Genomic DNA, 144179 nt, shown 5'->3' with positions numbered 1-144179 from the left:
ACATTTTCTCTTTACAAAAAACTCCTGTACAAAGTGAGTGCAAAGCACAAGGTGTAAGACAAACTACATGTGGTGGGCTACATCTTTAAATGAGGAGCACAGTAGGTCTACCTCCAATTATTCACTGTATGGTCGAATCAGGGGCTCAGAAAGAGCAATTTATTCCTGACTATTCACTTGAACAATTTGGAAGTTTACCAGTAAGAACAAAAAAAATCCCAGGAAAAGGGTGTAGGCAGCTTCACGTCTTTAAATGTCTCATTATTACAGTATTTTTTGAGGCCTAGTGTGAAGTTATATGGGTTGATGGAGCTGGAAGAAAAACAGTTGTTCAGTAATGTTGCCTCTTTCTCTTATTTCAATCTCATGTATAAAAGGAGTAAAACCTTTTAAAAAGAGAAATCAACAAAAAAGCCAAGAGAAAGCAGGCTAGGTCATTCTTTCATAGTCAGTAAGCACTTAAAAATGTGAAGTGGATTGCAATCAAACAGAATTGTGTAAGGAATAATACTGCTGAAGAAAAGATTCAATATCAAACAACTTCTCATTGAATGTTAATGTGGCCAGTGCCCTACTGGTTTGGGAACAAAGGAAAACAAATCAGAGCCCATTACAGGAGTGTAATTGGGGTGAATAGTTCGGTACATATTTAAAGGGCACTTGGAAGTTGGAACCAGTTATGTTTTGTATCACATTATTTTCCTCTAGGATCACACATCACTGCTGGCAGAAGGGAAGGTGGTGTGGCTTGATGTTTCGTGTCAAGTGCCAGGCTGACTCAAACCCTTGTGGGGCTGGACTCCCCAGGCTGAAAACTGGGAGCTCAGCCTTGCCTTCCAGAGAGATGCAGGGACTGAAGAACAGCCAAAGGTTAAGGCAGTGCAATTTCATGGCTAATTTTTGTTAGATGAAAGCCAGGTTTTGAACAATGAAAAAACATATCAGATTTTCACTGGGGTAAAATTGCTTCTTTTTTTTCTTGTACTTTTTTTTTTTTCACAGAAGAGGCAGAGAAAAGACAAGGAAGGAAGGAAGGAAGGTACAAAGGCAAAGGTTTGTTATGGCATGAATGAAATGGTTGAACTTCTATTTCAAATGGCAAAGCTATACCTTCATTTTTCAAACAAAAAAGGTTCTCCATGGAGTAACTTCAATAAAATGCCAGGTTATTTTAATGGAAACACTGTTTTTGGAAGCTGTGTTAATAGACTAGACTCAGTGTCACCGTGTCATCCCACTGCCCTTTCCTGCTGTTCCTGTTTAGTCCAGAGCTGCCTTCAGTGACACAGATGCCCACACTTGGTTATGTGTTGGTACCAAATCCTAATGCATGTCAGGAGAAGGGCTGGGATATGTCCATCTTGGATTTGTCTATCTTAAATCCACCTGATGTGCTCTGCTGGGGGATAATGCAGTGAGTAGCAAGTGTGGAAGGATTATGCAGCCAACCAAGCCTGAAGGACCAACCTGAGTGTGTAAATGGCTGAAACTCAAGTGACTTTGGTATTTTTCTCTGGACCAATTAGCTCTTAGGTCCTGCTGCTAAGCTGTGCTGGCTTTTGGGGCACTGGTGCAGCACTGTTATTTATTAAATACTGTTCTCCCCTGCCTCCACGATGTATGGTTTTTCCTTTTGCAACTCGGGAGTGGGAGTCCCTTCTTCCCTACTCCAAGACCCAGATCCTTGGAGATTTGCTTGGGCAGGCTTTCCCCACATCCACATAGGTTTAACACCCAGCAATGTACACCCCATGGAGTGGTGTCATCCAGGCCGTCAGTCGGGGCTTGTGGTGTTTCCCCAGACACCCAGGATGATCAGGGAAGGGCCCCCCTTCTCTCTTATGTGCCATGTTGAGGGAGCACTGTGGTGAGCCTGGAGGTTTTGGATGGGCTAATGTGGCTATTTCCAGACTGCAGCAATTTAACTTTGCATGACCGAGGCTTGCAAAGAAGCAGCAATTTATCAACCTATTTACTGAAGGCAGATGGGGAACTTTTCCCTTAAACTAGTACAAATTAAGAAAAAAACTGAGAAGGAAGGAGTGGGAGGAACTGAAATGGACGGGAAGCTTTTCTGGCCCAGTTCTGTTAAACCAGCATTTGAAAGTCCTCATGAGGAGTGCAATTTGCCTCAGTAAACTGCAGGTACCTCTGTGCTTGGTTTTCATTGCACTAGGTGTGCCTAGGGGTGTGCAGACACCCACCTCGAGGCTTCCCCGGGTGTCTGTACTGCTGGCCCGGGGACAAAGTCAAAGCCCGGACTGGGACTGGAAGGAGTCTTGAACCTCTCTACAAGAAAAGCACTTTAAACCTTCAGAAGCCCTCAGCCTGGAACAGTTCAAGGAATGTCTTCATTTGCACTGAACAGAAAAAGAAAAATGAGAGTATAAAAATACCGGTGTGTCTGGAACACAGCTTGGGGTTATGCTGGGGATAAGGACGGGGCATCCTTTCTCCGGCAGGTTGGCAAATAGGACCTGGTGCAAAATGTTTGTCAGGGATTAGATCTATCATCTCTGATGTAATGCATGTCTGTGTAAGGGAGACACTGTGCTATCACGCTGCTTTTTGTCATTATTTATGGTGCTGGAGGTGTATATCAAGCCAGGTCTCTGCAGTGGATTTACAGCAGGATGTCTGTTTTTGCATTATTCAGCCATAGATCAATGAACAAGGCTCTGCTCTGGCACCTCCCTGGCCACCATCATAAATCAGCAAAAGGTGTTGGACATTTTTATTTTGTTCTTGGCAAGACATAAACAAAAAAATACATGTGGATGTTAATACCCTCTGCTGTATTGAGGAAGACAGTGTGACCTTTTAAATAGGTCTGCTCTGGAGTGTTGCTTATAAAAAGTAACTCTGCTTCAACACACTCAGGCTTTTGCTTGCTTCTAGGTATTTTCCCTTTCCTCATTTCTAGAAGCTTGAGGCTTTCTAGAGAAGGTATGTTTCCAGCTGCTTTTCTGTTAGTAAAAAGCAAGACTGCCAGGATGAGGATGCCAGGGACACGGCAGGTATTTGGATGTCACACATGGATTTATCTCCTCTCTCAACTGTACTGTGAAATGAGCCTCCAGTCTCTACTAGTTTTCTAGGAGACCACACAGGGAATTTTCAGCATCTTTGAGGTGGCCCAGAGACCAGCCACCCTCCTGCCCCAGGGTGTGGGACTGACTGGAGGACAAAAAAGACATTTTAATATCTTGGCCTACAGCAAAGCCTGAATTCCTGCTCAGACCACCTGGAAATACTTATAAATCCTCCAGTTCCTGGGAGCATTGCAATAAAATTATCACTCTGCTATCCTGGGACAAATTGTTTCCACTTCTGATTATGCTCAGCTGCAATATTTTTGGGAAACAGGATATCAGGCAGCTTTGGTGCAGCACTAAATGTTTTTGAAAGCATGAATGCTGCAAATATATATTAAATATGCTCTACTAGGAGTGTAAAACAGGCTGTGCTGCTTGGGGTGCCGAGTGGCTTTTGTGCAGTCCCCCAGAAGAAGGAGGAACCTTTTAGCCTGCTCCTGGAGAGGAGGAGGAAGAGGAGGAGGGAGAGGAGGTGAAGGACTGGCTCATGCCCAAGGACATGAGGGTTTGGGCACGGCTGGAGCTGGGCTATGCTTCCTTTGGCTGCTGGTGCTTTTTGGTTTTCCCTCACAAGGAGGAGATGCCCTTTACATAGTATTTATTTAGGATTAACTTGTCTCCTGGTGGTAGATTGCCCTGTGAGCCCCTCTGTGTCAGGACTGTGCACTGCTGCAGGCAGCCTGTGCTACCGTCCTGTCGGGATGGAAATAATCCCCAGGAATGTTAAAGGGATTAACAGTCCTGGAAAGGGCATGTAACCTGAGGGATGCAGCTCTGCTTACTGCTGCCTACATGGCTACAGCTGTTCTTTACAAGGGGAAAAACTAAACAGGTGGGAAATGAAGTTAATCCATAGCTGTTGGGTTTAAAAAGCTGTAGAGTGGAAGTCTGGGGTCCTGCCCAGCACCTGTCAACTTGCACCTGCACAGGAGAATGGAGGGTGCAGCAGGACAGCAGCTGCTTTTTGCAGGTTTTATGTGAAATGCCCGACTTGTGTTTTGCCAAGGTCTCCTTGACATCCTGCCTGCTCTAACATCTCGTTTTAACCCTGCACGTCCCTCAGCCCTTTTCCATGCCACCTGCATCCTTAAACTGCAAAGCTGTCAATGCTGCCTTCTGCAGCACAGGTCAGTGCTCAACTTTAGCTGAAATCTAGAAAGCAAATGTAGTTCACAGTGCTTTATTTCTGCTGTCTGTGTCATTTGAGAACTGATTTTCTAACTAGAGCATCTCAGAAGAGTTTTGTCAATAGGGCCAGATGATGACCAAACTGCTTTTTAAAATAATATTGTATTGGCATCCATTTCTGGGCAGGTAACGGGCTTTTGTGAAATGCCACCCATGTAAAAACAGTCAGAAGGCATTATTTTGGGAATGGGATCTATACTCAGAGGACATTGCTGTCTGTAATCCTGTGAGACCCTGTTACTTGGTAGAAGGGGTAAGACTGGGCAAAAACCTCAGGATATCCAGGGTCAGAGGCCTGGATCTGCGTTTGTAAAACCACTGACCCAAAAGACCACTTCCTGAGCAGAAATGATCACTTAAAACTCTGGTTACAGGGAAGAACCTCTGGTTTTCTGGATGCCTGGGATTTATTCATGAATGCGTCTTTTTTAAAGAACCAGGAGATCAATGAAGGGCTGCTGACAGCAGCTGGTCATACACGTCCTGCAAGTCAGGCAGCTGCAAAACCAAAACAATAGTGTAGGCCAGCAGAGCTAGTTTAAAACTATTTATACAAATAAGCTCAGCCTGGGAGGCAATGCGAGTTTCTGACACTTTTAACTGCAATTATGGGGGGAAACCATCCCTCTTCTGGGCTACAGACCCCAATAACATCCGGTCCCTGGGGAGCCCTCCTTTCTTCAGGGTGAGAGGACTGTACCTCACACCCCTCTTGGGAAGGCTGAGAGGAGCAGGGCCTGTCCTCACTTCTTGAAAGAGTTTGCACATGCAGGTGGAGGTGTGTGGGCTCTTTAAACTGGCCTCTTACTTTTAAGCACTTGCATGCTTCTCCCTGTTAACCAGAAATTAATTTTTTTTTCATTTTAGAGCATGAACTCTTTGTCAATGCATTTCCAGTGTCTGAAGTGGAGCTGGCGTTTGGCTCTACAGCTTTTCTTGTGAGAGAGTAATGGCAGAAAAGGTCACGCTGTGTATTAAGTCCTACAAAGAATGAAGCTGGAAGTTTGTCTTTGGTTTTGGATTCTTCAATTGATGGCACTTGCCAATTTGCATGATTTTTCTAGTGTTAATTAACTGTATTTTAGAAATACAGAATAGCTGGGGTCGGCAAAATGGGAAAGAATTGCATATCAATCTCGGAAAGCCCCAAAGCTCTGTCTGATGACAGCAGCTTTCAGGTGTGCACCCGCACTGCAGAGGATCAGCTGCCAGGAGGACAAGAGGTTTGACCTCAAAGTCAGGCACTTGCTTTAGGAAGCCCCTTTCTGCACGGTTGGTGGGTTCAGGGCAGAGGGAGGCACCGAGGTGTCAACTTCAGTGAGTCAGATGTGGGTGCTGCTGGATGGGGAGGCTCGCAGTGCCTGGGTGCCCTTTGGTGGGCGAGTCCCCACAGCTAAGCCCACAAAATGTGCCTTATCACCCCAGAAATCCGTGTGTTGCTGTTACAACAACCTGGAACAAAATACCTATAATTCACATTAGCCTAATGACTGCTGTGGCTTACTGCCCTGGTGATGGATGATGATGATGTTAATAATGATAATGATAATAATAATAATAATAATAATAATAATGTGAGCCCAAAGATTGGCAGATGCTAAACATTACCCTCCCTGGGTGAGATGGCACCAGCTCCCATCCTCACTGTGATTTTCCTCTCCTCTGGTTCCAGCTGTGACAGCAGCTCGGGAGCACTTCATACCGATGGACCTGGCATGCTCCCCCATGCTTGTCACCAGGCGACCGTACCTCTGATAAATGATATGTGTGCTCTGGGAAGGAGTCAAAGAGCCTTTGTCTGCTTTTAATCTATAGTTTTAAATAATTAAGCAAGGCTAATTCTGGTATTTATAATGCAATAGGGTGAGTGTAACTTGATGTGGCTGCTGTGGAAAGCAGTTCCCGGCTATCAAGTGGCTGCCTCAGGGCAGCAGGCGCTCACACCCCAGGTCCCGTCCCCTTCACTCAGCCCTGACGGTCGGAAATAAACCGCACGGGGTCATAAGGTCAGAAAGGCAGAGAAAACCCTAATGGAAATGTAAAACCGGGCTGGGGGACGCATCCCTGCAGCTCCCAGCACTGCTGCCACGTGTCACCGCTGTTCCTACCTCTGTGTCCCTGCTGAGCACATGCTGGCGATGGGGCTGCTCACCTGTACAGCCAGTGCTCCCCTCCAGTACAGCCAGTGTTCTCTCACTAGTATAGCCAGTCTCCCTAGTTTGTCCAGTGTCTCCAGTCCTGCTTACCCTTCCTGAGTCCTGTGCCAGCACCGCAGCCCCCAGGGCTGGGTCCCCCATTTGCACCAGCACTGCACCCGCCTAAGGGAGCACAGAGCAGGTGCCGGACTCAGCCTGGGCTGCTCATGTGTCACCACCTGCCATCACCCCAAAGGTAAAGGACTCTGGATGTCACCATGGTCACCCGCTGAACTTTGCGTTCATGCACATGGATTTAGAAGAGAAAAATCCCACCAGGTTTGAGGCTTGCTGAGCTGTCTGGGATGTAGAAGTTACCAGTTGGAAATGCTTGTACCGTCAGGCAGCAGCAAGTGCCTCTCTGCTGGCAGGCAGGACTGGGTGTGCTGGTTAATCATTTCATTTAATTACCTTGGACTGTGATAAGCAAGGATAGCAAGGCTGGGATCTTAGTCTGTTAGCAATCACCAAGACATCCCATGCCTTTTACAAGCAGCATGTGGAGCACTGGTTTAGTTTTGTTAGACAGTGGCAGATGCCTAGCAGTCCTTCTTGACAGTCATAAACTTAGTTTTAATATCTCACCAAATATTTGCTCTGCGCATTTGCCTGCCAATGACAGAGATGCACATCAATCAGTAATGAATGCTTAATGTTAGTTCAAAGGTATTTTGCTAAATACAGAAAATATCCGCCCATGTTGATTTGTAGGGACTGCATTAGCCCCCTATCCAGCCCAGTGCCTCTCCAAGAAGAAGGTTTGAATTGCAGGATGGGTATTCTAAGGGAATTTCTTGTGGGATATGGAAAGGCAGAAGCAGAAGGGCAGCTTCTCAACCAGTTACTGAAGCATTAAAGTACCATGATATCTCAAAAAAATTAAAACCGGGTCCCAAGTCACCTGTATATGCAGTGCAGCGCAATGCCACGGGATCAGCAGCCCGTCCCCGCAGAAGGGAGCACCAGAGAAGCGCGGATCCCCCGGGGCAGTCTGGGGGCCCTGGGCTTACCTGATTTCCGCAGCGAGGCCCTGGGAAGCCCGGGGGGCAGGTGCTGCCCTGTGCCCCACGACATGGGGCTCTGGGGGCTGCGGCTGCCGCTGCTGCCTGGCTGCACTCGCGCGGAGGTGACTTTTGGCCGGTCCCCCGGAGCTCCTGCCAGGTCGGTGCAGTGGCAGCAGGGACGGGAGGTCACGTGGAGGTGGCTGCTGCACCGGGGCTCCCTCCTTGCTGCTCCTGCCACCCCACAAGGACCTCACTGAGGGCTGGAGCTCAGCTGGCAGCAGCCGGTGGCCTTGCTCGCTCTTCAGTGCTGGTCCCAAACGTCCTTCTGCTGCACCGAAAACTTCCCTTTGCTCTCTCTTGCCAGATGATGTTTTCCCAGGATAGATGAACAAGCTAATCGCTTTTTCTCCCCAGAGCAAACAGCTCTGTGCATGCCCAGGCACCCGAGCTGCCTGCTCGACGCAGCCACTGCTGCTGGTGGAGAGGTTGTGTCCCTGCTCCACGGAGGACGATTTCTCCTCAACGTGCCTTAACCACGCTCCTGGAGAAATCAGATCGCCCCAGAGGAAGCCGCACGCCCACTCTCTTTAGCAACCACTGCAACAGCCAAGCCGGCACCAGGGCAACCGCTCGAGCTATCGTGATTATTCCCTGGCATGTTGCAACACCCTGTCATCCACCAACTGCTGCACGGCCCAGGGGGAGCAGCTGCTGCACCCCAGGGGTAAGGGCTGCGAGAGGGAGAAGCAGCCCCTACACGGGGCCGTGGGTGTCCTGGTGGCATCAGAGCTTGTGTGATGCCACAGCATCGTTGCCCCAGGTCTTCTACTGCTGAGCTGCAGCCCCTGCCTGTGCTGGGCTTCTTGTCCCCATCATCACTCTGGCTGGAAGGTACCATGTTGGCTGTCCCTGAATTGTCACAGCCTGGGAAACCAAAGGCTGCAAAGGTGGGGGAGAAGAAGGGGTTAAACCACTCCAGCAACTCCTTTAGGCTCTTCAGTGGGTTCTATGGTCCAGTTCTGCCCAGGTTGCCCAGTACCAGCCTGCAGATGCTCAGTGTCCCAGTCCCAGGAGGGTCAGGGATGAAGCAAAACCCCAGAGGATGGGGCTAGGGAAAACTGGGGGGCACCACTGGTGTGCCCAGTGACCATCACACTCTGCGGCACCCAAGGGTGCACGGTCCAGACCATGTCCTGGCCTTACCCTCCTGGCCCTGTGAAGGACTGTAGAAAGAAGCCAGGTTCTCATGGGCACAGGGGCACTCTTTCACTTATTTTCACCTTTCCACAGTTTGCACCTCTCTACGTCCCAAGATTTTCCCCCATCCCAGCCATGTTTCCCAGCCAAGGGCTCAGCAGCACCAGGTGTGAGAAGCCCCAGTCCCTCCCAGTTCGCCTCCAAACCTCTTTGAGGGTCAGCATGGGCTGCTGGCACTCACCTGAACTGCCACTCCCTGGCTTCTTGCTTCTACTCAGACCCTTGGACTGAAGGGAATATTCTTTCTGGAAGAAAAGAGAAGAGACAAATGGGAAAAGACTGTACAGGTATTGCTCTATTACAGGAGTTGAAACACAGGAGAAGTTGCTGGTCCTTTGCTACAAGAAACTAAAAAAAAATATTATTATTTTTAACCTCCTCACCAGGAGCTGTTCAGTTTAATTGACATGGGGCCTCAGATGGAGGAGAGGAGAGGAGAGGAGAGGAGAGGAGAGGAGAGGAGAAGAGAAGAGAAGAGAAGAGAAGAGAAGAGAAGAGAAGAGAAGAGAGGCAGCCTGGTTCTCATTCCAATGTGTGTGGTGTGTATCCGTGTACTTGCGAGCGTGGTCAGCCCAACCTGTCCAGCCATGGATTACTCACAGGCAGGGTTCGGAAGACCCCACACAGCTTTTGCACCTAAACCAAGGCTGTGGCAAAGGAGAGGCCTTCAAGTAGGGAGGTTGTGCAGTTTTTCTGCTAAAGCTGTGACCTCACAGCCCATGCGTGCCCCACAGGCTTTTTGTGGCCCAGCAGACTCCCCTCACATCATGCATTGTCCCATGGCCTGGCTGCTCACTGCACACTCCAAAAATACCATTTGGCTCACTTTGATTGGAAAAGGAAATGGATGCACATCTGTGCTACTCCTCTTGGGTCATCTTTGAACAAGTTTCAGGTCTGTGAGTTCACTGGAGAAGTGTCAAAGGGGGAAAAGAGCATCGATCTAAACCTGTTTTGAGCTCCCAGGTAAGTGTGGTTATGGCTGATGGATGTGGGAACAGAAAAGGGCTGTGATCCATCAACACCTGCTTTTGACTGAGTAAAACAAATCAGAAAAAGGCCAGCTAAATTTTCTGGATATATTTCTGATGCACCCTGGTGCTTGACAAGCTGCACATCTGGGCTGCTCTCCTGCAGAGAGAAGGATGAAGTGGGTTTGTGGGGTGCTATCCTGAACCAAGAGACTTTTCACAGCAAAGCTCTTTTTCTGGGAGCTCCTTGCAGAACAGTTCTCTTTGATATCTAAATTAGTAAGCAATCTACCCCCCGTGCTCCTGTGTCTTTGAGATTAACAAAAAGCCTTTGTTTTGCCCCTGTAGTTCCCCGAAGGTTACTTTGTGAGGGTGGTTGATTGCTGGTTGAGGTTTATTTGGAGTGGCTCCTGCAGACAAGGAGTTGCGTCATTCACCAGCTGCCCCCCTGTGTCTTCGGAAGTGGCTTCATGTCCTAGGAGAAGGTGACATGGGGAGCTCATTCCAGCATCACCCATTGCATCTCATGTACGTGGTATGGCCCCGTGTTGCTGTGAATGCTGCAGGAGTTTGCAGGAGGGGTCTTCTTTGGGGGTATCACCCCAGAGGAGCGAGCCCAGGCTGTCCCTGAGTCAGGAGCTGGCAGAAGACCCAGGCAGTTCTGTCATGGCTCTGGGATAGCTCTGGAACAGCTCTGGTACTTGAGGGCTCATCCCTTGGGACTTGGGCTCTGCTGTGATGGGGGAATGACATGGTTTTCTCATTCAATGTGCACATAAAGAGAAAATAATGCTGCACTGAATGTGCACCTGGAGTGTCACTTATGGGTGGCTGTATGGTTATTAATGAGTACTAGGAACAGGAAAGTTGTTCTGGAGAAGCCCACAGCTGGGTTCTTGTTACCAGGGCTGTTCAATTAAATGGACTTTTACCTGCTGAGTTACTGTGCTAGCCATGTTGGCTGCTGGCTGTCATCTCTGTGCTGTGGCACCAGGAGCTTTCTTGTGTCAGCATGTCTCCTGTGTATTAAAAAGCCGCAGACGTGTCAAGTGAGTTCCCAACACCAAAACTGGCTCTCCCTGGATGTGCAATGCCACCCACCGATGCGAATGCAGTGACAATGGGATAACGCTGTCTGCCCACCGAGGAGCCCGGGTACAGCTGTGAGTGACGGAGCAGACAGCTCTGCCTGGTCTGCCTTCCTGGATCTTTATTAATCTCCACTCTCAGCACGGGGCTGGGACTGCAGCATCACTGCCAGTCATGTCTGGCTCCTAGTCCACAGGCAAAACTTTGCTCTGATGAAGTCACCTGGGGCTGGACTTGAAGGCAGACGGCATTTCACCTCCTGCTGCAAGGAGGTCCTGGAGGCTGGTTAAACATTTGCTCTGCTGGGTTAATGCTTGATGTGGGCTGAGGTGGTGCTTGTGGTGGTAGGGACTGGCTGTGCAGCACAGCCTTCCCTCTCACCCCGCGGCACTAGCTCCCAGCACAAACTCCATGCAATCCCAGTACAGCCTCAGAAGTCATGCTGGTTGCACTGTGGTGGTGACCTTGGCAGTGGCAAAGCCAAAGGCAGGGGATGTGTAGGCTGGTCAGACCATGCTGGGTCCCTGGTACCATGTCACCTCTTGGTGCAGGTTGGTAACACAATCCTGCTAATCTCCACTTGAGCCATTAGTGTATTTGCAGAGCAGGACGGCTTCTCCTCGCACCTCCCTGGCTCACAGGGGCAGTTAATGATTGCCCAGGTGATGGAGACTTTCGCTTGCTCCCTATGGGACAAAGCAGGTTATAACACTCTGTCACCAGCCAGATGGGCAGGGGGCAGGAACTATAGGAGTCAGAGGGCTTAATTTGTCACAGTGAGGGCTTGGATGGGGAGTTTGTGTTGCAGTAAATGGGCAGCAAATGCCTATTTCCCAAAACCTTCTATTTCCATGTGAAAATCACTTCTGTGTGCAGTGTGACTGCATCTTGCCAGGAGTTAGAAGAGAAGTAGTAATAAAATCTAGTATCAGATAGTAACACTGTGCCCCTCTGCAGCTGAGCAGAAACAGTCCTGGAGACATTGCTGATGGGAGCAGGTGCCACTTCCAACCTGCGGGCAAGCTCCTCTTGCCTGGGATCCCCATCCTGCTTTGACCATGTCAGTGAGGACACCCACTGCTTCAGCTGGAATTAGCCTGGTGATTAAGTGGGTTAAATCCCACAAAACAACACAAAGTGTAAACAGTAAGTAGTTCCATGCCTTGTGTGTACTATTCTGTGTTACTCCCAAAGATCCTGGGCATCACTATGTGCCTGTAGGACTGTGCCTGGCCTTGACACGGATGCACAGCAAAGAGCTTCTGCAGGAAATGTCTGGAGGCAGTATCACAGGCATGGGCTGCCTTGAACCGCCAGCTCTAACCACTATCCTTGTCCCTGGCTCCCCACTGGGGAGTGCAATGCTCCTGCTTAAAGCTTAAAGCCAGCCACTTTGTATAAACCATTAATCGGTGTTATTTGTCCCACGTGTGGGTGCTGTAATGTTTACTTGTAGCACAACTGACAGTAATTTTGGACTATGTTTGTGCTCTGATGAAAGCAGGAAAAAGAGCCATCAGCATGGTTGGAGTTCGAGCCATGGGAAGGGTGATGAGAATGGCTTCAGGCAGGTTCAGGCACCAATACAGGTGCCATTAAGGTGCAGCATCAGAGCATCTGTGTTGCACTGTAGCCAAAGTCTGAGCTAATGAATTAGGTAAGAAATTGCTGCAATCAGGGTGATAAAGAGGTATAATAGTGGGCAAAATGCCACTCAGGCTTATGTAACTCTCCCACAGATCTGGTTTGGGAGGGAGACACCATTAGCAAGGGTAGAAGTTGCTCAACCCATTTAGAAGTAGGTGGACTCAGAGAAAGGTACTTTGTCCCTAAGGTGCTGTAGCAGCTGCTGACATCGGTGTTCAATGAATGAACACATCCGTTAATTAAAATAGTCTTAGTGCTGAACCCAGAGGCTCCGAAAGGAATTCTCATGACCTGGAACAAGGGTCACTGATGGCTGACAGATTGAAGCCAGCATTTGGTTCATTGATGGCTGGCAGATTGAAGCCAGCATTTCTGCGTGTGATGAAGGCACAAAACACGTGATTTAGAGGTTAGCGAAACTGTATTCTACCATTACTTTTGATTAGCCCCAAATACCTTTTGCTTTTCTCAGTGCTCTGTATGAAAACCTCTCTTTATGCCCCTGGATGCAGAGATACCATCTGAGCTGTTGCCCAAATCTCCTGTGTTATTGCTGAATTTTGGTCTATCTGTGCTCATTTGCAGCAGCTGGGACCGATCCAGAGACATCAATGAAATCATCCACTGGAAGGAACTTTGGAGGATTAGTAAGACTTTTTCCCATCTGTGATGTCAATGCTCAAAAATCTGTCAGCTCGATTGTTTTGCTGCAAAGTCCTGCCATGTGAGGTGTTGAGGCTTATTTGATTCAGCAAGCTGGGGCACATGTTTGCTGGAATGACACCGTGTTCTTGGTAACAAGAAACACAGAGAAAACCAGCACAACCCAATGTCTCATACTGCTGCTAATGCCCTGAAGGCATTGGCCAAAGGAAGTGCTGCAGTTTGGATGAATTTCCAAAATTTCTTGAGGGCTAGGAAAGGCAGTATAACACCCTGCTCCTTCCAGAGCTGGCAGACTGGGCTCTGCCTTCCTGGTGGTGGTGATGATGAAGCTACTCTCAGGATTGTTGCGAGAAACTTCATGTTCCTTTCTCTTGCAGAAGCAGAGCAATGCTGGGTTTGGGAGGGTTACTCCTCGATGGGGAGCTTGACTGTGCGCATTCCTGTGCTCCCAGCTCATTATGGGACACTGTTACATTGGCAGGTTTTGCAATCAGGACTGGCAGGCACCCAGGAGTCGGTGTCCAGGCACATCCCAGCATTCCTGGGCCAGCAGCAATGAAATCTGCTGCCACTGCACTGCCCTTGTCATGGGAAGGGGTCTCAGAACCACCACAGCATCCAGCGTATGCCTCAGCCCAGCCCCATTGCTCCCTGTCCTGTGCTCCGGCCGCTCGGACCACTGTGTCCAGCCCTGCATGCACACCTGCCTAGAGGGAGCTGTGTTTTCAAACGAAGCTGAGCTTGTATTACTCCTGGTCCCTGGCCACAACCATAGCTGATTTCACTATCATATTGCAAAGGACTCTAAGAAATATCAAGTTATTGGTGTAACATTTCATTACTGGTCTTTTGACCTCTACAAGTCTGCAGCCTTTCTTGGGTGGAAGTGAGCTGAGGGCAGATGCATGTGGTTACTCTCACAAGAGCAGCCAGCAGCCTCGAGGATTTTTTTGACCACAGGAATTTGTAAATGTAGGCTTACAGAAGGGGATCTGGCTCTTGGTCTGGCTGTAGGGTCAGGCTGACACTCCTCAGCTCCTGTGCCAGTCTCTGGGAGCACCAGCCAGGTGGCCACTTTGCTGCCTAGTCGAGTAGAAAATTGTAAATGCTTCAAATAGTGCTTGGTGTTATTTTATTCGTAAAGAAAACACAATTTGACACAGATGAGTGGTGTGCTGACCCCTGCCTGTCTTTATCAGCAATGCCATTCCCCCTCCCAAATCCCTGTGGCCCCAGAAGGCAAGCACAGCCCTCCTGTGGTGTGAAAGCTGGCAAATCAAGTCCCATTTCACTGACTGTCAAGAAAAAAAGGACAAAAACGCCAAAGCAGGGAGGCAGTGGCATGGGGATGGAAGCTTGCTGGAGCTGCCAGCCCTGGGGCCGGGAGCCCCGTGGAACTTCCCACCACGGCTGAGCAAACGCCGCTCCCTGGCTGCTCCCGGCACATGGCTGGGGAGGTGGAATGTGACGCACCAGACTTCAGCAGAAAATTTCCTGCAGATTAATGAGAACAATCAGTGTCAGGGCTCAGCTCCACGGCAGGCGGTGCACAAGGCTCATTTGTCAGCATTCAAGCTGACTGTGAAGCCCGACATCCTACTGAGAAGGGCATGAAGAGGCTCTTGGCACAAAGCAGGGCAGTGCACACACCGATGGACCTGCTGTTCCCCCTTGGTCCCTAAGGAAATCCTTGCTTACAGTTCAGTGCTTTTTAGTCTGGTCCCTTGCAAAGTGCAGAGCACACACCACCTCTGGATACCAGGGCAAAGTCAAATTGTAGCCCTGTTCACTGTTGGAAATACCTGTATCGCCCACCTCAGTGTTGTCAGCAGCAGTTAAATTGTTGCTATAATGGATAAACCATTTTTTACCTGTCTCAGGAGCTTATTCTTGCCCTGTACTGGAGGTACACTGCTGATATGAAAGACTACTCCACTATTTCTGGGGATGCTGCTGATTGCACAGGAGAAACATCAGTCACTGGCACAAAAAGGCTCCAACAGCTTTGGAGTGAATTGTTGTCATGCTGCAGAGAGACCATTAAGACGCTCTAAAGTGCCTTGAAGAATGTTGTTTTGCGAAAAGTGAGGCTTATGCCACACGATTAATATGGACAGTGTTTATTTCTGGCACAGTGTCATGCTGTTCTAGAGCTTCCAGGCTGCAGTGGCATCATCACTCCATTTCACAACTAGGGACCATATGTTAGGGGCCAACGATAGGGCTGCCATCAGAAATTTGATCTTATGACACTGCCTTGTTGGGCTCTTTACGTGCTCAGGGTCACTTGAATTGGTCCTTATCTTGGAAAAGGTGGAGTTTGTGAAAGGCAAGGGCAGAAATGCTCCATCAGCCCCAGACTGGTAGCAGACTGTCAAAGCAGAGCGGGGTGGTCTGATCCCCGCGGGCAGCGTGTGCCAGCTGGGTCCTGTGTGGAGGAGACACCAAAGGAAGGGGCCGAAAGGGAGGAGGTGTGGCTCTTATCTGGGATGAGATGTCACCTGCCAGGCTGCAAATACCACCGTGGGCTGCAAATGGATAAGGCAGCGAAGGAAGACGTGAAGGATGCCTGTTAATGCAGGGTACAGGAGGAGGCAGCAGATGCCACTTAAGCACCCCAAGGAGCAGAGTGAACCAGCGAAGCCTTTAATTACTTTAATCCATTTTTATTTCAGGACTGCTGAGCTATCCCAGAGCCAGCAGGTGCAGCATTTCCCATGTATTGTTGTTCTTGGTCTTCCCACAAGCACATCGTGCACCTCCCTTCAGTTTGAGCCCTCTCCGTGACTTCCTTGCAACCCCGGTGCTGCAGGCAGCATTGGTCAGTGCTGGATAACCTCTGCTCTGGAGGAGGGGCTGGCAGCACACTCCTCTGTGTCCTGCCCAGCACCCTCACCCATGGATCAAACCCTTGTACCACTTGTCATGCATGAAGGCAGAGTTTCAATCTGGGCTAGCTGTGTCCAAGTCAGTTCCCTGTTTCACTGAGCCCATTTGAGCTCTCTCAGGACCAAAATGTCAGCCTGTTTGGAGGCAGAGAGTGGGTTATGTTAGGTGTTGGAGCTGGTTTACTGGTGCTGTCTAGGTGCTTGGGATGGAGAAGTAAAAAAGAAAGCTGTGATCTCATTCTAGGGGCTAGAGCAGTCCCATTGTGCTGAGTTTGGCTTCTGAGGACTGGGATGCTACAGCATGTTATTCACTTTAAAAGCTACAAAAGCCCAGAGCAGTGTCTCTACTTAGAGTCTCCATGTGTCACCACCTGTGGGACTCTAAAGGGTTGAAGAAGAGGAGGGTAAGAGGCAGGATAAAGTCACCTTAGAGGGTTTCTGTGGAAGTTTTGGGACTAACTCTGGCCCAGCTCTCCTAGTCTGGGCTGTGCTATGTCAGACAGATGAGAGGACTTAGAAATGCTTGCTGTCTTGTGATGCAGAGCTGTTATTTTCTGGGTGTGTGTTATTTTTTCCCAGAAATGGGCTTTTTATCACTAATGTCTCCACTCTTGAGGCACTTTGGGACTTTACTGGTGTGCCTCTGTGGCTCTCATCCCTGCCTCTCCAAGCAAGGCTTGTTGCAGGCAGCACATGCAAACCCTTCTCCCCAAGAAGCACAGTGCTCAAGGACACTGAAACATTGTGGTTGCTGGTTGCCCTGTGGTTTTTGGATTTGCTCCCGGGGCCAGTGCCACCAAACAGCTGTTGGCATTCTGTGAGTGTCAGTGGGACTTGTTCTGCTCAGGGGCCTTGGCACCTGCAGCCCCTCTTGCTGAGAGTGGAGCAGCCCTGGAGCCTTGGCTGATGAGGGGGGGACAGGTGGGGCTGCAGTGTCAGAGCAGGCAGGGTTCCTCAGAGGGCTCTTGTGCTGCCCAGGCACAGGGATGCTTTCAATGAGCTGGCAGGGACACTGGCTACCAGCTTTCTGAAATACTTGTCAGAGAGAGCCAGGAAAATCCCACTGTGCCTGCTGCTCTGTGGAGCATGATGGAGCAGAGGTGTCCCAGATCACCGCCTTGGAGTAATATTTCCTCCCACATGAGAGGGGCTGCTGGACCATGGATCTTCTTTGGGATGTCACAAGGGGCTGGTTATTTCAGACCTCTTTGTCTTTCTGTGGCACAGGCTAAAACACTTCTGTGGCTGGACTGTGGGGATCCCTCACTAGTGGGGCAAGTTGTGCTTGTGAGGAAATCCCACCAGCAGCTCCCAGAAATGCTTGTCCCCTCCCGCTCAGATGGAGGGGTTTTAAAGGATGTTCTCAAAGCCCTGTTTTCAGCATGGGAAGCCAGGTACTGTGGTTTGCCTGAACAAGCAGAGCCTCTCTCCCTGGCACTGGCGTGCTGCCTCTTGTTGTTCTAAACCAGCCACAGAGCAAAGCTCCCCGCTCAGCAGCAAGGCTAATCCAGGCTCATCTGACATTAGTGTAAACCGACACTCTTGGGAATTTGGGAACAGAGAACTTTCCCTAGGGAAACAGCTACCATGCAAACTCTGCCTTGGAAAACATGGAGAAAAGAAGTGGAGAGGTGCAGGTTCCTGGGAACAACCTCTTCCACTGCCAGAGGGTCTGGAGCATCTGCCCTGGCATCCTGGGGATCTGTTGCTGGTGAGGCTGTGCTTGCAGATTATTTGAAGGGTGTTTGCTGAGGTTAGAGGGATGCCAGCCATACCAGTGGGGCTGAAGCCCTGCAGAGCAGAAGAATCAGCAGGGAATCATCACCAGCTCATCAGAGAATCAGCACCAACTCTGCAGCACCCATGAACCAGCCTGTGGCAAAGTCCTTGCCTTCCCTTCAAGAGAAGGGTACCCCAGCAAGGGTCTGTATCTTGCTGGAGCCCTGCTGTTGGCTTGGGCCCACAGAACACTGGTGATACAAGAGCAGGTTTTTTGGGACGAGATGCAGCCTTTTAAAGTAAAAATGTCCTTGGAGCCACGCTGGCAGCCTTTCCGGTCCCTTTTGTTGTGGAGCTGGGGATTGCCTTGCACTCCACAGTCCACTACTGTAATCCCCTTGGAGTGCTGTTCTGGACTAAGCTTAAAAGAGGTGCAGCTGAGACTGCTAATGCAGGCAGTGCTGGCGAGTGGTGCTGAGCCCTGCTCTGTGCTCCCTGTGGGTGCTCTCTGGGCTTTTGCTGATAGATGGGTTCAGGACTGGCAGGTCCCTGTGCCCTGAGCTGTGCTGGTTCTGCAAGGGCTGGGGGAAGGGGAGCTTTCCTGCCTGTCACCTGGACTCATCCTGCTCTTCAGGAGAGCAGGATCCTGCTGTTCATGCCCCCCCTGGAAACGCAGCAGAAAGAGCTGTCTTGTTTTCATCTCCCATCAGCATCAGCCTAAGGGTAAAGCACTGACCCAGGAGCTGCCAGTCAGACATCCCTGCTTGGTGCCAGCTGGGCAGTGGCACAGGCTTTTGTCAACCCAGGCAACATTTGGGAGGCTGAAATGGCAGTGACATCTCTGACCTTTTGGTACCCATGAAAGTAAAACCATCTCAGCTTTTAGGAGCAGCCAGGAAGCTGGATAGCCTGAACTCCCGGCAGGATTTCAAAGCCAGGCCATTCAGTGCTGGGCTGTGGTGGGATCGTGGTGTTTCAGAGAGAGGGAACAGTGGGGAAAGCTGTCCAAAAGCAGTCTGGTCTGGTGGTCAGGAGGCTGGCATGGGCTGCTTTGTATGCAGCAGGGCTTAACTGGGTGGCACTGAGCCAAGCCTGACCTAACCAGCTTATTTCCCTGCTTCCAGTAATGCCTCTACAAATGCGCCGGGGCCTGAAGGTCACGGCCACGTGAGCAGGGGCCTGGGGATTAGCTGTGGGCAGAGCATGGCTCCTCCTGGGTGTGTTGTAGCCCTGAGCCACAGGAACAACTGCAGCTCCCGTGTGTGCTGGAGCCAGCGTGGCACTGGTACCTGGGATGGGTGTTGGAGCAGCACCGGGCTGGCTGGGAGCAGTACCTCCTGTAGCTGGCACTTGTGAGAAGTCCAGAAAAATAGATAAATGTTTACTAATCCCACTTCAACTCTGATTTTCCTTCTGGGTGTTGGTCACACTGGCCAGTGGGTTGCTTTTTCACATGTTTGCCCTGCAAGATTGTCTAGCTCTGGTTTTGGAAGAAAGTCCAGGAGGTTTGCAAAATTCTGAAAGGCACTTGGTTTGGAGGTGCCCATACATCTGAAGGCCTCAGTCATGCTCAGCTGAGCATGAAGGGTCCCTGGTGGGGCAAAGGGTCACTGCTGTCCCCATTCCAGTAGAAGTTACTGGCCTAGTGTGGTGCACAAGTGTGTTTCTCGTAGAGCCGGGAGATGAGCTGTGGAAGCCTAATTCTAGATCAGGGCATCGCAACTGAGCAGTGATGATGCATCTCTAGGCACTGATGTAATCAGCCATGGAAGCAAAATGACATGCAACAACATCCTCAGCACAACGATCTCTAGCCACCCTTGCAGGGCACTGACTCCACAAAACTGTTTCCATTTGGAGCTGTTTGACCGCTCTCCCCAGGGGATTTGGAGGAGATACATGTTGGTGCTGTGGGACCTGGCCCAGCTCCTCCCTGTCCTGGGAGGGAGCTGGCACCAATTCTCAGGCCAAGAAATACTCAGGGCTTGCTCTGCACTGCATCTGCAGGAGACATCCCGGAGGCTGCCGGATGCATTCAGAACAAACCTGACATTTCTCCCCAGAAAGCCAAACTTTGTCCTAATGCAATGCTTGCAATGCTCTGTTCCCCTCCTTGCTGTCCTGAAAGCCCCGGCAGGCCCCGATGCTGAGCCCATTAGATGGAATTACTTAATCCGGCCCTGATGAGTGGCACCCACTCCCAGGAGCAGCGGGTCCCTTCCCTCTAATCCCTCGCTGCCATCAGCCGCCGTAGCACGCGCGGGGCGAGACGAGCACCACGTGAGCAGATGGAGCCCTCTCCATCACATCCCGCCACCACAGCCCTGAGGAAAACCGCCCCGGTACCTTTTTCCCGTGAGACGCCCCCATGGTCGGATGTGTTGGCTGTGCTCCACTCTCCGGGCTGCGGGACCGGCCGGCTCTCTGCGGTCACGGCCCCGTTACTCCAGGGGGGACAGGCGGCCGTGCTGCTCCCAGCCCCTCGGCGGCTGCTGTGGGGAGACGTGCGTGAAATCCAGCCCGTCTGTGGCGGGGTCGGGTGGGAAAGCTTGCTTTTCCTCCCTTCTTCCAGCACGTGGAGAACTCATTTTCTTCATGCACCTAACGGCTGGCTCGCACCCAGGCTCTGCCCGGGCACAAAGGCAGCTTTCATGCTGTGGATGCCCGGTTTCTAAGCCGGGATCCGTATTTTGAGAGGCTGTGGAAGATTACAGTAATTGCACTTGACAGGGCAAGATGTCACAGGATGCGGATTCGCCCAGCTGTGGCCCGGCACCCGCAGGTCCTTGCCTGTGGCATCTTTCCTAGATACTCCTTTGGTGCTTTGCCCAAACGAACCCCCCAAAATAAAGGAGGATTATCCCTCTGCTGCCCATCTGCATCCTGGCTCTTGGCTCCTGTTACAGCACTAGATTTTGCAAACTTTGCTTCTGCATACACCCCAGGCTGCCCATTTGCTGCTGCAGCGTTGTTGCCTACTGCGACCCCAGGTGAGCCCCGGTTACCTGAAGCTGCTTCCTGGGAGTCTGGGCAGGTCAGGCTTGCGTTTGGTGAAGACTCTGGGGATGCGGCACAGTGCAAACCAGCCAGGTAGGTGCCTGTCCCTGCAGTAGTACAGCTTTCAAAATGCCAAGGCACTGCAAAACCTCATTTGGAGATTGCTGTCTCTGCACCCACTGTCCTTTTCAGCTACTTTTAAAGAAATGAGCAAGTTCAATTTGACTCATTAATCCATATTTATTCCCTGCCTCTCAGTGTCTGGATATTTTAAAAACTCTGATTTATTTATCAGGACACATTGACTTTGGCAGGAATGGCTCTTCAAAACACTGGTTGCTACTGAAGGTCCCTGCAAAGGAATTGCACTTTTAAGCTCTCCCTATTTCTTGAAAATAGTGATGTACCTTAGTAATTGCTCTGTGATGGACTCAGAGCTAGTTTTAACTGCCTGTAGCATGCTGAAACGTAAATTTCCTTTACTTTGGCTTGAAACCAGATTTCTAATGTGCATTGCGAAGGGGTAGGAAGGGTTTCCTGCGCCTGAATGGGGCTGGTTGTTTTTGGGGCTGTAGTTGATGCTGTGCTCTGGTTTACCCTGTGGAGCCACCTTTACAGCTCTTGGGCTGTTTTCAGTTTGGTTTATGAGTGAATCTAGATCCTTTGAGGGGCTTAAAATAGTTGGCATATTTATGCTGGCAGCTCGGCGGGGCTGTTGTGTCTGCTCATTGTGTTATTTCTTGCTGCTGCCATGGGTAGGGATGATTCAGCGCTTGGGATTAACCACTGTTGTTGCAGCAGATTTAGGGATCGATTTATGGCCAAGGTGCCGTCAGGTGTGTGCTAAGAGCATGGGAGGATAAGCTGGGATAAAATACTACACCTCTTTGGGGATTCCTCTGTGATGGCTGTTTTGGGGTATTATTTCAGTTCTGCCTTTGGAAGTTCTTACAGGTGTTACATGGTTTATGTGGGGATTTTTCCTTGTTTAGGGAAAGCCAATTGATTGGTAGTGTTGAGTTTTGGACCCAGGGTTTCATCCTTCAGGTGGCCAGCACAGAATAGGCTGTGTCCTTTCTTGGCCTTATCCTGACTATGCTCCTCACTTTTGCTCCCCTGGGGTGACCTGAGGGCTTGGATAACCCTGTGAACTGCCTGTTAGGAGCTATGCAGGGGCTGTTGGAAGCAGAGAAGGCTGTGCAGGACAGTCTCCATGCAGCTCCAAATGCTCCAGGAGAAACACTTCATCTTCATGTTCTGCAAAACTGCTGGTCTGCTTCAGAGAATGGGGAAAAACCAGATACAATCATCAGAAATTAAAGTCTGTACATGATGCAAATTCATCCCTGTCTCTGATGGCAGATAAGCCTGGCCGTCACCCGTGCAACTCATCTGATCCCAGTAGTGCTGGGGCGCAGGGAGGGCTGGGAACAGACGGTGCTTGGCTGATGCATCTGGACAGGAGCAGGGGGCAGATGCTCCCCAGGACCTGCTCGGTGTTGGGCAGCAGCGTAGGGACTGCTCTAGGAGGACTGTGGGGCTTTCCTGCCCTGCCTTTGGGCAGGGATCTTTCCTCTCCCAGTGGTGTCAGCTGGCCCCAGGTTGGGGTGCAGCTCCCAGTGTGTGGCTGACCCCAGTGGTGCCAGCCCGGGTGCGTTGTATCGCTCCAGAGTGATGCTGGCTCTGGCTCTGCTGGTAAAAGGCTCCCACCTGTTGGTTGTGCTGCACAACTTCAGCTGCCCAAGGATCCTGCCTATCCATCCATCCATCCATCCATCCATCCATCCGTCCGTCCGTCCATCCATCCATCCATCCATCCATCCATCCATCCATCCCCCTCTGAGGGCAAAGCAAGGCTGGCACATCCCTGGCATTAACCTGACCCTTGATGGGAATGTGTCACAGAGGATTTAGCTTGGATAATGATACTTTGGTCTGCAGATATTAACCTACATTGCTGCGTGATATCCCTGTGGACTTCTGGCCTTATTGTGGCTGTAGGAGCCCGTGGGACATTGGCAAGAGCTCCAGGGGGAAACCACCAAAGTCTGAGCATCCCCAGGGATGGCTTTACCCTGTGCCATGTGGGGAGGAGAAACACTTGTGTGCAGGGCTGTGGGATGGGTGATGGTGATGCTCGACTGGTGGCAGAGGACCTGGCATGCTGTGCCTGTGGGGGAAAGTGTGGATTATGCTTGAAAATGGAAGTGAGAAGGTAGTGTTTTATAACTAGAAATCACAGCTAAGAAATTTACAAAACTTTTACAAAGTTTTTAGTTTAAAGGCAGAAAAATAAAATACCCCAAATTGTCCCATAGATGAGGATGGCTTGGTTGCAACCTGGCCATGTGTTTGCTCAGGCTCTGCAGGCACTTGTACAGCTCTTCTCCAAGCCCTGCACAGTTCCTGCTGTGGAACAGCCTGTTCCCATGAGCAGGCAGCAGCTGCTGGACTCTGTGACCTGGCAGTGGAGAGCCCATGATGGGGCTGGTGTCCCTGTGTGACTGGTGACGCTGCCCTCCATGGCAGGCTGGAGCTTGATGCTAGTCCATCTTCCTGGGGGCACAGCCCTCCATCTCTAACAGCTCAGGCCAGCCGTCGTACTTATTTGTCTCTTTATCATTTTTAATGTGCTGCAGGAAAAAAGAGAGAGAGAGAGAATGAGTGAGGAGGTTGGAATGGCGCAAGTTTGCAATGTGGCAAAAGTTGCAGCTCGGTTTGACGAGGGGGATAATGTCACTGGTCCTTGTCTTCTGCAGAGAGGTAGGCGAGATGGAGCTCAGGAGGTGCCGTGAAGAGGATGGAGCCTGCAGAGCTCGTGGCAGGGGAGGGCCATGTACCTTTTCAAAGGGGCTCTTATTCATCAGCCCTTTTGCTCCCAGGAAGACCCAGTTGTCCCGGAAGCCCAGCTTGCCCACGTGGCTGCTGCCCAGCTCCGTGAAATATGCCTGTACTTTGTCATTCATCCTGAAAGAGGGTAAGAAGGTGTCAATGTGATGCCAGGTGGGTATCCCCTCTTTTACCCTCTCTGTTGGTGGCAGCAGCATGTCCAGCAGCATGTCCAGCTCCCCCAGTGTATTTTTGGGGAGCCTAGTGTTGCTTCCGTGGGCAAACTCACTTTGTGGCAGCATCATCGTAGCTTGCTGTCAGCACAAGGGTGCCACGCTTGATCCCCTGGAGGAAGGTTTGCAGCTTGGTAATGTCTGGGAGACAAGAGCATTAGGGAGAGAAAAAGGGATTTAGCAGGTACTTCTGCATGGTAGCTGGGGGAGCCTCCTCTGGGTTGGTGGGAAATAACCTGACTGTGCTGGTGCTAGCCAGGATTTGGGGCCATGGGTTTGGGGAAGGGTGGGCTCCCAAATGATGCATTCCCCATCCCATGTTCCCGCCTGGGCTCTCCTGCAGTGCCCAGGACTGATGTCCTTCTTTTGGTGTGACTGCAGGGGGGGAATTCTTCCTAAACTTTGCTTGCTAACTCTGAAATCTAGTTGTGTGAATTTACTTCCCAACACAAGAAATGCTCGGCCGCAGAGCTGCCTTCCCTGCCGGCATGCCTCTGGCTATATTGGGGAATTATTCCTCATCCCGCATCTGTGGGATGCCTGAATCCAAGGCCCCATCTAGTGGCTCATGAGCTGACTGCTGCCTTCTTCCCAGCACCTCTCCCACTGAGCATCTTGCTCGCGAACTTGGCTGGAAATCTCATTATATTGGTGATTCTCCTTAAAACTCCAGAGTTACCAAAATTAGCTTGCAAACACAAGCAGTATAAAGGGTGATTGAGGGGGCCACGTGTCCCTGAGCTCCTTCGTTTATCCTGCTGCAAAAGGTGCAGGGAAAAAGCTGCTGCTCAACCACCACCAGCATTCAAAAACTGAGTTACAGGTTGCAAAGTATCCGGATTAGTGTAACTACCTGATCTTAGAAAGTAACTTTCTCAAGTCTCAAGTGCCTTGGTTTATTCAGGTTAGTGAAATCATGTTTTCCAGGCTATTACATGCATGTAAAAGGAGAGAGAAGCCAGTCTTGGATGTGGAAGCATTCGGAGAACTCCAGGCTTGATGGTCTCAGGAAAAGCTGGGCTTTTACCACCCAGGCTGGCAAGTCTGGTCAAAGTCCACTTGACTTTATCATTAAATACATGACAGAGAAGCAACGGAAGTAGCCAGCAGCCAGCAGTGCTGGTGTGAGCCCTGGCTGGGAACCGCCAAGGAGCAGAATGACTGTGCTTACCTCCGGAGTACATGTCGAATGAGTCAGTTTTCAGGAGCTGCCCAGTTGTTCCTGAAAAATTAAAATTGAGAACAGAGCACAGTGAGTTTGCACTGGGGTGGCTCTAGGCTTTGCCTGGCCATGAGCCTGGGGTTTCTTGCAAAATGCTTTGCCCTTCCCTCAGTGTGTTGTATCTGCTGCAATGGTGACTGTGTTGCTTGGAGGAGTTTGTGGAGCTGGTTGTGCATGACCCAGGTGGGTTTCTTCCCTTCTCACTGGCAATGCTTGCAACCATAATTGTGGCTGTGCTCCCCATGAAGCACCAGATGGATGTGCTTTTGGCTCAGCCACAGTGCCTGGGAGGGGGTCTCCAGTGGCTCATGCTCTCCTGGGGATGGAGGGAGAGTCCCTGGCTGTGGGGAGAAGGGGATCAGTGCCTGCCCAACTCACCATTCACCAGTGCAATGTTCAGGCCTCTGCCAATGTTGTTTTTCACGCTGCTCATGAGGCTGAAAAGGAAAGCAGAGATCACCAGTGAGTGCAGGGATGCCCCGGAGGTGCTGATGCCAGTGAAACTGTGGTGGGGTGAAGTGGCTGCAGATGGCAAAATACCCAGAGGTGGTAGCAAAGAAATCTATTTAAAATTTTTTTTAACCACAAATACAGTGTGATGGCCATTGATGTGTTTGGCACAGGCCAAACTTGCCTTCTTGAAGGCCAGGCCTTCAAGCTCAGCCACGGCTGCCTTGTCCCTGCCATGTGCTGCTTACACCAAGTCTTCAAAGCAGATCGAGGGTCCCACCACATTTGCAGCACCACTGATGATCTTGAAGGCAAAATAGTTCTGGGGGCAGCTCTTCTGGTTCCCACACTTGTGCCGGGGCAGCTTCTCACCTGTGAGGGAGGAGTGGAGCTGAAAGTCATGGCTTTGGCCCCACGGGGAGACACTGGCCATGTCCCTGAGCGGCGCTGGCACTAGGATACAGTGGCCCACTAAGGGGGCAACACCTGGACCAACTTCTTGCATGAAGGAGGCTTGTCCTGGGGCTGGGACCAGTTGCTTATTTGAGGTTCATGGTGCCAAGGCCAGGTGCTGCTCCAGGTATGACACATGGGTGTGTGCCAGGAGCATTCAGAGCTGGTGTCCAAGGCAAGCCCCTTGGGGCTTTTCTGTCCAGAGTTTCCCCATTCTTGGCCAAGACAGGGACCCACCAAAGACCCCGTTGCTGTGTGCAGTAGCAAAATCCCCCACATTTGGGAGAGTGGGATTTTTGCCTCAGGGAAGGGGCTCTTGAAGGCAGCTCTCACTCTTCCACCATCCCCCTGAACCCTGGAGTGGAGCTGTGTGATGGAGATGAAGTCGAGAGCAATACTCACTGCTGGGCTTGTTTGTGGCACCTGTGGGTAGCAAGCAGAAGGATTAGACACCCTGGGGAGCTGCTGGCTCTTTCCCAAGCCAGAAGCAGCTGTTCAGGCACTAACTCTCCAAAACTGCTTCCCATGGTTGCAGGCATCCCTGGATCCACCCACCCCAGAGCAGCTTCCCACCATGTTGTCCCCTCCCTGCCCTAGTGGTCAGAACTGGTGGCTAAAGCCTCAGCCAGAGAATGCAAACACGAGTGGTCAGGGCAGTAATATCCAGCCCTGGGGGCTGGCTCGCAATGGAAACCCTCGCACCCTCCCTCTGCATCCCTCTGGAGCCCGCTGGTGCCTCACCGAGCCAGCTCCGCAGGCTGATGGCTCTCCAGCTGCGGTGGAAGTACGTCTGCATGATGAGCCACGTGCCCAGCAGGGTGATGAGCAGCGCCACGTACCGGATCACAGCTGCCAGGTGTGGGAGAGGAGCGGGCTGAGAGCAGCAGCCGCAGCCCGGGGCAGGCACTGGAGCATCCCTCTGGTTTCTTGGGTTTTGATCCGTGTGTCCCAAGGTTACCAGGCACAGGGTGACAGCCAGTGCTTCATGGTGTGGGAAGGCAGCTAACAATCCCTCACCCTCCAAATGGATTCTGATCTCATAATTGCCATCTCTAGAGTATGTGGTGATTCTCAGGCATTACTGCTCTACTGGGAGGCACTATTCATATTTCTTTCTATGTTAAAGTAAATCTGATAATTACTCAGAAAGCTATGTAAATCCAAATATTTCTTATGTTCCCAGTGTTGGGAAGGCTGCTATCCCCCAATTAGTCACTTGCTACAGCTGAGCAGCTGCTGATCCAACTGTGATTGGCATTTGGCTTTAAAGCAGCGCTCATCAGAGCAAAACGTTCCAGTCCTGCATGGAAAGAGAGTAGAAAAATGTACTTTTATTGCAGCTGAATGGCTCTTATGGAGCCAGGAATGTCTCAATAGCCATCTCTTCGTAGTCACAGAAGGTTTCACTGGGAAAAATACAACAGGCTGAAATCTACACAAATCTTGTAAAAACCTGATGCTTATACAAAGGCCCTTTCCCATGTCCCTGGCAGGGGAAGGGCAGGGTTGCTGGGCTTGGAAGGCATCGTGTAAATGAGAATGAGGCATAAAGAACCGTAGAAAAACAGACAGAGAAAAGTAAATATGTGTCCTTCCTTACCTGTTACCCGCATGGTGGTGGGCAGAGAGAGCACAGCTGGGAGAGGCTGACGGTCACAGGTCAGCCTGAGGAAAGAAGGCAATACCTTAAAGAGTGCCTGTAACCCACCAAAGCCAGGCAGATTCTAGATTAGAAGGTAATTGCTATGTTTAGTCATATTTGCAATAGCAAGGACGTCATCAAAGATGTACAAATACTTATCATGCACATGTGCTTGGTCCCACCCTGATTAAGTCCTGAAGCAGGCTGCACTGACCGAGCTCGCTTCCTCCTGGAGCCTCAGAACCCTTCCCTGTGTCTGCTGCCCCATGTGCTCCTGGTTCATTCCCTGTTCTTGGTAATGGGCCAGGCTTTTCTGTTCTGCTGATAGCAATGAGGTGGACACTTTCAATCACAGCTTTGCTGCATTTCCTTCTGGGATGATGCAAAGTAGATTTCAAATATTAGGGACTGCAAAATGCAGTCTGAGGACAAGCTGTGATCTGGCCTTGCCCAGTCAGGGGAATCTCTGGGAACAAGCTTGTCTTCCTTAAAATCCAAAGGAGAAGGGAAGAAGGGTAGCACCATTGTGCTGAGGAGAGCAGCCAGCTTTGTGGACACCTGACTTAAACCCAGAAATATTTCCACTTGTCCAAATGCTGGAGCGTCTTCACGCCGTGGACAGGGTGTGGTTATAATTTGGAGCATGAACTATTTTCTGCCTGGGAGAGTCCATCTGCCTCCCTCTGTCCTGCTGCCACCCTGACCGATGGGACAGGCACTGCCACCCCACACACTGGGCTCCCCCAGGGGCTGGGACCACTCCTACCTTTGAAATTCGAGGCTGCAGTCTGTTGAACCTCTGTTCTGGAAACCACACTGGAGTCCTACGGTGAATTGTCACTTGTGAGATGGGTGCTCAGAGTTAACGAGCCTAATGTTAACTAAAGCAGCCCTTTAGTAATGTTTGACAGAAAACTGGTAAAAGAGCTGTGCTGAGAGTCGCTTTTCCTGTTTGAAGGGTAAATAAGGAGCAATGGGCTGTAGCAGGGCTGGGCTGAATGTTACTTTCAGGCTGCTGCGTCATGAGGAAGGAGAGAAGAGCTTTTCCTCCTGCCCAGCCCCGCTCCAGGTCCCCTCCCAGGGCTTGCTGTTATTGACCGTGGCTGTGGAGCAGCCTTGGACCCTGGGCTGGATGGACCTGCATTCCCCCTCAGTGCCCTGAGGAGATGCTCCCCGTGGCTTTCCCTGCACCCAGGGGTGGGTTGCAGCATCACTGTCTGGGGTTTTTAGGCAGCCCTGCAGTGACGTTTCAGCTGATGTTTCTGGAGCCTGGCAGTTCTCCCCATGAGACCCCTCTGCCGTGCCCACACCTGCTGTGACACTGTGGCAAGGACGGTCTGCCAAAGCTGCTCCAGCATGGAGCTACCAGCTTCCTGTGGGACACTGGCCCATCTGCATTTTAGAGGAAGCCTTGGGAGGTATTTGTGTCCCCCCGTGTACCGCGACAATGTGTTTTTGATAGTGTATCAGCTGAGCACACTGGCTCCCCAGAAGCATCTCCCTTCTCTCTGCAGCTATTCCTCTCAGGGGAAGGCTGGCCGTGAGCAGGAATCTGTCCCTGTGGGAGGTGGCAGGGGGGTCCGTGATGCCTGAAGCCCTTCCCGACACCCCAGCCCTCAGCACAGTTACTCTGAAATGGATTTTAAAGCTTGTGTCAGAGCTGGCATGAGCACACCCATTTCACTGGGCTGTTAAAAGAGACACAGACCTGAAAAAGGAAAGCTTAAAGGTTTTGGAGGACAAACGTTGCCTGTGGCTGTGGAGGGGTAGCACCAGGCTCTTCTCTTTTGCTCCTTTCAGCATGAAGTTTATAAACACAGGGACCCTCTTCACATTTCTGTCTCCCCATCATAGGGCCTGATCGATGGTGGGGACAGAAAATGGGGCCAGTTCTCACAATCGTCAAAGATGATTTGCGAAGACATCAAAACTGGTATTGGTTTGGGAGCTTGTTGTCTTCCCCACAAGTGCCATGAGCAGAGCCTGGATCTGGTGAGGATTCAGACCTGGGCTGTGATTTGAGCACAGCGAGTGGGGCAAAACTTCCACTGGGTTTGCAAAACCTTCCCTGTTTGGTCCCCAGTGCTACAGTGAACATTGGCCTCACTGGGGCCCATTGCACAGTCCTCCCCTTCACCAAAGTTGTGTTTTTTCTTTGCACATATTGATTTCATTGCAGAGGAAGAGAAATGGAAAAATAAACCAATAAATGCCAGTGCTTTAGGGAGGTCATATATTTATTTGGGCTATTTATCTTCACCTTAATCCCAGATAAAATTTATTGGGTGAAGTCCCTGGGTGGTGAAATTCCTGGAACCTGATTGCATTACAAGAGGGTAGCCCTGTCCTGGGATTTCTATTATATTATTTTTTAATTGTTTGCATTGATAATTTTTTCTTTTCTTCCTGGGGTTGTGCCAGAATAAAAGGTACCTGTGCTCTGGCATCTGCCAGAGAGCTGCTGGCAGGAGAGTGAGAAAAAAAGGAATTGTGGTAGGTGTTAAACAGAGTTATTTGTCTAATAAGCCTGAAACTTGCTTGCTTAAAAAAACATTCCAGGAACAAGAAAGTTCTTGGACAAATATTGCTAAACAGGCTCCTGGTGTTGTAAAGCAAAAGCTCCACCCAAGCCTGCTCTGGCCTGAAGTGCCGCTTGGCGGAGCTGAGTTACTGCTGCTGGGAGGAACAGCCAGATCCCTGCCCTCCCAGAGAGGTTTTCCAGGATGCACCAGGTGAATGTTCCAGTTCTCCCTCAGTAGTGCAGGAAAACTTCTCTTCTCCACAAACTTCTGCCTTTTTTTCCTTTTTTTTTTCCTTTTTTCCTGCTTTTGAGCTCCACATGTCCCTCTCTCTCCCAACAGGTCCCTGACTGTGAACAAAATCATTTTGGTGCAGAGTGGGGATATGACTCTATAGAGGGTGACTGCCAGCTGCCCACAGCCACCAAGTCACCTGTCCAAAAGCCAGGATTTTCCTGCACAGCTGAATGCAGAGGTGCAGAGGAGGGACTGGCGGGGTGGGTGCACACAAACTCTGTGTTCAGGGTTTATCACCACAGGAGAATGGAGGATGCTACTGTGCCATATTCATTCTCAAAAGGAATCAGTCTGACTGAGCTTTGCTGAGTTGCTCAATAGGATGGTGCTGTTTGCCAGAGGGCTTATAAATTTCTTTGCTTATAAAAATGTTTCACCAGTTGCTGCATCCACCAAATGGCTGGAGAGGGCATCTTATAGCAAAACTGGCCCCGGCACAAGCCCACAGTTATCCAGGGTGTTGACCAGTGTTGGCTGCTTTCTACCACAAAGCACTTGGTACCTTGTGTCCTCCTACACTTCCATCTAGTCTGGTTTCTCAAAAATCCAGATGATGCCATCAGTTTTTTAAAGGAAGTAATTCTGTCCCTGCTGGCACTGTGTGGGCAGCCAGACCTGGTCCCTTACACCATCTCTTTCAGCAGTGCAAGAGAAAACAGATTATATCCTCAGCAGCAGCTTCACCTTGGACGAGCCCCACATTTTGCACGGTGAACACCGTGCAAATTCATCCATAGCCGTGATGACCTGGCCCCTACATCACAGAGCTGATTCCAGCACATCGCAGCTCCCCGTTGACACAGGGAGTTCATTAGTTCTGACCGTGACACCAGCACAGCTGCACCCCACGGAAAGGATGCCAGCACATGGGGCTTCTCCTTAACCTCCAGCCTACGAAAAGGAAGAACAACTAAAACCTTCCCCATGCAACCCCCTAACCTGCCAGTAAGTCAAAAGAAAAGTGCTGCAGGAACACATTATTGCTCTAAAAGACGCATTTCCCCGGTCGGGGATGGGACAAGCCCACGTACCGCTCAGTGTCCCGGCCGTGCCGTCCCTCTGCGCGGGCTGTGCGGGCGCTGGCGCATCCCGGGAAGCGGGGGCTCCATGTGCTGGGCAGCGTGGCGGGGCAGCCGCCCAGCCCTCTGTGACTCACGGCACCTCCCCGAGCCTTATCTCCCTGCCTGGTGTGCGGCTGGGCACAGCCCACGGCGCACAGGGGCCGCCGCGGTTGGGAGCACCTCTCCCGCGGGAGGGAGAAAACACTCTTTGCTGCGGCCACGAGCTCATGCGTTTGTTTCCTTCGGAGATTTTCTTCACTTTGGACCTTGCCTTTTTGGCACGTCAGAAGAGGAAAACCTCTCCCAGGGTGGGCACCAGCCTTTCTGCTCTTTCACCAAACCAGCACATTGGGCTGACAGGGGGTGCTGCAATGGGAACAGGCGGGCGTGAAGCCAAGAGTGGTGTTCCCCAAACTGGGGTAAAACCAGAATAACCTGATCTGTCAGGATTTCCCCCCAGCTGTGCTGTATGTGTGTGGGCTGGCCCTGAGTCCTGCTTCTCTGGCTCTCATTTACAGGAGGCTGGAGGTTCCTTTTCCAAATAAGCATTTATTTATCCAGCAACAGTCCTGAACTCTAAAGGACTCCTGAGTTAACTAGAGATATAGATTTAGGCCGTTTTCTTTTTGATCATTTATTGTTGTTATTATTATGGTTCTGAATGAAGAAATCACTCCTGAAGTTAGCACTAGGGGCTCTCTATTTTTTCCAACGTTGAACCTTGTTTATGTGGCAGCCAAGAACAAAAGTGATCCCATTCCTTCTTTCCTTTTTCTTTTCCATTTTTATCACTTAGAAGAACCAAACGGTTTCTCTTGGAGCTTTTAAAGCAATTTCCATCTAAGAACCAGTGGAGGAGATGTGGGGCTGGCAGCAACAGTGCTGCCTCTGTGACTGCAGCTTGCACAAGGCTGGAGCAGAGCCCCTGCGGGACCAATGCTGCTTCCTGATAATTAGTTTAATACCTGAGGGTGATCTCTGTATAAAGCTGTGCACTGAGCTTTTCTTTGCTTTCCCCCAGCTCTGGTCCTCAGTGCTGGGCAAGAGGTGCAGGGGGTGCTGAACACCAGGGTAAATCACAGACTCCAAACCAAACCCTTCCACACAGGGAGAGCAGAAAAGCAAACACATGCCTGGGCTCTGCATTGGGATAATTATTGCTCTTGCAAGGAAATTTTAGCTGTGGTGAGAGTCTGAGCTTAAACAGCACAGTCTAAATCAAAAACCTTCTCCCTCTCCGGGGAAATATCCCTCCTATTAGTTTGTTTAGCTTCTGGCAATAACTGGCTCAGCTCAATAACAAAGCGCCCCAAGCCCTGGTGTGCCACAGTTCTCGTCCCTGCTGTGTCCCCCTGCTTCCTGCCCCTGCAGGAGCAGGCCCACGGCATGAGGATTGTAACACCCTGGGGGAGGCCTGTTCCATGACAAGTTTTGCCTTCTGCTTCAAGGGACCTGAGGCCAAGTCCTCTATGGAAATGGAGGCATTTCTGCTGCTTGCAGAGGAAATGAACAAAACCCCTCAGCAAGGCCAGGAGCCTCCAACAACGAAATCTCGTGAGAAATGCTTCTGCTCTCTGGAACTAAACATTTCATCCAAGATGTCTCCCTGAAACCATGGGAAAAGATGGAGAACTGTGGGCTTTCCTTGTGGCACACACTGGTGTGGAGAGTCCTCATATCCCATCTCTGCATCCTGTGGTAGCCCAGGTTTTGCCCATCCACTGTGGCACACAGCAGAAACGGGCTTTTAAATCCCACCTAACATTAGGGAATGTGTCAAGTGCTGGGAATGGGGCATCAGCTTAGTCTTGACTCAGCAAATAATTAACTGGTGCAGTGCAATGAAATTGCATCAAGTCTCGTTCGCAGGCTCCCCCAGGGGGTTCCGCGTGACATAGAAAAAGAAGAATTAAGAAAAAAATAATAGATGTGGCATCAAAAAAGCTGCCAGACCGGGGAATGAATAATCAGTGGTGCAAACTCACTGCACTGTGATCAGCACTGGGGTAGGATCAGCAGGAGCAAGCTGGCAAGTGAGGAGCTGCTCTCCTCCTCCTCCTCCCGCCATGTGTCAGCACCGGGTGTGTTGACCCCCAGCGAGTGGTGGGGAGCATTGGTACGCTGGTGCCAAGAAAGTGGATGCAGGAGTGTCCCTCCCAGGATATGAAAGTTCAGCACTGGGAGAAGGTTTCCCCAAAAGATCCCTCGTCGGGCTCTGCAGTGCCCAGGACATGCTGCTTTTCAGGAGTGTTCTCACGGGGATAAATTCATGACAAACTCTCTTAGGAAGGGTTTGGCCACTTGATAAGCACAGTGGGTGTACGGTTTCAGATTGCTCCTGCCGAAGTACTGCAGATGTTAAGTGTAGCACATCTGAAAGAAAACGATCTGCAGCTTCTGTGTTTGTCTTGGGTTAAACACCACCTGCACTTCCCGCATGCCACATGCGAGGGGTGAACAAGGGCGAGGGCTGTCCCTGCAGCCCACACCTCCCAACTGAGCTGCTGTGGGGGATAATTCACCCTCCACTAAACCATCCTGCTCCTGTACTCACCTCTCCTCTCCCACTTTTGCAGAGGTCAGTAATCAGCACCGTTCCATTGGCCAAAGAGTGAATCATGCCAGCAAACTGATGACACATCCCGAAGGTTTCAAGGGTGACTGAGCATCCGGGTGAGACGCCGGCACTGTTTGCTTGTGCCGGATGGGAAGAATTGCGTGAGGAAAAAGTTTATAGAAGGGATAATATAACAATATCGGACAGAAACGTGAGGAAGCAGTTCCGCGAGAGGACGCAGGTGCTGTTTGGCCGGGGGGGAGTCGGATCGCGGCGGGTCCCCCGGCAGCTCTGTGTGCCGGCTATTGGGAGTGCTGTTGTGTAGCGCATCCTGCGCCCGCCGAGCCCCGCGCACCGCCCACCGCCGGCTCTGCTGCTGCGAGAGAAAAACAAACAAGGGAAATCATAGCCGCTTTTACTATTAAACGAGAAATTAGCTCGTGCGGTGCTAAGCCCCTGGTCTGTGGGCCCAGCACAGCCAATCTGCTTTTATTGTTTTGCAGGACTGCTCTGCAACCGAACGATGACAAATACCAGGAATTAGCGCAGTGTAATTACTCCGTATTAGCTGAATTCACAGTATAGACACAGATCATAAACAGCCATTGATTATTCCTAATTTCACATTTTTACCATTCTGAATTGTAGCAATTATGCCTGTCCGAGGGAATTAGCTTCTCTTTCAACCCTGCAGGTTCACAGTCACTGCCCTTCCTTTCAGAGACTTTTTTACTGCTGAAAAAAAGGCCATTCAACACAAATCCCTCCCTACTTCTACAATAAAATCCCCTCCCCTTCCCCCCTCTCCTCAGTCCCTAAATCCCTCTGACTTTGCAGCCCAAAGGTTGCTCCTTTTGCTGCCAACTGCCTCAAGATGCAGGTGGGTGCTTGGTGTGTTCAGTAGCAGCAGGGCCACAGCTCATTTCACCCTGGGTTGTTGCAGAGGCATCAGCAGCCCCGGCTCTTGGTGCAGGTGTTGCAAAGATGCCTGTGGGAAGGGGTCTGGGCAGCAACAAGGTTCCACATCCATCTCCTGTTGCCGGTTGGTCCATGCAAGCAGTGCTCCTGTTTAAGCAAAGATGCTTAAGGATCATCTCTTTTTTTCAATAGGCCAGGACACAATTTCCAAAAGCTAATTCGCACCTCCGGTGCAATTGTGTTGGGAGCCTCTGTCTCCAGGGTAATGCCTGCACCCTTCCCAGACAAGATCTGTGAGAGAGGCTAGTAGACCTCAGCACTTCCTTGCTACAGACTGCAAGGGTATTAAAAAAAATGAATGTAGATATAAATTATTAATATTTGCATGGGAAATTTCTAACCCTATTAGTATCATATCATTAAATTTGTTTCTTGCGCACAGGCAGTGATTTCATTACAAGGGGTAGCAGAGCGTAATGCCAGCTCTGCTGTGCTGGTTTTGTCAATTAATGATGAGAGGGAAAGAATCTGTTGTTTATCAATGGCAAGGCCTTTGGGGCTTTTCCTTTTGCTTTGCCCCTAGTATATACTGAGGGGTGGTGGGTGACTGCCACCGGGCACATGCTGCACTCACAGATGTGCTGGGGTGTTACGCTGGAACTGGGGGGCTTAGCCCAGAGGAAAGGAGGCTCAGGGAGATCCTTACTGCTCTCTACAACTCCCTGAAAGGAGGTTGTAGCCAGGTGGAGGTTGGTCTCTTCTCCCAAGTAACAAGTGACAGGACAAGAGGAAGTGAACTCAAACTCCGCCAGGGGAGTTCTAGATTGGATATTAGGAACAATTTCTTCACCAAAAGGGTTGTCAAGCATTGGAACAGGGTGCCCAGGGAGGTGGATGAGTCACCATCCGTGGAGGGATTTAAAAGACGTGTAGATGTGGCTCTTGGGTCATGGCTTAGTGGTGAACTGGGCAGTACTGGAGGAACAGTTGGACTCGATGATCTTAGAGGTTTTTTCCAACCTTAACAACCCTATGATTATAAAGCTCTATAAAGGGATGAGGGTTGAAAAGCCTCTGGTCCAAAGCACTTTCCACCGCTGGCATCGGACAGGGAGTTATTTATTCCAGGCAGTGGCTGTGGCCATCAAGCAGCAGCAGCAGCAGTTTTTTATTGCATCCATTCTAGGACACTGAAGAAAGATTATGCATGCTTGCACCATGCCAGATTTTTATTAGATTGCAGGCAGGGGTTAAACTGATCCTTGTCAGCACAAATATAATGCCCAGGGTGATGGGAGCAGCATAAATTGAGGACAAGAGGTGGCCGCTTTTACCGCTGCTCTCAAGAATGCTCTGCTGTTTTACTGCATCGTTTGCTCTTTAATTGGGACATTTCCCTCTGGCCAGGGGATGTCTTTCCTTTTTTGCCAATGAGGTGCAATAAATAAATGGGCTGAGGCACAGACTCTGAGGGGAGGTGAAGTACAGAGGGCAGATGAGTGACTGTACCAGAGCCCTTTGAATGTCCCCAGTTTGCCACAGTGGCTATTCTGGTACATCTTTCCCAAGCTGGGGACTCGGGCAGAGGCTGTCTTGTGGTGGCAGGGGGTCTGCAGTGGTGCAAATCATACAGGTGCTTAATCTATTCATCACCTCCACTTTTTTCAGAGTACACGTCATGAGGTGATGGACCTTAGGGCTGGGTCAGTGGGGTGTTTGTTTGTGGCCAGTTCTGGTATGTCTGTGTCATTGTAAAGCAAATACTTGAAGGAGCATGCAACAGTCCTGCACACAGGGCTGGCCAGACCTGTTGATTGGTTACAGCAGAGCAGGATATGGGGGTCTGGCACATGGCCACCCCAGCTTGGGGCTGCAGGGCACCTGGGGGGTCAATAAGATCCTCATTCAGCTGTCCTGTTATTATTTACCTGCAGTAGTAGATTAATTAGATATCTTCCACCCCCACTCCCCTCCCTCCCTGTGCTGGCAGGAGAGGAAATCCTGCTTTTGTGCTGCTAATGGATCTCACAGATCTAGTAAAACATTACAGTGCAGACAAAATGTCTCTTTAAAAGTGCAATAGAAATTCAAACTCTCCACTGAGAACAAAGCCAGTGGGGCTTTTTGCATCTCCTGTTTTTATTATATTCTGTAACGTTTGTAAAGTAGATCACTTTTATCGAGGGAGTCTATCTCCTCTCCCAAGCTGTAATTCCTAGACCTCTTAAAGAAGATTTCTGCTCACAAAGGAAATAAAAGATAGAAATATGATGCTCTCTGACATTTGAACACACTACTGAGAATCTGAATTAAAAGGAACAAACTCAGAAAGTATCATTTATACAGCAATCAACTTTAAAAAGTCACCATCTGCTAAGAGTTACCACCTGGTGTAGCTGTGTCTTTATTGCCAGACAGAGAATAGGAAATAACTCAGGGAACTCTCCTGCACCTGCTGGGTTTTTCCTGGCGCCGTGCACACTCCGAGCTGTGGTGGCTGGGGAGCCGCAGGGTGCCTCTTGCAACTCTCCTTCTACTCCAGCTCACTACAGAATATAAATCTGAATACAGGTGCCATTAGCACGGATGATTTGGGGTTGTCCAAGTTATAGCTTAGTATCAGCTTTTCAAAAAGTCTAAAGGGCAAAAGAAATGACCACAGCTGGAACAGGGACATGGATGGGATTTATATTTAGAAATCTGATCTTCTTCCTTGCTTGCTGTCCCCCACCCCAATGACATTTCCTGGTTTCTCATAGCCCTTTCTAGTTTTGTCTCCTTATTTCATCATAATTGATGGTAACATTACCAAATTCTTTGCCCTGTGCAACCAGTCTAGTGCTCGCCTTGCAGTATTTTGCCTCATTTTGGTCTTCCACTGCTCATCAGCTCCCAGAAAGGTTGGGAACTTATTGATATAAAAATTTCCCATCAAATTTTATGTCTTCCACAAAGACCACTCTGTGTTCAGGTGATTCTTAGCACAGTTTAATCCTCTGTGCTGCCACTGCTCAGTGTAACTCACTCTGTCTTGGTAATTGTGATGGTTTCCCTCCGACCTCTCCATGCACAAGACTCAATTATGGCAACACAATTGCATGCACAACTTCAAGTCTTCAGGTTTTTTTGGGAGGAACTGGGAACTGAGCTACATTCATGAGGTGTATCAGCTGAAAAGTGTGGAGAGACTTGTACAAGTTATTTATGCATTGTCTGCCTTGAGTTTTATACAACAGCACTAAGTGCTGGGAAGCTGCAATGGCTTTCCCCCACCATGTTTCCCATCACTGCACAACATTTATCACAGACTGCTTGGTTCAGATGCAAGGAAACAAGGCACAACAAATGAATTAAGAAAAAAAAGTGTCCTTGCAAGTTTCCCTTGTGTCTGTGCTGTCACTGAACCCCATCACTGCCAGGGCTGCTGAGGAGCATCATCATTATTTAAGCTGATGCAACAACACCTATCATGGCAGGCAGTTGGATTCCTCTCCCCTTTTAGGAATTTTAAGCCTCTTACCCCATTCCCTCAGGAGGCCGCTGCGTCCTGTCTCCTTTCCAAGGTCTTGTCCTGTTGCAGAGGCAGAGTAAGGGATTATAGAAAGTCGTGTTACTTTGTGCCTGGTGGGGAAAAATGCTTTTGTCCTCACCCTCAGTTATCCATCCCTGTGTGTATTTGCAGATTTGTGCTGGCTTTGGGAATGAGAGTGCCCACAGTCCTTGTTGACTTGCTTTAAGGGTTTTAATTGCATTTAATCACGAAGGTCTAATTAAAGTTTGAAGGCTTTATTTGAGGGCAGTTAATAGATAAATTAGTTAAATTAATTGTGGCTTGTTGTATACAGAGATACCCTTGGTTTGGCAGAAGGGCAGCCAACACATGCTCTGATGACAAATATTTCCAGCCTGGCCTGTGGGTCTGGAGTACCCAAGCCCCTGGGGCTTGATGGTTCATTTTACAGGGTGTGGGGCTGTGAGTGTCTTCTGCTGGCTTTCTATCATCATCTTCATCATCACTCATACAACCTCATTTATTGCAAAATGAAATAACTCTTTAAAAGCTGGATAGGAATCTGCTGTGAAGCATGTAAACAACCTGCACAGGGGCAATTGCCAAGTGCCAAAATGGTCTGTTCAAGGTTAAGTTTTACATTTTAAGCTTCTTTTAGGTGGAGGATAAACCTCAGAAAGATTCAGAAAGCAGAGTGACACTGCCTTGAAGGACACTAAATAACATCTCTATTTTTCCCTATAAATCAGCTGCCTTGGGAGCCCACACTACCACTTCATTGGTGACCTGCTTTGGATTTATCACCAGGAAAAATCAACATGCGCTGAATTGTCTATAATCCTTCCTCAGATGGAGGGGGTTGAATGAGCTGGGATTTTGTTGCTTTGTTGAGATGAAATGTAATTACCTTATGGGCTTTGCATGGTGTGTTAAATTCTGCCAGTATTAAAGCGTGGTACAAGCTATAGAACTGTGCCAGTTGCTGAAGATTTATGGAGTAAAAGGTATAATTTCACACTTCACTGCATTTTATTTTGAAGTTGGATGTTGACGTGCTTTTCAGTTGTTTAGATATGTTTATTTAGCCCTTACTCTTGGTTGAGACAAGTAGGCTGAGGGATTTGATGTGTGAGGGGCTGGAGTTGCCTTCCTCACTTTACAAAGGAGACACCTGAGAGAACATGAACTCCATGCTGGAGTCCTGACCCAGCATCCCTTATGGTGACAATGCACCAACAACTCAAGCATTATGGTTTTAGAGGGTGAAAAGTCTTTTTTCTGTCTGCTGTATTTCAATAGTTTATGTTTTCCTTTGCTGTTCTCAAGAGCCATGATGCAGTTCACAGCCAGTTTGGCCCCAGAGCCAGTGGCTGATGCTACCAAAGGAAATGATAAAATTTGCAAAAGTACAAATTCCTCCAGAGATTTTCAAGCCAGACTGGCCAAATATGAGGGGCATTTGTGTAACACATCACAGAGATTCCCTCATGACTGAGGCAGTGCATGATGCTGTTCTCACATCAATAAATGGCACCTCAAGAGCATTCAAAAACTCACCACTGGTGAGAGTCCTTATAGCTGGACTCCTGTGTTTGACTCAAGAGAACTGAAAAAAGAACTAATGACTCTTTTTAATGAACACACACACACACTGCCCCCCATGTATAGCTGAGCCAAGCTGGGTGAAAACTCCTTGCACTTCAGTCTGTACTTCCTTGAAAACTGCGTGGCTTTAACATCCATCAACTTCTACGTAGGGCAGCACAGCGACCAGTTCATTTTTAGTAATGACAGCACGTGCCATCTGGTACCAGTGGTTAATTGCTTGAAAAATTCTATAAAGAAATTTTTTCATGTAGCTTCATAAGAAGAATCCATCTATTTTTTTTCCCCTTTTGTTCCGACCTCCAACAGTCACTGAGGGTCCATCCAGGAGCTGCATGGAGGAGTGGTGCAGTTCCTGAGGTAAAGAGTCAGGGTGAAGGCAAGAGTCAAGGCCTTTGGGCTGCCAGGGGTCCCTTGCCACAGCTCTGCCATCCTTGGAAGGGGAAAGTGTTAGTCCAGACTAAAGACACTCATATTTCTCCAGTCAGTGAAACCCAAACCCCTCACGCTGCTGACACTGCGGTGAGCTGCTGTTCTGAATACCTCAGCAATTCCTTCCCAAATAACCTAATTTTGAAGACTGGTGTCCGATAGCTGCTGCCCTGGCACACTAGTGATGTGTGCTGGGGAGAGGTGCTGTTGGCCCCGATGCTGCTGGACACACAACATGTGGAGCATCGGCTTCAGACCAAACCCGGGGCTCTTCAGCACCTTTGTCCTTCAAGTGACTCTCCCAGATCCTGTGCTAAGCCACTCACCCAGGAGGAGCACCTATTTCAAGAAAGACTTTCCTTTTGAACAGGATTGACTAAAAATAGCCCAGATCCAAGCAGCTGTTGGTGAGCTTCCAGCGTGCCTCAGCTGTAAAGCTCCAACATGAGGGAACCGTTCCTGGAAGAGCCATCTTGTAATGCGGCACTGGAGGAGAGTTACTGGAAAGGGCCACCCTGTTCCTGGCTCTGTGTCCACAGCAGGTTTAGGTGACAGTAAGCAGCTCCCTGGCCCTGCAAAAGCCTTTGCAGGGCATTTGGGGCTTTCTGCTGCCATCAGCCAGCTGCCACCCAGCCACCGACACCTCTCTGGTGCTGTACATACGGCCAAGCCCCACAGGGCTCTCCCACCTGCACCCACACACCCCCAGCTTGGAGATGCACATCTAGAGAGACTTCCTTCTGGTAGTAACTGCTGGATCTGCTTCAGAAGGGAAGTCCCTGTGTAAATCCAGCGCTGAGTTAACTGAATTGCAGCTGCTTTAGAGTCAGGGGAAGGGCTTCTGTGGAACAGGCACTGCAGCTATGGTGATGCCTATGCCTCTGTACTCCCTCATTAGGTGTTTTCTGTCTCGTTACAGGTAAAAAATGACTATTATTAATATAATTTTAATTTTTTCCCTAATAATTTCCTGAACTCATCAGCCTTTTCTGGTAATGAAACATCTCCCTTGTGCCCTGTTTCACCTGCTTTAGTATTACTTCATGGGAGTTGTTATCTCCTAGAAAACATTGCAGTGCACTGGAAAACTGTGGGATAGAGCTCTGTGGGGTATGTACAACACACAGCCCCCTCCCAGCCAACCCATGCACAATGGGCTGATGCTGTGCTCACAGCAGCATCCTGAGTTTAACTGTTTAATAAAGGCTCACGACTGTTTTCTAAGAGAGCCTACATCTATAATTATTTTCTTCATGAAGTAATTTTGGTTTCACAGGTAAACACCAATCTCAGCAATTTCCACTTCTAATACACAATCTGATTTAGGACTAAACATCCTCTGCCTGCTAAATAGGTATTTATTACAAACAAGCTGGCCTGACACCCTTCCTCACCACCCAGGTTTCTCCCCACCCCCCATACAATAATTATGGTTCTGGGGGGGAAAAATATGTTACAACACATGCCTGAGGGGGGCCTGAGCAGTTTAACAATGTTTAATTACAACATTAGCAGTGTGGGTGAGGCATACAAGTAAACAAGTCATAAATCAGCTCATAAAAGGAGCAAAATAACCCCCTTCCACCCACACTGACTGCAGATGGCACTGAACAAATGGTGTCCTGGGATGCACAGGAGGTTTGCAGATCTGCATGCCATCGAGCTGGTTACAGCCACAAATGTCCCCAAGAGCTGGGTGTCACCTCCTGTCCCCCCAGGACTGACCCTTGAGGGGATGGGGTGCTCCCACTCCCTCATCCCACACAAGATTGGAGCTTTTCCCATGAGCTTTTTCCGCCAGGATCAAGGCCCTCCTGTCTGCTTGGCCATGGGCTATTCCACTCATCAACCCACTGCAAATGGTGTCATCTCTCCAGATTGGTTTCCCTATGGAAGCAGTGATGCAACACCTGGACTGGTTTTTCAAGAGAAAATTTGGGAATTTCCATGGGATGTGGTAGCTGGTGTCACCCTGCCCACATGAGGGGATTGGCATCAGATGCTTATCCAGAACCACTGTGGTCAGTAAACCGTGAGTTAAGAAGGATTTACATGACAGTGTGAGAGAGCTGTTAAGAGCTGTTAGAGTGTGCTCAGTGATCCAGCTACAAAAATGTGCCAATGTGCTTGATAAAAGACTTTAACTGCTTTAAAATATAGTTACGGGCTATTGCATAAAGGAGAAACAGTATCTTAACTATTCACAGGCATTGAATGTGCTTTGCTTTATCATGTGTTACAGTGATTTATGCAAGATATAAAAAACAATTGTCAAAAATGTGGAAGAAAAATTCAAAGCGAAAAGCACAGCCATTTGTTCTGATAACATCTGGTAACGTGTTAATGCAGGGGAAGAGAAACATCAGTGCTGCAAATGGAAAGGGACCATTCAGCAAACTAAACTCTTCATTGGGAAAAAATGTTCCACAGAATAATAATTATCCATTAGCTTTAAAATAACCTACAAGTTAACAGCTGTTTTCGTAGCATATCACACGTTTTTCCAGGGAAAACAAATCTATCAATAAGTGAATTTGTATTTCTTATGCTCTTTGTTTTCATGATTGGGTGAAAACAAAACCTTGTTGAAGACAGAATAAAAGATGCCTTAGGAGAATAAAGGGTTATAATTCAGTCAAGGTTTCATAATTGCACTGCATACCCACTGCAGTGGAAAGAGAGCCTTGAGCCTGAAGATTTTGTACAAAATCCTTCATTGTTACAGGGCCTTGCCAGTTCATATTTATGTGGTTTATGAGGTGTCACGTAGTTGTACATTTTAATCTCCTGGCACCGAGTTTATTGCTGAGAGGACTGCAGAGCTGGAGGTGTCAGAGGACCAGCAAGGGGAAGCAAATTTGTGAATTAGCACCCTTATCCTTATTTCACTGGGTTCTTTATGCAGGACCCTACAAATATCTGTTGCCAAGATTTTCTCAGCTCTGGGGCGCACATGGATGGGGTCTGAGCCAGCAGAGCCCAAGGAGGAGAAAAGCATGTCCCAGGGAGTAGGGTGGGGTGCAGCAGCTCCCCTGGGCCACCAGCCACACCAGGGCTGGGGGCAGTTCCCTGCCACAAGCAATGGCAGTAGCGCTGTGGTTCAGCATCAGGACTCTGCCTGGCACTCAGTGCTACAACTCCAGCTGTAAATTTGACTACAAACATCTCATTCCCATTTAAACAATGCATCATTAACCTGTAACAGTGGCAAAGTGTTCCCACGATTACCTTCAATGTGATGAGTGCACAAAGTGATATCAAGCCCCCTGTTTCACTTGGAGGAAGGTATAAATACCTTAAATACCTTCTGTCTGTGTGTGTGTAGCTCTCAGGTGGCTCTGGAGGGGAAGTGGCAGCAGGAGATGGGATGATGGATCCATGCGAGCTGACATGCTTCTCTCGCGTGTCTCAGCACCTGCCGTGTGTTGGTTTGCCCGTGAGCTGGAAGTTAACAGGAGATATCAGCAAAAGATGACTCCTTGGAGCACCTTATGGACTGATCAGACACTTCCTTCTATTGGCACATGAGGATTTATAGATCATATTAAATGAGTTGTAATGCACAGCAAGTGATCAGGGCACTGTAATGTATCAATGGCACGATGAGCTGCCAGGCCCTCACCACTCCCAGCCCTGCTGCCATGGCAGACACCCAAGGGCAGGATGAAGCTGTTTCAGACAGAAATGGAGGATTCTCCATGCTTTGCACTGGGCTGAGTGTAGAGTCCCAGTCTGGCTCTAAGTGTGCACAAGGGAAGGGTCCCTTGCTTGTATGAAACACGTCCCTCATAATAACATCTGTCACTGCTGCTCAGGACATGATACCCTGGGCTTGCATCTGGGGGTCTCACAGCAAGGCCAGTGTTTAGCTCTGGCCCCTTTGTTATCACCCCAGAGAAGGCAGCATTGGGACTGGGCACCCTGGGACCCTTGATGCACTGGGTGAACTGTGTGGCACTGCAGAGGAGCAACAGTTCATTGAGTATGGCAGGAGCCCTTCACGGGTGTCCAGAGTGTCCCACATGGCCCCTGTCCATCCCTGTTTTCCTCTGCTCAGTCCCAGCAGTATGATGGGCAGCCCCAAGCAAGGATGTGCCTGCACGCGGTTGGAATGACTTGATTTTACCCTACTAACATTTCAGAGCATGACACGATGGTATTCCTCCTCAGAGGCCCCTCTCAAGCCCCAGTGAGAAAACAACGGCCTAATGTACAGGAATATCTTGCATGGGATGTTTCCTGAGCTTTATGTATTCATTAGAAAATTACCCAGTGCCATAATAAATGCATCCAGAGCTTTGATATTTTGCACATCAGGTGGTAAAACAGTAGCTGTGAATAGATTGCCTGGATGAAGGTTTCTGCCTTGAGTGCTGCAGCAGCAGATGGTCTAATAAATATGCAGTGCTCTAAAACGACGTCAGTAATTTCAGTGACCTCAGGTTCTTTGGTCTCCCACGCAGATAAAATGCACAATCATCCAATAATAAACTTTTTCATCAAAAACCCCCCTAAGCAGTGTAATGTAAACATCTTTTGAAGTACACTAGCACTTTGTACTGCCGGAGCCTAGCCAGGTTTCTTTATGAAAAGTATTTTACTGTGGCTCTATGGGTCAGTGCAGAGGACCCACTATTGGCATAGCCTGAACCTCTTCTCTGGCAGTGGCCAGTCAAGGATACCTGTGAGGATTGGGATGGGAACACAGTGTCAGTCCCCAGGAGCACTCAAGCCACAATGCAAAAGTAAAATTCCTTTTTATTTAATGGCTCTTGATAGTATTTTTCTTCTGCTGTTTTGTAACCTGTTTCTGTAATCTTTCAAACCTGTCTGTTCTTCAAAACTCCTGGTGAAAAAACATGATAACAAATTAAAATGTGGCTGAAGATGCCACATCTGCAGGGATGGATCACCAAATGCTCTGGCTTTAGCAGAATGTTCTGCTCCCCTGCAGTCCATGCTGGACCATTGTGCCTGATGGCCAGGAGCCAATAGCAGCTGTTCAGGTGTTGTCATCTCCTTCCCCTTCCAGTGCTGAGGGGATTTCTGTGCAGAGATCTTGAAGGACGCCAGTGCAGGGGCTGTGTAATCAGAGGGACCTATGTGGGCCACATTTTGACAGAACTAGAAAAACAACCTTTATTACAAGCATAATTCTGGTGCCCTTAGAACAAAAAAAAGGTGAAACTGCTGCAGAGCTGTGCTCAGCTGGGACACCTGGTGTTTGCACTGGCCTTGTACTCACCTCCAAAAACGTCTCCCAGCACCTCGGCATCCCCAGCCCAAGTCCGCTCTCATCTGCCATGCAGACTGGATGGCACATACCTGCAAAGGGATTAAAAGCATCACAAGACTGTTGATTCACCACTGATTTACCACAGGAACCTTCATAATCATTCTTACCATGTAGTTTAATGCTCACAGATTATTTGTCTGCTTGAAAACTGTCAAACTTGGAAACAGAACTGCTTTTAGAGTGGTGTGATAAGAGCAAAATCCTGCTCAGGTCTTTGCATCCTGGGCTGCTGCATGTGAGCCCTTGGGAGCTCATGGCTGTTCCTGGGTTTCATCCAGGACTTCTGCATTTGTGCTGGTGACAACGCCTGCAGCAGGATCCCCAAACATCACAGTCAGAAATGCCTGTACAGCTGCTAATGAGCAAGTTAAACACCAAATAAGAAGAAATGACAAATATTGTTGTTACATATTCCCATGGGTATTGTGAAGCCAAGCTTTCAGTTTATCAGGGAACTCAATTTAAATAGACTTTTTCAAGGTCCTGAAAAAAGCGGCAGATAAGGATGCCAAGTTTCTATAGTAACCATGAGAAAAGCAGTGATTATCAGCAATACCACATAGGAAAGACAGACTGGATTGTTTTTTTCATTTTACATGTAGCCCATTGCTTAAAAAAATTAAGCCGTGTTTTGAAAAAAAGAAATACTGTGGAAAAATAAATTGAATATGAAATGCATTATGCAAAATTATTTTCAAGGATTTTCCAGCCAGTGTATCCTTGCTACTTGAGTCAGTGTTTAGAGGATGTGCCTCTGAACAGAATGCTTTATGGCTGAAGACTATGTGAATAATAAAGCATGACTTTTCATATTTTCTTACCTAGTAACCCAGGCAGCAGAGGAGAAAAATCAATATTGATTTCTTACTGTAAGCTCCTTAGGACAGAGTGTGTTCTTGTTTGGCATAATGAGGCTCAGAGGTACAGACAACACTTGGGTGCAGCACTGCAAGATTATGAAGTCCTAGAGAGGCTTGGAGGAGCCCACGTGGGTGCACAAGGTACCAGGCTGTCAGTGACCTGCACCTCAGGGCTGCTGCTCTCCACAGACACCTGAAGGCTGAAACCTGGTAGTTTGGCTGGACTTTGGAGAAAACCCTGGTAGATGGACCTAAGAAAAAAGAATGAGAAATGAGGAGAATCATTCCAGCAACATAGAAACACACTGCTCTGGGCTATGTTTCAAAGCAATAAAATGTGTTTTAAAGATTTCTTCTTCCTTCTGAACTATCTGAAAGCTGGTTGTGTTTTTTAGCAAGCAGAAACAAAGCAGAGATATCAGTCACATCTCACATGTGTAAGGAACATAGAAAGGCCTGAGAGACCAATTGATTGACTTGTGATCTGCTGACTCCAGCAGCTCTACCAAGCTAACTTCAATTCCTATATTTTTAATGCAGATCCAAGGAACATTAATGAAGCCTTACTAAAATTTACTGCATTTCAATATTTCTGTTCCCAAAAATCATAACTGATGCTGGGTTTGTAGAAATAAATCCCTGCAGTTTCATTAACATGAAACTTTATGCCCAGACACAGGTATTTTTTTTTACCTGTTGGAAAGCATGCTCTAGTGAGAACTGTGTGATTCTCATGGGCTCAAACATTGCACATGACTGCTAAGAGCAAATCTCTGTGTTCCTCATCACTTGCCATAACTGCTGGCTTTGACAAATTGGCTCAACAAAGCACCTGCTGTGTGTCAGCAGTGCTTTAGTTTGAGGTTCACAGGATGATGATTAAGAAAAACATTGTGAGCAAAACTCAGAGCCCTTGTGAGCCTCCCGTGCTGCTCAAGCCAGAGGTGTTGTTTACAGCATCAGGGCAATCAATCCCCACAGATACTGAAGACATAAAGCTGCTAACTAGAACACAAAGGGCAAGGATCCCAAACTGCTGATTTTGAAAAGCAGGTTACAACTGCTTACCTATAAAATACTGCTGAATCTGAAAACAGATTCTATTTGTACTTGACTATGAACTGGGATCAATAGACTCACCCTGAACCTACTGTTGCTACTCACCTGACTCCTTATCTCATTAAAGGTGGGGATAAGAGCGTGGAGTCTCCAAGGACTCCCTTTTGCCCAAGCTTTGCATGCCTACTGGTGCACTTCTGTATGTGACAGGTTAGTGACTGCCTGCTGTGAAGCCAGGACAAACACAACCACCCAGACAGGTGCTGGCAGACAATCCCTCTGACACTAGTATGCAGCCAGTATTTAGTTGGGTTCTTTTTCCCAAGAGAGTGGCTATCTCAGAAGCATCAGGGACCCAGTCTGGACTCACAGTGGTGCCCTGCAACACCCAACCTCTCCTGTGAGACATGTGGCTATGAAAGAAAGTTAATAACATGTTTTAAATACCCTTGCCACAGACAGAGGGAGTGTGGTCCTGATCACTAAATGATGCCAAAATGCCTAGATATGCACAGGCATGTACAAGCCAGCATCTGATTTTTGAAAGTCAAAATTATGATTTCATTGAACTTTAAAACTGATGATGGTGTTAGCAAGAACAGGTACAAATCTTTCTGGCTAAGGTGGGGTAAGTAAATTATCTCAGTGCAGTATCTGTCTTCCTGTGGATTTCAGTGCTACTCTTCCTCCAATCAATTTGTGATGATATGTTTGTACCTGCCACAGAGCCAAATACACAATTTGATCTTATGCCAAGCCACTATTAACAACTGCATTTTCAATTGATTCTAGGATATTCATTAACTGGGATCCACAATTACATATAATTTACAGGCATATAATTTTAAATCACTTGCAGTGAGCTTACTAAGCTCGCTTTATGACATTCAAATACATTATTCTTAAAAATTCACTGAGTAGTCAGCTTGAAAATAATTACAGTGGGTAGCACTGGGTATAATCAAGTAGAAACTTAGAACAAGAATCACCAGAAATGCCTATAGATCACTTTTGCCACGTGGCTTTCACATTCCCTTCTGCTGTCTCCAGGAAAGTGTTATGCACTGAACTGGTGGACTCCAAAGCTCTTCCACTGACTCACCTCCATTACAGCAAAACTCCTTGGACTTCTTGTGTCATGGACAACTCCTAAGCAACACCTTTTCTCCTATACCCAGCACCTGATGTTTTAATGATTTATTTACCCTTTAGGCAAGTGTCCTGTTGGTTGGGGGATGCTCTTAGCAAGCAGCACTGCACTTGCTCTGGGGCTGGGAATGTCAGGCGCAGCTCGGAGCCAAGTAGCAGCCAGAAACTTCAGGGTCAGGTTAACTGGATTTTAGAGCAAAGTACAGTACACAGTATCCATGCACAGTAATAAATCCATGAATAAATAAAACAAATAAAATACATACACAGTATTTGACTAATTTTATATAATGATTTCATTTCCAAATGCTACATATGGTCTGTTTTTTATCTGTATTCCTTCTCTGTGGTCAGTAGAGGTATTTTACATACCATAAAAGCAAAATATACACTGATGCAGGCAATTTAAAACTCCAAGTTGGAACTTTAGGACCCTCACTGAAAACTGCACTGAACCCCAATACAGACGTGTTAAATGAATTGCATTATTTTATTGCAAGGTGTAATGGAGAAACTCACACAAACATGTTCGACCTGCCCTTCGAGCACAGCCTGCCACATAGATCACATACAGACCTCCTTGCCTTACCTGAAACAAGGCTCCAGTTTCTGAGTGTTGGACCAATCCCTCCCTGCTCTTCAGCCCTGTGTTGTTACAGCTGTAAAGCCGACGGTAGCTGATGCCGTCAGCATCTCACCCCAATTAAAAATACACAGTAAGCAAGTAATGTTTTGTTTTTTTGAGTAAAACCATAATTTACACATAAATACCACCAACCTTCTTGATTCAGTTTCATTTGTTTTCATATGGAAGCTGTGAATATTGGAAATAAATTAGACTAACAAATAACTGTCTTAGACACAAGCAACTTTTATGCTATGTGATTTTCCACTGCATTACAATTTAATACAAAGCTATAAAAATAAGACACTGTTTGACAAATATATTAATTTGGTTGCAAAACTATTGTTTAATTTAAGTTTTAAGTTATATAATAAATTATATGGCTCAGTCAGATTTTGCAAGAAGTTAGAAGATAACTATGAATACAAAATATCCTCTGGTATTCTGACTATGCCAATTTGTAGTATTTCCCAGAATTCGGGTCGAAGTAACAGTTCAGACATGGATCATACAAAAGAGTCAAAGCTTCCTCATCTTCTTCAACATTGAGGTGATTTTCACCTGTGTGAAGCGGAAAAAGTAAGAATAAATCACTCTTATTCCCTCAAACAATAACATGGAAATATCTTTCTGTCAGATGTGAGATTTTTTCTTTCAAATGTATAATCTTCTGACTTCTGAATTGTTGCCTTCAAAGTAACAGCAATTCACATTTTTATTATATTTCTGAAGACATGTACTTAACTGAGGTGAAAAGAGGTCAGCTGGAGTTTGCTTAACAACTGGAATTTTCAAAGTTCAATGGAGCAGTTCACCAAAAGTACCTTTACTAATAGTGGATCGAAGTATTCTTAACTGGTATTTTCCTCACTAACCTCAATAATTTTTTAGCTTGAACAAAGACTTAGGGCCTGTAAGACTGAAAGAATTTGGATGACTGGTATCCACTATGTCACCTAAATATCCAGGATAGGTGAATCTGTACAAAAGATCTTTTAGTATCAGAGTGGAAAACAAGATTCTTCCAGACAATAAAAATTTTAAATCGAGCATATCTAAAATTATATAAACACAAGAAAGTTTTCAGGTAACAGAAATTAACCTTTAGTCTAAAATACACTGATAAAGCCCTACTGGCTTTTCTTACAGATACTTTATATATTGTAGCTTCTCTTCTGAACCTGTCTTTCATATAAGCTAAATCTAAGTCATATGATCTACAGCTTTTTGATAGGAGATAATTCACAGTTGAATGCAATCTGTATCTTGAATTTCATCATAAATGTTCATCCCACACTTAGCCTGCTAATACCGAGTGCTTTGTATGCCCTAACACCTCATGATAAATAATGGCCTGTTATGCAAATGGCAATGATTTCAAACATTCAGAGTCTATTTACAGCCAGGATCACACAGCCATATATAGGTTACATTATCTGGAGACCAGAAAGTAGGTTGGTGCATTTGATGCATACAGAAGTGTGCACTTTATCCTTTTAGAAGAGATTTCATTTTTGTAGCATGTAACAAATACCATCAGAAAGAAACTGTCTTTCACTGTAACCAAAGACAAGAAGGTAAAGCCAAATTGTTTCCCTCCCTGCTGTGGGAGCTTCATCTGGCCTAGGAAGCTAAATGAGGTTAACTGGGATATTTTGTTTGGACAGCTCTTGGAAAAAGTTATGTAGTGCAGAAAGAAGGTAAAGAACTGAATGTCTTTTTCTCCATTTCAGATCACAGTACACAAGCAAACAGTGTTCATGCCTCACTCCCTCACACAGCCTTACAATTTCACCTGAAACCATGCTGTTATTTCCACTGCATTCTTCCTTTTATTATTTTGCTTTTCAGTGCCTATGCTTTGCTTCAAAATTATTCTCTTTTCTCCCCTGAGCTTAAATGTCCCTCCTGCTTTACCTTGGAACTGGCCACTCAATATACTCCCTGGTTTGAGTTAGGAATTCTTCAGACCCATCAGAGATATACCTCTTTCCCTGTGTGGCTTGAATTCCTACCAAATCAGAATTACATTGCATCCAGGACTAGCTGGATTTATACCTTTATATCAATAATTCCCTGCAGGTATTGTCATGTGACCAAAAGAAGAACTTAGTTTTCTAGACCTATCTTGTTTTTAAAGTCAGGCTTCTTTCTTTTAGCAGCTCACAAGACCCCCAAATGCATTATAAGGCATTTCTAGGTGTTGCAACAAATTTCCAATGGCAGCATGGAGTTCAGTTCTGAGCAGACATGTGAAAACCTCACTGCTGTTCTTCTTCCTAAATAGAAGTACTGCTTAAATTAAGTGATATTCTTCTAAAAGACTCCAATAGTACATAATGGTTGCGTTAGAAGGTGTCTTTCTTATTTCAAGTGGGCAACCTGACCATATGCAGGAAAGAAGTGCTTGTGGCCAAATTAACTGATAAACAGGTCACTTTCAAAGAAAATTTCCATAGCTGTTCATATTGCCACTGCCCACACTTTAGGGGTTGAAGCTGCTCAGAATTGCATGAAAAAACCTCTTGGCAGTTTAATTTGCATCTCAGGGTGAAAGCAAAACCAAAGCTTTTGTTCTTCAATCACTAAAAAATTAAATGGTATTTTAGGTGAGAAAATAACTTGATTTTAAGTGAAAACTGAGGTCTGTGATGTACATTACAGAGGGATGAGTATTTTTTTGTTGAGCTGAAAGAAGACTGAAAGTAGCTAGTGTCTGTAAATACCTGTTATGCTAAATGAAATGCTGTCCCACTGAAATCAGGGGAGCTATTGTTTCTCTGGAAAATGACTTGCTCAAGATGTCTAAATCCATATAACAAAGAACAGGGCAGGCATGTGGCAGCTTTTTCTGAGCTCGGAAATGAATGTACAAATAAATGTGTTGTTATTTGGATTATGTTAACAGTGTTTGCATAGTCACCACAGTCTGGAGAACTAAACTAAATCATTTCCCTTTTCCCAGAAATACATTTTTACCATATTCTAGGTTTTAATATTAGAAAACATCTTGTAGGAAATCTCACTTTAAGATGCATGGATCATATTCTGACCCTGGTGGAAGTCAAGTGCACTGCATCAGCTGTCAGCAGATGGTGTGCTGGAAAGAACACTGCTGATATTTTCTCCAAGATGATCCTTGAACACTGAACTACAATGCTCAAATCTATACTGTAATTATGTACTGCAGGATTACTATATGAATACTGTCAGCAGCTGTAGCCCAAAAAAGAAGACTGTGTGGGTCCTAGAGTTTTTATAACCTTATCCCTTGGTCTTAAGACCAAGATACCATAAAGTTCCAGAGAATCTATGGCTCTGTCACTGTCACTTACTGTGGAGACTTTCTTGTTATGTCAAGATAAATGAAACTGTCTATACCTCAGAAATATCAATGCCCAATAATGAAAAAATCTATGGAAATGTATCATATTTATGAGTCTAAATTTTCCTCATTTTATTGGGAAACCTGTTGAATAGAAGACTACTTCTCATTGCATCTCACCATTTAAATAATGGATGGTGCAAATATTGAGAAAGGAACTACAGAGTGAAATGTTTTCTTAGAAAGGAATCACCTTTTTCCCCAAAGTTAAGTCTCAACTTGAAGATTTTTTTAAAATATAAGAATTGACAAATCTTTTATTAATTTACTAATGCTATACTGTTTTTCTTTAAGGATACTTTTAGATAAAATTCCTATCTTGAATATATTATGACTCATTGCAGATTTTCAGAGCTTTTGTTATCCTGTGATACTTGGAACACTGGAAAACTGCGCAGACAGAGAAAATAATCTTGGGACACTTCCCAACATGAGAATGAAGTAATTTTCCAATGTGATACTAAAAAATCAAAAAAAGGTGAGGGTAAGCAGGGCAGCAGAATTTTCTGGAATGGATTTGAGCATTCAGTTTGTTGTTCAGATCTGGTATGTAATTGTCAGTAATGAACCAGCTCTTTTGCCGCACAAATAACTGACCTCAAGTGAAGTGATTAAGGAAAAAAAAGTTTTTCCCAAAGTCCTTGAGATATATCACAGGACACAATTTATTTAGCACCTCTTTCAAAAATGATACTCCAAACCATCTAGTTATCATCCATCAGGATTTCTTTTAAACCAAGGAAAATACCCAGATTCTAATGTTTGATGGGGATGATCTAATCTGGCAGGCCTTTATCACACAGCACTGCAGCTTCTCTGCTACTTTCATAGAGAGGAGTGTCCAGTAGTTCAGAAAAAATCCAAACTGTCCTGTTTGGGGAGGGAAGGTCATGAACTGGTTTTGTCGTTCTCTCTTGAAGAAATGATCACTTCAATACAGCACGTTTTTTTGTGTATCTGGAGATAGAAAAATTTCTGTATGAAGTTATCAAAATCACAAACATCCTACATATAAATGATGATATAAATTTGACTGAATGAAGGTACTAAAATAAAAAGCCAAAATAAAAAGCTATGGTATATAGGCAATTTCTGTTCTCCAAATGTGTAATCAAAGGCACATGATGTAAAATATTTCAGCTTAAAGGAAAATGAGTTTAGGAACAATACACAAAACCGTTTGGAAATTCTAGTGTGGATAACAGGAGAAATACAAATTCCCAAATATACTTCTTTTTAAAAGCTTTTTAAAGGTAATAATACAGTTTAAAAAATTTACAAAAATTATGGGTTTAATGCAACAAGCTTTGGATTTCATAATACTAATGAGAAAAGTTCTCTGGGACCTTTCATGAATTTTTGTCCAATGTACCTATAGCTCAAGGATGACTGTTCAATTCTGTTTGGCTTATTCAGGACCCTTAACACTACATATTACTTGATTCTTCAAAGCAAGGTCCCTTCCTGACAGAAAAATTGTATTTTGCTGTCACAAACAATTACAAATCTACGTCTATGAAAATGTTCCCATTTTGAGGGGCATAATTTATTTTAGACAGTAAATCACTGAGATGTCTGTACCCCTTGGACAGCCAAAATACAAGGGTCCGATTTATGAGAGCTCCCAATGAATTCCTGAGACCTGAAGAAAAATGTAAATGTCTACCCTGGAAGTGTCCAAGGCCAGGCTGGATGTGGCCTTGAGCAGCCCGGTTGAGGGGAAGGTGTCTCTTTCCATGGCAGGGGGGGGTTGGAACTGGACTCCAAGGTCCCTTTCAGCCCAAACCATTTTATGATACTCTATGATGATGATTCTACCCTGTTTCCTAAGATAACTGAAAAGAAAAAAGGGCATTTGAGGAAAACAAGGTATTTTCTTTATTGTGTCATTGACTTTCCAGTTTCAGTGAAGTTCTTTACCATCCTCTAAGCAAACACCATTAATAAGCAAAAACCTGTAACTCTGGTGACAATAGTCCTCAGGAAATCACACTAAGATTTCATTTAAAGCTAAATCTGCAATTTTTCTTCATAAGAGAAGTATCTCTTATGCAAGTATAATCGTGCCTCTGAATAAGGATGTTTAGTCTTTGTGTTCTTTCTTATGTAGGTTTGCCATCCCCATTAGCATAAATTCCTTATTTTTAACAAATAAGATGCATTTTTTATGAGTTAATCTGTATAGAGTCAGAACATCAGGAAAGAGCAACAGCATGTTATTCTTCTAGCAGAGGCAAATAATACTGCATGGAAGACTCTGCTACCTTGAGCTGAGATTAATGAACAAGGGAATTTGAAACCAAAAAGTAGTAAGATAGAAAACTATGAGAAGGCAGTACCAGCACTACAGAAAGAACTTTTAGAAATGTCTTTCTACTTAGGTTCTTTTCATTGTCTTCATAAATTCCTACCTTGAGTATTCTGTTTTGTTGAAGATTTAGTGTGCTCTTCTAGTTGTTGGCTTCCAGGAATGATGAGGGGACTGAACACATTTAACCAGTTCCTGTAAAATAAAAATCAGAATATCATTAATAAAAGCACAGTTTGTGTTGCTATTTTTTCTAATTATTTTGATTATTAAAAAAAAACCTAAAAACCAAAAAGAAATTGCAGGTTGTCAAGTGTTTTGAAACAAAATCAAGCTAGATTTCATTATTATAAAAATAGATTTTACAGTTAATACAATTATTAGACATTAAGGCTTTCTTACTTCCTTAGCCTTTTCACCTGTTCTGTTCACATTAAAATCTGTGGTTTAGGTCAGGTTTGCTTTTCAGATTTCAGCTGGTGTGGGTCTCTCAGCACAGGGTGTACAGGAGGTGTGATCCGTAACACAGAGTTATCCTTTGGAAGCCTACAGGACTGATCAGAGTCTTTTTCTGAGGAATAAAAGCTTGGAATGAGCAACCTGTGGGAGTCAATTTGATTAAAAATCCTTACCCTCTCTAAGGAAAGAGGCTCAAAGACAATCACAAGATGTGTTTGGTTTGGTTACCACTGACTTGGCAGCGCTTGGTGCCCTTGCAATAGGGTGACACAGAACGTGGTGTAACATTCCCTGTCTGGATGGGTGGTGAGTTAGAGCTGAACTTAAGACAGGAAATGGATGCCACTAAGTTTTCTGAAGAGGAAACACTGGATTGAGTCTGAATGTTGTCGTTGATATGGGGGAAAAAACATTCTTAGGCAAATACATTATAAATAATTCTTTATATCCATTTCCTATTGTTATAAAATGTTGTATGTAATAAATAAAAATTCATTACTGAACATAACATGATTCTACCCACTGGCAAGACAATATAGAGGACTCTTATCACAGGTGTCATGTATCTATTTCACTTCTGTAAAGAAAAAGATTTTGATGGGATCTTCATCAAGGAGAGAGTACTTTCTTGTCCTGTTCACGGACAAATTATGTCTCTCCTGGACACTAGTGTGATAACTTCTAAAAATTATTTTCATGCTATCATACATTCATGCAAAGTTCAATGTTCCTTTCACATATCCCACTTTATGAAACACTGTTTTTGATTGTTACATCTCAGAGAAAGGAAAACAGAACAGCTGTTTTTATTGTTATTGTTGTCATGGTTTTTTATTGTAAACTGCAGTGCAGTGACCAAGTCATTCAGATTATGCTATCAGTCAGAGAAAGATAGCCCTGGAAGGACACATCCAAGTCACAAAGACATTCTTTGTTCAGGTGGCCATGTTTTGTAATTTTTTCCACATCTGAAATTAATCCCCGCACACTGTGCATAGCTGCTGTTTCCTTACGTTCCCATCTCTCCTCTCCGGCAGTAAAGAGCTGTAACACATTAAAGCTTCCATATCATCATTAACTAGACTGAAAAACTGAAAGTCAGCACTTGAACACAGAATTTGAGGGACCTCAATGAACCACCTCATTTTGATAGAACCAGATTCATCGTTTTCGACCAACCTATTTCACTGCAAGGCAAGAGGTATGGAAGAGGATAAATTCCCATATGTTTGCTTCATGCTGATGGGAGCACTACAGCTCTAAAAAGTAAATTAAACTTGGTTTGGGATTGATTCAATTTATGTCTGGCTGTTCCAACAGCTGGCACAAAAGCATTATGCATGTGAACTTGTGCTACAGGCCAAGGAGATTAGCCAGAGCTGTAGAGGTAACTTCAACATCCATGGCTTTGTCTAAAAGGGATAACTTTTTCCAAAGCTTGGCAGATTTCTTTACATTCCAGACTGTAATTGTCTCAACTTGATTGTCCAACACCAAGGAAACAGGTAATACACTTCTATTTTCTGAAAGGCCTTCATGATCTCATGTACAAGTTGCTTCTGTCAGAGAAATCTGGCAAGGCTCAGTCATCTGGTACAATTGCTAAAATATGCCAGCTGCTTTTTTTTTCTGTTAGTTTTTCTGCTACTTCTGGACTTGTTATTGATTCTACATCATCTCCTGTTGGCCTGTGTGCATAATCTGGGTTGAATCTGGGGACAATCACCTATCTGTTTGCAGTCAAAATGGAAAAAACTAATTTTCTGCCTCAGGAAACAGAACTGTTGGTGTAGAAATCCAGCAAGCAGTATATCAGATTTAAAGGAAGAGATATTGGATTTTCCATCATGTCAAAATGCAAAAAAACATACTTTAAAATTTTCTTACACTGTCATATTATTTTCACATATATGGCCAACTTCACAGCCAATCCTTCTCTTCTGCTGTTAGCTAGGGCCAGTGGGAGCTGGTACCACCAATGTACACAGCCATATGCTTACCTAGACTTCTCATTATTAGCTGTCTGTCATTGCTCACCATGTCTGCATTCCCTGAATGCAGCCAAAGGCTCTTTGTTTACACCAAAGCTTCAGAAGTTTTTAGGAATAACAGTTAAATGCAGGCTGATACCTAGTAGCATGGTAGAATATATTTTCTATTCCTGTCCCTTGCATGTGTGGTTTGATCTGCCTCAAAATCAGCCACATAAACACTAGAATCTGACCATCCTCACAGGATGTGGGCTGACAGCACAAAGCAGCAGCACAAACCTGATTCTTTACAATTGCACTGAAACACAAAGTCAGCAAAGGCAAAGGTGATCTCTCAGAGAAACGGCATCAATTTTAGGGAAGGTAAGGAACTACTGTGAGTGCCAATCTACACCTCTGCTTGCCACGCTACCTTCCTTCCACATTCACTACAGCTTTTGCAAAAGGCAGCCATGTTTGAGAACCTGAGAAGAACTAGAATATTTCTGCTGAACAACTGCGGGAGCAAAAGTGCAAGGAGAGAGAAAGACAGTGCTCACTTCTAAAGAGAGTTACCTTAGTCAGACCAACAAACACAGTTACAAAATATAAAAGCTTTAGAGTACATATACAGTTATACAGGTCTGGTACAAACCACAAGCATTTAAAGATTCCTGTTTTTCATTTAAAACATGTATCCGGGAATTCCTAAAGAAAGTAGTTGGTACCTGTAAAGCAGAAAGGATGTTAGCAAGAAGGAAAGAAAGATATTAAGGTAACTACCTCCAATGAAAAAGAAAGAGGCAATTCATTTAGAAAACAGTGAGGGAATGAAGTAATAGTATGTTGTTAAACCAGTACTTGTGCTATAGTAATAGTTCTTATTACTCAGGAAATTGGTGAATTTTAGTTTGAAGTCTCATATCTGGAAGATCTGCATGAAATATTTAGTCTGAGAAATCAGAGATGGGGTGCTTTTTGAGTATCTGGGTAATTTTATCTTTGATTTTGTCCTTCATTTATTGGAGTCAAATATTATTTAAAAGTGTTGTTCAGTTTCATATTCATATTTATTTTGATGTATCTGATTCAGTAGATGAATGATTACTTTTTTGAGGAGGTACAAGTGTAAGATCTAATGATTTGATGGTTCTAGAAGGAGGCAAAGAAGTTTTTATCAATGACAGAAGCAACAGAGATGTGTTGGAAAGTTTAATGTTTCCTATTAAGACAGTCTTGATTCAGCTCATGTTTTTTTCTCTCAGTGTCCAAGAAAAACAAATAGTTTTGCTATTCAACCACCTCCCACCAAGACAAGTAATCAAAAATTAACAGTATTAGGGATTAATTGTTGACTTAGTATTACTTTCAAGAACAAAACATTTTACCCAACATATATTAAAAACTGGTTTACTACTTCGGTAAGTTAGTTAGCAAAGTCTAAATTAGCCTCCTAAAATCTTGAAGAGAAATTTAAAAAAAATCTCATGCATTCTGAAATCTTCCTGGTCAAATTACAGTAGAGAGTAAGTGCTGGCAGCTGATGGATAAACTTCTGAGGAGTGGGTTTACAGCAGGAATTCTGACAGATGCTGCAGCTGAGCAGTCACAACAAACTTTCCACAGTAAAATCTGCTGTTGCTTTTAAGAAGCAACTAAAGCATGTTTGTATGTGTATGTGTGACAGAGGGTTTCAGTGAATTTTAAAAAAGCACCCTGAAAAATGTGTTAGACCTTAAAAGGTCAAGGACTAGCATGGAGGCAACTGGCAATATTCTGAGAAACACAGTGGCCTGTGTTCCTGTTTATTGTGGTTTTATTCTGAGTCAATAAAGAGTATATATTTTTTGAGAACTTATTAAAGAAGCTAGTTTATCTCATTAAAACAGAAAATTTAATCACACATTCTGACTAATTAAAAACGCTCTATTTATGCTATCAATGCCTCCAGCTGTAATCAATACAATCAATGTGCAATGAACTATCTAGAGCTTACTGATAACAGTGTGGAATGCCAAATACTGTCTTTTGACATTGTGAGCTGCTTTGTAGGAAAGCTCAGAACAGCTACCACACACACTCAACAGCATCATGTACCTTTAGTGCTTGCACTGAAATTCTTCCTTATTCTGAAAGCTATTCTCCATACCAAAATATAATGCAAACGTTATATAATCTTGTTACATTTTTCTTAAAAAATATTACTTAAAAATTCTTTGAAAATACTTTCAGATAATAGAGGTCATATAGTGAAATATCACATGGCAGCTGAACTGTGATGGAAAGCAAGAGAATCTTTTGACCTTATGAACATAATTTCAGTTTTATGACAATATCTTAAATTTTGCAGAAAAAAGGCCTCCATCAGCAAAGTCTGTTGAGAGAATTAGTGATGCTTTATTAAGTAGCTCTTATCAATGACAATGTCTTAAAATTATTACCATCAACAGAAATCCTTAGTATCAGAAGTTTTTCACTGAAATCTAAATGAACACCTTTGATTTTTTCACAGATACTTTTGCAGACTGGGAGACTGAGAAAATGTCAAATCGCTTAGTATAAAGATTTTTAATATTGCACTGACTTGAGATAGCATACTTTATTGCACTTCTTTTGGATCAAATTTAAGTTGTATTATTTAAATCAATGGGATCATTTCATCCACTTTATTAACAAAATTGAAATGCTTGAAAGTTTTAGTATGGTTTTGTCCAACAATCTATACCAAAATTAAAAGGAGTATTTGTTCAGCCTTGTAGTATACTGCAAAAGTGCAAGGCAATGGCTCCATTATATCAAATCAGGGAATGAAAAACCAGCATCAGTTTTGTATCATTACCAACACATCAGTTTGACAGTCTATTCAGCACCTGAAGGGTACAGTCACTAGAAACACAAAAGATCGTATTTAACTGCAACTACTTAGTGAATTTTTATGAACTTGAGAGGAGAATGGACTTGTGCCTGAGTGAAAGAAGAGGAGCACATTTGCTGAACTGTGTTTTTACACTGGATTATTTGACTAACTGTGGAGGGCCAGAAAATGTCAATGTGTGAATCAAGTGTAAAAATATTTTAACAAAAAAAGGACCAATTCCTGACATCTTGCTATCAACTTAAATCTCAGTGCATACTTCTGCTGTATTAGCAATATTTAATACCACATGGAGCAAATCCTGCTGTAAATGCTCAAAGTGCATAAGTGATATCATACCATGATGCACTGAATGCAGAGTGCCAGCTCACATCTAAAGTATGGTTCAGTTCTGCTAAGAGAGAGACTTATTTTCCTTCTTGTGCCCATTTGGACAAATTTGGAGGAAAATATCCTCTGATAGAAGGCAGGTTACAACCATCCCTCCCCCACCAGATTTGGGGAAAAAGAAATTTTCCTCGGAGGAAAGTGAAAGAGATAAAAACTATTTATTTAACAAACACACAGGAAAAGAATACTAATGCTCAATAATAAAACCTCTTGCTGTGGAGAGAAAACCTGGGAAAATTTCAGAGTCCTTCCATAGTCTCTCCCCCTCCTTGGAGCTGGGTTGTGGTGGGCCCCCCTCCAGGGCCTCGGTGGAGACCAGAAAAAGAAGAGAAAAAACCAAAGTCCCAGGAAAACAAAGTTCAACTCTCCATCTCCCTACAGATAAAAAGGAGCTGGAAAACCTGGCTGGAAAGCAAGCAGGGCACTTCCTCCCCTCTTGCTGCTGTTGGAAGCAGAGGAATCTGTGTATCTCTGTGTCCTTGAAACAACTGTTTGAAAAGTTTGCTCGGTTATTTTTCCCTCTCCCCCCTCTCAGGCTCAGTTTAAAGGCACAGAAAGGCACAAAGTTAATTTCTGGGCATAGAGCAGAGATAGGGGATGCACATCATAAAGTCACCCCAAGACACTTCTGTTTTTAGTTTTAATTATATCTACTTAAGAAAATTTAGTAGAGACTATTTCAATTCTTAGATAAATTAATAAAAAGTCACCTGGCTTTGTAAGACCCCTCATCTATTCCCTGATGCATCTCTTTTTGGACCATGCATTGCTGGTTAGGCTCCTCTAGATTAAAAGATGTGAATTTTCCATTATTTCCATATCTGGTCAGCTTCAGGCACGTGTAACTTCATTAACTTAGGCCAAATTACCTACACACACCTATTTTGTTTCTGCTTAGTCATATGTTAATCCTGTATTCATAATGGGAGGTCTGAGGTTTGGGTTTATTTTTTAATGGAAGTACCTCCATAGAAATAAACTCTTCAATAATAGCTTCAGTAGTGAAGCAAGGACTTTTGTAGGCTATTAATAAAGAGATTTGTTTGACATGTGCAAAACACAAACATTATTTGAAAATATGTTGAAGCTAATTTCAGGTACTGCCACCACATATGACTGTAATGATTATGAAATCATCTGAGCTTTATGTTGTCTATTATTGTATCTAAAATGCTTTGAACAATTCAAATTCTTGAACATTTGTAAGTTTTTACATAAAAATTCCATAAACTGAGACAAATTCAGTATTAATTTATACATCAATAACTGTTCACTGCTACTCAGTTCCAGGTGGGGAAACCAGCTTTTTTAAAATGAAAAACTGAGTGAGTTCACAGAAGCAGAAGATATACCACCAAAAGAATACAGAATATACTTATACATAAAAATCAAGGATTTTTGAATGCATATTTTAACAAAAATCTTGAAAAATAACATAAATATATATTTTCCTATGACTTTGCATGAATTGGAAGTTCTATTTTGAAAAGTATTTAAGGACAATCTGGCAATACATTGATGATTTAAAAAAAAGCAAGCCATGAGCTACATTGTGTTATTTTCCTGGAGTGCCACTGTAGTTTCAAGATATCATTAAATCAGCACAAACCAACACTTATCATTTCCTGCACATTTTTCACAGTGAGCTGCATTCTGACTATGAGTAATCTGTTAATCTGTTCTTTGCCTCACAATCCATCGAAGTGACAGATTCATTTCATCCCTAATACATAATATCTTCATTTACTGTATGCCTTACTGGAACTTCCTTTTTTTCCTAGCACTAAGATTGAGAAAATCACAAGCATATTTAGAAAATGCCTTTTCTCTTCCTCCAAACCACTTCAGCAAGTCCATTTTGCCAAACACTGCACTTCTAATGGAGGCAGGGACCTCCTTAAAACCTAAATAATTTAATTGTCCATGAGTTAGTAACATGAGATCATAAAAAGTACAAGTACAACTGTGCAGGGAACATTTGAATCTGCTCTTAAAGCCTTAAATCTCTAAATGAACTATCTTAGGCGTGCTAGATTGGATTAAAGGATAACAAAGGAGATGTGAATTCTACTTGCTAAACAAGATATTTAGATAATGCTTGGTGCTCCTATAGTTATGTACACTATAATCACGCAGACTGGTATTTGCTGAAAATCTGACCTGTCAATGCTTTCCAGTTTCTGTTTCATTATCAAAGTGGAAATGATAACTTTGTGCAGGTTATTAAAACCATACACAGTCATCTACATCTAAAAATATGAATGACCTGAATTTGGAGGTTTAACAACTTAGTAATTAAAATATTTTGCTATTTGGTCGACGTTTTGTAGCTAAATAAATGAAATTTCTATCATAGCTTTGTTAAATGGGAGGAACATTTAATTTTACTTGAAGACTGAACCTTTAGATCATCACCATGTTAGTTTGCTGTCTAGATTATAGTCTTGATATTCACTAGCAATATAAATGGCACTAGTAGAGAAAACCAGTTTTAACATCCGATATGAGTAAAGTACTAGCTCTTTCTTCCTTGCTAGTTGTGATTCATTTATCAGAAGATCAGCTGTATAAACTGGAAGTAATGAATTTGCAAAGGTGTGTCAAAATTCCTTTGTGTTAATCTAATCTAAGCAAGTAAATTCTAGTAAATACATTAGATATTCATTGATAAGCGAATCAAATGGATTTTCACATTTAGTGAAGTGTCTTTTAGGTAGGATGTACTTACTTTTTTACATTTTTTTAACAATTAAATAAAATAAAATAAAAAAATTCTATTTTACTGTTCTACCAGTTCAGGAAGCACCTGAATCTAGTGACTAAGAAGTCTTGCAATTAAAGTAATTCCTTTTTCCATAACTAGCCACCAACAGCATCTGACTGTTCTGTGCAGTTCCTAAGGCTCTCAGAGTTTTCAGAAGATGGACTAAGACTTTAGGTGCTGACTTGTGGCTGGACCAAAGCAACCCATCATCCATAAACACTGGAGATACCCTGGAAAAGGCCACACTGGCAAAGGGCCATAGCAACAGTTCAGCTGAGTATGGAAAGAGAGATTGCAACAGTCTGGAAACAGGGATCTCATTCTTTCAATCTGACATATCTGAGAGGTAAAGTCTTTTACTGCCTATTGTCCATCTTAACATATAAGCAAGGCCTTTGTTTGAATGGCCCAGGAATATCCATAAAAAGTGTGTGACTGACAATAAAATTATACTCAGTAAGTCCTGAAGCTAAAAAAAAAAAAAGAGAGAGAGATACAGAAAAAAGAGATAGACTACCTTACATTGACATGGATGTAACAGCATGTTGGAAAGTATTTGCCATGTTTTATATTTAAATCCTTAGTGCATATGTTGCCACATTTTTCCTTGTTCTTAGATTCCCATACAAGGGAAAGCCATTTTTGGATTATTTTAACAAGCTTTAACATGTTAGCCACTCGGTTCTCCATAACCTTTCTGCAGCTAGGCTTTTTACCATCATGATTAAAAAATGTAACCTGTTCAATTAGATGGTTCTTTTGCCATTTGCTTCTTTTGTCATGTTCTTTTTCATGCACATTATTGCCTGACAAATGCAGCAGAACTTCGCTAATTCAGATTAACGACTGGGAGATCTACTGCAAATTACTCTATTTTGTGGGTAAGTAACTGAACAAGTAAAATAAAAACCAAAGTACATTTTGTGATACATCGTTCTTGTTCAATTACTTTGACAACTGTTGTGTAATTTTATACTACTTCATAATGTAATATTGTCTGTTTTGCAGAAGTAATGGGATTGTATGACCTTGATCTTGTAATGAATCATAAGAATAAATATGCTTCTTTGTTTGAAAAACTCAGTCTTTAAATGTGCTTCTTAACTAAGTTATTCTGCTAGTCAAACCTTTGCATGGAAATACAAAGGTCTCTTGTGCCTGAATTTCACACTCTACATGAGGGAGAGGTTCTGCTGTAGTGCAAACATATGTCATAGCTACAATCCCTCATTTGCTGCACCATTTGTTTAATTTTACAGAATCTCTCAATGGTTTAATAACACATGCATCAGCTATTGCAATGTTTAGTTTTCATCTGGGATGGATGAGAGTAATTGAATGGTAGTCTCAAAGATACTTTTAATATTTGAAAGTTTACAGTTTACAGTAAAGTTTTATGCTGGAATCACTGATATTATGCAAATTATGCAAATTTCAGGTGCCATGATAATGGCAATATATATGGTAACAATAGGTTCTAAAAAAAGACTTCTCTAGAAGAAAATTTCAAAGAAAGAGAAAGAAATAATTTATTCCCTGAAACCAGCAGTGGTCAGAATGCACAGAAAGAGGTGTTCATTACATTTACATATAATTTATATTTATAACTAACATACCTAAATTTTACCAGTCATCAAGTTTGAATATAATTTAAAAATACTTTCAGTTAAAGGTACATGGTTATGCATTTCATGATTCATTACCTGAAGTACTGTGCATGCATGTCATTACAAAAATAAAAAAATCACATTGTTGGATAAAGTAGCAACTGAGGATTTGGGTTCTGGTTTTTTCCTTAAGGTAAAACCAACAACTTTATTTTGAAAAGTTATTGTCCTCCTCAGACACATCACTCTCCATATCAATGAAACATTATGTGGTGACAAATCTCAAATCTATAACATTTACCATAAAAGGGATGAAAATGTTACTTACTTTTCTTTGGGTCGACTGTGTTGTTCAGTTTTTTTGGGTTTTTTGTTGTAGAGGAAAGAATAATGATGACGTCCCAATCAGTCTCACATAAAAAATGTAGCTTACAATGACAAGCCAACCTGCTTTCGTCAGCTTGTAACAAGCCCACTTGAAGGGAGGTCAGTGGCTCTTAATCATTTGTCAGAGGCTGCGGGCCTTATCAGCTGATTTTAGATAAAAGAAACTGAAAAAGAAACATCTGGGTAAAACCTAATTGAAAATTTGGCCATGCACATCTGGCATGAAATTATTTAAATAAAATATTCTTCTTGTGAAAGGATACTCAATTAAATGTTGAAATATTTGTGCCGTACTTTAGTGCAGTTTCTGGGGAACAACTGTTTGAACAAGAGGAACGAATTTTATTTGGTATTTTGGGAAGAGCTGAGTAGGATGCCAAGACAGGATCTAGTGAGGCAATGTTTATAAAGACAGGGTTTTTCTAATAAATTGAAAACTTTCTCTAAGGTAGAAAAACCAGCTTTTATCAGAAATAAATTTTCTGGACAGCATCTGTTGAAGTTTATAAAAGTCTATTAATAAATTAGGTTCAAGTGATCTTTTACAGAGAGCAGCTCTGCATTTCACAATTCAGTATGGCTGAAATTGTAAAACACTTACTGTCTTCCAGGATTTCCTTTATTGAAACTTCCAAACCTTCTATGACACACAACTAGTTTGGATGACAAAATCTTATGAAGTAAATGCTGGTTACACAGAAAATTCTAGTCCTTGCACTGGAGGAAGCAACAATACAGATAGTTACAGCTCCCTATTTGGAGAGAAGAAAGCAATTCCCGAGTTCTGCCAGGACCACGCAGCACATCAGTCAGTGGGAATTGCATGGCCAGGGCCGAAACACTGCACACCACCTCGCTCTTCTGGCTGTGCAGCCTCTGCACTCAGTCGTCTCCTTTCATTAACTGGTTCTCTGCCTTGCAGAGCAGCATGAGGTGAGGTGATTTGTATGGCAGGAGCAATATTCTTGGCAGACTTATGACCTTTACCCAGTGGAACCAATGGACAATGAGTCGAGCTGAGTCTTTTTATTGACTGAATTTCCATTACCTTCACAGGCTTTCTTTCCTGGCTTGTCCTTTTATCTTATTATGGACAGAACCTACATTTACTGGACAATAGCTTCCACATTGGGCTCTTTTCATTTCCCAGAAAATATCACTACTACACTTTTTAAAATTACTCAAGACCCGTTCTTTACCCCTCTTTACAACAAACTATTTGTTCATTCAGTAAATGCACCATGTAACTGTCTTCCTACCATAGCATTTACACCCACACACCTAAAGGGGCTGTATCAATTTTTCAAATATTCTGTGTGTTCCCTACAAAGCTATAGCAGGCTTACAAAGCTTTAGACATTTTCTAGTTGCTTATACAGGATTTGTTAAAATTGCCTTTAAAAAAATTTAGGAACTAAGTTATAGAATTACCATTAACTTTATTTCCCTCTTATTTAGGTACACATCCTCTGCGAAAAACATTACAGAGTTTTCCATTATAAATGAAAGGTAACTATGTGAATAATGGTATTCAAGTCACATCATTTCCAGTTTTTATATCATGATGCAAACTGACCTCATAATTTTGTCATCTTCTGTATTTACAGCCCAATAACGCTTTTCTGGCAGTTCACAAGGGCTACTGAATTTACGAGGCACTTGCAAGTCAGGTATTTTATGAATACCACCTGCATTTCTCGAAAATGATTTCTAGGGAAATTTAAGTCTACTGTGTGTACTGGATTAAAATTGCATAAGAACTAAGTCATAAATTATACTCTTTTGTTTTAAATTTTATTATATGGAAATACAAGTTTTCATTTTGATCATATTAAGTTGATATGATGAAACATTTTATTTTTACAGATGATGGTGTTTATTTGTTTTTTCAGTATATAAAATGTACCAAGTACCAAATTGCTTTAGCACATGCATGAAAATAACTTAATAAAACCTGACTTAACCAACGTATGGGCAAAAAGAAGACAAACAACATAGCTTGCACTAAAATATAGGCAATTCTAATGTCATCAGAATTATAAAATCAATTTTGGAATAAAGAGTCCAAAGTTCTGTCTCAAGGTACCTCCCGTTGCACTCTGTGGACTATAGTCAATGATCTCTGTCCACTTCATCCATTCAACAACTCATAAGGAGATGGTTCCTTTGACAACCCAAGGCAGAGGGGTCTTCTAGACAAACATAGGTACTTTGACTTGCATGTGAAAGGGAACAGGAATCCAGGATTATTCTTTAACTCCAGTAATGTATCGGAAGTATATGGCTGCATGTTGCAATAACTGATGCATCTGGGTGAACTTGCACAGAAAGTTTCATATTGTTCAGTTCATAAAATCTAATCAAAAGATTTTGAATCCATAAAAATATGGATGGCGAGTGATTCAAGTGGCTGAAAACATCTCTGTGAGGAGAAACATCCTGCACAACTGACTGACAGTGAGCTCTCATAAAACATTTCAGACTTGGTAAAATATAAAGAAGTTGTATCTGAAATGTCCTCTCCTCCTACTCCTATCCCCCAAAACACATACCTCATCCAGTTAAAACTCAGACAAGCAAAATCCACATTAATGACACCAAGTGAAAGTGAAATAGGACTGCTTTTAAAAATTAGTACACCTCTTGTTCGGGCAGTTAAAAAATTGACAGTGATGTGAGGGTTTCACAGGTACAAAGGAGGTCTGAGACTGGACAATTAATCTTGATTGCCTCAATAGTCTCAATCTGATTAATTTTCCCTAGTCACCTTCTCCCCTTGTCATCTCACCTTACATTAAAGTCACAGGGATTTTGTTGCTGATTCCAAACAAAACAGATCAAGCTAAAAACCTGACAGACAAAATATGCTGTAGACAGGATCCCTTTGCTCTATCCCAGAGTGTTGTAACCCCCACTCCTAACTGGGCTATCTATTGAAAAAAAACCCTTTCATAATAAGTAACATTAAAATCTTTTGGAACAAATTGATTCCCTGACACCTACAGTCACATACAGAATTCTAGTTCTAAGCCTTCAAAGCAGAGAGGGAGAGAGGGAGAAAGAAATAGATGAGAGTGCATGTATGTGAGATGAGGACGATTTGCTGAATCACACATCAAAGCAGATGTAGGAGCAAGGCCTGTGTCAGATACTTTAAATACACAGTGGTACATCCAAAACATGCAGAATTCGGTTCTGTGTTCCCGGACAGCTCAGACATACTGTAGACAATGACTAAAATGAGCAATAAAGCCCTCTGAGAGGAGGTTGCAATTGAAAAGATATTGAAGATTAAATCAAAGAGTGTCACATTTAATATTCAGAACTGAATCCTTACTGCCTGGGCTATAAACGGAATCTTACCGTGGGCTGGAATGAGAAAGTGGGCTCATTTCTTTCTGATAGTGATGCTCCTGACTGACGGGCTATGGAAAACAAAAAATAATAGATTGTTTAGAAGTATGTCAGAGACCTGGTATGAGCATACACATTTGCAGCTGCCGATACTAGAATTTTACAGTCTTTTTTCTTATCTGTGAAATCAAAAATGGATATTCTGGTCCGAACTGTACAAAAGCACAACTTTAAGGATGATTTTTGTCTGGGTGGAAATACATATAAATTAAGGAGTCGATCACACAGTCATTTCTCTGCTGCCTGTGAGAGTGTTGGGACAGTCAGGAAACTTCAGATGGGGGGTGGTAAAGTCTTGTCTGACAAAAGAGTCTGGATTGAGCATGTGTAGGAAGCATGAGGAAGGAACTCTTAGTAGGATCTGTGCAGAACAAACCATTTTTAAGAGTAGAAAACACCAAGGGAGAGGTAAGAGAGCTGGTACACCAGGTTAGAAGCACCAATAGCAGTTATTTTAGCAGTCCCAAATGGAGATTACTGAAGCACATATGAATCTCCATGGCACTGCAGCTTTGAAGCCTGGATTAAGCTGTTCTGAACAGCTAACAGTGGACTGTATGAATATTCATACAAAATACAATAATTTTCCAGTCTTCAAATCTTACCTACCCATTGTAAGTACATGTCCCAAAAGTTTCAAACTACATTTGGTTTATGGCATTAAAAAGAGTTATTTGCAAGAAAGATCAATATCATAAACTGATGTAAAAATTCAAGAATTTCAAAATCCATAAATACATTTTCTCCCAGAATATATGTAGTTCTACCAGAAGAGACTTCCCCTGCCATTATCACACACCTCAAAAGCAATTCTAAACAAATCACTGGAGGAAATGCAAAGGAAGTGAAAATGTAAGCATACACTAACAATACTTACACAATTTAGTACACAAAATGCTAAAATAATAAAAAGTGTTATGAAAGGATTCTTTTTAAAAAAGATCAATATAAAAATGAGTATGTTCTCATGGTTTCAGAAAATGGAAAGGGATGTTGTAAAATACATGTTCAGGATGAATGACATCCTAATTACTACCAAATATGACTCACGGCCTGGTGGTGGATAGTACAATTCCCTGATGACAGCTAGTGGAAGATTGAGGACAAGACAGAGAGTGAATTAGTCAGTCTATGAACCAGAATATCTGTCTAAATAATTTTTGGTCTTATTTCATAGTAAAGAATACCCTGCCTCAGTTTTGTGATTTGACTTGATGTGAACAGATCCCTCCAGGGGTTGTCAAACTGAGCTCACAGTTGGCATAATTCTGGGTTTAAATAACATTCCTCTTGTCTGTAAGACTTCAGTTCTGCCAGACCATTTCCATGTTAAGTGACCTTCTTTTCTGAAAACTCACAAAGGAGGCCAGAAGACCTTCCACAAATTAGGTATGAACCTGGAAGTACTCTTTCAAATATTTTTCAGATCAAGACTTATGTGACTGAATTTATATTTAGGCAGTTGCTTGTGGAACAAGTAATCTTTCTTCTCTGTGAGTACTCCTTACCCGAAAGACATATCTTAGTGGTGGGCATAACTTGGATTCTGCTAATGCAACATTATACCACTATTATACCACTACAAGCTTCCAGGATATATCAGTGAGCAATTAGGAGAATCTTCCTTCTCCTTTGCATTTCTGACTGAGAAACAGGGACCATATGCAGTAAGAAATCTTGAATACTCTTGTAGACAATCTTTCTCCAGAATGTTTGTGTTGTATTTGAATTGATGTCTGAAGTGTGGAAACAACTATCCAAGAAGCTGAATGGGCCAATTCTCTGACAGGGCAAGGAAGTCTTACAGGATCTCTAGAATAAAGCAAGGCATTTAAGCAGAAATGTCTTGTAAGCTTTGCAAATTTTCTTGGATAATGTTTATATGTGTGGGTATAAACTTCACATTAAACTCTGCAATATATATAACTGTGTCTTTCATAGTGTTGCAAAGCTAGCATGGATTTTCATAGGTCTTAAGATTTAAGAGAACACTTAGGTAAGACACCGTCAAATAAAATATTTTAAAATATTTGGCTCTATATACACATAGTATTGAATTGAAACTGTGCCCCACACACATTTTACAAGGGCTTACAATCCTCCTTCAAAGTAAACCCATTTTAAAGTAGAAGTTTTTCATATTTATAACTGAAATTTATGCTGGGTAGTGTGTAATATTCAAAGTGATTTTATTCTTTTCTGGCTGTCATAGTTTACAGCAGCTGATAAACCACTTCCATTTCAACATTTTTTCCTGACAGCATATATCCAGTTCTTGGTAAACTATCATAGAATATAAAACCACAATTTTAGTATATCTGTTTTGTACATGTTTAAGAACATCTGTTCTAACTGCAGCTCAGTAATGTGATTGATCTATGTGCCTTTACATTCACAAGGGTTTCTCAGATTCATTTAAGTCAGTAACATGACACTCTTCAATGAGTCTGGAAATCAAGCCAAAAAGTTTAAGTGATGAAAAAATTAAACTCACTCAGAATGTGCTTTATATATAAAATAATGGTTGGATACATAAATTCATTATCTAACATGATTATACCCTGTCTTGCCTTGCAAAAAACAAAAAGCTGCCTTCTGGTGGTGCTGTTGCCATAGATTCCAACTAAAGGACACAAATGCATAAAATGAAGAAAAATTTGGAAGAAAATACTCCTTATTTATCTTTGAAAAACATAAGAGAAAGAAAGCAATTGATACTACTGATTTAAAGAATCTGAAAGATACAACCTGGAAACACATGTAAGCATGAAAGTTTAATCATGACAAGAATTTCAAGCTGTCCTTAATTTCTCAAATTCCAATATGAGGATTATTTCTATTTCTTTTCCATATACTGCAGTGCTAAAGTAATTTACCTATGCAACTGGAAGATGGCTACAGATCTCTCTCTCTCTCTCTCTCTAAACTTTTCTGCAGTTTGTACATCTGATTTTGGAAGGATTGAGCATTTGAAAATTCTCTTAACTCAAATGATGGTGGTACTAAAGATCAGGGACATAAAAACAAATCTGCTTTTATTCTACACATATATTTTTTACATAATAAAAATATATAAGGAATAAATACATGTATAAGAAACACTTCTTTATAAAAACTGGAAGCTGAAGAAATGATGAGTTTACTAGTATTGGGGGATGAAAGCATTGAGAGCAGCCCTGTGGAAAAGGACTTGGGAGTATTGCAGGATGAAGAACTAGACATGACCTGTCAGACCAGAGTACCAATTGTATCCTGGGCTGCATCCAAAGGAAGCATTGGCAGCAGGTTGAGGAGGAAGTTCTGCCCCTCTACTCTGCCCCTATGAGACCCCACCTGGGGTATTGTGTCCAGCTCTGGGGTCCTCAGCACAGGAAAGACATGGACCTGCTGGAGTGAGTCCAGAGTGGGGCTGCAAAAATTATCAGAGGACTGGAAGATCTCTCCTATGGCGACAGGCTGAGAGAGCTAGGGTTTTCAGCATGGAGAAGAGAAGGCTCTGGAAAGGTCCTACTGCAGCCATTCAGTACCTAAAGGAGGCTTTACAAGAAAAAGGGGGACAGAGTTTTAGCAGGGCTTGTTGTGGTAGGACAAAGGGCAACAGTTTTAAACTAAAAGAGGGTAGATTTAGACCAAATGTTAGGAAGAATTTTTTTACATTGTGGGTGGTGAGGCATTGGAACAGGTTGCCCAGAGAAACTGTGACTGCCCATCCCTACAAATGTTCAAGGCCAGATTGGATGGGGACCTCAGCAACTGGATCTAGTGGAAGGTGTCCTTGCCCAGTGCTAGGAGTGACGGATTAGATGACGTTTAAAGGTCCCTTCCAAACCAAACTATTCTATAATTCTATGATTTTAGGTCTTACAGAAAGAGAATGCCTGACTAAAGACTTTTTCATGTCAGCTAACCATTTAAATACTGGCACAGCATTGCTACTCTCACGTCTTCTGAAACGTTGTAAGCATATCAAAATACACTAACATTCACCATCAGCATACCAAAATTTCCCCAACTACTTTTTAAAAGCTTTTGTGTTGAAAGAATGTGGGGTGATTAAATAATCACCTCCATTAACAATTGTTGTTAACAGCCTTCTTAGATACCAAAGGTCTACAGAGTGAATTATCCCCCTCACATAGATACTCTGCATTTTTCCAAATGCTGGAACAGAATTACATCGAGCAGTGTTAAACACAGAAGTCCATACTCAAAAAACTTCTATCATATCTATGAATAGCTGGTGCTCTGGCTGATATCTCAGAAAGGAAAAAAATATGAAGTGAAACACCAGATGCTGGGGACTGACTGACACTGTTCAGAGTTCTCTCCATAAAGGCTGAGTAAATGGGTAGGGAAGACCTGGAAAGCTGAATGTCTTTGTTTTTGTGAGGAACTAAGTGGTTAGTCTTTATCTGAGAAAGATCAGGTTTCTTTCCTAAGTTATTTCTCCTTGAAAATGAGTTTCTTGTCATTTAATCTTAAAATAGTCTCAGTGTCCGCCTTGCAAAATGCAGTGGAGAAACCTGCTAAGGCTGAATGTGTAAGGTACAACAAACTCTTCAGTCAGCTGAATGAAACATGAAAAACTCTCTCAAAGACAAAATCTTGCCTTTTACACTTGAATTATGTAGAGAAAGATGAGCATAAAGGGCTGTTATGAAAAACTACAATTATATTAAATTGCAATTTATATTACTAACCTATTATGTCTAAACACTTTTTTTAGATTGAAGCTACAGAAGTTGATCAAGGCAGTAAGATCAAAGAATAGTCTTTGCAATCATATTGTGCTTCACTGAACACTGAAGGAGTACATTTTACTTTAAAAGTTCGTTATGTTTTAGTCATGCACTTTGTATTAACCAAACCTGATGTATCTAAATATTCTTATCAGTTTCCTTATAATTAAGCTACTAAAAAATTAATGAGACTGCTATTCTCTATATTTAATTGACTTCCATTTGCCTAGTCTTGCAGATTTGAACCATGTTTGAGCCTATTTAGTGAGCACAGAGAAAACACATTGGAAATATCATTAAATTAACAAAATGTGTAATGGAGATGTATACCAAATAGTTAATACCAACTAATGTTTTTCTGATGTCCTGTGAAATAGTACTCTGTAAATCAAGTTCTTATTTGTACAATTATCCACTTTCCAATACATTTCTTCTGTTTTGAAACCTTCATTTAACAGGGTACTCCAAAGTTCTGGCACTGTGTTGAAAATTCACTACAGAAAGTTGCTGCTACGGGCCTCTATTTGGACCCTGTAGAACCTTGAAGGTAATTTGCACCTAACACTTTAGAGCATTTACTCTGCAATAGTTAATATTGGGGCAACACAGCTGCGTTTACTCTTCTAATGATGGATCTGCCTCAGAGTTATGCTGTGTGCTTTACTTAAGCCACATTAATTGTTTATTATTGCTCCAACTGTAATAAAATAACAGCTATATTGCTGATGTATAAATAGAGTAGGAGGTTATCTAGTTTTACAGCAGCTCCTGCTAGTACCTTTATATAGTTCCTGAAATGTTATTCTGTGCTTTCATACATTCAATACTTTTTGGTGTACTGCAACAAATACTCAGCTTCTTATAGCAGTACTGTCACATAGGGCAGGTCTGCGTGATTCTGTACCACTTTGTACCAGGACAAGTAATGATCCAAGGTGTAAAATTCATAATGATCATATACCAAGTACACAGAACTACTGCAGCTTTTTGCTTTCTCCTGCTTCAGTTCTTTAAACATTTAGCTTTCCAGTAATGAGACTTTATCATTGTAAGAAGCAATTATTTTCCATTACTCACACTGTAATGCAGCTGCTGACTGGTGTATATGGGTTTCGTTCATTTTGGAACTATTTTTAAGTACTGTATCACACACCTGCAGGTTGTCAGCCACTATTGTGACAAACTGTACAGCCTACATGATTATTCAGGATTCTAGGAAGGAATGTATATAACAGATTTCTCTTTATCCATGATGGTACTAGAGAACCTGCTGGAAGCGCGTGTATCTTGGTTAAATATTTTACTTGATAAGTTCTAAGAGCCTTTGGTAATGATACCTTAAATTTCAACTCTACTCAAAGAAGATTTAGTATTCAAGACCCCTGAGAAAATACTGTGGGTTTAGACTTACTGGTGGGAAACAGGAGTTCCAGGTTGCTGTATCAACATCACTGCTTGTACTTACGTTGACATTGCAGATATCGATCTGTGACACGCTCAGCTCATGGGAGATCCCAGCATCCCATAATTCTTCATTTTGTTGTCTCTTCATGCTGGCCAGCATCTGTAGTTCAGATGAACTTAGTCTATTTGACTGGTACTTTTCCCTGTCATACTCCTGTGAAATAAAATTGAAAAGTCAACAATATAGGACAGGATCACCAAACAGAATAGATGACTCAAACCCAGAGAGACCTTGGAGAATCTCTCAGAGAATCTTCAAGAAGGTACAATACTGAAAGAGAAACAAAATGTTTACTAGAAAAAATAAGTTAACAGATTTCTGTTCAGCTATGAAGATCAAGCATATTTACACATAATTACAGGAAAGAAGAACACCACAAACACTGTAATGAATGGCAGTTTTTATCCAGGGTGTTTGATGAAGTTGCTGTTCCACTGCAATTAAAAACAGAAGATAAAAGCAGGCTTTAAGAAGTTCAAAAATCCTAGCTAATAAATGCAAACCTTGAATTAAACCCAATCCCACAGTTATCATGGTATCATCAACACCATCAACATACCATTTAGTTACTGGTTAAACAGAGTATAAAATTTCTCTGGAAAACCGTGTCAACACTAAATTTCAAAAGTTATTCTGGCAATTTGTTAGTGAATGAATTTTTAAGTAAATTTCAATGTCTTTTCACTTTTTTTCATATCCACTAGTTGAATTGTTAATATAACCCTAATTGTTATATCAAACTTGATCCACAAGTCAAAAGCTGCAAACACATACTAACCATTTTGCAGTTGGTACTTGAACCTCACTCAAAACCTTAAAATAAGATACTTTAAAGTCACCCAACCTGCTGGTGGCATCATCGTTGTTTAAAGAACTCCTTCTTTGAGAAAAGCTATCCCTTTTTAAAGGGTCCACATAGATTGCTCTTTCACAAAGGAACAAGTCTAATACTTGAGACATCTAGTTGTGATTCTAAATGGAAGTAGAAAACATTTCTGCTTGAAAAGTGAATCCAGGCAGTGAGCAGAACTTGAATGGATTTAGATGACTGGAATATTGGCCAGTGGGCTGTGAGACACTATACAACAATATCCCAAGGAGGGACAGTGCTTTGATTCTAGTGAAGAGAATGGAGCTTTTAGACCAGGAGTGTATCATATTCCTGGCAGAAGGGAGGATCTCTCAGTCTGTTTTGCTGTGAGATGGTACCAGGTACCAGAAGACCTCAAGAACACACACGTCAGCAGTACAAGTGATACGAACACTGACAGCTTTTCCTGCTATGAAATACAGTGTGTAATGTTTAAGTGTGTCTTCTAGGGGTACAAAAGTCACCTTACCACCAGAATTCATACTGAAATTATGATTACAACTCTTTGCTTTCTCTGTATATAACACACAAGGTACAAGAAGATGACAGAAGGTACAAAGCAGTTTGCACAGCTACCATTCCTTTTTTACCCCTGGCTTATGTGGTCCAAGCTTCATTTCTGAATATTGTGATTACTACTATCATTTTTAATCCTAAAATAATATGAGATGTTTTCTCTAGACCCTTTCTGAATGCCTGTTACTAGCTCAGTGACTATTAGTCATTTGTTCACCTCACCCAAAGCTTGCTTTGTTACACCTGGGGAGCCTGCTTTGCTCTGATGTATCAGTCTTCTACCAGATCTGCAGCTGCTGTAACTTTTATTGATCTTACTGAACATGCTGATTTCCTGTTAATTTTCCTATATATAAACCTTCTGCAGTTATTTGATTATTGTAAGAGAAGCTTTGGCTTATCTTTCTTCCCTCATATAATTGGTATGCAGTCATTAAACTGACTGAATGAACTGGTGCTCTGCAGAATAAAAGCACTAACTATTGAAAGAACTTTTTTTTCTCATTCTCTTTTTAATAAAAGCACAAAAATTGCCCAGACTTGCTTGTCTGTTCCTTTACATCTATGAAGAAAGATGCATAGATTTTTGGAATTATCACAGCATAATTCTAAACATCTGCTGTTCCCCCACCCCCTCCCCAGCTTATTTCAAATTGTCATTCTGTTTTCTTTTCCTGTAATGGTCTCCCTCTGAAAATACCATACTCAGGAAGGAGAAGAGATGCTATGACCATTTTCTGTGTTAAACATCCCCTACAATAAACTAATGAAGGAGAAATAGTTTGGACTATTCTTCAACTTCAGATGACTACTACCAAAAAGCCTCTTCACAAATTTCATGTTGTCTTTGTTGGTTTTCAAACAGAGAATTTGAAAACTGAATCTGAAATTAAGTTAACTTTGTAATTTAGGAGAATCTTTTGATGTAAGAAGTACTTTTGCAATACTCGTAAATTTGTCTAAAATTAATATTTCATTTAGTAATTAAAAGCTTATCTTGTCTATTTGCATATCCTTCCCTTACAACAAGGCATTTTTATTAAGCACTTAAAACTTTTGCTAGATTGATAAAACCTGTTGTTTAAAGGATTTTTTTCATATACAATGACATTTGCATTCTTCTAGGTTCAAATGATTTATTCAGAATTGTTTGAAAGTAGTTATACGTGTGGAAAACTTTAATTACCAGCTATCTACATGCCTGCAATATTACCCAGAGGGCTATACTTCTTTCTTAATTAAAAATATTTGAACTTAATAATAGAAAACTCTATTAAAACATGAATAAAACATTGCAAGAAACCAGGTCTTTAAAGCATATTAAGCAGCTGGCAAATCAGTTGCAGGAAGACTTGGTTAAGCATTTTTCCTTCTTCACTAGTCCTCTGTATGAGCATAAAAAGAAGTGTCAAAGAACTCCAAGGAAGGGCTTCTGTAAAATTTTAAGACTTGATTAAATCAAGTATAGGACCTAGATCTGCCAGATACTTTAATCTTATGTTTTGTAGCAGTAAAACAAATTCTGTAGCTAATGAGTTCCTATACATTAATAATAGGATTTTTTCTTGAACAAAAATAATTACAGGTAACAAGTCACATGTGCAATACATTTACAGCTACAAGTGCAGTATGGTAATAACCTTATTGTCTAAATTAGTAATCAACTATTGCAATTCACCTAGAGAGTCTACATTTAGCTGTGTTCTACAGGACAAAGTTGATGACTGCATTAAACACTGATAATATCTTTTAGGAAAGTAATAAATGTATAATTTCATTTATTATGGACAAATAGATTACAGTTATGATAAGTAATAAACATACTTGAATTTTAAGTGGAAAAATTTTCTAACACTTGAAAAGATCAGGAAACAAGGAATACATTTAATTGCAAAGATGTAAGTAGTTACTGGAAAACAGAAAAATTAAATTCCTAAAAACTATACTAGGAGGGAAAGGGAATTCAAAATACAAACAAATTTTACCATACACACTGCATATTACCATCTCAAAGAGAATCAGATTATCAGTATCAACTGGGGCTTTTCCTAAAACTGAAAATTACAGAAACATTATCTTCTTTCTCAACAGAAATGAACCCATGCATGGCTTTCTTCTACATTTTCTACACCACTAGTGGCAGTTCTAATGTCCTTTCCAGATCATAAATACATAGAACATATGCTGCTATTTGTAGGATTTTCTCTGCTTTTTTATTTTTTTTGCTTTTCATAGTCTTTAAAATTACCAGCCACTGATATTTCTCATTATCATGGAGTCTCAGCACTGTTTCTGATTTTCACTTGCGCTATTGTGTTTCATTCCCCTTGCTTCCCCCTAATCTACTTCCTTCCCAAAGGAAACCAGTCTCCACAACCTTCTTGGAAAAGGATGTTCTGTTTTTATCAGGAAAAGCACAGGGCCTCCACCAATCCAATAATCTACTTGCAGAATACAGGAAGAGATTTCCAGAATCCCTCTGAGAGACAACCTCACAGCATTGTGAGACACATAAACCCCAGCCCCTGCACCAGGACAAAAAGAGACTCATTTCACAAAAAAGCACTGAAGCATCAGTGGCATGGCAGAGCATTTCCCCATCAAGGACACAGAAAAGCTGAATATGTGCTTTCCTAGACTATTCTTTAATCTGCTGCCCAGTTTGGATTGCTCCTCCTAGCTCCATGCTTGGATTTCCATACCCACAGTTAACTGCAGGGCTGTCCATCAGCAGCCACAGCAGCTCCAGGTAGGCAGGTAGAACCTTTCAGTGGGATGGCCCTGCCCCAACAGCAGCAGCCATGTCCCATGGAAGTCATGGCTCCTGCTTTCCCTTTTACAGAGACTGTCAAATCAGGTAACTAAAATTAACTGTATCAACAGCTCACAGAAATGCTACAGACCAAGATTCCTACAGCAGAATGACAGCACACTCCCTTTCCTACAGCAGATGAGACAAACTGTAAGGACTCAAAATTATACATGTCCATTTCCTTCATGTAAATGAGGTACAGATCATATTCCAAGACATTAAATAGAATTTTTTTTTCGAACAATGCATAACTACTTCATAGAGCCCCCCAAAAAGAGAAGTGTCTATTCTTTTGGTCCCCAGAGGCGTGCAATACCTGGGGACAAAAGATATTACAAGAAATTCAAGATATATTCAAGATATTAGAAAACAAACTCCATGCTTACAATAATGATCATGCAGTAGCTCAACTCAACATCCCTGGGTAAAATTACACAAAAAAATTCACAAAACAGCAATCCTGGGACTAAATACCATAAAACTCTTTGACCTGGAAAAGAGACACCTGCAAGGGAATATGATACACAGCCATGAAGTAGGAAGTGGCACAGGTAAGAATATGAATTGAAAAAAAAAAGATTACTCATTGTTTTTTATAACGAACAAAAGAATAAGAAAGCACCAGGAAGGAGACAAAGCATTCAAAACAAGAAAAATGAAGATACATATTTTTTTCCCACAAATAGCAGTTAATGCTTGAAATTCACTAGGCAAAGGCCATATAAGTGCAAAAAGCAAACACAAATCTGTGGAAAAAAATTCCACCACCAGTTATTTACCATAGACACCACCTTTCCTGAAGAAATGGCTAAACTAAGGACCGCTGGAAGGAAGCCTGCAGGGCCATGCTGCTGAGGTACCCCCAGGTGCCTTCCTTGTCCTTGCCCGGTTATTCTCTGCAGCCATCTATGGCTGACTGCTGGACAGAAGCTGCCTCATTGCTGGCTCTCAATCACACAATTTATTATTGCTCAGGGCTCACACAGAGAGACCATGAAGTACCCAAATTAACACTCCTTCTGTGGTCATTTGTTAATACAGCAATTTAAAATCTGCCAATTTTCCTCTGTAACCTTTCAGACCCAAACTATTTTCTAACTCACATATTTCCAAAATGTGAGTAGCTCAATGACACATCTTTTTATCTACAAACCTTTGTGATTTCTCTTACATCTGGAGTATTATTTTGTGTGCCACAAACCCCTAAAAAATCAACTTTCAACAGACTTAGCACAGTAAATGCTGTTATGATGAAGCCAGAATATATCTGAATGAAAGAGGTACATTAATCACTTCATGCAAATGGGTATATCTAATACAGCTTCTCTATACAATCTAGCAATTTAATTTCAAAGAAAAAATCACTTACACAAGTCTGCCCTGTCAGACATGAATTTTCTTTTGAGACTTTCTTGAGAGATGTTTTACTGACAGATCTTTCTAATTGATCTGAAAGTCCTTCATATCTTTCAGTTTCTTCAGATACATTTCTAATTACTCTAAAGGATTTAGATTTACTTTGAATTGGAGAAAGAGAGAGGATAGGCTTTAAACTTCTCTGAAAGCTAATAGATTCTGTTTTTCTCACGGTGGAACTCTGTGGTTTTGATAAGATGGTCTCTTCGAAGTTATATTTGCTGTGTTCCTTATTCTTCGAGTATTCATTTCTCTGTGACATCTTATTTAATGGGATCTGTTTAAAAATTGCTGAATCAGATGTTCCTTTTCTACTGTGGCTGTCCTCAATGTCCTCAGTACCCTGGATGAGTTCACTGTTGTCATCCTAAATTTAGGAAACAAAGCAAGAGTGGTTGGTTCCTTCTCATCATCACACAATTCAGTTTTACATAACTGTAACACTTCAAAATCTCTCTTTAATCTCTGCTTCCTGTTTCCAAATTTACAAGGATTCTGAAAAACAGCTGCTTCTCCTGGCAAATACACTGACTATACCATAAACATATTCTTACATCTGAAGCTGATTACTCTTTTCAAAATGTCAGGCCAAATTTTGAACGCTGGTAACCTCCCAAACCTGTGTCTTACATGACAGTCATGATTTCAAGAGAATTTACTACAACTGAAAACCAAAACTAAGCAAAGAGTCCATCACAATGATGTCTTTCCATTGAATTATTAATATTCCATATTTTCACATTGCATCTTCAACTTAAATGTAGAAGAAATAACTCCTGCTGAGATAATTTTGCTCTGCCCTGGTAATCATATGGTACTGGGTATCATATTCATTACCATTTGAATGCAATTTAAGAATTTTAGAGGTTAGTTTATTAACCTTAAATGCATGCTTCTAACAATGTCTCTGCAAAATATCCCACGAATCAAGTGTATGATGTTCACTCATACCCCATCCCAACAGCAATCAGCAGGACTGAACAGAGGGAAAGAGAAATAATGGAAGTGTTTGCCTCAACGTTCTTATTCTCAAAAAAGAAAGGATGAGAGAGGCCTCATCTTCATCTGGTGATGCTGCTCCTCTGCCGTATGCTCCCACACAGGATGTAAGGCAGTATCACCTGCAGTGTGCCTCTCACAGCTGAGGTGCAATCCTGCTGCACATGAAAGTGAACCAAGACTGTTACTGACTTCAGTGAGTCCAAGATTACACAGCATGAAGTGCGCATTCAAAAAGATAATCCCTCAGTTTTATTAATGGTACACATTTTGGAAATTTATAGTTTCATTCCCTCAGTTATTTTGTAGAACAGTTAAATTCAGTCCTTCCTGCTATTATGCAACTCAGTTACATTTTATTTCTCTGCTGTGAGCCACAGATTTGAATGCTAAGAAACAAATTTTACAGTTAAAAGTGAAATATACTTGAATGTTCATAAAGGTAGGAACTTTAGCAGTTACTGTAATGACATAATGAAATTATTGCATGCATTGACAATCCAGCAAATTTCTATACAGTATCACATGATACTAGATAGAGATACTAAAAAATGTTTAGTATAAACTAAAAAATTTTCTTTCATTAATTTCATTGCTGGAAGATTTCCACATTGCTAAAGAATTAAAGTTGGTGATGCTCAGACAGGATATACAGCAGAAACACCAATAATCAAGTGACATTCAAAAGCTGGAATTTTATAACCCACTTTCAACAATGGCAATGAGCAAAACCAGTCTCCATTTACAGTTTTAAAAGGTACAATGAAGTCTTATTTACTGAATTCTTGAGCAACCACAAAGGACTTGGATCTCACTCAAATCTATGATGCAGGCTTTCCTACAATATTTTTTTGTAGCGATGATGCACAGATCTGGCATCTCTCTGTTAGCATAGGGCCTGACAAAGTTAGGTTTCTTTCATCAACTTGTTGCAAAAGACACCTGCATTGAGTCCTTTATCCAGTTAGACACAACAACCTGACAAAGACAGATATACCTGTTGGTATATGGGGAAAAGATGATTTATCCTCTCTGTCTGGCTTGAAGACAGAATCTCATCCGAGGAATTTTAGGGTGAAGACTGCTTTATCAAGAGTTACATCTACAAAGTGGCCTACCTCCTCACTGCTGTCAGTTCCTTCAAAGCTATCTTCAGTTTCAGTTTTCTCATCTTCTCCGTTACTGTCTGGCTCCAAATCCAAAGGGAAAACACAACTTTCTGGTGACATATTTGGAGACTTTCCGTGAGGAGGTGATCGAGGTTTTGATGAAAATGTGAAAACCTCTTTATTATTCCTGTGATGATCAGCTGTTTCCCTGTTGTGATGTTCAACAGAGGCATTCTGGGCTGAGGGTAAATTACAGCAAGCTGAACTTCCAGTAGCTCCGAAGTGCTCCTTCCCATCCAACTGAATACTCTCAGTGAAGCTCTCTGGAAACACCCATTTATCTGAAACATACAATTTTAATGGCAAATATGTAAATTGTGAGCTACTCTGATCATTCTCATTTTCTCAGAAAGTTGTAGAGCAAAGTAAATTTTTCTAATACAGAAATATTTTGCCTATCAAAGAAGATTAAGAGTGATGAGGATGCAGTGAAAAAGATCAGGTTGCTTTCAAAGTGCAGCAAGGTTAATCAAAACATTTCTAATCAGAGCTCAAAAAGCACACAGGCTTTGGTACATGACATGCAAGCCTGCCTGAAACTATTTAGCCGTCAAGATTTGAAACCTGCAACTGAATTTTATTCTTGGAAAACATAATTTTATTAAATATGGCCATTGATATTTTGCTATAGGCATTTTTTGTGTCTGACATTTAAAAAATAATCACACATTGGTGGAAAGTTCATAATATTACAATCTGCTCCTTCTTTATTGCTGGAATTCCACACTTTTACATTGAGAACTTATGGTTTAAATCTCAATTTAAAACTACTGTTCTGATAAAAAAGTGTGACATGAAAAATGTATAAAGATGTATAAAGATTCAGCGAGTTTCCCTGAATATAGCCACAACTAATCTGACAATTTAAAAACAAACAATAAACTACAGAAATGGATTTAAAGATGGAGTGCACCAGATACACACGAAAAGACCATTTTTATAGTCTTATTGTTAACTTATATTTTATTGTTTGGAATGTTGGTATAGAAAAAAAAGGCAATTTGATTGATTGCAACCAATCTCAAATAGCATCTAAGGAAAGGAGAATTGCTCAAGTATGCAATACTCCCTTATCTTCATTAAAGGTAGTGTGGTGTGGATTATTCACTAGATATTGAAACTTTCCAGCTCCATAAAACAAAGTTACCATCAACCATACTAAAAAAATTCAATAAAAAAATACTAAAAATGTAATAATGAAGTTGCATTGCAATAATAAAATGCTTGCCATCACAGAAGACAGTAAGTTCAGTGTGATATTTTGTGCTTTACTGTGATACTTTAGTTTTAGTTTTGTTAGAATTACCACTTCAGGCACATTCAGCAGCTTGGGTGGGTGGGAGGAAGTCTGAATCACAATAAATGAAGACAAAAGAAAGAAAAATCAGATGCCAGGAGAAACAGCTGTCTTCTTATTGGGTTGCTGTGATTTTTCCAGTTTATTGAAGACAGCTAGTAAAGCTACCAAACTCCAGTTAATATCCAGGAAACAGTGAAAAGTAGGGACTTGACTTGTATGATCATGGCTTGCATCTTCTTGTTCCAGAGAAGACCATTTTTCAATCTCTACATGAAGACCATCTTAAAAAGAACCCCCATGGCTTTCAGGTAAACTCTTGTTATATTAGAAAGTCATTCTGGTTTAAAACAATCTAGCAGATTGTTCTTTTAATTATTATAAGCCTTGAAAGCTGAACATGAAAGTGATTCTATTTATTTCATAAATATTTTGGACTAGTTTTTCCAAGAGCATCAAGAAATGAGTGAGACTTCAAAACTTCTAGTAAACAGCCTTCACTGAGTAAACCAAATGACTTTTAGCTCTGATCTATAATTACAGGTTCTTCAAAGGAGGATATTAGAGCAGAATTCTCCTATCTACTATCATTCAAGATTGTGTCACACTCCTCTGATAACATATTTTTCATAGGCAATGGAATTACATGTGAAGGGTGGTACACAAATAAAACAAAATCATAAGAGAAAACACAGTCATGAACATTTCACAGATTTTATACCTTCTCTATATTTTGCTATCTATAAAAGCTGCCTTTATTAAGCAATCATTTCTCCTATAAAAATGAAATGAGAAGAGGGATTTTCTCATGAACTTTTTAAGTGAAGCTGAACACAGTATTTGGATGTTCAAGAACAAAGACTCAGGAAATGTTTTTTCCCCAACTGATCCTGTGACCTAACATGATTTAAAAACTCTGTCACAGTAAATCAGTATTTTCAATTACTCTGTTATTTATCCAGTAGGAATCTCGCCCACCATGGCTGAGATTGTTTTGAAAGTCTTTGGCCCTGAAGATGCTGCCTTGTTCACAACTCCAGAAAGCACTATGCAGAAATGCCACAAAAATATTACTTATCCCCAAACTTCAACTGGAAAAGTCTTCTAGATGTAAAGAATCTTTTTCCCAGCTATTCCGGTTGCTAAGTCTAAAAGACTGTTTACCCTTTTTCCTAAGGCAATGATATTAAAATTTTTAAATTGCTGCATTTTCCAAAACAAACAAACAAATCTTCAAAAGTTAGCTAGCTAAGGAATTTCCTGTATTTTTTCTTATCTCAGCACTTTGCAGTCTTCTGACCAGTCTGGCACCCACCCTTCCAGTTTAATCTAGACACATTTTATTAGGTTTCCCTGGCAGTGTCTTGACTAACACCAAAATACATAACATACACTCCTCAATATTCAGAAGATCTTTTCCTCATCATAAAATTAGATTTGACACGTTTCATGCTGCCTTCATGGTTTACCAATATGCACTAATAGCTCAGACCACTGTAAAGAGCCCTCTGGGGTATGGTTATGCACTTAGTGCACAACTCACTTCAAGAGAATTCAGGAATTCTTATGCACAAAGGACTGGGAAGGAGTAGAGGGGAGTGGCTTAACCTTTTTGTCTCCTGACTTAGCAACAACCCACTTCCCACATTGCAGTCTCACCTGTTCTATTCTCATTCTAGAATAATGTCCAATGCAGTTGTTGCTGTTTAATTCATAGAGGGCATTACAGATAAAATTTTGTAATGAATTCTGAAGGAAACAACATGATGAATCACTTGCTTTTTTAAGATTTTAAGTCAATTTTGATAGAAGTATCAAAACTTATAAAAGAAGTCCTAGAGTAACAGTTTTTGTCAAGTGTTTAGAGAACATGAGGCAGTTAGAGCCTTGAACTCCTGACTTCTACTCCTGGCTCTGCCTCAGACATCCAAAATTTTCTTACATTTTAGTCACCATTGTAATGTCTTGCTCAGACCAAAAGGAGTTCAGAAATAAAAATAAGCACTTTAAAATAATTATATAATCTATATAACATTAGCCTGAATATCCTGCCTTTTTAGCCTAAGCCTCCCTGTAAGAGCTACATTCATTTCCAGAGTTGTTGAAGAAATATACTTGAGTTAGGAATAAGTCAAACCCAAACACTTATTTGCATAGCACAGTATTTATTCTTAATAAAATATGCATGGGGAAGACAGAAAAGTCTGTATGATTTGAAGATGACATTTTATGCTGGTTACAGAGTTCAGCAACTTCTGTAACCTGTAGTCAGTGTAGCACTTTTTAAATAGTCCAAAAGTGAAAGATGCAGGGAGTTTTGGACCAAACAAAATCCCATTATCTCTCCAACAGAAACTATACTAGAATTTCTTTTTAACTCATAATTTCCATGTCAATTGTAATGAATAATTTGGAATACATTCTTAGCAAAATATGCAAACTACTACGTAATCGCAACATTGCAGCAAACAACATAAATGCAAGAATGATCACCTTACCATCTAATTAGCTCTTCTACACAGTCAGACTTATGCTAAAGCTTCTAATCACAGCCTAACATTTTAATGAAGGTTTCAGCATTGAATAAATAAGATTGGCGCAAACAATGTTAACTCATTTTATTTCTTCTCTCAGGTCAAGTATATCCCACTTTGGAAGAAGTCCAGAACAAAGCCTAGAAGAGGACTTTCCTTGATAAAGAAGTTGCTCATAGGAAGTTCCTCAGAAAAAATAAATCCAGTATTAATGGAAAAAGAAATCATTAAGTCATCTACATACAATTAGATAACTTCATGTATTGAAAAGAAACTGAAATCTGCAGACTGAGCTAACAGTGACAAACAATGAAAATACAGGGAACAGTTTGTAGAATTGTACCATACAAACTCACATAATGCATTTATCTGCCTGTACACACAATTAAGATTATCAGGAAACAGTTTTCATTCCTGCAAACACAAACAGCAAAAGAGCAGAGTTTACACATAGCTTTCTTCCTCAGTTCTCTGCCTCTGAATTTATGAGAGGGCATTTAGACAGGCCAGTCTACTGCCCTAAGGCTGTCTTTTCATATCACTTAAAATTACATAAAATAACGTGTTGATTAATTTTTTTAAAATTCTGGCATTAGATAGAGGTCCTGGTGTTCTAGATGAAAAACAAGTTAAGACAGTGATTCCTGCCCCAGAGTTCTCAAAATTCAGGTAAATAGGAAGGAATTAAAATATTCTCCAGAAGAATTCTCTATTTGCCTAAATATCTTGCATCTCTTTCAGTCAAATTATAGAACCCATAATAGCAATTATGGATTACTGAAGCTGCCATACTATATAACCACTTCTAAATATCCCCAAAGAATACACACAATGGAAATCATTCACAATATGAAGGAAAACCTCATTGGTCAATTTTGAGCACATTTGAGTAGTCCAACTACTTTTCAAATTGCTGGCTATGCCTTCTAATAAAATGTAGCACTACTTTTTCATAGAGACGAAGGATACTTTGGCCACAATAATGCCCTTCCCAGACACATGAAAAGGAAGTTGATTGACACTGTATGACAAAAAAAAAATCCACACTTTTTGGTAGACAGGTGTGAAAGGGAAAAAACCCAAAACATAAGCTGAGGTGTCTTTCTGTGAATAAGAAAAGAAATAAATCACCACTGAACTTAATAAACAAAATAACCCTCTCCCCCCTGCACCACCCCCCCGATATTACATAGGTACTGTAGTTAACATTCTAAACTCTTATCTGGGAAAAGTAAAATTTCTTGTGCATTTCATATTTGGAGTCTTCAGTGTTAAATTTATTAGGGATTTAAAGAATAAATTATTTTTAGTTCTTTTCCTTTAATCATGAGAGCATGGAGTTTTTCTTTTTATATTCATTCGCTGCTCTGGTACTCTGCTTAATCCTGCAAATCTTTATCAGTGCTCAAAAGCAATTCTGTTGCAGGGTGCTTGATTTCCATAATCCCCCACAACACAGACATTTTTTTTTTATGTGGACTGCTTTTGGGTCCTTTGAAATTTACAGCAGATAGTCCCTCACACCACATAGAACTGAAATGTAAAATAACATGAAATGAGTACCATACCACTGGTTATCTCCCATGCGGGTTTGGCTGCATTTTTTAGAGATAATCTTCTATCACTGCTCTTGTCTGGTGATGGTACTTGTGGTGAGGTGAGCTGAAAATCTGCTTCTCCACTCACAGATGTTTTCTGAGTCTGAATTTCAGGGTCTGAAATGCAATGCAGAAATGAAATGCCTGTGAAGACTCATATTGAGCGCATGTGGGGCATTGTACTGGGATGCAAACATCTTCCAAACAGTGTGGGAATCTTGCAGGGCAGCAGGAGCATGTCAGCCAAAAGGAAGTAAAAATTTAACACTAGGCATGGAAGAAGGGCAAACCATAGTAATTATAAAAAACAGGCTTGCAAAAGTCTGCAAAACAATCAAGAACCACTGCAGCAGTTCAGTTATTTTCGCAGCATGAGGAAGGAGGAGCATGTGTATAAATTGTGGCTACTGCCAGCAGGTGCTGATCCCTGGCTCAATCACTCACAATACAAATAGCTGCAGAGAGAATGAGCATTTATTCACCCTCATACAGGAGAGTAAGTCATTATTTAATGAATATGTCTTCAGTAATTAATTAGGTAGATGAGGGATTAGAAAAACAAGAATGAAGCCTTAGGTTCAAAGGCACAATCATGCAAAAATTTTGGCAGTCTGAGAACTCTACATATTCTTTGCTTTATGCTCTTACCATTTTGATATACATTTGCAGTTGTTCGGAGAGTATTTCTTTTGTCTCCTTGATCTAAAGTATCATTGGATGGCCTGAATGATAGCTCCAATCTCTCAGTATCTAGTATGGATTCAGCTGGCATTCCTGAATTTTGAAGTTGGCATGATGTTTTGTTACCAAAGGTCTTTTTTACCTTGAAAGACATTATTTCTTGATGAAAGATAAAAATATAACAGCTTTCAAAATACTCAAAGATAAACACACATTTTGAATTACACGTCTTTTTCAAATACATATTTCCAAATCTTTTTTTAAACATTTTTTCAGGAAACTTCATGTTAGGCTCTATTCAGTGTGGTATCTCCAATCTTTACAGTCAAGTAGCAGGCAGAGGTTTTTTTTCACGGAGTGAATGGAACAATGCAAAGAAAAGGGAAAAAAATTAAAATCCACTATCAGAATAAAAAGACTAAAACTTGTAGTTATTCTAGACCTCAGGAGTATTTTCTTCCTTGGAGGAAGTAATATCACTTCGCATCTTGACTTTCAAGTGACTTCCTACACAAGAGTCTATTTCCTTTGGCTGGATCCCTTATTCTTGCTGTTAAAATGAGAACTGTAGTCCTGATCAGATTCCAAAAACCTGTATATTTGTTGCTGGCAGACTGGGACCAGGTGTTTTCCTTGGCATTGTAATTGACAGCATCACATGAGCTACTGTAAGGCTGACTATCAGAACATACTGAAATGTAATTTCTGCTCTGCATTATAGCTCTCATCATAAGGAAAAATATTTACACACACACACAGGAAATTTCAGCAGTCTAGAAAAAAATTTCAGAAAAATAAGGATGAGAAATCACAGAGTAATTTCGGTAGAAAGAGACATCTTTAGGTCTGATGCTGAAATTAGATCAGCCCGTTGCAGTCAAGTTTTGATGTCTTCAGAAGCTCTGAAATTCTCCAATCTCTTTATGACCCTGTTGCAGTACTGAACCTCTTCATTGATATATTTAGTCAGAGCCTCCCTGCAATTAGGGCCCACTGCCCCTGGCCTTTCAGGGCACCTCTTAGGAGAGGCCTGGCTTCTCTACAGCCCCGCATTCATTGAAAATAGCAACTAGATTCCCCCCATGCCTTCTCTCCTGTCGGCTCAACAAACCCATGCCCTGAGCTGGAGCCACCCATGCATTTTCCTTGCCCTCCTCTGGATGTTACAGGATCTCTGGCACTGGAGGTTCATGACCTACCACAGTTCTCTGGAGGCAGCCTCTGAAATAAACATTTAGTGTAACTCCTCTGCTTATCAATGTGTTCCTTTGCAAAAGTGCCAACAGTGGTGCTGGAATTTAGCCCTTCTTACCTTTCCAGATACCTTTGTATTGGGTCTTCTGTTTGAAGACGGAGGTGGTCCAAGGATCTCTGACCCAAATGCAATATGTGATACATCTTGAGTTTTACTGCTGAATATGTTGCCTTGGACTCTACTAACCAAGTTACCTAAGTTAAGAAAAAAAATAGTTTAAAAAAAAACTTACAGTACTTACAAGCAATAAAAAGTAATGTTTTTTAAAAATCAACTAAAAGAAGAGAATTATGAATACTAAACATATATAAAAATTATGGTCCTTTAAAGTGCAATCCCTAGAAATATAGGAATAACACATTTTATAAAAGTATGTCAACATATCAGCAAGAAACTTTTGGTCTATTATAGAGACATATTTCTAATCTTCTTGCTTTAAAGTTTTAAATAAAAGTGGGTTATTTATAAACAAAAAAAAATTGGTTTGCAGGATTTCTTTAGAACTTCAATGCAAACCCAACTTCTGACAGGAAGAAAAAAGAACTCTAATTAATAAATAACAGAATAAATAAATAATAACACAAAAAAACTGAGGCAAGACTGTCAAGATATTAGTCACAGCTCAGAGAACTATTTACATGTAGCTTGCTTTTTGAAATTACTGAATCTACTGTATTACCAGGGCTGAGCCCTAATATTGCAAACAAACTATTGCTGCTAAAATATTCTACCCTTTTCAGTATTTTTTTTTTTTTACTGCTTAAATTGGAGATTTATTTTTGTAAGTCTTTCAAAGCACAGAAGTTGCCAACAAGTCTTCAAGACAAACAAAAAGTAAACATGGAATGCAAGTGAATGTTCCCAAAAAAATTTAAAAAAGGACAGTAAAATGGTTACACATTAATTTTACTATCAGGGTTGCAGAGCTGCATGTACTATCTATTTTCCTCTTTTATAATTCTCCAAGATCGTCAGTGAATTCTCCTTTCCACAGCTGATAAAACTGGTATCTTGACATTAATTTATATTTAATATTTACATCGTCCAAAGATATTTTCTTGCTACAACTTCAGTGTTAAATTGCTATTTCACTTTAGAGATTTGACACCTTTATAAAGCAATAAAGTAGAAACAAAACATTTTGCCGATTCCCCTGAGCATTTTTCATAACCTTATTTCAAGATTAAGCTTTATTTACAGTGTCATCAAGGAAATGAAAAACAGTTCATGCATTAGCCACCAACATCATCATTTACTGTACTAATAAGCACAGAAGAAGCTACTTACTGCCATTACCTGCCTCCCTTTTTCCTGATGTGACATTTGGTTGCTGTTAACAGCTGCCATTTCACAAGATCAGATGACCTGTCTTGGTTTAACATCAATTTCTTTTTGCTGGCTACCTTGGGATGTTGTTAGCTCCAATTAGAAAAGCTGATTTGCATTAAAGTCTGTCTTAATGACCACATTAATTGACTGCAATTAATTACCTACCTCTACACGTAACAGTGTGTTGATGGCATAATGAAATAATACGCGTAATTAAAAGTTAATGATACTAAAAATAATTAGGGCTTTTAATTATCAAATAAACAAAAAGTTTAGTGTATTAAAAGAACATTTTCCAATTAAAATGTACCTAAACATACCAAAGATTCCAATTTCAAGTACGCCAACTTCTGAAATTTGAAAAACACGTCTGGAAGAACACATCCTATCTTCATAACGTGGGATTAAAAAAGAGATTAAACCTTAAACTGAAGACATTTCATCTTCATGTAGGTGCAGGATGTTATCATTAATTACCACATATTCCTAAGGGCTATGTATCTTTGTAGTCCAGATGGTAAAATCTGAGTCTTGTTTTAAATAAACATACACTTTTTCTGCTTAGATGCATCATTCACACTGTTGTACTTATTTAAATTTTACAGTCCCTCATATTTTGACAATCCAGCCAAGAAGCTTTTCTTTTGAACATAGTCACTAAGAAATTGGATTACAGAGTTTTCTCTGCTATTCCAAAGGCAAATTTATAATCCAACTTTACAACAGAACTCTGGCTTGACTACTTGTAGGGCAGTAATACTCTAAAAGTATGATTTTCCCTTTAATACTACAAAAATGGTACTTGCATGTAAAAAAAGGCTGAATGTAATTTAAATACATAAATATATGAAGGGTCTTACTCTAAGCAAAAATTCAAAACCCCTTCTATTCATTTCAGCTGCTGTAGGACAAAGATTGCCTTTGCTAATGAGGTATATTGAGAGAGAGCAAAAGCTAACAACTTGAAAAAGCACCAGCAGAGGCAGCTTAGTGCAGATGATGAAATCTTTATGAGTTGTTTTTTTCATATTCGGGTTAAAGCAGAAGAAAAGAAGTTTAAAAAGTAGTTTTTAAAATCTTTTGATATTATCAAAGTTGCTCTCAAAGTTTATTTTTCTTTAGAGCTTCATGAGATGGTACAGTCTTAAACTTAACCAATAGTTATCATTCTCTGTAACCTTATTGCTTTGGTCAATACTTTGCACATGTTTCTTCAGAGCATTTTAACAAAAATAGTGGAAATGATTATTCACTGAATTCAAATACTAAAGATGAGAATCCTCAAGGCTGAGAAAGTTCTAAACCCAGTGGAATAAAAATCTACCTTCCTTAACTACAGCACCACTTCTAAAACTGCCTGTACTGATGAAGATGTGTTCAAAATGAGTTCTTTATCTAATTTGCTTGCTCAGACTCACTTTGAAGCTACCTCAGTCCTACTTCCTTCTCAGAAGATGTTCTACCACCCTGTTGTAGTATGATCACATCACTAATAAAAGGGGTCACAGAGGAAGGGGAAAATGAAATACTTTAGGAAAACATTCCAACTATTATATGGGCTAAACCAAAGCTTTAGCTTTGTGTCTTGTTCAGAGGCCAATAATAACATAACAAAAGAGTAGAGGAAAGAGGATGCCTACAGAGAGATTTCACCTGTGCATTTTTCTAAGTTACAGCAATAAGAAGTTTATGTACTTCTCCAGATTAAGATGAAAGTAACAATCAAACCAACATTTTAAGAAGAGTGAAATTATCAGTTCTCCATGAAGGACATGAATCAGAGCACCTCATTTAAAATCCATTGTAACTATCATTTTTAAGAAGGGCTTGCACATATTCCAAGATATTTACTGTTGTAAATGGATCTACAGAAGAACTTTTTTAAAAAAAGAAAAGAGTAAAGATCAGTTATGTGTACATGCAACTGAATTTACAAACCCGACTGAATTTATGCCCAAATATCCTGGGCGTAAGGAAATTACGTTTTTGATATGTTTAGAATTCTAATCAATGAAATTTAGTGACATATTACTGAAAAATATCACCTTTTTTTCTACATTGATTTATTTCCTCATTGAAATTGTAGCTGATGTCTTCAAAACTCAAAAAAACTGATTAAAATCCCCCCTTACTTTCTTCAAATACAAAGAAACTTGTCAATAGCTGAAAATTTTATTTCATTCTTTACATAGTTCTGTGAAGACCAGTACTGCTTATGAATAATTTTACAACTCCAGATTTCTAATAATGAACATAAATAATCTATGTTTCTCTCCACTGCTGTTCTTTAATGGTGATCTATCTTTTTGCAAATTTGTTTTAAAGAGATAATCAGTATTTTGAATCAAGACAATAAGGGCTTTAAATTTATTTGCCATAGTGAAATTCTGCTGTTGACTTCACTGCGGGTAGGAAGCAATACACAATTTTAAAGCAAAATAGCAGCTTTAGTAAAAAGCTCTCAATTGTCTGACCCAAGTCTATTTAAGCAATTTCACATCTTGGCATTCGTATCTACAATTCAGTTTCTACTGATTCTTGGCTTACAGATCTTATTCGAACAGACATGCCAACTTAAACATAAAAACACAGGAAATGCTAGTCTAGAACAGGCCAATAATCTCTCTAACGTTCAGTTTCAAAGGCCAAACCCAGTGCTTCAGAAATAGCACAAGATAATTCAGTATGGATTTTTGAAATCATTTGCCTTCAACACAATTCTTAGAGAAATGTTGGAAAAACTTGGAAGTACAAAATTGAATTTTCTCTTCACATTTTTACTGCTGCTAAATACAACATTACTGTTACCCATATAAATTGGCAACTGATTTTGGAATCATACCAATTTCTTTACCAGCTTCTTTTAGCAGTAGATTCCATATTTTAATAATATTCTGTGTAACACAGCATTTTCTTTTATGAGTTTTTAATGTTCAACTGCATCATCACATCAAGTGATGTCTTGTTTTTGTGCCATGAGATAAAAAAAGTAGCTTTTATTGAACTTCCTTTGTATCACTGGTTACTTTATAAATGCCCTTATGTAAATTTTTAATGTTTTCAACATATCGTATGTGAGAGTTTTTCACTCATACTGCTTCTCCCTGAATCAATTCTTGGTCTGTAAGGTATTTTCTGAGATGGCTTAACTGATAATGTATGAAGTATTTCAGATAATAATGCGAAAATGATTTAAAGGTTTGATACCCTTTTCATTTCCTATGAATTTGAATTTCCTGCTACTTAGTTTTTTTAAAACATTAACTGAAAATTCTACTGAGCTATATCTATGGTGATGATAACCTTCCTGCCTTCCATTTAATTTTGATCCTTTAAAGCTTAACTGTAGTTATCATTCCTCCCCTATGCACAATCCTTTGCACTTAGCAAAGCTAGATTTTACATGATGTTCCACATTTACCCCATACAATGGTCCCTAGAGCATAATTCTTCAACACAGTGGCCAAAAGACATAAAACCAGTAAACAGAAAACGTTGCTTTGAAAACTGTCATGTTTCCTGCACGTTACCTGCTCTGTTTTTCAGGAAAAAGTAAATATGGGATTGCCCATCTCAAAAGCTTAAAACTCTCTGATGTCCCAGTCTTTATTAAGCCAGTATCTGTATCATAATAAAATTTTGCTCCCCTGTTATTCACTTCTCTGTTGAGATTATTCATAACTACAATAAACAATACAGAGACTAAAACAAAAACTTTTGAGGTCTCCTGCTGTTAGCTTTCAGCTGTAACAATAATTTTAAATTTAATCTTCTGTTTGCTTTCTCTTAGCTTTTATCCAAGTCAATAGCTTATATTGGCCCAGTTTCTTTAATAGCCCTCTTCTATTCAATGCTGCCAAAGTCTAAATTACATGGTTTATTATTTTGTAGCTTACAGAAACATTCAAATGACTCCAAGACACCAATGAGACAAGATTTTCCCTTTCAGAGTATAAGCTGAGGACACTACATGGTCATATTGCCAGAAAAGTTTCATTGATGTGAACATATTCTAAAAAGAAGTGTAACAACTTCACTGTACAATGCTTCAATGTACATTCATATGACATCTCAAACATTGTTATAAATCTCATGCTTAAATTAGAATTGCTCAGGCTGCACACAGACCTCAAACTATAGAACAGATGTGTCTATGTATTTGTGGCACTACAGGTGCCACATGTTTCCCTTTAAGACATTGGAACTCTTCACATGGACATTTACAAAACAATTATTTGTGCACATACTGTATTGATTGTATTCACAGTATTTTAATATAACAGAATACCTGTTTCCCGCACTGTATTTTCCCTACATTTTATTTCTGGCTTGTGAATTTTAGTTAGATTCAGCAATTGTGTAACTTGTGGCACATCAGAATTGAGCTGGCAGGTTTGAGGAATAACATCTAAGCACTCACACGGCGTAGATGGAAAACCTCCCGTACCTAGAATCAAAAAACATGGGCTTTACTTCACTTGTGACACTATGGAATTAAATTTGACTTACATTATTTGGTAGATTACATACACTTTAGTTTATATGGCTATAAAAATGGAGTAGGTTATGGTAATTTGAAAAACTTGCTGCAATTGGTCACTTTTTATTGTAAATTTAAAAATTATTTTGTGTATACTTTTAGGCCAAAAATTTTGAATACAGTTAAAGAAATATACACTAACAGCTGAATAGCTGTAGAAAATCAACTTCTTTGATTTTTCAAGAGAGCAAACAAAACAATCACAAAATACATTTTGTTAATTTTTATTACAACTCAGCTTTAATTGTAACACTGATGCAGTTATTTTCAGATAAAATGAACAGCTAAATATGGTATTTATGTCAGTGGGACTGAAGTAGCAAAGGAGAAGTCCCATATATGCAAGTAAAGAATTTAACAAGCTTTATTCCAAACTTTGGACACCATTACCCATTCATGATAAACCAAAAAGCTGTCAACCTATGTATTCTTGTGACATCAGGCACTAGTAAAATGTGAGCTGATTATCTCTGCTTTCCCTTTGATAACCAATACAGACTGAGTTTATGAATGCTGCTCTATACAAAGAAAGGAATCCATGTCAGAACCTTTCCTGATGTTACAATGCAAATTGATTCCAAATTTTAGAAGACTTGAATATAATAAGCTAATGAATACTAGACTATTTTCCAAGGATAAGAAGAGGAAAACATAACTTGAAACCCAAACATGAATGAAGGATCAAGTATTGAGATTCAAATAAAAAAATCAAGTGTCCCATGTTGTATTTCAGTAGTGGACACATTTTTTTAACCATTTATTTTTGCCAAGCCAGTGCATTATTTATCACTGTTGGTTAGTGATAAAAACCCATATGTAAGTTCTGGATCACTATGGAAACAAGAAACTAGGTGCAGTTTAAGCTTGTATGCTTCAGTATCATGAGGCAGAAAAGATGAATTATTTCCTCCTCTATCTCAATTATCTCATACAGAAATAATTTCTTCATATATGTGGTTTCTCCTTTGCAAATCCTATCATTTAAAAAATTCCAAACATACTGTATACTTGCTACTTGAAAAGAGTAACACACTCATTGCACCTTGAAATCACTACTTCCACCACACCAAGGAGTTTGAAGCAAAGAACTTGACCCTTGTCCTGGCTTCTGCTGGGAAAGATGTAATTTTCTTCCTAGCAGCTGGTAGAGTGCTGTGTTTTGGATTTGGCGTGCAACCAGTGCTGAAAACATACTGATGTGTTAGCTGCTGTTCAGCTCCCCAAGCTGCCCTGTCAGTGAGCAGATGGGTGGGGCACAAGATGCTGGGAGGAGACACAGCCAGGACAGTTGACCCCAACTGACCCAAGGGATATTCCAGACCAAATGACAATGTGCTCTGCATATCAGCTAGAGGGAAAGCTGACTGGGGGGCTGCAGGTGGTAAACAAATTATGCAAATAAAAAACAACTGTCTTTCCTGGGTTTTATTTATCTTGTTTTTTTTTGTCATTACAATTTATTATTATTGTGTTCTTATCTCATCCCACATATTTTCCTACTTTTACCCTTCCGAGCCTTTCCCCCATCCCACTAGGGGGCAAGTGACTGAATGGCTGTGTGGTGCTTAGTTGCTGGCCGAGGTTAAAGCATGACAACTCTCAACACAAGTTACAATGTCATTGCATTCAGTGGAGCTCAACTAACTGGTCCAGTCATTCAGAGAGGGAAAAAGCTTTATCAAAGAGTAATTGTTACCTGAAACTTTATTAATAATATCAAAACCCTTTACTATTGTTTTTCTGTAATTGAGTATGAAGTATAGAATAATTTTAATTCAGCCAAACTTTCAGTTGCAATGAAAATTTAAGATGGGTCTAGAGAGCAAGTTTAGAGGAGTAGCTGAGGGAGCAGGGCTTGTTCAGCCTGGGGAAAAGGAGGATGAAGTGAGACCTTGTAGAGAGGTAGGTGTTGGTGTCTTTTCCCAGGTAACAAGCAGCAATACAAGAGGAAATGGCCCCAAGTTGTGCCAGAGGAGGTTTAGATCAGATACTAGGAACAATTTCTTCATCAAAAGGGTTGTCAAGCCCTGGAACAGGCTGCCCAGGGTGGTGGTGGAGTCACCATTCCTGGCGGTATTTAAAAGCCATGTGGATGGGGTTCTTAGGGACACAGGTTAGTGGTGGCCTTGGCAGTGCTGGCTTAACTGTTGGAATCAATGACCTGAAAGGTATTTTCCAACCTAAACAATTCCATGATTCTGATTCCATGAATTGCCTAGATAGGGAAATTCAAAAGCATACAGAAAGTACTAATGCCCACCAGCTGTGTAATAATCACAGAATTGATAATGAAGTAATTAGAAGTGTAATATTTTACTATGCATACAGTTTATTAAAGCTGTCAACTCATTATGTTAACTACATTTTAGAATTTTGGAACTCATTTAGAATATTTAATCACATTTCAGAAACTGTTTAGAATGGAAGGGAAAAAACAATGCACCAATGGAATTAAATTAAGTGAATGCCAGTGAGAGCTCAAACTGCAGTTTCCTGCTAAGAATTTACCATATTCTCTCTGTAGACATTTTTAAATTAATTTTTTTCCAATCTTACCAACAAAAAATCAGAGGAGTAATCACAAGGTTTGCCTACTCTCCCCTATTGGTTTAGTGTTTCCAAATGGAGGATACATTTTGTTACACGTACAATACTGTTGACTAATACTCCTTCTGAAACCAGAAACGTTTTTTCATGCAAAAAAAGCGCCACAAAATGAAAATTTGAACGAAATTGAAGCTGAACAATTCCTAGGGGTGCCCTTAAAATAAGAAAGTGCCTGCTCTGCTTTTGAAATTTCTCCTCTATTACTGCAAATACCAGTGAGGAATGAAGTTCTCTCCCTTGGAAAATGATGATTCAGGATTATGATCTGAGTCTGGAGACTGGTAAACTTTGACGAGTATCCTGATCTATTACAAAAAACCCTCTCATTTTTCAGCTCACCACCAATATTACCTTCCCAATAAACAAGGACCCATTAGGATAACTGGACATAAGATCTGAGGTGTTTTTTATAGTTTCATTGCTCTGTTTCATATAATGTTTTGTTACAATTTCATCTGCATTATTTTATAAAGAAATTTTTCATCAGCTGCTAATGTCCAAAATTAAGAAAACAATCAGCAAATGTTCCTGGTTTAAGTATTTCTCTTTCCTTTCAGATACTCTGTTCTTGGCCAAAACCTGATTTCTATCAGCATAAGAAATCCTCATTAAAACAAGCTCTGTGCTTGATAAATCTTGCCAGAATTTCTTCAATAAAATACTTCTAAGGAATTCAGTGTTTAAAACACAGGAGTACACACATATTTAATTAGTTGCCTTAAGTCCAACACTAGCAGACTTTAAGTTTTATGAAATCATGCAATCCTTCAAATTGCCAGTCTGATTAATAGGAAGCTCTTGATTTTATAATATGAACAGTTATGATTAAGACTAGATAGTAATTAAAACACACCATCTCCCTCAGCTGTATCTTGAGGCTTGGATTTTAAAGTGAAGATCTTTCTTAGCTTACAGTTAGCTGAAATAATAATTCCATCCAAAGACCGGAAGACAGCTCCTCTGAATATTTCCCTGGTAAACGCTACCAAGTCAATACACATATTGCACCACTAGAAAAGAGAAACAATACTCTTTAGTAAAACCCATCAGCTGAGGCTAACATAACTTCTATACAAATAAACAAGATGGCCTTGAGGAGAAATGCAGCAATTTTCATTCAATTTGCAGAACTGTAATATATTTTATACGATTACTCGTGTAAAATTTAGCTGATCAATGGTTGAAGTTTTAAGGGAAAAGAAAAGTAACAACACAATGATTGTACATGCCTAATTTCCTTATAAAGTCAAGGTAGAAATATTAACTTCTAATTGCCAAATGGCAAGTATTTTTGAGAAGAAATTTAGGTGCATACATTACTGTTCAGGTCTTAAATCTGAAATTTTGGAAGGAAAATAATACTTGTTTTGAAGACACCAAACAATGGACTGAAAAATTCAGTATTTAGTTATAACTGATATTTCTATGGCTGAGATTGAAAAATACAATAATTTGTAGGAATACAATATAGAAAGCTAGCATGTGAAAATGCAAACTGTGTTCTGCTGATGGAACAAACAAATTACTATATATCCTGATTCACCACCCCTCATGCTGATAATAATGATCAGCTTGGGTACAGAGTTAAGTTGAACTACCAGAGCCATCTTAAAGATCTATCTAATCACTGAAAGCAGCATGCTCCCTCTTTTAAGCAAAAGCAATGATAAAAAGGCAGATAACCATTTAAGGGAGACAGATATGTATTCAGATACACTAAGAAATATAGATCTACTCTTTAAGGTTGGTCAAGCATTAAGGTTATTAAAATATTTTGTCCTTCTAACTGATGAGAGCATCTAGACATATCTGATTCATGCTTTATTATCTAAGTTAAAATACATAACTGAAGTTCATCTTCTGATTGAATTTAAATTGGTGTACATCAATGCACACTTTATTCCTGAAATACTTGTAGTAGTCTGACACCAACTAACTGAAATTACACTGAAGAAAAATAATTTTATTTCACTGATTTTGAATTAACAGCAACTTCAGGCATATGATCTGACACATATTCATTAAAAAAAAATCCAATTACTTCTTCCCACAAAGCAGAAAACTCCTCAATTTTTAGATACCACAGCTGCTTTCACTTAACCTATCTCAAAAAAAATTATAAATTCAGAGGTTTTTGTAAAATATTCTCTCTCATGTCTAGCCTTAAATCACAACTGCTTAGTATACTGTTATCTAGTTTCCTGCATGCAAATATGTATTTTAAGATACTTGAAATCTAACTATTCTCATATCAAGTTTATTTTTTAAAGCAGTATTTGAGACTCCAGTCCTTACATGGTTACACAGTAACCATCAGGCTTTGTATCCTGTCAGCTATTACTGTATGTTGTGGCTGGGCATGGGAGAGGAGAATGAGGAGAAGATAATGGTTATTGTTTTGTTTTCATCAGTTTGACATATAGATTGTTCTATATATGCCAGAATTTGGAGGAACCTGAAGAATGTGAAAGCAGCCATCAGCTACAGTCTACCTGCAGCTCCAGTGAATGTCATTAAAGGTCGCCACAGGAGAAGGGACATGTGAGCAGGAGCACCATCATGAAGAAGTATCAGGGACACACAGAATTTTATGGAGGCTGGATCAACAGGAGAGGTGAAGAAACATCACAAACAGCAATAATTTTGTAAAATGAGAATGAATTCCTAATAGAAGAAGGATAGAAGAGGTGCAGCATTAAGTGGTTCTGCTGCCATCTGGTAATGGGGATGTACACAAGTATCTTCAATCAGTAGGAGCTGAGTTCTAAACCAAACAATAATTTCAAAAAGTTTATAATATACACAAAACATTTCTGATTAGAAAACATGCTCAACCTCAGTCCAGGGAATATTCCCAAGGTACCTACTATTTTGCGCTTGATCATAAACAGAGGAATTTTTGCATGCAGAGGGCTTACAGACAACTCCTTGTGGACCGTTGACAAATACAATCTTCTTTTAATATTGCCAAAATCAGTTATCCTATAAAAGAAAAGGCAGGAGAGAATGGAACAGATCTTTGTCAATTCAATAATCCAGTATCTTTGGGAAATCACAAAAAACCCTGTTTGTGTGCAGAACCTTTATGTCAGTGATAGCAAATATGGAATTTAAAAACTACTTCTTTTACAAGATGAGTAATGAGATTTCTTTCTCCAGTTCAAACTTCGTGGCTATATCCCTGCCTATATAAAATCACTTTACATGCTAATTTCATTTCAACAGTCTACACTCTTTGCTAGATTTCCACAGCCCTTCAGACTATGAAAGAATTCAATTTGTATGAACTGAGAACCCAGTAGCCTTTAATAATCATACGTGTTTGGGCCGCTTAAGCTTGTGTTATCTTGGGACCTGCTAACTAGAAAAACATTATTTGCTTTCTGTTCCTAAAAATGCCTGTCACTGCACATAGATTCTTTTCAGCTCAAAGGTAAACACAATACATTGTCTGTCTGTTTTACTTCATGAGGACATATCTTCAAAGGTGAATTATAATACAGAAGTTTATTGCTCACTATTTGGGTCATCTCACAATGACACCAAGGGCACTGAACTTCAACATTTCTAATAAATTCAGACCACAGACATGGTCACAACAAAAAATTAGGTTTCCTTTAAACTGATAAAGAGGGTAATTTTTACGTTGTTTCCTTCAAGTCTTGTGAGCAGCTGTACTGTATTTGGCTGGGACCCACTTAAATTTCTTCAGAGGAGCTTGGAGAGTGCTGTGCTTTGAGCTTGTGCTGGAAGCAATGCTGGTAACTCAGGGATGTTTTCATTGCTGCTGGGCACTGCTTACACAGAGTCAAGGTCTTTTCTGCTCCTCACCTCATCTCACCAGCCAGGAGGCTGGGGATGTATGAAGATTTGGGAGGTGATACAGTCAGGACAGCTGATGCCAACTGACCCAAGGGATGTTTCAGACAATATGGTGCCATGCTCAGCAGTAAGAACTGTGGGGAAGGAGAAGGAAGGGGGAAAGTTCAGAGTTATGTTGTCTTCCCATGTAGCCATTACACAGCCCGGAGCTGTGGAGCTCCTGGAGATGGCTGAACATCTGCAGGCCCATGGGAAGGAGCTAATGCTTTGTTTAGATTTTGGTTGCATGTGCAGCTTTTGCTCTCCCTGCTAAACTGTCTTTATCTCAATGCACAAGTTTTTGTGCACTTTACCCTTGTGTCTTCTGTTCCCCATGCACTGCAGGAGTGAGAGAGGCTGCTGTGGCTCAGCTGCCTCCTGTGGTTAAACCACAACAGCAGCACAACCTTGACATTCCCCAGCAGTCCTCCCTTAACACTCCAGAGCACAAATATTACTTTAAAGGCTTCAGTCTGGGAGAATATGCTTAAAGTATGGGGAAACAGTGATTAATTTACCTACTATTTTTGAACAAGCCTATTTCTAACAGATGGGTATTTCTCTGTAATTAGCATCCCCTCTGAGAAGATGACAAATAATTACAATAAACAACTTCTTGTCACTACTTTGTGTTGGTAAAAGTAATTACTCATAATCATTCAAATTCCAGGTTTTATAGAATAGTGAGACTCCCCTGTAGATTTGGTTTTTAAAAATTATTACTGAGAACACTTTTTCATTAGGTAAGAACTACCTGTAGCTTAACTAATGAAATGTCATCACCCAAAATTTGTAGACAAACACCCTAAAACATTTATAGGTTTCCTTAGATCAACTTAGGAGGACATTAACTCTGGGGCAAATTACATACTTTAGCTATTTTTGCAAATTTGAGAGTTTAATCAAGGACAGTACAAAATATACTGCAAGTATGTAAATATCAAAAGGTTCTACTAGCACAGGCAATAAAAATACATAAGCACCTTCTCGTTTCCCCCCACAGTCATTAAGACCATCATCCAAAGCAAACCATTCACCGGCTTTCCAGAACTTGCTGATTCTTTTCTCTCCCTTGCAGATAACCTGACCTTTAAACTATTCATCCTCATAACATGAGTGGGCAAACCAAAACAAAGTGTAAGACTCTACTATCTGTTTCAGTTTGAAAGACTAGAAGTTCCTCTTATAGATCACATGCACTTGAAAAGCAGAAATTCCACTACTGTGCCAAGACAAAAATATTATATCCTCACTATTGTTATTGTTTGATATGAGAGATTCCAGAATCAGTGGCACATACTTTTATGAATGGACAAATTATACCAAGTCCTTGAAAAGTGATTTCATCAGAAAACCTCCAAGTGTCTTACAGTGCTAGAACCTGGGTTTGATCTTACTTTTGAAGAAGTTTAAGCAAGATGCAAAAGAATTCCCTTAAGATCACCAGCTGACTGGCCACACAGCTAAGCCTTTGTCCCAAATGAATGCGTAGTTCCACTCATCACTTTACTTCCCATATACCCTTTGGTGAAAAACTATGGATCTAGTTTCCAGAAACTCTTCACTCTAAATCTTGGATGTTCAGAAGTGCTAAGAAATTGGGGCACCAAAGAACTCCAAAGTATTGGAGCAGTGGTTGCTTGGAGCTCCTTGGATTTCCTGGTTACGTGTAGAGCTGAGTAACTGTGCGGAGAAACCAGGCAGTTGCAATAACCTGACTGCTGAGAAACAAAAATACTATCCCTGCTGAACCTCAAACTGCTAATTCTCAACAGAGAATTTTGCTTTAAAGAGGCTGTAACAGAGCAGTAGGAGCCTAGAATTAAGTCATGCATATCTCCAAACATCTGGCAATAAAAGCCAAAGTTCACTTTAAAATATCAGCTCAATATGTTTAAATTTTATTCTTTATGTCTTATATGAATAGGTTTATCTCTCTACCTCATGAAAAAAAATAAGTACCTTAGTTATAGAAAGGCCATTGGTAAATGTACAGCTTGGTTACATTCCAAAATGTAACACTGAACATATTTGTTTAGATCAAAAGACATACATTTATATCAGACTCTGTCATATAAGTCTAAAATAAGACTGTTTTTATGATGATAGATGTGCCAAAAGGAAGGGGGAAACCTTAGATACATAGATATAATCACTTCTAAAGTAGTGTAATTTATTTCTGTAAATACATTTAAAACAATAAAAATATTTATATTCCACTGGCAAAAGTAGGTGAAACATTCAAACAGACAAATTAAGAAAAAGAAGATGGCCTTAAAATAATGTAAAATAATTTATTTCCCAGGAGAAGGAAGATAATTACTTAAGAGCTAGTGTAACTTTCAGACTTTTCAATTACACTGCTTATTGGACAATGAAAATACTGGAAGGGTCTGGAGAAACTCTTTTCTGAAATAATTCAGACAATGGGAGCTAAAACATCAGATCTCTCAGTTGCAAAATGATTCCAGAGTACTTCTGGTGAAACTCAGCTTTTTTTTTCATGCTATCAAAAAGCAGAACCTACAATGACAAGAAACATCTGCAGCACACATCTTGGTTTTCAAAGACGAATTTAAAAAAATCTATATGGGAGTTAATGTATTTTTATTATGTCTGTGCTTGAGTATTTATATCTAAGGGTCAGACATGTGATAGAAAAGTAATGAGACCATGTTGAGAAAAATGAGGTAGTCAACAAGAAAATCAACCTCATTTATAATAATATTCCTGTGATCAGCAGGTGCATAACTCTTCCAGCTATGGTCATTAACTGCATTCATTTCACACTTAACATCTACATTTGCGAACCATTTGAAAGTAAAATTACCTTCCAATTCAATTTTCAATTTTATTTTACATCTTCAAATTTGATTGACTGTTTTCCTCACAATGGTAACTATAGTGAGATTGCAAGCAAATGGTAGCAACTACCCAAGAGCACAGAGAGACTCATCTGCTCAGATTACCGTATTCACTTTGCTTCTGTACGGATAATAATTTATAACCATTTGTTAATGTTCAATTCAAGGCTAAAAATGAACTCAGAAAAAAACAACACTAAACTGTTGGAAGGGTGCTTCATTTGTCAGGATCACTTGGTCTTCAAATGAAAGTGTTTTTCTCTTTATAGATGACGTAACCTGGAAGTTTACCAAACACGAAAGCAGGTATTTCATCGATGTTGCTAAGCTAAGAGCAACTCCCATGCAATTTAATACTAACAGAAATCTCTTTGTATCCTGGTCAAAATTCAGAGAGAATTCTCTGCTAATGGTTCACTATTAGTACATTAGTATATTAGTACTTAACAATCGTAGTGCCATTTTCTCCATAAAAGGCATGTGCTTCCTAAAGATTAGATAGTAACATCATCATCTCAATTTTAAAGACAGAAAAACAAGGGAATAGCAATTGGTAGCTGATTTGCCATGCTTTCAAATTCTCAAGTTTCCTTATTCAGGAGCACCCAGTACTTCACATACATTTTCTTTTATGTGCTACTTGTAAATTGGTCTTGTAGGAGATACTATGTTACTGAAGTGGCTGCCTGATGATCTGAAATCCACAGCACTGTATCCTACCCTCATAAAAACAGATGTAGTTACCTTGAAAATCAATCAAATCTCTACAAAACAAGAGATCTGGAAGACTGATATGTCACCCAGACCTAGAGAACAAGTTGTGTTGTGTACTGAATTTCCTGTTGATTGTGTTTTTTCTGGAGAGCATTAAGAAAAAAACCCCACAAAGTGCCCTTAACCAGTATCCATAAAGAGGGAGTAACACAAGTGGCAGGCACAAAACAAGAATCATCAAATCTGGTTGTTAGAATAGAAATCTTTCAAAATATGAGCAGTTATGAAGGAATGGTGAATCCTGACCTCTCCCTACAAGATACTGACTTATTTGCAATCAATTCACCAAATAAAAAAATGACCTGGTATTTTTGCTGACCAAGAATAACTTAGTGTGAAAATTTAATTACTCTTACAACTCCGCATGTTTCAAAAATTGTTCTGGAAGTGCTCACTAATATTCATAACATATATTCTAGAAACTTCTATCAGTATTTTAATATCCTTGGTTTTGAACTACTCTCATCTTTCTCTTATTTTCAAGTCTTTAGTAAATTCCATTTTACAGCACAATGCTATGTTCCTCTGAAGCATGGCTAACTTTGCCAAATCATTTAGAAAACTGTAATTCTACAAAATAGTTTTTAATTTTTCAGTACAAAGTATTCTAATGAGTATTAATACGTAGAAAGTTTAGTGCTGAATTCTTTTCCAGAATCTAAACAAATTACCTCTATAATGCAGTTATTTATGCCTGCAGCAAGTTCTGTTGGCTTTTTGTTTTAAGTTTATTGGCTGTTATTTTTTCCACTTTGTTATTCTTTCCATGAATTTTCTGTTCTAAGGTGACAATCCATCCTTTCATCGATCCTTTTCAGACAAAGGAAAGGATATGTTTGCACCTGCTAATGTAACAGTTCTCTTAAGTACAGCTGTTATTTCTCATATTTAAACCATTTATTCTAATTATTATGAATTACTATGAAGTCTTCCCTTTAAAAAGACAAGATTAACTTTCTTGCTAACAGAATTTACTTTATTTGGCATATGAAAATCCTGACTAACAAACCTTATCAACCAAATATAAACAGGATTTAGTTTACCTCATGTTACTTACATTGATCCACCAACCAAAATATAAATAATTAGTACTTTGCTTTCATCTAATGTTCTAGGAGATGTGATGACTGGGAGAGTTATTAAAAAATTTTTACTTTCAAATAGTTCCAGTTTGGCCAAATTTAGAAATACATCCTCTGAGAGAAGGCAGGCTACAACCACCCCTCCCCCACCAGGTTCGGGAAAAAATAAATTTTCCTCCAAGTAAGGTGAAAGAGATAAAAACCATTTATTTAACAAACACAAATGAAAAGGATAATAATGCTAAATAATAAAATCCCTCGCCCTGCTGAGAGAAACCTGGGGGAAAATTCAGAGTCCTTCTGTAGATCTCCCTCTCCCTCCTTGGAGCTGGGAAAGGGTGGTGGGCCCACCTCCAGGGCCAAGGCCTTGGTGGAAAGTCCTCCCAATGTATTCGGATGTTGAAACTGTCCAGCAGAGAGAAAAGGAAAAAAACAGAGTCCCAGGAAAACAAAAGTTCAACTCTCTGGAAGAAAAGGAGCTGGGGAAAAAAAACTGCCGAAAGCTGACTGGAAGGAAAGCAAGCCGGGTGCTTCCCTTCCCTCTCGCTCCCCTGCAGCAGCTGAAAAAAAGTCTCTATCTCTGCGTGACCTTGAACAAGCTGCAAACTGCTTTGAAAAAGTTTTGCTCAGTTTTTCCTCCCCTCTCTCAGGCTCAGTTTAAAGGCATAGAAAGGCACAAAAATTAATTTCTGGGCATAGGGCAGCGATATGGGATACACATCATAAGGTCACCCCAAGACACAAATATATGAGTTAAAATCTGCTTTGTAAATTATGAAATTTAACCAACCAAATACTTTTAAGAATGTTTCTGTATTTCACTCCTGCTTCACAAAAAAATCAAGGAACATGTCTCATGCTATTAAATACCAGAATTTCAAAAAATTTTTCAGCTAAGTCTATTCAATAAAGTTTACCTCCAGTCTCCATCTAAAATCTTCCAATAATTTCAGATGTACATGATAGAATTAGCAACTATGTCCTGCTTTGAATTTTAAGAGGTTGGTCTAAGTTTTGCAAGACTAACCTAGATTCATATTGTTCTGCATCTGAAAACATGATGGGTGTTTAGGTTAGCAGGAATAATTTATGATTATCTCTGTCAGCAAAGCTAAAATGATGACTGATTATGATAGCACCTAACTCATATAAATTCAAACGGTTACGGTATCTATGAATAAATTAGCTATGCCTGTAAAACCTACTATGTTGTGGTTATTAAAAATCTCAAAGTAATAAACTTATATGTATAGAACCAACTGTTTGAAAACAGGAAATATGGTACCAAAATATATGTTCTACTGTACTGTTCACAGGCCTTGTAATAAGATTTCTTATCAGCAAGCACAACTACTTCAGGAAAAAAGAGATTTTAACCCCTTTTCCCTACAGATTCCTCCATACATAACTAGCTTCAACAGAAAACTTATCAGGCATGTTCCAGAGTTTGAAACTCTCACAGAGCTTGCATTAATTCAGAATATAACAAGAGCTGATGCCTTCTGGAGCTGGCAAAAGCTAGTGGCAAGCAAAGCTAATTTGATTATGAACAGTGGGATAGTAATTGAGCAACCCTGTTGATATGCGCTTTACCAGCTGAGCAAAGGTTGAAAGGTTTGAGGTTGAAACATCAGGAAGAATTAAGAAATTAAGAGTCAAGTATTGTTAGAGTGAATGAGCCATCATGTGACGCTCAGCACATTCTGGCTGGAAAGATGGTCCATAAGGTACTGCGTGATTCTATGAAGTGGAAACACAGCAGAACCCCATGGCATGTTAATACCGAGCACCAAGTCTGGGCTTTGGGGCAGGACTTGGCTGAGCAGCAGTTTTCACTGACAGTGGGCATGTTTGCTCTGCAGGTTGTCATGTCAGAGGTGAGGGGATCTCATAAGAGAACTCAGACCTCCCCAGCTACAAACTATGCCACATGTGATTTACAGCTGTTTACCATGCGAAGATTTAAACAAGTTTGAAGCACCATGAATTGGCCATCACTGAGAGAGGCAGCATGACTTCAGAGCTGCAGCAATGGATGACTAAGTACCACACCTGAACTGGGAAAAAAAAAAGGCTGAGCAATCCACAGGGACTCATACAAGACCACAAAATATTTCAGTACACAACCAGGAATTGAGCATCTCATCCTTGTTTGTTCTTACACCAGATCAGTTGACTTTTTTTTTTTTTGATGCTATGGTACAATTGCAAGGTCTGTTTCCTCACATCAACAGCTCTACTCATTTGCTGTAAAACTTTCCATTACAAAATGTGCTGATTTCATGTGACACCCAACACTGAGAAAAACCCTATCAGAAACAAAGCATGACCATGACTGGCATTACAGTTCTTTAGGAATAAATGTTTGAGTGCTTGTCAAAATGCCAAGCATATTTGGGAATTAAAGCATATTTGGGAATTAAAGCAAAAATGACAACACAAGCCAGATGCTGTTTTCTCTTACTTGCAAATATTTCTTCAAACATTGAGTTACCTTTGCTTTTTAGAAAAGTAGCAAAATCCATAACACTGAAGATTTAACAACTGGCTACTGCATTTGCAGCAGACAGCTATATTCAGCATTACTAATAGCTTTGCTATTATTTGCTCCAAAGAAGCTGCATAAATTACATGCTCTCTACCTTAGTTGTGATTTTATTATGCTTCATCAAATTTTTCATCCACAATCTATTTTACACATTTTTATGCAGATCAATACATTGATTGTTAATGTGGTGGTATTCATCTAATCATGCCATGTAAAAAAGTATCTAAAATTCTACTTAAATTTCCTCCAAAGAAAGATAAACCAGCTAATACAGACAGTAGTTTGCACATTTCAGTATTTATGACAGGAATCTTGCATGACTGGTTGGCAGCAGCAAGTTAGAAAGTTTAGCTCAGCTGGTGCCAGCAGTGATGGATGGCCTTGAAGAAATTCTTGTTTGCTGACCAGATCAGTCACTGAACAGAATGCAAAAGAGGATGAGGCTCAAACTAAATTTCTATTTCCATCTCTCAGAATGGGAGAGCAAGAAATGTAACACAAAGCTTCATGCCCAGCTATTACAAAACTTGTCAGTGTTTTTCACATAAAGTACATTTCATAGCTTGGTATGCTATCAATTTTCACTTGAAGCTGCTCAAAGATTCAGCACTAAATATTCAGGTTGTGTAAGAAACCATCTTTGAACACTAAACTTCAGGAAGCAACAATACAATATTCTGTCTGCACACAAGCAAGAGATTTCTTTTGAAACATCTGAAATGAAGGGAAATGAATGGCAGTCACATGAAGCAAGAAGGACTTTGATATTTACTGGATTATCTTCAGTCTGCTAGGATAAAATTATGCATTGTCTATTCTGCAAGTCTTGAAGGACTTTATGGGTACAAGTAAGTTATAGCTGATTACAAATACAAAACTTACTATTAAAACTATTTTTAAAGAAGTTTTATTAACTTTTTCTATAGTTGCACTAAGTGGGGTACAACTAATATTGTACTTTTAAGATATAAACACCTTCATTCAAAGTCACTGGAGCTACAGAGAGAATATATAGTTAATACAGTTTATATTATATACAGTATATAGCAATATAGTGTGGATATAAAAATGCTGCTAGCAAGGATTTTCTTGCTATTTTCTAAGTCCGTGAGAGACTTTTCTCTCTCACAGAAGAGAGTAGCAGAGTTCTATAAACAATGAAACACCTGCAACCTTGAAAAGTCTTGTTTATGGTACAGTAGAAAAATATTTTGACAATGGATGTTTTAGGATTTTAGCCAATCACCCCAAGGGTGGTTGATCCTTTGTCCAATTAGACTATGAAGAAAAAAGTCTATAAAAGAGTTTGTAAAATAATTAAATAAATCAATCTTCCTGCACAATTCCTGCCTGCTGGATCTTCTCTCCTCCTCCCTACGGCTGTGGGACATGGTAATATACCCTAGGGCATTTTAATAATATAGTATATATTACATAAAATATATATATAGCAAATACAAAATACATGTATTTAAATGTACACAAGTTCCTAAGAATATTATAAGAACATATATTTGCTTTTATAAGAGGGACATAGTGAAGATAGGAACAGGAAGTAGAGAGAAAAGATGAAGAAAATGTAAAGTCTAAATATAAACTGGAAAGAGAAAAGACAAATAAGGGTGGGAGAGGTGAATGAAAATGTTTTTATCAAAAAAAAGCAAGCCGTGAGAAAAATAAAATTAGTAGAAGTGGAAAAGAGGTTCTTGTTAAGAAGGTGGCAAACACCCAAAACAATCAAACTCAATATGACACTATAGAAAAATCTGAACTCCTGCACCTGTCATTAAGTCTCTGCCCCTGCCTACAGGATGCCCATGAGAAGCAAATCTTGGTTTTAGTTTAGTACTTGGTATTTGGTCTCTGCTTGCTGCATTACATATCCTGTTTTGTCTCTTCGTCCCTTTAAATGCAAACTTACAGAAAGTCAAACAAAAATAAAATCCTTCTTTCACTTTACACAATTTAATTGCATATCATTCAACCCATTTTTTCTTGCAGGGCTTCTAACAGCCTAATATTTCTTTTGTTAATCCAAGTCTCAGATATTCTACAGGCTACAAAGCTGAGTGAGTTGTGCTGTTTATATATAAACAGATGGTGTCACTAGGGGAGAAATGTTGTCCAAAGCCTGACAACTGCCCAAGTTTAAAACTCTGTCAAATAATTTCACACTGAACTAATAAAAAAGTCTGTTTCTGCTGTATCTCTCCTTCTTCACAGTGTGAAAATAATTATACCAGTTGAGCACTCCATTTGTTGTACTAGCTTTTTAGCATTTGTTTGGTTGTGTTTTTCTCCCCCAGTTATTAGAATATGTATTTCTTTCTGCCCTGGACCAAAGGGCCCCCTCTTATGGCTTTTTCATAAGTCTCTTAGGAATTTTCAGGCAGTCCTCATGCACCGGTGTTTTCTTAGGTTTGATAAACTTGCGTCCCATTTCTTCAGATTTTTCACCTTAATTCAGGATTTTTTATAGTTTGTTCTGTCTTCAAAGGAATGTCACTATTTAAAACATCTAAGAAATAATGATCTCATTAGCTTAATTACTTTTTATTGACTTGACAAGTCACCATGCTTTAATGCAAAATATGCCACCACAATTAACGACTGCAATCAAGAATTCACTTTAAGTATTGAAGGAAATTTTATGCATCTTACAGTAACTCAGTGGAGAAGTCTTTTCCCAATGGCACAAAAATCTGAAGTGTCAGAAATTGCTGCATCAGTCCCACTAGAAACAGGAAAAAAAAAAAAGTGCTGTGTGCATGGAGATGCACGTTTCAGTATCCAGCATTTCAATTTTGTACCATAAGCTATGCTCCTGCAACCCTATTTCCCAAGGTTCACACAACATATGAACACAAGAAAAACCTGAAGAAATCCAATTCAAACTGCAATAAAAGTATTGTTTTAAAAGTCCCACCTGTGGCTTTGGTGGAATTCTCATGAAAGCAAAAGGAACCTTCTTTTAGCTCACAATTTTTGTTTCCAAGAGCATGAAGACAATAAATATCCTGTAAGAATTATAAAATGAAGTAATACTTTCCTATCAAGATTATCTTATAGTCATGTTAAACTTGCACTCATGTTGGTGACAATGTACACCTTGTTAAACAACTTGAAAAAACTCTTGGGTAAGAATGCAATTCAGATCATGACAACACTGCTCAGTGGAGACTTCTGATTTTTAGAACAATAGCAAAGGAGCTTGACTGAGGAAGCAAAAAAAAATTCAGGTAGCTCCCTATCAAGGGAAAACAGTACAAAGCTGCCTGAACTGAACCATATGTTGTTTTCTTAGGTATTCCATCAGGGACGATACAGGCTGCTTTTCACTGACTTCACAAGACTGAACAGAAACATTGGCTCCTCTTTTGAAAATTACAGATCAGAACTTTCTTCTTTTGAGGGCCAAATGACACCTTAAAACTTCAAATTAGATTTGCATATATGGTACCTTTTATTTTGGAAGAGTATACAAAGTTACAGTGCAACTGGGAGAGCATATACTTGATAAATTAAATACTTGAGGTACATACACCTCAAGAGAGGAAGAGACCAAGACAGAAGGGAACAGAATGGTAACAGATGGAAACCTGACTGCATTATTGCAGCAGCAGCTAAAGTAAATTTAAAACCAAACTATTTTTAGCAGTGATTACCCACAAAATTAATTCTTAATCCTCATTTTAATGTTTAGCAACAGCTAGGAATTTTTTTCTTTCAATTGCTTACTAGTATTTGCTATAGTAGTTCATTGTATGATTGAAAATGAATGAGATTTCTCAAAAATATACATTGCATTAATATTTATTTTAATGAAGATAATAGCCAATTTCTTTTATGAAAATCAGACTAGACTTCAAGGCCTTACTGCATGACCAGACCGAAAAATTTATTCCTTTTTTTTTGTGCTTATTGGAAAAAACTTATGTCTTACTGTACACCCTGCATTAGAAGTATACTAGAAGATTCCCATTCCATTTGTTTAAAATCACCATCTCAATTTTTTTTCAAAACGAGTTGATTTAGTTAATTCTAAACCAGCTCAATTCACTCCTACAAGCCTTATAAGGTACAACACCCTGTCATGGAGTTTAAGGCATATGGTGATTGCTGTATTGCAGACTGGTTTATTGTAGTGCAACAGACATCCTGGGAAAACACTCCACACTACCCTTAAACACTCCTTACACAAACACAGTGGAAATTTGGCTGTAATTTTCTTGTACCGCTAGTGCTTATTTGATACAAAAGTAAAAATTCTCTAAAAAGTAAAATGAGAAAGGGGACAGGAACCTATTTCACATTCATCAATGCCAGTTGAATTAATGACTTTAGTAAGTGCTGAATGGAGTCAGAAGTTATTTATCAGACAGTGGTCTGCAGCAGAATCAGGTACAGAATTGAACTTGGCAGCACCAGGACATGTAAGATCTTCCCTACAGCACTTACTCTAATATGGCATTTCTGTAATTTTTACTTGTTTGTGACTGACCTGCTAAAAAATGAAAATGAAAAAAATGAAAAAAAAATTAAAAATTGAAATGAAAAAAACCACTTTTCCTATGCTGAATTATGCCTGAACTAAGGGAGAACAATGTAAGTTTACATTCCAGTGTAAGACTGATGTAATAATCAGAACAACATCACAGACATTTAATTCTTTGATACTCACAGGTTTGTCTAGTTTCCTTTGGTAGCTTCATTTTGTTGATTAGACTGTTTCCTTCAAGTACAAAAACAAAGCCTTTAAGTTCTTTGTCATATTCCTACAAAAAGGAATAACAAACATAAGCATCCTGATAGAATTCTCCTCCTGACAACCAACGATGCTACTAACATGCAAAGCTATTTTTTTTAATCAGAAAATGCAGATGGCACTGCAAGTGTGACTGATCCAAATTTGATGGCAAAAATATAATCCATATAAATCTGTTTTTTACTTGTGTGTTTTATGAACAAATAATGCTGACAAAAAGGACTCATGATTCAGTGTGCAAAGCTCAATTAATTGGTTACCAGAGTATCAAAATTACTGTCTAGATATTTAAACTGTAAAATTACACTGTAACCAACTCAGTCCGCAAGCAGGCATATAGAACTAATTTAAGTAGTCATTTAGTCTGTCATAATGACAGAACTGCAAGTGACAACTCCACTATCAGGTCAAAGCCCTCATTACCTTCTAATTTTAAGCTTCATTCACATATTTCTGGTTTATACTCTAGGTTTTATAGATTTCTTAAAAAACTTACTTTTGATATAGCTGATGGGTTGCCAAATATCTTCCATTTTGCTCCTGGGTTCTTGCCTTGAGCACTGAATACTTCAACAAACCGGCCACCCTATGACAAAATGTTTTAAGGATACATCATCCAGCCAAATGCTCAGCTCAAATGCTCTCAGGTCAAGATGAGAACCTAAGAATCCCTCTCTGTATCATGCTGTTACCACAGTCAGCATTACTGATCAGTCAGACAGCACAATATCAATAACAGCTTCTAGACTACTATAATATATCAATTCACGTAGTCAATACTTGGCTTTACTAGGGGATCAGAAGATAAAATTGAAGGAATACTATGGAGTATTTTAAATGATTTTATTTATACTGTCATTCTGTTAAAAGCAAAATTATTGTAAATATTCTAAAACCATGCAGGAGATGACTAATCTATATTTAGATAAGATTTATTTCTATGATTTGCCAAATGAAATGAGTTTTAAAACCTGCTGCTGAAAAATAAAAGGTGCTACAGATTGGATGTTTTGTCTGATTTCCAATGGAAATGAAGTTTACACCATTTGTCTACATATGTGAATGGCTTGGCCTATCTATTTTGCAGTAACTTTTCTACTAGTTACCAAATTCCAGCCTGATTTGAGCAAACAAAAATTTACTAATTTTTCTGGCCAATTTATGTGGCCTGGTGGTAGATCTGTTCCAGTCAGTATCACCATGAAAAGGTAAGGGCTACAGCCTTCATGAGGCAACAGAGAATTATTACTGGAAAAAGATTATTATGGATGTCCCTGTCAGGTGAACACTCCTGACACAGAGCAGGTGCCCTATTAGATATCAAGGAATCTAAACATAGGCTCTTGGGGAGGTTGGCTTTATCTCCTCTGCTTAGGGAATTACTTGCTTCTATATTTTTCTCATTTGATGTTGCATTTTTTGTGACATCTGATGCACTCAGCCTACAGTTTGCTAAGCATTTTTCAGCAGCATGGTTGACCTAATCAATCATTACAACTCTGCCATTCTCTTCTCATTTCTAGCTGCCTGCACTCCCCAATTCTCTTTATGCTCAGCTGCCCAAGCAATTGCCCGCAAGTCAGAATGAGCAAGAGGGGCAAGCAAAAGAAACGCTCCTCAGATTAGTTTTTCAGAGAACATCAACTCTGCACTGTATATGAATTAGGTATTTTTCTCTGCCCACATGCACCTGGCAGCTCCAGCCACACAGCTGATCCCAGTGACTGGACGTAGCAAGTTCTAAGGAAATTCAAAATGGCATTCTATAAACTGCACTCAAAATCTTTTTTATACTTATAATGGATGAATTTTTTAATATGGTATATTATCAATTTCCAAGTTACCTGATTTATTTAAGGACTACAGGATCAAGCTCTCAAAAAGTTCAAAAAGATTTTTAACTGCCAAGTTGTATGTGCTTGCAGCAAATCTTAAACGAGGCTTTTTCTTCCATCTTTACAAATACATTTTGTTAATCGCACAGGCCTTGAGTTGGCCCTGATTTGAGTGGACAGGACATGGAAAAGGATCAGACATGACATGAGAAAATATCAAACAAACACTGATGCAAGAAGCTGACAAAAGTTACTTGGAGCTGTGGAGGATGGTTGGGTCTCATGGGGGGCCCCAGTGAAGTTAGGCAAGAAACTGCCAAACTCCACAATCAACTGGAAGGGAGTATGGGGCATCTTTGGGGAGCACAATCCTGCAAAGCCAGTGGCAGCTAGGCATCAGAAATTCCATGAAAAGCTGACACAGCCTAGGGAACAGCATCAGAAATACCAATTTTGGGTACAGAAGTAGCACATCTGGGACCAGTGGGGAAAATGTAGTTGGGGTGGGTTGTTCTCTTGGGATGGGACTAGTGCAGAGAAAGGGAGGCAAAGTGTGGTGGAAAGAGAGGCCAGAAAAGAGTAAAAGTGATAATGAAGTTCCAAATGACGTGACTGCTGTTGTCACAAGCTTGTGCTGGACCAAGAGAATAAACCAACCCCCTTTTCTGACTACACCTTAGGAGCTGGGACTCCTTCCATGACAGCATGGAAGCAGATGTGCCTTCCCTGGCCCACAAGGGTAAAGAACAAAAGCCACTGGCAAACCCATGTTGGTGCCCATTCTAGACCTGACAGCATCAGCAGCTACCCACTACTTCGTAACACTTCTATAAAAATACTGAATAATGAAACACTCCAAAATACTCCTGTAGCTGGTCTTTTTGCCTCTCAAGATAAGCTATTTTAATTGAGCTCTCTCAGAGATGAAATGAAAATGGGTAAAAAATAAAATTATTTATGTTTTACCTGATAGTGGTTTTTGAACATTTTTCCAGCTTTCATAAGCAGAAAATAATTTTAGCTTCTCATATAGTAAAGACACTTGCAAGCTATGCTGAAAAACAAACAAACAACTTTATTTAGGATTTGACAGGAAAAAAATCCTATAATGACACTCCAGCCATATTTTAAAATATGTGAATACTATTATAAAGTATTTTTCAGAGTAGAAATGTATATCAACTGCCTCAGAGTGCTACTGCAAAAGAATTAACACCAAAATAATATTAATATTGACGGTGTCTTGGAAAATATTCTCTTTGTGCATCAAGTACTCAGGGCCGCCTTCTCTTATATTCCGAGTAAAACTAGTACATTTACGTCAGTCCCTATTTTTAATCAATGAAGACTTCCTCATTCTTTAAAAATGTTTAGAAATCATCTTTGATATATATCTTTTATTGTTCTTTGTTATCAAGTGCCCACTGGAAAACATTAGAATCCATTGAAGAGGAGCTTAACATTCAATATAGAAAAGCAGAAACATGGAGCAGCTGCAGGAGAAATCTCTTCATCTAGAGGTATTTGGCAGAGACTCCTGAGACAAGTTATCTTCTTTCACATTCAGCACTCTTCTTTGAGGATGATTACTGTATGACTCAAACCAAGCACTTCAGTTATTTGAGGGCTGCTCAAGTCACTGTGAATTAAGACATGCTTGCAGTTATAGAATCAGAACAGTGGGAAGGGAAGGGACTGATACTGGAAGCCTCCCACGTTCCTCTTTGATCACGCTGAGTGTCTGGGCTCACCTGGCATCAACAGAAAGTGAAGAGACCCTGAACACAAAGGAAGTTGTCACTCTCCACAGACAGGGTGAATCAGCCACAAGAGACAACAAGCACCTTCACTGAGAACTGAAAGTGCTTCTCAACTCACAGAAAAATCCTTTCACAAGACTCTGCCTCACTTTTATTTGAAATACTTTATTCTGTTCCTGTTCAGTTTGGGTACAAACAACTTAAGAATTAATTTATTTTTAATTACTGGATATTTTTTCAGACTGCAACCAGTTTCTTAACAAAGAGTAACAATATGCTGACCAGGTGATTATAAGTACAGTTTCTCATAATGAACAGCTCAAGTCTCACAACCAAAAAGTAACAAAGCTTAAAAAAATTATGAAATATGAATATGACTACAAATGTACTAGAAATTCAGTGACAATATGCATGAGTTCATGAAGAATGAATCCATTTAAAGGATTAGAGCAGCATTCTATTTCAAGAAGTAAATCACTCATTCATGAAAATGTGATGAAATCTATTGATATTTATTCACAATTATTTTAATCAGCAATAATTAAATCTTAAAGTTGTCTGTAAATAAAATAAAAATGGAAAAACAATCAGATATTATAAACTTATCCCATGATGCTGCCAGAAATAGTAGTTAATTTTTACTTTTTATTATAAGGAAAATGAAATTATAAACCACAGCATTTATAACAGGCCTATCAAAACTTGTAATTAGTATTTTGATCAAATTTAACTAATATTGTCACTGCACTTCTAAAACACCAGTTTCCATGTTTTAGACCATTTTCTATACAAATTTTCCACTTGGTGGCTTAATTTTTTTTAAAAAAATTACTACATTAATAGTTATATTGAGAGACTTAATTATGAACTAGACATTTTAGAAATATATTTTAAAAAATGCACTTCTAAAGCGAGTGTATTAGACTTTCCTTCCCTCTAAATATTCACTTAACATAAAGATCACTTATTTCTGAAATCACTGTTCTCTTTTCTGTGACAGGCTTCTAACAAAGCCCTATCTTTGTTATTATCTACAGCCTTTAAACAAGCCAGAGCTACTCAAAATTGTATGATTCACATCTTAGTGAGAAGCAGTGGCACCATGAAACTAATCTCAGTGACCTACTGTTTTGATTCCCTTTGCCAGAGCAAAGAGACAGGGAATAAGAGACAGGAGCCAAGCCCTCCTGCAGGACATATTTACGATGAGTGTCTCCCTGTAACTCACACTCTGAGGCACTTGTCATTCTAGGACTGAGGATTTTACCATCACCCAGTTTTTATTTATTATTAATTTAAAGTGAAGGAAATGCAGAGGAATACACTGCTTTCTACTTGGGTCAAAGTACTTTCACTAACTTTTGCTTTAAAGATCAGTTTCAGATTTGCCAAGCATAATGCACCTAGCACAGCCCTCATATATTCTGCAGTTCTGTTATGCCTTATTACATCTTAGGGAAAAATATTAGGACTACATAAACCTGAGGAATTCTAAACTAAAAGTCACTGTATAAAAAGTTATCAGTTCTGAGACTGAAAAAAGTAACTCATCTCTTTCAGGGACTACTACCAGTATTCTGGCTTAAAATTTGTCATCAATGCAGTTGTGTTTTAAACTGATACACAAATTGACAAGGTAGGTTATCTGCTAATTTGCAGAACATATTTTATGCAGACTCAGAAAACTGATGACTGTTGTAGGTACCAAATTCATAACCTCTTCCTAACTTCAGTGGAAGGTAAACTAGACCCAAAGTTTTTAAGCATTTGTGTTTGGATGAGTCATTCAGCTACAAAGCTGATAATTGTAAACACCTCTGTGAAATCAGCAAAATGTCAATTTGTTTTTCAAAAAGGCAGGAAAAATACTGCAAGTGACATTGCAACACATCTTTGCTCATATATTGCTTAATTATAACTTATCAAATTTCATTACTACAAATGAAGACTAGAAATTTCCTTTGCTATTAAGATTGGTAGCCACTACCAACATTAAGTGAATGATGTATTTGTCATGTAATTACTGAGGTAATGTTAAAAAGTGTTTTCATTTTGCATCAAGTATTATTGTCTTTAATAATAGTAACCTATTCTTAAAGCAGAGAATGGTCTGGAAAATTGATAGTTGCAGTATTTTTCCTCTTTTCACCTTTCCCCTTCCCAGTCCCTCCAGAAATTCTAAACATCAAGAGCATTTAAAATCCAGAGGGACTATTTAAAAAAAATCAACAGCAATTTGAAATGCAAGTCCTCAATTTTTTGCATAGTTATGAAATAAATAGGAATTTTATGACATCTTTGTAGAATGCCATAAACTAGTAGCTTTCTCATTTTTCAGTCACAGATCAAACTTACTTTTTTATTGCCCTGAACCATGTACTTTAGTATGTCAGTCCAACTGGAAAGACAGGCTTAAGGTATCAGTCAATGACAAACAATCAAGAATGTAACTTATAAAGTTAAGCAACAATTAAAGATACTTATCTTTGAATAGAGTCCTATCAGGATTTACCTTGTGATGCCTTGGTTTGTGCAGTGACTTTGATCATTAGTTTCACCATGTTTCTTATAATTGATAATAAAGTAGCAGTGTCCAAAGTGCCCCTTATTCTTTCCATTCACACAAGCCACTTAGGACTCCGCAGAAATATCTCCGTTCTATGACAGCTTCTTATGTATTTTTCAATAATATTTGGTGTTTATGTAGCCCCAGGATTCCAACAATTGGTCCTTTGAAAGTAATAAGCAAAAAGAGTATTTCATGAACAGCAAATGCAAACAGACCTTCATGCTTTCTTAATCTAATTAGTACTAAGCACTGTTCTAAATTCAGGAGAGACAGGGATGGTCAGACTCACACAAACCTAAACCCCTTCATAGTCATGGTTAGTCCCTTGTCTTAAAAGGCACTATTTACATAAGTATATGAATACATGTTTCTGATAAATATCCCGATGTTGGAAAAGCTGTGTTTATTTAAGATTTTCTATTCTAAAGTCAAATTCGTGAAGCAAAATAAAGTGAATTTGCACTTACTACTAATTTGCATTGAAAAATGACACGAATACACTATTTTTGGCAGGGCACGCAGGCTTAGACCCACGACTGTTCATACATATAACTCACCATCATGGGCCCAAAGCCAGAGCTGATTTATGGCGGCTGGGACACGCCAGGGAAAGCAGTTCATCACTGATGAAAGGTTTTAGTATCTCCCAGACAAATGAATTCCACACATTAAATATTTAAAGCTGGGTTTGTAACACCGCTATATATTTTCTCAAAATACAAGTTAGCATAATAAACGGGCAAGAAGACCATTAATAAGCTATTGCAAAACTACTGGTGCTCCAACGCGCGAAGCAGAACGGCTTTTATGCATAACGTGCAGGATTAAGGGGAAAAAGAACTTAAAATCGGGACTCTTGCTTTATAAAAATAGGACCGCAAAACGCTTTGACACAACACCCACGACAACCTGCGGCCCCCCTTCCCTGCGCAGCTACAGCGGCACGGCCGCGGCCCCCCCGCCTCTCCGCCGGAGCTGTTGTTGGGTTCAGGATCGCAGTCGGCGTCAGGATGGGGATCGGAACTGGGGCCGGGGCCGCCGAGCCTGGGGAGCTCCGTCCCCGCCGGGTCTCACCTGCGTGAGGGCGGCGGGGCCGTTGGAGATGGCGGCGCGGGCGGGGCGGCCCCTGAGGGCCGGTACCGGCTCGGGCTCGCCGGCGGCGGCCCCTTGGGGGTGCGGGGGGTGCCGGTGTCTGGCGGCGGCTGCGCTGCCCGCGGTCCCCGCCCCCGCAACCAAGTCCCTCACACCTGGCCGGGGCTGCCGCAGAGCCTCTGCTGGCCCCCAGCGTGTGTGAAATGACGCCGTGACACCCAGGGCCCGTGCAGGTCCCTCGAGCGCAAATGTCGTTGACATGTCAACTCATTAAATATATTTGCCCTTTACCCTTTAAGGCTTCATTCTCTAAAATTTTTTGTTTTGTTTCGGTTTTTTTTTTTTTTGTGAGAGGGATGAAGGATGAGCTACAGCAGCCATATCAAAGTCCTTGGTTTTTAAGGAATTACACTGGCCTCGGTGGTCTGGCATTTTTCCCTACGAGAAGAAAGCAAGAAGGACGGCCCCATTACTCCATTAGTTTAACATCACTGGCAAGTACAGACAAACACCTCCCGATGGCTTCAAAAATCTCTGGGAACAAGGTTATGGGGAACTAATTTGATCTGGGGTTTTATAATGCGGTATTAGTCACACAAGATCTTCCCTTGAAGTGACTGCTTTTTTGATCACAGCGTTTCTTCATGAAACTTTGTAGCCTTTTCACAGAAAAGTGCTGGAATACCATTTTCTTCCTCAAAGTGTGTCTTAATGTTTCTACGAAGAGCAATTATTAAGAACTTTGTAACCTATCATGGCATATTGACATATATGAACTGGAAGGGCTGAGCCACCAATGGGACCAACTGTGCTCAGCCCACCATCACTTGCTCACCTTCCTCGCTTTTCCTCCTGAAAGGTACTATCCTGATTTTGCCAAGGAAGGGAATGAGTTAAATCAGCTTTAGGATGTATTTAGCTTTCTCATTTTACCTTAGGATTTTCAAAGAAATCCAGTGTAGCTTTATCATACACTGGATTACACTGATTTGAGTTCTTGGGTACTGGAGATAAGGAAAACAATAATACTAAAGCAGAGCTACAGGTTATTAAATAAAAACAGTTAATAGAACAAGGACAGAAGAGAGATGATGATAGCAAAAGAAAGGTTAAAAAACTATTGTGGAGTTCAGTAGCCAACAGAAACTACATAGTTCATTACAGGCGGTATAACCTGAAGTAGTTTTGAAATTAATTACACATAATACTGTATCTAAAAATCATGCATCCTCTCTGACAGGAGTTATGCAAAGGCCTGAGTAGTTTAGAAATTCCAGTTAAAAGCTGAGATTTGGGCTAAAGAGCCTAAAGTTCAAATGGCATATGAAGCAGCCATCTGTGAGTGTAAGGTATAAGGAGCTACCTGCGTGCTGGGGGCAAATCTGGGCTGCCCAATTACCCTTTCCCAGCTGCCACAGGAAACTGGTTTTAGACATACTGTGAGGGGAATTTTTTTCCCTGTTTTTTCCAGTTTTACAGAGAAAACCTCATATCTTATGACTCAAAAGTTGCAGGTGATGTAAGACTAGCCAGGAATCTTGTGTCATTAAATTTAGTTCATCTGTAGCCTGAGCACATCATGCGTCCATAGTCTATTTTGGAATTACGGTGATGTGGGGAACACTGTAAAAGTAATGATGAGACAATCAAGGTGTGAATGATGAATTCTTTAAGATTGCACCTTTAGGTCAGCTGCTGTTGGTACCTGAGCTGCTGGGTTATGTACTTTTCTTTGGCTAAATACTTGAAGCCTCTGTGCAGTGTACATCTACTAAAGCCCTGGAAAGGCTGATGAGTGCTCACCAGCTGCTTAGGTAATAATTCGGAAAAACTCTGAGAACTCATATACATTTATCTTCACCCCTTACATGTTAGAACATATTTCAGTGAAGAGATTCCTATTGTGTCTTGGAACACATGAACATCCCTTCTTCTCATAAATAACCTAAGCACAACGTGTGGTTAGGTCTCCTGTCTTAAATTAAAATACTGAGGAGTTAGGAGCATCATGCTGGGAAATGAATTGATTTAATTTAGGAGAGTATTCAATGTGCACTAGATATCTGATGTGTGGTATTAAACCCAGCCATTTTTAAAGGACCCCCACTGACATAGCTTGGGTTTGTATCCATAGGAATAGTTCTGTAATTTCCTTCATCCTTTCCTGACTTTGCAAACATACCATTTACATACTCTTGCTCACACTTGGAACAGTCTCCCTTCCCTCTGTGTAAAGCTCCATTTCAGCTCTAATAACCACTGGCCAGTCTGTTCTGTACAGTATTGTTCTGAATAGGTTTGGTTTGTGCTTTTTAAGACTGTCAGTTCATGTAGTCTGGAGATCTCTTGTCTTTCTAGTTCCTACTGTATTTTGTAAAATGTCATGGTATGTCTTGAGATCTATATATATTATAAATGCAAGTTAAGCTTAAAAAAGAAGATACCCGGGCATCCTATGAAATTTTCTGTAGTTTCTTCTTGCCATTCTTGATGTGTAGGGAAGGAAGACACGATGTGAATTGCTGCCTGCTTAGCCTTCACTTGGTAACAGCTGCCGTGGAGCCAAGGCGTACTTGCCCCAGTGCCAAGCCACTCTGCATTTCCTCTGAACATTCCTGCTCAGCCAGTGACCTTCCTAGGAGTACGTTTGCCAAGATTACATCATGTAGGGTAATTTAACTGCATGGTCACCATTGTATCTGCTACTATTTGTGGATCTCTGAACAATTTCCAGCAGAATGCTTCATCCTTCTTCAGCCATGTACATGTGCTCTGAATTTTTTGTTGATTTTATTTTTACGTTGGTCTTTTGATAGAAATACTGTTCAAATAAATTAAAAAGTGAAGTTTATTAATTAGCATGACTGTCTGTTTGATCTTCTAGAACAAAATAAATTCTGTGAGAGATGCATATAATCTCTCCATCAGCTTTAGGATTTGCTTTTAGAAGGGTGGAGTAACACCTTTGGTTCAGAAAGCAGCAATTTGCAGAAGGCTGTTCTTGGGTAAATATGTTAAAATTGCAAATTAGTTCACAACCTATTTTCCAAAGCCACAAAAATATTTAATCTATAGACATTGTGTAAGAATCCTTATTGAGGGTTGTGGATAGTTATGACAAAACACATTTGGGCCAGTTTCTGTGGTGTGTACTTCCAAGATTAGACTTTCACAAAGTTTCCTCTCACCGACGCTCATACTACTACTGATGTAGTCCTGATGCTCAAATGTGGAAGGGGACTCCAGGAGGGTCATGGTCAAAGGGACTGTCAAGGGGATAGACAGCTGCAGCAGGGATGGAAAAGTTGTGGAGACATTCCTTCTGCATCTGCCTATTCTTTACACCACACTGGACAGTGTTGAGTTGCGAGCAAAGACAACTCTCCACCACCAGACTAATTCTGTTGACAAAGCTTGAAAAAAATCATGGTCTTTCTGTAAAATAAATGTGTTGCACCACTCCAGAAAGCATTGAGTCCACAGACAGTAATACTTGAAAGTGGAAAACTGGCTGCTTATATCTTGTCAGGCTTTATAGGAATCCACCCATGTGACCAGCTGGCCACATTTCAGTTCAGAGCAGGCATTTAAACCCTTAAAATCATGAAGACGTATTTAATGAGGATGCCTAGCTAGTTAGCCAGCATTCATGGATGTAGAAAGACAACCAGCACACAGCTAAAGAGATTATGAATCTGTTCCTCTTTTATGCTTTGTTTGGTTTACTTTGAGGCAACTGGAATCTATTTACAGATAAAAATAAATGTGGTACCATCTGAAGAAAGGTGGTGAATTTCTGTAACTGAAAGAGCCATCAGCTTTATGCAGTGTATGTGCTAATGCCCTTCATTCCTTCAAGATAGTTTGTTAAAGCTATGTAGCAACAAGGAAAGCGTACAGGAAAAGTGAAAACCTGCCATGGTTTGCTTTATTATTGAAGCAACCTGTGCTTAAGTTTGCCGAGTTATGTTAGAGTGAAAAACGTTCTCTTTGCACCTGCTATTGGGCTTACAGGAGTTACAGTCTTCAGACATCCCAAACAATACCAATCGATTGATTCATTTCAGGTTTGCAGTGTAAAAGGACATTTTGTCTAATGCCTTTTTAGTTTGGTCATGCTTCTTTGATTCAGAGAATTTTTGAATAGGATTAAAAAAAACAGCCTCTGGATGACTGGTGGGAACTCTAAATAGCATAACCACTCTTCTCTGTCCAGTAAATTCATTAAATGATAAACTATTGATTTTTATAACCCAATTAAGGTGCCAATGATTTCTTAAGAAATTGTTGTACATTTTCTGTATAATGCACTCAGCACATTATCTATTATAAATTGGACGAGAGTGTTCTCAGTCTGGAATGAAACACTCTCCACACCAGTCCAATGCTGCAGAGTTTTGCCTCTGAAATGTACCAATGGTCTTTATCCCATTGATTGTGATTTGTATATACAAAAAAAATTTAACCAGTTATTTACTATTATTGGGATTTTCTTATGGCAGATAGTTCATAATACCTAAAAAGTTTTAGTAACTTGCCCAGACAAGAATAAAAATTGGAATTTCACAAGCAGCCTCATGATCCAGCATTAAAATGGATGGCTGTCTGGACTCACAGAGGAATTTCTTCATCTCTCCATCACATACTTTGTACAATGAACAAGAATGCCATAGAGTATTTCCTTTGAAGCAGCATAAAATATTAGAAAGAAAGATATTGGTTGCAATGGATCAAAATGGGCTCTTCTATTCTGACATTTCCTGTGTTCTTTTGTGCTGAGATGGGATAAACAGAGCCTTTATTTGTTCTGATAACTGTGGGGCTTATTTTCCTTTCTTTTCACTTTTGATTTTATTTTTACTGACAAGATAGAAAAAGAAGTCGATATATAGTTTGATGTTGCTCATCCAACTTGTCAGATTTTTGTTTAGTGTTTTGATACTGTTTTTTTATTCAATTATTGTTCACATTGTTAGGGTTTAAGGTTTCTCACAGTATGCACTGCATATAAATGCCTCTGTTGGGTTATCTTTTACATTAATCTTTATAAATTAATGTTGGTTTTTCAGAAATCCAGGCACTTTCAAATAAAATTCTTTGCACATTGGGAATAGAACTAAACCTAAAAACACAAATACAGATTTTGAGAAATAAAGAGCATCTGCAGATTTCAATTAATTCATTTGGATTGAGTCACTGGATTCCATGAAGCATTCTTCATTTTGGCTCTTACAAAATTGTTCTCTGAAAAAGAATCTTCACAAAGACAGATATCATGCAGATTTGTGCCCTGAGTTCCTCCTGTCTAAAAACCTCAACTTCCTCTGTCTCTTGTGACTCCCTTAAAACACCAACCCCACTTGTTTTTCCTTTTTCCTCTATAATATTTTCACATTTCTACATCCGTGGTCATTTATCTTGTATCTTGACCAGTTTCTGCTTTCCTAAAACTCTTCCTGCAGTGCAGAGTTCCCAGATGTCCAAACTCCTTTCTGTGCTTTTTCTGTTCAGCAGCCAGAAAAGAAAGTCTGTGCTGTGACCAACAGTAGCTGTGCTGAGTGGACAGCCAGTCAGCCTGGCTGCTGCCAAAGAAAATGAGTAGTGACTTAATTTCTTCCCACCTTTCACTAATGGCAGCATCAATAACATCTGTTCTGCACCCTGCTGTTGATTCTCATAAACCTTTCAGGAGCTTAATGTCTTAGGATATTCCATATGAAGTAAGACTAAAAAATGTCACCAATTTTGAGAGGAAGATTTGGAGTACTTGACCTAATGTCTTACATTTCTGTGTAATACAGTGTATTCTGAAAGTTAACTGTCTTTGGTCTTTTGTTCATATCCTTGATCTGAAATGTGAATCAATATTTACTGCGTTATGACTGAATAGCTGGTTGTCAAAACCTCCAGTGCTGGTAGAAATTAAGGCTGTGTTCCTCTTTCAGATGCAGCCAGATTTTATTTTTCTATTGTAAGCAGACTGAAAAGGAGGGGAGCCATGTCTTAGATAATTTCTTAGTAGGTTCATTTTAAACAAGTTAAAACAAATGTTTCTATATATTTCTGAGAGGGAGCTGACAAATTCTTCTGTCATGAGGGGAGCATGAACAAATTTAAACCTACCAAAGTGAATGTGAAATTCCTATTATACATTTATGTGCTTGCTTGCAATGACTTTGCAGTAGGCAAAATATGTGACATAAATACATTGCTCCCTTCCAAAGCATGAATTCTATATGACTTTTAACTGATTCCTCTGAAAGGATAAAACTTGAATTACTCTGACTTTAATTTTAAATTAATGAACCAAGTTCTTGGGGTTGCCTGTAGAGCAGCAGCCACTCTCACAGAGGATAGTTTGGGGAGTGGTACATTTATTTACTTCTTACCAGGATGTATTGCTAAGGTGAAAGCACACGATGCTTTTGTTTGCACTGATGATCTGAGCTTTCACAGAACTCTGCTAATATCGTTTGAATGCTTTCATCATTTGGTCTTATGAATAAAGCCAGATGCAAAGTAACTGTAGAATAATAGGCTTTAGGGAATTGCTAAAATAGAAAAAGTTTTTCAATCTCTTCAATTTCTGTTGTGTTACCTTCAGCTTCTGTAGAAGTTTGGGACGCAAATCAAACTGGCATAATTCAGCAGTCCTGCACACCAGTGCCATCATGATGATGTGAAACTGTGTTTATGAATGTCATGAATCTGGAAGAAGAGATCACATTTTTGCCTTGTCTCTTCCCTGACCGAACTTTCTGTTGTTTTTGGAGCTTACTGCTAGAGCTGCAATTTTCTACCACAGTCTACTACAGACTATGCTGCACCCTGCTACAACATGAATCTAAAGACAGGGAAGACAGGGAGGATTCTGTGCCCCTGGATAGCTGCTGAGATAAATAGGGGTACTCAGGTCCAAGTGATGATGGAACTTGGTTCAGCCTGGCAGGGGCAAACATTGGCACTGGTGTCACATTAGCCACTAACAGAAGTTTGGGTTATGAGCAATGAAGGTGAACTGGGCTGGATAAAATATACAGCACCTGGCACTTTCGCAAACAATCTTTCAGCAACTTGTCCTTTTGGCCACTGCTCAGCACTGATTTGATGGAATACATTGAGGATAAATCTATCAGGACCTCATTGATAAGATAACTCATTTTCTATATAGGAAAATGCAATTGGACTCTAGCTGGACTGTAGTTGCGCATGTGATCTGGCATCTCCTAGGGAAATTAGGGATAATGCTCATCAGAAAGAAAGTTACAAAGCAAGTAAAGAATCATGTGAGGGTCTGAGAACTGCAGGAGACACTGTAAAATTTTAATTGAAGGACTAGGTTACAGTACAATTTTTAAGGACTGGTCTTCTGACTAATTTTTTTTTGGTATTTTTGTTCATATCGTTTTCCCAAAAAAGAGATGTGTATGTGTGAAATACACAGATGAAAGAGCTCTGAATAGGAGCAGCCTGTCAGCTAGGAAGAAGTGGATTAACTTAAGGCCTGGAGTAGTGAAAATCAGATGAAATTCACTGCTGTGTGGTGCAAGGTCATGCATTTGGAGACTAATAAGTTGCAAGCTTGTGTATGGGAAATGACTGAGGAAGCAAAAGAAGTGCTGAAGCTAAAGAGCAGTGTTGGCAAAAGGACAAATGAGTATAAAGCAATCATAAATACAATTAAATTTGGAAACTAAAAGGACATTTTTAGTTGTCGATGAAGTAAAATTCTGGAACAGTTTTCCCGTGAGAGGTGTAGGGGCAAAGAAAAATTAAATTACAAGAGGGGAGATTTAGGTAAGATGTTAGGAAGAACTTCTTTACTCAGAAGGTGGTGAGACACTGGAACAGGCTGCCCAGAGAAATTGTGGATAACTCATCCCTGGAAGTGTTCAAGACCAGGTTGGATGGAGACCTGAGCAATCTGATCTGGTGGAAGGTGTCCCTGCCTCCATGGGGAGATGATTTTGAGGTCCCTTCCAACCCAAACCATTCTATGATCCTGTGATACCAAGTTCTGCTTATTCCTCAAACCTTACATATAGCTTCTTCTGCTAATTCTTTATTTAAGTAAAACAAACCAAACAACTTTTTTCACAAAGGCACCCTGAGACATGCAGTGACAAGTTTGTGGGACATCTGTTTGGTCTGAGGAGGAGTTGGATATTGAGAGTAATTGATTAATGGATTCACAGTGTTCCTTGTAGTTGTGCCACCACTGCAAAATGAGAGTGAAGGAACAAAAAATGCCTTGCATCTGTCAAGGCCAGTGTGCCAATGTGTGGAGATCACAGCAGGGAGAACAGGACTAGCCAGTACAAAATGCTTCTTTGCTCTTGTATCCTTTTAAAAGATTCTTTTCATGTTTCAGTCCTGTGCAAAGAGCCAGACCCTCATTTGTGGCTACATATGAAGGTGACTTAAAGGCCATCTTTTATGCCATAACTACCCTGAAGCCATCCATCTTCTGCTGCAATTCCTAGTGAAAACTCACCTCCCCTCATTTCTCTGCCAGTGTCTGTAGAGGCTGTGCTCACAGCTTGGGACTGCAGCACATTCGGGATGCTTTGGAAATGTCCCATTTCTTGCCAGTGAATGGCTAATGGGCTTTAGGGCTGCTTGAAGCCATTAGAACAGTGAATGGCAGCTGGTGAGCAAAGCAGGATCAGGCTCAGTGGGGGAGAGGGATTTTTTTGTATAGCCTTGGGTAATTGAGAGGAGAATGAGGCCTCCGTCTCCTGTGGCTTCTGTGCAAGGTCCTGCAAATCCTGTCAGCATTTTCCCCTAAGGATGAGTAGGAATGCTTTGGGGGAATACTCTGAGGTTCATGCAACAAAGTCAATTGTTTTTCAGGCCGTATTCTGGTTACGTGGGGACATTGGCACTGAGCTGAAATGTGAAAGAGATCCCTGTAAAGAGCCACAGAAATGAGGCGTTTTGCACTGGCTTTTCCTGCTTTTCCTGCTGTGAGCCCTATACTCTGGCACTCCAGCCATGGCAGACACATGGCATTTTTATTCCCTCCTTTTTACTCTGTGACTGTGATATCCACTACATCAGACACTGAATACTTATTATGCACACTGTCTCAAATCCACTCAATTCTTTCTCTCAGTAAATATATTGTACAGATTCTGGCTTCTTTGGGATACTTTTTTGTTTCTTGGTATATAACTTTATATTCAGGATATCTACCTTTTCTTTGTTTGAATTACTGACAAGCTAATCCACAACTTTACACACTACTTTTATTCACTTCCATGGTACCTGTTATTTGTCCCATGGTGTCCCTTGCAATCTGCTCACAGTGACTTTATCAGAGATCTGTGACCTTCTGGATGTGCTAGGGAGGATCCTTCACACTTTGGTCCACAACAGAGAAGGACTCAAAGTAAATGGGAGTTTGTGAGGGTCTGCCTATGGTCTGTGTCACTAGCTTCTGATTTGCTCACTGTATTTCCCAAATCCCGCTCTCAGCAGCACTGACAAGCTACATCGTTTCAATATATGCCCCTACTGTTCTCCTAGAGATCGTACCATAATTATATTCATTGTATATACTTGTTTGTCTTCTAGAGTTCAAAACAACTAATTTGCTTCCTATTTAGACATGATAATGATTTTAAACAAACACACACAAGCAAACAAACAAACTTATCTTCTTTTCTAAGTATTATTTCCATTTTTGAATCTTAGCTTGCAAAGGTAACAGGTAGATGCAGTGAAAATTTGATACTTAAAAAGCCCCCCACATAGTCCACCTTTAGAGGATTTTTGCCATCACTTATTCTGCAGATGTATGCTGATGATTTGCAGATGCCCCAGTTTTCATGGCTGCTACATCTGACTGGGCATCAGTATATGAATTATACATTTTATGTAGTGGTGATGTATTAATTTCACACTGGAATCCATAAAGATATTGTATTTACAGATAAAACATAATTTCTCACACTTCCAGAAATCAACATTAATTCTTTTCACTTCTGAAAGAATCTGAAAGGACTTGTTGCATTTCATAAGAAGAAATATAAATCTGGTTCCTATTTTGAAGACCTAGTCCATTAACATACCAGTATAGTTTTACAAAGTTTTTTTCATGATTCTATATTAATATAGAACTCTGCAACGTGAATTTTTTCTCTACAGAAATATGGGATGTATTTACTTAAGGAAATCCTGTCCCAGAGCTCTCCACTGCTTCACATCACCCCTTTCAATTGGGTTCTTCCAGATGATAATAATTGCATACCTGTAAAATATTCTGATATTCTATCATTTGTCTCAAGTTGACAATGAACTGTAATTCATCTTGTTTGATGAGAATCTTTATGAGAAGGATGCATTTACATAAATATACCATTGCCATTTTACTACATCCTGCTAGGTTTTTCCTTTTCTTAGACAATGAGCTGAAGTGACAAAAGTGATATACATGTTAAATATCATCCCACGATAGCACATGACACATTTCTGACACTTGAATCCTTCCTTGTAAGCCACTCATCATATAATCTGAGTGTATGACTGAGTACTGGTCAAATGGCTTCCCCAGTGCTCTGCATCTTTAAATCCTTGAGATTTTGATTTCTGCTTTTAGGCAGCTCTGCTCTCCAGCGTAATAAGTAGCACTCATTACCCTATTTAGCTGGTATGGCTAATCTAAACTATTAACAAGAGTGATTTTAAGTGATTTTTGTAGAGTAGAAGCTTTGAGTTTGATTTATATTAATTTTTTGGGGCATAAAATTCCCAATGTGTGCTCTCTGAACAGCCCCCAGAAGTCTCTGAATCTCCACCTTAATTGCAAATCTAAAAATCTTAATTTCAGTACAAATTGAAAGTATCCAAATGTTCAGAATGGACCTGTTGGTTTGCTGTTTATCACTTTCTAGTTTGAACAATCTGTTTAGGGATCAGAACAGCAGTGACACCTTATGATTTAAGTGGTCAGTGACCCTTGGTGGATATCCAGTAAAGGGTTCCTGAAGTGGGAAAGTTGCAGTAATCTAGAAAGTTTAATTTTTTTTGGTAAACTGTTGACTGTGGTAATGAGGATTGGTTTGTCAAAGAAAAGACTTCATGCTCATGGCCAAATTTATTTGTAAAACTATCTCCCTTGCAAACAGGTAAGTTCTTCTCTGTCTGGCTGGTTGTGATACTCCATTGCAGAAAGCATGCATCATATCTTTGCTACAGCCGGCAGTGTGTGCTTCTTTGAAAGGTATACTAAGCCCATTAGACCTTTATACTTTTTCTTTGGCTAATTTACCCAGCAAATTTCATTATCAAATATACATTGCAGTAATACCTCCTGGAAACTATTACCTCCTTGTCACTTGTTGACACATTTATAAGTGCATAAAGACCTTTCAGTAAGTCAGAATCTTTTCAGGGAAATGGAATTTACTTAATGTGATGGTTATACGAGCATGGAGATAGAGAGCTCCATGTATTAATCAGCTCATTGCTGCTGTTGCTTCAAAAATAATTAATCTGTCAGATGAATGTTTTCTACTCATGAAATCAAATGCTCCTTTTCTTTTCTTTTTTTTTTTCCCTGAGGTATCTGTCCCTAATACAAACATAGATATCATTTTCTGCAATACTTGACAAGACAACCTTCATTCTGTTCACACACATCTGGTATATCACTTATCAGATATTTGCACTTGCTTTTTGGTTTAACAAAATCATACTCCTTAAACTTCATTTCCCACAGCAAAAGCATTAAGATAAAGTTCTCTTCTATGCACATCCCTTACAAAGACATTGTACTTTGTGCTAAAACTGTTTCAAATACAGAGCCACTTTCTTGGCCCTGCTGATCTTAATGTAATAATATATGTCTTTCTGCACCAGAAAAGCTGTCCATATGGATTTCCAGAATTTCTAGTGGTAATTTTATAGTTAGGGTCTGCACTTGAGTTTAAATGAAGACTTCAGCATTTATCTTATACAGAAAATGCAGTAAATCTTCAAGTGTGATAGTTTATCTGGATTTTGAGTTAATCTGGATTAAAAATGGATTTTTAATAAAATTTAGTGCCTAGTTTCAGACTTTTTTTTTGCCAGGCAGAATACTCTGAACTTCTCAAGCTGCCTAAAGTTAATGAATTTATACTTGGATACATTTGAATTTTTGTTTCGAATAAATGATGATTTTCCACTTGTTGGAAAATGATTTGCACTTGTACTTGTTGAAATGTAAAGATGTTGAGGATATTATTCTATAATATCCTCTTCTATAAAGAAGCTCCATCTTTCCTCATGGCTGGTGACTTACTGCTCTTGTTGGTATTAAAGTAGGAGGGGGCTCTCAGCAGATGTTCTGGAGAAGGAAGGTTCTACATGAAGACTGGTAATTGGAGAACAGGTGAACATGTTGAACATGGTTGTCTCTTAGATATAAGAAACAAAAAACGCAGATAAAAATAGTTTGTCTTTTGTAGGCATGTGGTGTGGAGACCCTGGAAAAGTTGAGTAAAGCTTCTCCAGAGAAGAGGGATAGAGCCGAAAAAGAATTCAACAATCTGTTAATTGAGTAGGTACTTAATATAGGACACAACAGATACTTCTTCTCATACTTTCATGTTTCTAATGACACAGAGACAGAGTGATCTGCTGGAGGTCTCTGTCACACTAAGAAAAAAACATACACTAGTCCCCATCAGAAAAGGCAGTATCTGAGTGAAGACATGCAGGTACAGAAGTAGGTTAAGGAAACGAAACTTGCATCTGCTGTTAAGAGTTTTCACTGGAGGGATTTAACAATGGGTTATTGTGTCAACCATTCTCTATGTGTGTGTTTAACTTGTGTAAATAAAAAATCACTTACATGACATGGAACAAAAAACCCTACTTTTTTTTATGTCAACAAATTTTCTCTGATCATGTACTTTAAAAACACCTATGATCTACAGCATATTCAATATTCAATACTGTTCTAATACTCACTGGCATTAATAATTCTATCACTACTCTGTAAAATAATGTTAGGGTTCTCATTTAATTTATATTAATAACACTAATTGTACTAGTATAAATGTATATTTTAAAATGATTCATGAGTATGTGTTGAGATGAGTAGGTTTTTGTTGGATTAAGTTAAAAAGGGCTATAGAATTAATTTCATTGGAGTCAGGTCATGGCACTGTCATTATAAAACTGCTTAAGAAAAAGAATTGCTGGGTGATACCTCGGTGAAGGTTTTGAGGAAAATAGTGTCCTGGAAATCTCACTGAGGATCTGCAGTGTTTACAGAACATAAGCCCTGTGAAAGGACAGTGCCTCTGATGGGGGGCAAAGCTTTGTTCACATTTTAGACTGATAAATTATACATGCATGAATCCAGTCCCCCCAGCTCAGGAATGCTGTTGTGCACAGTGCAGTTCTCTGTGGGCTTTTCTTTCCTCCCTGCTCAAAGCACTGTCCCTCTGGGGGGTCTTGACTCAACACATCTTGACTTTGACTCACGAAAGGTGTTTTATGTAGCTAAAAATCTGGTTCCAGAGATCATTTATTCAACTCACTTGGCTTCCCAACCTGTTTTCCCTTCTTGAGTATTTAAAAAGATTTTATAGCTTTCGAGGGGAAGAGGAGGGAGCCTGACATAACTGGCAGCTTTGCTGGCTGTGTGTGATAGGAATGGCAGTTGCCAGTCCTCCCTGGCATCAGCTCTTTGCTCACTGCATTCTTGTGGCTGTTTGTGGGCACTTAGTCAAACAGAACTTTGAGCAATTACTAAAATGAAAAATGCAAATGTTCTCTATAGTTCAGGATCCAGTCTTATTTCCATAACTATCAGTGGGAAATTTCTTACTTAAAGGAATATAGCTGATTGTATGTGAAACATTTTCTGTAATCTGGAAATGCTGAGCTTTAATGAGAATTATTTTTATAAATCCTGGCTGCTTTTTTTCTATTCATTTCTAAATGTAGAAAATAGATATTTTTGCCTCACATAGTCCAAAGAGTGTGAGGGTATGGAGAAATATTCAAAACCACACTTTCCACCAATTTCCACTTTCCATTTTCATTTACCACTACTAGGGCTTTGTAATGGGATGTAATTTTACATTTTTATTCAATGTGTTTTTAATCTATATTTTTAGAAATCTCAAAGTGAATACATAAATCAATCAGATCCTGTAATCCATTCATGTGCAACCGCTATGTTCAGTGAAAGTGTGTGGCAAAATTGAATCACTTTATTCAACATTCCATCCTACATTAGATATTAGTAATTCCAGAATGTTTTACTCCCTTAAATTGTCCTCTTAGCAGGGTGTGTTTGTCATTCTCACTCTTTTTGTGATGTCACCAAAGCATGCACATCTACAGTCCCATATTTGAAAATAATAGATGACATAAAATGTGTGAAGGATTGTTTCTGTCAGTCATTATCTTTGCAGATCGGGTTGTCTGTAATAATTTGCAGAAGAACTTCATGATTTTTCTCCCAAAATTCTGCTCTTTGAGCAATCCAACCTAGAATCTCCCTTTTCTTACATGTGATCATTTGCAATCCAGCAATCTTCCTGCCTGCTCCATTGCCTCCCAAGTGATCCTCAAGTTGTTCCAAGCCTTTCTCTCTAAAAGATGGAAAGCTGAAGTAAGTACAAGTGGGTCTGGCAGGAAGTCCTATCACATCTTGCTGGGGCCGGGCAATTCTCATAACAAAAATTTTGCATTTTGCATGCTGGCTAATTGACACATGAAACAGCTGCAGAGCTCTGGGGTCTACCCGGCTGTCAGGGAGAAGAAGAGGAGAGCAGCTGACACCTCTAGAGCTTTATTCAAGCTGTCCACATATGCTGACAGGCAGCAGTGACATATGCTTTTTTGCTGTCAAAATTCAGGCTTAGCTCTACAATCATAACGCTAAAAAATATCTATTATACATTCAGGTTCTGGATGCCAATTCTATGATTCAGTGTGGTGAATGCAAGGTGAAGATCAATAAGAGTTTGACTTTTGTTTATTATCATTTCTACAGGAGAAAATGATTTATTTAAATGTCAGAAACTCAAATTCTGCCTCCACAGATAATTTACACGTGTCTTTAGAGATGAAAAATGGAACCAAACTACATGTCCTCTTTGCTCTACTAGAAATTGATGAAATAAAATTGCAAAATAGCCCTCATCACCAGCAGAGAAATTATTAATAACTGATTAGGCCAAGAGCAGAGATGTGATTGGATGGCAAGGAGTTCAAATTTTGTTCTCAGGCTCCAGAGTTAATATTAATTCATTGGAGTTGCATATTTTTACTGAAATTTGGGAGTTCTGACACTGCTAACGGTTTAAATAGTTTTTTACTCATTACTACTGTAATTTTAATATACTTTCATTAATTGAATTGCTAAATGCAATGGTACTAATTCCTCATGACACCTGTTCTGCAGAAACTGAAATTAAAGTTAACATCAGAAAAGTGTGAGTAGGTTTAATTCTTATTAAAGTGCCAGCCAAAGAAATAAGGATGGATGGGGCTGGAATAAGGGGGTGTAGGGCTGGAACTAAAGGACAGTAACACAAGATGACATTCTTAGCTGCTGTGGGGAGGCAAATGGTTCTGGCTGAAGACTTTCAAAAAGGACATAAAGTTATTCCTGCCAGCCAGACCTCAGTGCTTGTTCCACCAGGCAGCTGCTGGCACTCTCAAGCAGCTAAGAAAATCTTACTGCACTGAAACTTTTCCTGTCTTTCTTTAGTCACAAGATCTGTGGTCACAACGCAGAGACAAAAAATCTTGCTGCGTTTTCACCAATTTATTAACTGGGGTGGCCTTCTAGGGAACTTTACATGCCTTGTGGTAGTTGTAATCAGGAGACATTGCAGCAGGACAGGCTATTCTAGTACTTTTTTTCATAACAATAATTTTTGGTGATTATTAATGACAATGAATTCATAGTAATGCAACTACTTTGGTGAGCCTGCACAATGAGTGCTCTGAGCAAAAGCTGAATTGCTGTAGGATGGCCGTTCATCCGGCTTTGGTGTCCCCCACATGGACAGTCAACAGTCTGCTTGCAGTCCAGCACATGTCCTATGTGGTCTACCATACCTTCTGGAGAGGGTTTCTATAGAAGACAGAGCAGTAATTGGCTCATTCACAGTTTTTGACATTAGACTTTCCCATTTTGTTTTTCCACACTAGCCTGGATAGCTGCTTAGCTGCTTCGGTACAGCATCCAGGAGGCTCTTCATGGAGTAGTTTTGTACTGTGTGGTGTTGAGGAATACATTCCATGGAGGTAGCTCAGTGTGCAGCTGCAGGTTCAGCTCTGGGTGACAGGAGCCTCAGGCAAGAGGCTGGAAACTTTGACTGGACACTCAGAGACATGACAGGAGCCGATGACCCCAGACTTTCGTGTGCTTTGATTCTAAGAGTATAAAACCCACAGCTTCCTTTGTTTGGGATCCCTCCTTGGAGGCACCCAGGTCAAGCTCGAGGTGTTACTTTGTTGTTGCACCATGACTAAAGTATTTTAAAAATTGAGATATCTGTGGCTCTGCTATGGGAAACCTTGGCTTCAGCAGGAAAGGAAAACTTGTCTATGTGGGTGTGGGGTGTGTAGCTCTGAAGGGGCCTCAGTCCCAGCTCAGGTGGTGTGAATGTGGCTGCCAGAGTGGCTCCTGGACTGGCAGACAGGGAAGTTTCCTTCACAGTAGTTGACCACCTGTCAGTCAGAAGCATATATTGATTCAAACCCTTCCAAGTGCTCAGCAATCTACCTGCCAGTCTCTCATAGACAAAGTTGTAGATGCATGCAAGAAAACTTGAACTTAGTTCTTGAGACATGGCTCTGATGATTTTTAATTTCATGCCTGATACACAGAGCAAAAAGCAAACTGTTTTGGCTGGAAATCACTTTTTCTTGCTCTCCGTGCAAGGTCAGGGTGTTGTTCCATCTCGTGTGCATTTACATCTCTCAGATTGAGAATGTCAGAATTGGGGAATATGTAGGAAATGTTGGTTGACATTGGCTCAGATGGTGATACAATTCCAGTCCTTTGGTTTGCCTCACACATGTCCACCTATATAACATAAAACGATGGTAGCCAGAAAAAGTGGACTTGAAATAACTCAAATGGAGAGAAGATAATGAGTGTATGTAAGATGCATAATGCAAGAAATAATTCTTTTGTGGTGAAATGTAAGTGCTGTGTTGACTACAATTAAACTAGCAGATACACACATGCATCCTGTGTATAGATAGCTATGTTTGCATATGTGTGTGTCTATATATAGTAATAGAAGGAGAAAAATAATATGGAGCTTGCAAGTGAGTAAATAGATGGATGCATGGATTTCAGCTTGGGTTTTAGGAAGGTACATAGCACACCTGCTAACAGAGATCTGGGAAAATCTAGATGGAGAGACACTAGAGGGTATAGGCAAGATTCTGTTGCCTTAATACAAATCTCTATCTGGCCAGCATTACTGTGCCCCTGAATACTTAATACTACCTATAAAAATAGTGATTTTAGTTATTTTATGGCTAGTTCTCTGTTCTCTTCCCTCTTTGGAATTTGGCAGAAGGTGCATATACATGGAACAGTCATCTGTGTCCCTGAAGACTGCATTTCAGTCAAAACTGCATGTTCTGCAAAGCCAGTCTTAGCAATAACATGTTCCTTGGCCAAGCCCTTTTGCCTTTGGTGGGTTAACCCTGCACCAAGATCACACAGCTCTTTTCCTCAGCCAGCTGAGTTTCATTCATTGGTGCTAAAGGGAAGTAGACCCTTCTCTGCTCTTGGCACTTCCCTGCTTTGGGCAGCTGGTGGTGATGTAGTGGTATTTGGATATTTGTGAATAGCAACAAATATTGGAGAGTAGTTAAAAGTAGCAGCAGTGCTCCACTCTGAAACCTTCTTCTGCTGTCATTAAGACATAACTATGGTAACTTTTTGCTACAGTGCCTCCGTCTGGATGATAAAGATTGACGAATTTTGGGCACCTCATTCCTTCCATTTTAGAGATGATTTGCAGAGTCCAATGCAGAACCACTGAGTCACTAAAAAATCATTGAGAGGGTGTTCTGGTTTTGCATCAGCAGCGGGCTTTCAGGCTGTAACATTAAAGCTTGTCACTCTAGTTTCTAGAGTCATTACTGATTAATCCCTGTATCATTTCTCCCTGTAGTTTCTGATTCACTTTTTTAGTTACAGAGGAGATTTTATTAAAGGCTGTTTTTCTTGCTGAGGAGTTTTTATTAAAGGTTGTTTTTCTTTCTCCCTCCAAAGGAAAGTCCTTCCAAAGACAGGATTGTTGGCACATATGAATTGTCTAATACTGAACTGATAGATGAGCTGTCATCAGGGTACAAACCTGTGACTGTTAGAACAAAGGCTGGCAAATTCAAATGGGATATAAAGTCAATTTTTTTTTAAAAGCAAGGGAAATTAATAATTGAAACAACTCACCTATGGATCCAGTCAGGAACAGATGTCTTCCTAAAAGCTGTGCCCCAGTTCAACAAGATGTTATTGAGCTCCATGCAGGAATTGACTGGTGAAATTCTCTGGGCTACATTTGGCAGAAGTCAAGAGCAGAGGATCCAATAGTATCTGCTGAATCAGTAAAGCAAAACCAAACTGCCTCTGAAGGAGCAGCAAACAGCTTTACTCTGTAGATCAGGTGTTAAAGCAGGGAAATGTAGCATTTGACAACTGTGCTGTATATGGTAATTAAATTGCTTCATGCTTATTTACAACTTTCTACTTCCTCTTCTCAACTGCATTTTTTATCCCATATTTTCTCCCTTCTTTTTCTCTCCTCTTTTATCACTTTATATTCCAAAGCCTTCAAATTGGAGCTGAACTTTTGAACCATACATGGAGTTTGTTTATCTTTAATCACCAACACCCAGTAGTATCATATAGTGCTCCACCACATGACAATTTTAGAGCAGACATCCCAAAATTGCAGTATAAGGAGGGAATGGACAACCTTTAGGATTAAAACAGTTTAAAATGTCTCAGAAAAAGAAATTATGGCAACAAATCATAATGATTTAACTCATTTACTGGTGGCAGCCAAGGGCATGTGCTAGCAATTGCAGCATTTGTATCAAAGGAAGGTGGGCTGAGTTTGAACTGCTGGCAGTGGTTCAGATGACTTTCACCTTATGAGTGAGGTCCTCTCTTCCTGCAGGGAATGGGAGCTGTTACCTTCCGCTGAAGCCTTGGCTTCTACTGACCAAAACACAATTCAGCCTGCACAAGTGTAGACTAATGCAGGTGCTCAAGCAGTAGGACCTAATTTACACGTTGCTGTTTTCTGGTGTGACCTTAGCAAACAAACCTGGGGGGTCTCTGCAGGGCATTCTGCTAAAGAGCTTTATGCATTGCCAGTGTGTGTTTTCTCTTGCTTGTTTGTGTCCATTCTTCTGTTGTCTCATATGACAAACCAGTCTATAAGCTTCTCACAGTAGGTACTGACTTTCTGCTCTGTCTTTCTAATATACAGGACTCGCAATGCCTAACTGTGAGTCCTAAGTGGTATGATGGTAATTTCACTTCAGTTACTTTGGCAGTGATTAACTGTGCCAGGTTGTTGATACCAAGTCAACCATAGTTGTATCCCGAATCTTTCAAACAGCAAGTTGCAGCATAATGGCCTGAAATTTCCCCATCTGAAAATAATTTATCAGCATTAAGTATGTTTTTAAATTAAATGTGATAATTTCTTTCAGTCACTCAAAACACTTCCGACTGTCCAGTTATAAACCTTGTTGCTCTATTTTTATGTATATCATAATTATTTATGAGATATTATTTGTAATAGCTTTATTTATTTTTTATGGGAATCAGAGCACCACAGATCCCATCTTATTATACAGCCCTTATTCCACTGGCATGGGAATATGCATAGTTGTCAGATGGAAACAGCTATTGCTGTCATCTCATCTGAGGCAATTAAAAATGACTTCTGTCCTTGAGTCTATCTCCAAATCCCTCCTATACTGTCCCACTTACTACACCTGCCTTCCCCCATCAACACACCAGTAACACATTCCTTAGTCATTCTAAGAGGAATTACCAGCTTGTTCGTTGGTAGCATTTACATTCTTGTAGGATTTACCTCTGGTCATCTGGCCCATTGCTAAACATTATTTTGCCTGCCTACATTAAAGTCTAAGCTGTTAAACATTGCTTCAGGGATAAATTATTTTTCCAAAATACCTAAGAATATCTGAAAATATTAGAAGTCTCTGTCTGACTCCTAATGCTCTGGTAGCATCATCTCTCCCACCTGTATGCTCACAACACATGCAATGGAAATGTCAGCACTTGCAGCTCCACAAGATCTGCTGCAAAGTTGGTGCTGGTCACAATTCAGCAAAATCATGTAGGTACCTAACTCTGACACAGGCACAGGTCTGTGGGAGTCATTAGCCTTGAGATACAGTTGGTGGATATAAGTGCTTTCTAAATGAAGTGTTCTTGGTATGGATGAGCAAGAGTCTTCTAATCTGGCCAATGGCCAGGGCCCAGAGACCAGGGAGCCAGAAGAGTTTGCCTCCAACATCTGTTTCCAGTGCATCTATCTAACTCTCAATTTATCAACCCTTCACATTGTCAAGTTAAAAAAATGCATAAAATAATTGGATTATATATTAAGACTCTTGAGAGAGTTGCTTATTGACCTTCTTCTACTCCAGTGAATTAAGCTGTGAAAAATTGGATAAAAAGCAGGGCCTTGCTGAAAGCGAGATATTACATCTGAGCAGTGCACTCTTGGATAAGCAGAAATTACTGTGTAAATAACAAAATGTGAAGAAATAAGATCCAAATTGAAGTGTGGAAATTTGGACTGTAGAAGTGATTGCTTTTATAAATACTTTTAAATGCATATTTACACTCTGAGTTTCACTATAAATTGTAATAAAGTGCCTTTAAGTTCAGATGTGAAGAAGGCCAAATGTTACGTGGGGGGAAAAAAAAACCCTTTGAAGAAACAATCTTCCAAGTGAAAATAACTGTGTTTTACTTCCCTAAACATCGCAGGTTTGGTTCTGAATATCACAGTATTCTGCTGTCTGTTTCTTGTGCTAAGCATTTGCTTTAACCTTTTGGACCTTCCTTGTCATTCATGCTTGATATAAACTAAAGCTACACAAAAAATAGTGGATTTTAAAAATCTCATACATTTTGTCTATAATTATCCTGGTGGCATGGTGTGACCTGCTGATTCAATTCTTATTGAGATGAATATGAGCTGTTAGTAGACCAAGGTTCAGTGAATACATTAAATCTTGAAGCCTCAATCAATTATCCGCTTCCTCATGGCAGTGTCTAGAATGTCTGGAAAATAAGAAGCATCAGAGATGATTAGAAAATACCTCCTTGGATGTAAAAAATGTCTCTGAAAAGTTGAATATCAATTTTAGATGCGCTTTTCCTGGTGACTGACGAAGTTTAACTTGTTTTCCTCTATTACAAGAGAAAGCAGAATGTTGCACAATTTTCCATTGTCAGTGTGCTCAGGCGGGACTGGCTAAGCTGTGACACTGATACAACCTGCTTGACTGGCTGTATTGGGTTACTAACACAGAGCAGCCTTGTCCAAACAGGAGCAGACCACCTCTTTTTTTCCTGCCAGAATCCACTTTGTAAGTGGGGCCTGGGATGAGGGCAAGGAAGCTGTCACTTCTCAGCAAGCAGCTCAGAACAGAGAGACAGAAAAGGAAGAGCGGTCACTTCAGTCTAAATTTAAAAGGCAATGCTTTAACCTTCCCACAGAATTGGTCAAGTGTTGGCTCTTGTGCTATTTCCTCTCTCAGCAGTCTGACCCAACAATAGAAGGGGATTTTTAAGTATGTAAATAGCTTCCCACCATATACATGACAATGACCGTCATGATCGATCCTTTTAGCGAGCAGAGTGGCATACAGCAACCTATGGAGTGGTTCTGCTTGTATTCTCCTTGTCTTTTTTCAGTCATTTGACTAATTTTTTTCGCATCAGCTTCTTCCCATGTACTTTTCCGTATATGTATAGTACATGAAGTCTTTCTCACTCACACCCACTTTTTCTTCTTTCCTGGTAGGAGCTGTTCTGTTAATGATACAATCTGGAAATACTGTGGAGAGACAAAGGGTGAAATTTGCATAATCTGCTGAGCCTGTTAAACTGTAAATATTCCATTTCATTAAATCTGTATGGTTGTGCTGGAAGAGCAAAGGACTACTCCCAT

The 144179-nt window shown here is 40.8% G+C and overlaps 3 protein-coding genes across 6 annotated transcripts in view; all 3 read right to left on the bottom strand.

The window, feature by feature from the left end:
- FAM107A (family with sequence similarity 107 member A) overlaps positions 1-20396 on the bottom strand; it is a 29013-nt gene extending 8617 nt beyond the window's left edge. The window contains exons 1-2 of one of the 2 annotated variants that reach the window (XM_042015405.1): positions 20066-20396; positions 8921-8984 (exon numbers count right to left, since the gene is read on the bottom strand). In XM_042015405.1, the coding sequence (XP_041871339.1) occupies positions 8921-8984; positions 20066-20089 (88 nt within the window). In that variant the 5' untranslated portion in view covers positions 20090-20396. Of the gene's footprint in view, positions 1-7488; positions 8050-8920; positions 8985-20065 lie in introns of those variants that run through there. The other variant, XM_042015415.1, reaches the window with a different exon arrangement.
- Positions 20397-22972: 2576 nt separating this feature from the next.
- On the bottom strand, positions 22973-31498 carry FAM3D (FAM3 metabolism regulating signaling molecule D). Its single transcript, XM_042015393.1, has 11 exons — positions 31393-31498; positions 28312-28369; positions 27504-27568; positions 26645-26752; positions 26306-26326; positions 25699-25822; positions 25379-25437; positions 24950-25000; positions 23835-23919; positions 23557-23683; positions 22973-23349 (listed from the first exon to the last, which is right to left on the bottom strand). Exons 3-11 carry the CDS (start codon positions 27514-27516, stop codon positions 23260-23262), a joined length of 678 nt encoding a protein of 225 aa, XP_041871327.1. The 5' UTR covers positions 27517-27568; positions 28312-28369; positions 31393-31498; the 3' UTR covers positions 22973-23259.
- An 18258-nt stretch (positions 31499-49756) lies between these two features.
- CFAP20DC (CFAP20 domain containing) lies at positions 49757-122062 on the bottom strand. Of its 3 annotated transcripts, XM_042015363.1 has the most exons (18): positions 121954-122062; positions 120823-121040; positions 117517-117604; positions 115212-115301; positions 114632-114725; positions 112612-112684; positions 101689-101803; positions 99675-99831; positions 95963-96121; positions 90403-90539; positions 89058-89232; positions 88380-88526; positions 82930-83261; positions 80766-81179; positions 75198-75350; positions 68943-69004; positions 55231-55322; positions 49757-49995 (listed from the first exon to the last, which is right to left on the bottom strand). In XM_042015363.1, exons 3-18 carry the CDS (start codon positions 117550-117552, stop codon positions 49883-49885), a joined length of 2349 nt encoding a protein of 782 aa, XP_041871297.1. In that variant the 5' UTR covers positions 117553-117604; positions 120823-121040; positions 121954-122062; the 3' UTR covers positions 49757-49882. The 3 variants fall into 3 exon arrangements, with proteins under 3 accessions (XP_041871297.1, XP_041871315.1, XP_041871304.1); XM_042015370.1 differs by lacking the exons at positions 49757-49995; positions 55231-55322 and adding an exon at positions 67433-67794; XM_042015381.1 differs by lacking the exons at positions 112612-112684; positions 115212-115301; positions 117517-117604; positions 120823-121040; positions 121954-122062 and having other exon boundaries at positions 114632-114715.
- Positions 122063-144179: the final 22117 nt, after the last annotated feature.

This window comes from Corvus kubaryi, unplaced genomic scaffold, assembly GCF_017639235.1.
Source record: "Corvus kubaryi isolate FWS band 111438036 unplaced genomic scaffold, C.kubaryi_AGA036_p1.0 136, whole genome shotgun sequence".
Lineage (NCBI taxonomy): Eukaryota > Metazoa > Chordata > Aves > Passeriformes > Corvidae > Corvus > Corvus kubaryi.
This window is presented reverse-complemented; position numbering and strand designations above follow the sequence as displayed.

Excerpts from the sequence above, each read along its gene's own strand:
- FAM3D (XM_042015393.1), bottom strand. Across the intron at positions 26,327-26,644 it reads CAGCCTGCGGAGCTGGCTCG|GTGCCACAAACAAGCCCAGC; the intron begins GTGAGGCACCAG and ends TGCTACCCACAG. Across the intron at positions 25,001-25,378 it reads GAACATTGCACTGGTGAATG|GAACAACTGGGCAGCTCCTG; the intron begins GTGAGTTGGGCA and ends TTAATTTTTCAG.
- CFAP20DC (XM_042015363.1), bottom strand. The coding sequence starts at position 117,552 with ATGAAAGCTGGAAAAATGTTCAAAAACCACTATCAG. Across the intron at positions 112,685-114,631 it reads AAAGGAAACTAGACAAACCT|TGGGACTGATGCAGCAATTT; the intron begins GTGAGTATCAAA and ends TCCTGTTTCTAG. Across the intron at positions 55,323-68,942 it reads CTTTCTCATTCCAGCCCACG|GAACTGGTTAAATGTGTTCA; the intron begins GTAAGATTCCGT and ends TTTATTTTACAG.